General features: G+C 37.1%; 1 protein-coding gene and 1 non-coding gene across 2 annotated transcripts; both read left to right on the top strand.

The window, feature by feature from the left end:
- The first annotated feature begins 5,425 nt into the window (after positions 1-5,425).
- CYYR1 (cysteine and tyrosine rich 1) lies at positions 5,426-112,452 on the top strand. The gene is made up of 4 exons (XM_025995692.2): positions 5,426-5,796; positions 11,357-11,459; positions 93,186-93,343; positions 104,841-112,452. Exons 1-4 carry the CDS (start codon positions 5,724-5,726, stop codon positions 105,023-105,025), a joined length of 519 nt encoding a protein of 172 aa, XP_025851477.1. The 5' UTR covers positions 5,426-5,723; the 3' UTR covers positions 105,026-112,452.
- Positions 25,248-25,354, top strand: LOC112917740 (U6 spliceosomal RNA). The gene has a single exon (XR_003234522.1). It is a non-coding gene; the product is annotated as a U6 spliceosomal RNA (small nuclear RNA).
- Positions 112,453-144,179: the final 31,727 nt, after the last annotated feature.

A 144,179-nucleotide genomic window follows, 5' to 3' on the forward strand; every position in this document is an offset into this window, starting at 1 on the left:
AGCAAAATCTGATATGCGATCTTTCCACACCAGAACTTGCAGAGCCTCTAGCTGACTTGATAATTTACCTTTAGTTTTTTCATCTATGAAACAGGGAACTTCACCTGGACAATCCATGAAATCCTGTTCTGTTCTAACTCTCTGGCTCTAAATAAGACTGTAGGTTAAAATTACTCATATCTCATATATCCCCTAGAGCTTTTTAATCATCTACAGACATTTAAAATGATGGTTTATACATCATCCAAAGGCAGAACTATAATGTAAATGCGACACCAAATTACACATGAAATACTAATATATGCTCATTGATGAATATATCTTAAAGTTTCAGAACTATGGCAGGACTTTTTTTTTAAAGATTATATTTATTTATTTATTCATGAGAGACACACAGAGAGAGGCAGAGACACAGGCAGAGGGAGAAGCAGGCTCCATGCAAGGAGCCTGATGCAGGACTTGATTCTAGAACCCCAGGATCATGACCTGAGCTGAAGGCAGACGCTCAACCACTGAGTCACCCAGGCATCCCTATGACAGGAATTAAAGTATCTTCAAGAGATAAAGCCGTTCAATTTTCAAAATGCAATAGTAGTTACTTTCATATTGTTAGGAAACACCTAATTGACATGATCAGACTAAAAGATTTTATTTAAAAACCCATTTTGTCATTATCAGAGAATACATGTTTATTGCTAAATATTGGCAAAACATATAAATGAGAATAAAGAAGTACATATCCATGTACTCACTAGGTTAGGATCTCAAAGGAAATTCAGTTTTGCTTCTTCCTTAGAGAGACCATGAGATTTTTCTGTGTTATTCAATATTCTCCACAGACATGAGTTTAATGACAAAACAATATTGCAAAAGATGCATGCATCTTTTTAAAGCTAGCATTTATTATATGTTAAGAGCTATGTATAGCTATAGTGAAAATTTGGGGAAACTGTTAAATAACAATTAGAATTCCAGCAGTCAAAAAATAGCTATTTTTTACAAATTCGTGTGTATTCTTATCTCCCATGTATATATTAGATACAGCTTTTGAAAAAACTTCTTTGGGCTGCTTGGGTGGCTCAGTCAGTTGAGCCGCTGACTCTTGATTTCAGCTTAGGTCATGGTCTCAGGGCTCTGGGATCAAGCCCCATGTTGGGCTCTATGCTCAGCAGGGAATCTGCTTTGGGATTCGTTCTCCCTCTGCCCCTCCCCAGCTCTCTATTTCTCAAAAATAAATCTTTAAGACAAAATATAAACTTCCTTGAGGTATAATTTACATACACTAAAACATACATATTTTAAGTGTTCTGTTATTGTATATTTCCATGACTTCAGCACATGCATACACCGGGGTGATGGCCACTATTATCAGGATACAGAACCTTACCATCATCCCCAAAAAGTTTCCTCATGACCCTCTGTAATCAAATTTATATTTCTACCCCCATTCCCAGGCAACCACTAATCTGCTTTCTGTCATTATAAATTAATTTTGCCTTTTCTAGAGTTTCATGTAAACAATATTATACAGTGATTTGTTTGCATCTGGCTTCTTTGCTCAGCATATTCTTCCAGAGATTCATTCACATTGTTGCATATTCTTCAAACTTGTTTTACTGCCAAGCAGTGTCTCACTGTATAAATATATAGCACAATCATCCATGGATTATTTCCCTTGGATATTTTCCTTTTCCATTTATCCACGTAACTATATATCATAAGGACTTACCTCAGTATTTTAAAGTATTGGATATTAATCCATAATATGCATATATCCTAATTCACAGAACTGTTCTGCTGGATATTTAAGCTCTTTATCATGTCTTAACATTTTAATTAATACTGTTATAAGCATATTAATGGACTCAAATATTGGTGGAATCTGATTTGGAAATATGATAAAGGTACTGAAATATTTTCACTAAGGTTGCAAATGAAAAGTCCAAAGTCTGATTCCCTTTCAAAGCAAACTTTTTTTTATTACATAGAAAATTGTGTATGATTTTAAATTTATATTAGTTTAAATGGGTCTCTAGGATATTTATATATGCATGTCTCTTTTTAAAATTTTTTATTTTTTACTTAAATTTTACTCAGTTAACATACAGTACAATATAGGTTTCTGGAATAGAATTCAATGACTCATCACTTACATACAATACTCAGCGCTCATCACAAAAAGTTTAATATCCTTAATATCCTTAATATCCTTCACCCATCTAGTTCATTCCTCTTGCATGCTTCTTCTTAACAAATGTTTTCTTGGAACTCATTTGCCATCTTAAATTTGAAAATCCAATCTTTATTATAGCTTGGAATTTTAAAAAATAATCTTTTAATGTTTGCTTCTTCATTTTTTGTTTCTTTTAGAACTACTCCTAGCTTGCATACTATTTCCATATTTGGTCTCTTTTATGTGCCTTAGCATTTCTCATATTTTTATTCATGGTCTATTTCATTGCATTTTTTCTATGTTATGAAATATGCCCTTTATTTGATCTAACAGCCTAACTTGTTTTTTTTTAAATCTGTGACAATTTTATAATTTTTTCTATGATATTTTTAAAATCTCAAATCAAGTTTTATTTTAACTTCCAGAAATTCTTTTCTGCCCTCAAGTGCTATGTTTTAAGGCTTTTCATTTCATATATATTTGTGTATTCATGTCCATCCATATATACGTACATATTTTTTTCTTTTCTTAAATCCTTTTTTTAAGCTACCACATTTCCTTAAGTGGTTTGATATCTTTCTTTGTCTTTGGATATTAATTGAGTTAGATCTCCTAAGCACATGAGTACTTGAAGGTAAATTTCTTTTGCAATGGTGAACTAGCAGGAAAGCTTGCTTTGGCCATTCCATTGAAGTGTATGAGGAGAAGGCTCATCTAACTTCTCAAAAGTAAGCCTGGAGAGGCTACTCTGATCAATACTTCAACTTCCTACTGGATTCAATGGCAACAAGCAGAGCTTGAGTGCAAGAACTGGGCCAGTGTAGTCTTGTCCTTCATCACTAGATGCCTGCGGCTCCATCCCATGTCTAGAGTTCTGCACCCAGTTTCATATGCAGAGGCAAGCATCTTTCCATTCTGAAAACCTTCAGTTTTATTCTCCAGCTCTGCAAACACTGACTTCCACCTGTATGTTCTTCTTTTAGGACTCAAAATCTTGTATATCTGAGACTTCCTCCAGTTATTCTCCCAGTTATTTAGAAACTCTCCCAGTTATTTAGAAATTGTGCTTCCCAGCAGAATGTTGAGATCAGGTTAAAAGCAACGGGACCTAGTGATAAAGTTTCTCAAAAACCATGGATTAAATGTCTGGATTTAACCCAAGAACAAGAGGAATGCCCTGGGTTTTAAATAGGTGAGTGAATGTGATAAAATCTATAGTTTAAGAAGAAATACTTTAGCCTCAGTCTGGAGAATATCCTTGGAGGCAGGGAGACTGGTTGTAATGGAGTCTCTAAGAGCTTGGATTAAAGCGGAGATAGAAGTTAATATACAAATACATTTGAGTGTTGTTTAGGTGCACAATCAGTAAAATCTGGTGATAGATCAGCTGTTGGGACTGCAAAAGAGGAGTGACCAGGTTTCTTATTGGACTGCTAGTTAGGCCTTCATTGAGGCACAGAACACACTAGAAATCTCAGGTTATATTTATTTTGAAGGCAATTTTTCCTTCTATCCTCTTAAACCCTCTCAGCAGCATATTTATAGGACTAAATTCCTAAAGGAGGACTGATTAGATTAAATTGCATGCACATTTGAATCTTGATACATACTGCTACATTGCTTTCTTTAAAAGTTAGGTGGGCTTTTTTTTTTTGGTTGATCTGATATATGAAAAAATGATGTCTCACTGTCAATTTGAATTTTACCTCTTTTTCTTTTGGGGGAGTAAAGATGTTTAGAAGACTAGAGACATAGGTGATAGATAAATAGATAATCTATTAATGTCTTTGCTAAGTTTTCTATTGGTTTTCTTTTCCTTATTGATTTTTTAAGTTTCTTTTTTTTTAACATAATAAGGATATCAGGACTTTGTCTATCCCATGCATTGTAAATATTTTGCTAGTTAAATATGGGGCTTCTCATATACAGAAAGTTTTCATTCTTGAGTCAGATTGGTCAATTTGTTTCTTTTATGACTTCTGAGTTTTTTTATAATACTTAAAAAAGACTTCCAGAATTATACCATAATTATTTACATGTCATTCTCCCATTCTTTTATCTAATATTTTTAAAATTGCATCTTTAAGCTTAAATATTTAATTCATATGAAATTGGACTGACAAAAGGAGATAAGAACCCACATATGCCTACTTACGTTCCCAACACAATTCTCTGCATAACCCATTATTTCCTCTCCTGCTTTAAAACTACCTTTTAAAAAAAATTCTATAAATTAAATTTCTATACAAATGTATCTCTTTTTTTTATATTCTCCATTCTGTTCTAATGAATCTATCTATTCTTGTGTTAATCAAAACTGTCTCATTTATTGTGATGGTATAATATGTTTATTTTCCGTTGATGCTTTTCCCATTCATCACTCATTTCTTAATAGATATTCTTACAGGTTTATTTTCTACATAAACTTTAGAATCAGATTGGTTTGAAAAAAAGCTCATCTTGGTATTTTTATTAAGATTAATTTAATTCTCAGATTTTTTTTATTAATTTAGAGAAATCTGTTATCCTAATGATGTTGGATTCCCTTTAATAAAGAGAATTATCCTATTCACTTTTTCATTTCTCTTTTTTTCTTTCATGCATAAAACTGAGAACTTTCTGATTTTTTTCCATGAAAGAAAATGATTGATTCTTTAGTCACTTAGCTCTAGTTAAGATTTTCCACATATACAAGCGTATCATTTGCAAATGATAATTTTCCTTCCAATTTTTATAACTTTTTTTCCTTTCTCTTGTCTAATTGCATAGGCCTGTAACTCCAGAACAGTGTCAAAAAATAGGGATGACAGTGTGCATTCTTGTTTTGTTTTCCAAGACCTCACTGGCAATGCTTTAGGTGGTCAACAAACATTTTATCAGCTTCCAGCGAAGATACCTTATACAGTTTCTGTACTTTCCAATTCTCCCCGGGCTTTCTTTACTTGGCTTTCTAGGTCCAGTACCTTCAACCCTGAAAATTCTCTACACTTGTTTAGAGACTTAAACTAAAAAAACAAAACAAAGCAAACTAAGCTCGTCTTCACCCATCGCGTCCAAAGCAACAACTGGAGTGGAGGAGGGCAGGATGAAAGGCGTCTTGCTAAACTGCTTGGCAACGGCCAAAACGCAGGCTTAGAAAAAGTTCCACCTACTTGAGGGCGTCGCGGTCCAGAAGCAAGAACCGGAGGGTGGGGAGGAGTCGGGGGACCCCCCACCCCCCGCCCCCGCCCCCGCCCCGCGTCGGTGCCACCCGCGGAGATGAAATGTGAGCCCGGGTGGCCCGGGACGGAGCTGCCGCCCCTCCTGCCGCCGGAGCGCCGCGGGCGGAGACAAAGAGGCCTCGGTCCCCGCGCGCCCCGCGCCCCCCGCGCCCCGCGCCCCCCTCCAAAGCTCCCCCGAGGCTCCCAGGGCAATGGCCCGGGCTCCCCGCGACCCCCCTCCCGGCAGCTCGGCCGGCTCCCTCTGAGCCCCTCCCCTCGCTCCCCGCCCTGTCCGCGGTCCGTCCGTCCGTCCGTGCGTCCTGGCGCGCACCCTCCGGCCACCGGCGTGGATGGACGCGCGGAGGCTGCCCGGGTGCCCAGGGATCTTGCTTCCGAGGCTGGTCCTGCTCTTTGTCTGCGCAGGTCGGTGGCGGGGCCGGGGAGAGGGGAGGGGCGGGGGCCGAGCCGGGGCGCCCGCGGCCTTGGGGGGGGGGGGGGCTGTGGGGTCCCCGCCGGGGCCCGCGCTCGACCTCCGCGCGCTTCTCCTCTGTCCCTTTGCTTTACTTTCCCTTTGCTCCTTTTCGCTTCGTCTCTCTCCCTCCGCAAGCAACTTAAGAACCCCAGTCCCGCATTTAGGGGGTCTCACTCTCTGGATAGGGTAAAACGCATCCACTCCCATCCAGGACTCAGGAATCTGGGGGTTGAGGGGTGGGAGGGAAAAAAAGTGCCTCTGAACACCTGAGATTGGAGGTATTTGCTGAATTTGCTCAAGTTTTCCAATAAACGAACGTGGTGACTTTTCCATTTCAGGGTGGGCTACCCACTGCCCCTGCCATCCGTCCCCACACTCTGAGTAGTTAGAAATTAAAAATCTGTAGACCTTTGGGATTTTTATTTTTTATTTTTTATTTATTTATTTATTTTTTTGCCCTTTAGGTCATTCTCAAGTGTGGCAGCCTGGGTGACTGGATGTTTTGATATCAATTATAAGGTTTTGGAGGGGCGAAAATTCACCCAGAGACTAATCCGTTTTCATTGATTCCCTTAAGCACTGTTTATAGGTGAAAGGGATTTCACGTCCCTCCTCCTAATTATTCTTCCTGAGAATTTGCTAATAATTGATGGGGCAAAGCGGTTTTCCTGTTTTGTGACCGAGGGAGCTCAGAATGGCCTTTCATTGGTTATTCATATATACACTTAATTACACGCGTGGCTTTGCATCTGCTTCCTATTGAACAAGCTACCAGCAAAATTGCTGCTTGTAAAATGTTTCCATGTCTCTCACTCCCCAGGACAAAAATCACAGGCTTACCTGTGACCTTGCAATAGTAAATCTGTGTAGCGCTGTGATGTGGCTTTTTGATGTTTACAAAGATACTGCAACTGAGATGAGGATGTTCTCATTGTTAAACATCAAGAGAACTGAACTTCTCATTCAGCCTTGCCACAAGTGACTCCCCAAACTTCTATAGATATTTTCAGTTTGTGCACTAAAATGTAAATCAGTGGCTGTCCACAAGTTAACTTTAAAAATACCTTATGGCAAGGGAAAGGCTGGCTTTCAAATACAAGAGTTTACAAAAGTAGGAAAAGTACTTCCTAGTTAATGAGGAGAAAACACTTTCTAACCCGTTCACGATGCTTATTTCTTTTACCCACAGTGTGTAAGGTGTTCAGAATTTGAGAGACTGGAAGAAACGATCGCATTCATGTTTGTTTTGTATTAAAATTGTATCAGTTCATTTGAAGCAATAATTCTTTTCCATCTCTTGTGTTTATCCAAAGAAAACAGAAAGAAGAAAATAGAACACGACCTCACGCCTCTTACCCAGTGACCCCCTTGAACAAAAACTTACTCTTTTGTCTCTTGTATTCCCTGTGGTAAACTGAAAGCTTCTAATGTGCACACTTTTCCTTCCTTAACTCCTCTGCCCCCAGTAATAGGTGCACAGTCCCCAGTGGGGCCTCAGGAAATCTGCAGAGCTGGCCGCTGGCAACAAGTTTGGTTAGTTTAGAAAGTTTCCTTCCATTCATTTCTGCTCTCCTTCTGCATCCCTCCTTAGGCAGCCGCAAAGTGATCACAAGCCAATAATACCAAATTGACTCACTGACTTTGATAAGAAACGTTGAGCTAATGCGCTCTTTAGTGTTAATTCCTGAATTCTTTGCTTCAGAAGTCTTTTATGCTTACCCTACCTATTTACCCCGTATTTATTGAGGGAAGTATGTTGAGTGATATATAGGACAGAGAGAGGCCATGCTCCAAGTCTTGTCAGGGAGGTAAGGCGTGCCTGCTTTGATGTATAAAAGGCTGTGCATAGGAGAAGTACAGTCGTGTGCCACAGGTGTTCACAGGAGGGGACCTCATTGCTGGCCTGGAAGTGTAAGCTCTATGAAGGTGATGTCTGCTTTGTTCCGCGTAACATCCAGAGACTAGCAAAATACCTGACCCGTAAGGAGAACTCAATGTTTGCTCAGAGAAATTGAATTAAGAGGGAAATTTTAGGGGGATCCCTGGGTGGCGCAGCGGTTTGGCGCCTGCCTTTGGCCCAGGGCGCGATCCTGGAGACCCGGGATCGAATCCCACATCAGGCTCCCGGTGCATGGAGCCTGCTTCTCCCTCCGCCTGTGTCTCTGCCTCTCTCTCTCTCTCTGTGACTATCATAAATAAATAAAAAATTAAAAAAAAAAAAAAAAAAAAAAGAGGGAAATTTTAGGAACTAGACCTTTGATGGGGAAGCCTTGGACATAAGGGAATGCAGTAGGATATAATGTGAACAAAGGCAAAACCCATGAGATACGTATTTGCAAGAATGACATAAATTCATTTTTATTGGAACTAGGAGAGGTGGCTGGAGGTGAGAACTGGAGTGAGATGGGGAGACAACGCAGCTCTGCAAGTTGAGACACCCTGTTAAATGAATTGCCAGCTTTCATGAGACAAAAGCCTGAGCAGATGCACTGCCCATAACCCGAATTATTTTCCCCCAAAGCAAATGCTAAATTAAAATCATGCTCCACTTGTTAAGGAGGTAAGAGCAAAGTTTCTCCACCTAAAGCATCATGTTTTGCTGTGGAACCGCCTTTGGAAAGAGAGCCGGTGAAGTTTATATTATCACCCGACTCCCGCCGCAGGCAGGCGACAAAGACAGGATTTGGCCCAGGTTTTACCTTCCCAGCCTTAGCCAGGGATTGGTGTCTCCTCCCTTTCCTTCCTCTCTTATCCTCAGCTGTAGCTTACAAGAATCATTTCTGAACCAGTGCTTGCAGCCAGATGTAGCTTTTCCTGTGCTACACATTCCTTATGGTGGGGTGAGGGCTGGAGAACCTCCTTCCAGATCATGCCTTTAATTAAAGTCACTGAAGAAAGTTTCAGCTGGCTATTTTTCAAGGATATTAACTTGGATATTAGAAGGAACATCATTTATCTGCTGAAACAATTGGAATGTTCTATTCTTTACGGGTGAGAAAATGCCTCGGTGTTTTCCAGATCTGCTCTTCATAGAATTATTCTTTTTTTTTTTTTTTTGACCATTGGATGCTTTATTCCAGTGACCCAAGAATGAGCAAATCATAGTATAAAAGATAATTGAAACCAGTCAAACATAGGAAGAAGCCAAATATTTATAGTAAAATGAATTTTTAAATTACATACAAATTTCAAATTTTTTTCTTGAAAGAGAAAATGTGTAGTCTTACAATTTTATTAACAATAATTTGGACCAAAGATGATCTTCATAGAATTATTCTTAAATAAACTGGAGAAAGCGACTAACATATTAAAATAAGATGTGAGGTGTGGTCAAAACCTCAGTTTGGAAATGTGATTGTGAATGTGTTTGCTGTACTATTAAATCTGCCCTTTTCGGTTGTTTAATTCTGGGAAGTTGACAGGAGTGCTGGAAAAGGCCATAAAAAAATAATGAACAATGTGTGACATGATCTTGATGTTTGGTGCAGGTAGAGTCCAGCTTCTTGGCTACAAGATAATGGGCTTGGTTTCCTGTAACACTGGTTCAAAATATTTTGATAACACCATGTCCTTATAATAGTAGTAATTGGAATACAACTCTAGTAATTGGATCTTTGATATTCATAGAGAGCTGAATAAGATGTCATCGTGGGCACCATTCAAAAGGCACCCCATGCTGCTACTTACCTATGGGTTGTCCCTCTCAGCATTCCCACTGTCTGAATAGCTTTAAAGAACATGAAGCAAAACATCTCTGAGAAGCTTCTTGAGACAGCTAACTAGTTTAAATATTTGAATTAACTAAACAGCACTAAAAATGAGAGCTGTAGAAATTCACTGAGAAAATGATAATCTTAAAAAGTGTGATATACTCTGCAAAAAAGTATACACTGTCAATAAATCAGTAGATTGTGTTTCTGTCTTCAAAATTTAACAGTGGTTTGAAGTAGAGTTGCTGAATCTTACAAGGGTAATTTTTATTTTCCTCTCATTTCTTCTTACCACATCTCAGAAATTAAAAAAAGACACATTAAGGTGGAAATAAAATCGAGGGGGAGAAAGCATTTGTATGTTTTCACTTGCTCTACAAAGGCCATGCAGTTTTGACAAAGGTGAATGAACTTTGCTACCTTTTGATCACATCCATTTTTCAGAAATCATCCTGCCAGGGAGGTGATTTAAAAACAAAATCTGAATTTTCCTCTCTGGAAAAATCAATTACATGGACATACAGACATAAGGTAACATCTTGCACTTTTCGTTATGATTTGACAGGAAAGCAAAAGTGTTATATAATTTAGATCATAATTGATGTTACATTTAGAGATTGAGTTGGAAAGGACTTATTTTGTGATTCGTAAACACATAAATTTTCAGCCTGTAACTTAATGTTTTCCTAATCATGTATCTGAAACTCACATGTCCATAATAATTTATACCACTGATTATAACTAAATGATAATAACATAAATCATTTAGGTGGCACAAAGAATTTTTTAAATCCAGGGTAGCTTTTATCCAGCATTTTGGGTATAATTTTCTTTATCAAAACATACGGGGAAAAAACAGTGATTTGGTTTTATCAGCTCCAACATGTCTTTTTAAGTCAGATAATACCTTCCCCCTTCCCACAGAGCTGTTTCAAAACTTACTGATTCTTAAATCTGACATTAAATAAATTCTTAATCATTTACACGTTAGTTATCTACAGGAACCTGTTTCTACAACTAACTCATTATCTTCTAATCCAGATGGATTGACAGGATATGCAGACTCATTTGTGTTACCATATGTGTGCAAACTATAATTATTAAGATTTTAAAAATGTAGAAAAAAAGAATGACATAATGCACTCTCATGAAAATATACATTATTTTTAAATTACCTCCAGTTGCCTTTATACATGTCAATAATACTTTCCATAAAATGAATTTAATTGGGAGTAGTACCTTCAAGTCAAGACTTTATCATTTAAAACTTTATAAGAATTCTATTGGGGCAGCCTGGTGGCTCAGTGGTTTAGCACTGCCTTCAGCCCAGGGCATGATCCTGGAGACCCGGGATCGAGTCCCACATCGGGCTCCCTGTATGGAGCCTGCTTCTCCCTCTGTGTATATCCGCCCCCCCCCACCTCTCTGTCTCTCTCTGTCTCTCTCTCGTAAATAAATAAAATCTTTAAAAAAAAGAATTCTATTGAAAAATTGAATGACTGATTCATTGGATCATTCATTTCTCCTTTCATTGTCTCATTCAACAAGTCTGACTCCAATTATGGTGCTTGATCAGGAAATTAAGAAAAGAATGATCTTTGCCTCTTTTAGATTTATGTCCAGGAGGGAAGGGAGACTAGTTTAGATGCTTACACATGTCTTGGAATTCTGAGCATGTAAAATAAATATCTAAATGCACAGAAGAGTGGTCGTTGACAGGGTGAGATAATTAAATAGAATACTGTTTCATGAACCTGTGATTTCAGGACTGTAAAGGACATATGTGGTGTTTATTTTGCAGAGGGTTGCCTTGCTCAGTGTGGCAAAGACTGCAGATCTTACTGCTGTGATGGGACCACTCCCTACTGCTGCTCCTACTACGCTTATATTGGGAATATCCTCTCGTGAGTACTGGTCAGATTTGGCAATATTGATGCTTTTTCCATTGCTCAGCTGTGTTTTCACAAAGTGCTTTTTTATAGATGGGGCAAGAAATTTTGAGAATCGTTATTGACATAAAATCTTCACTGGAGATACTAAACACTCATCACTATCTAGTGTTATATTATTTGACAAAATGTGCAAATTGATATGCAAAATAAGCTACTTTTATTAGAAGGAACTTAAGTATTCTTTTACTGCTTAATTTGTGTTCTGTAATAATGTTTTTAGTTAACCACATTCATATTATTAATCACTTTTTAACGTTTTAAACTGTATGTTTTTGTCTGCTTTGTTGAAGGATTTGTAAGCTATAATGTGTCATTTAATTATGGCTAGTTTATTTTGCCATGTATTTGTCTAACCCATTCAGTAGATATCAGGGAAAAGAGGCATTATGAATTAAAAACAGTTGAGATATGAAATGTCAATGTTCTACCTCATGTGTATCAAGCAACTTCAGGAAATAAGTTTATGGCCCAAGAAAGGCCATCAATAATGTAAAATGGTAACCAACTACAAACATCAATGAAAGATGCACATGTGTATGTGTTGAGCATTTCCCTATAACAAATTAAGAATTTATTTTGGAGGGGTTCCTGGGTGGCTCACTTGGTTAAGTGTCTGATTCTTGATCTCAGCTCAGGTCTTGATCTCGGGGTCATGAGTTCAAGCCACCTCAAAAAAAAAATTTGTTTTGGAGAGGCTTCTGGGCAAAGGGAAATGGAAAAACAAGAACTGCTTTCAGGGTCTTATGTCTGAAAGGTGTACAAATCTCAGTTCTACATAGATTTTGAAGTTGAGAAGTTAGAAAATTAGGAATGTAAGAATTTTCAGAGTCGAAAATCACCCATGGCTTTCAAATAATAGCAAGAGTCTAGCCTCTTAGGTTAGATTCTTAGTTTTTATTTTTCAAGCGACTATCAGGATGATTTGGGAGCTGTTCTGTTGTGGCTTAACTCCTGCCCTGGGAAGGCTTTAGTAGAAACAGGAAAGATTAGGCATGAAGGGAAATGTGCCTGGCTATTTTGGGAATATGTCCACTGATATGGCTTATAACATCTTCCATTCCGAAGATAGAAAAGCTGGCACCACATGAACTTGACAGAATCAGAGTTGGAGCTGATGTCAGAGATCATGTCTCTGACATTAAATAAATTCTTGAATAAGGCCAAAAAGAATCATTTTGAGGGATACTCTTAAAGTCTATCATGGCTATATAAGAAATGTCAGGCTGTAATAAAGATTGACGAATGGAATTTAAGCATTCTTTGAAATGCAAAATAAACTCTAAATAAAATGTTTGAGTCTTGTTGAAAAAGTGATTAAGTTTCCCTCTTACATTAAAAATTAGTCAGAATGATATTTACAGGAATCAATCAGCTCAGAATACCCTAACTATGAATATATAATGATATTTTACATTTGTATATCACTTTAAAAAAAACTTAAAATACGTTATTACTAAATTCCAATTTTACTTTCGAGTGGATTCCACATATGAGCTATTGCTGTTTCGGGTAGATGTGTAAGTGGGCCCAGTACGTGGTATAGATTTGAGGAAACTGGCTTCAGATTAATTCTGTGATTCTTTGGTCCCCTGCTCCTGGTCCTATATATTAATGTCCACCATCGTTTGTGTTGTGTGCCCTTATTTCTCACCTCATAGCTACCTCTTCCTTGGTAAATATATAGAGAAGACAAAATTACTTAATTAGAACTTAAAATATTTAAATGTATAGATGTCCTTTGTATATTTTATATTTGCATTCACACTTACATTTTTAGTGGCACATATTCTAACTTTTAAATTTTATCTTTGGTTAAAGAATTAGTTGAATTGATATATTTATCTGGGTTATTTAGGCCATGTACTTGTTATGTTTGAAAAAGAGGAATTGTGTTGTGAGTGGGGGGAGAAGGAGAAACACAGATGGCATTATATTTTAGGCCGTTAAAACTGAATTTTCTATTCAAAATAGAAGCCACTAAGTAAATCCTTTGCTAAATAATTCTCAGGAGAAAAAGAGAGAGAGAGAGAGAGAGAGAGAAACCTTAAGTGTTTTCCCCACTGAATAAAGGAGAATACATTTTCAGGATTTCCACTTATTGTTTAAGATTTGAAAAGAGTTCTTAACTCCACCCAAGCCTTTTTTTTTAAGTTGGGGGGGTAAGGGGGGGAGTTTTTAGGAAAAAGAGTCATTCCAAGAATGCTTACAAAAGTTCTTTCATGCACATGTTTTCAAATATTGCTATTTTGGAACTCATAAACTACACTTCCTCTCTTCCAAGTATCCAAGCACATTCTTACTAAAATCATTTTAATCATCTTAACAGAAAATTAAATCTTTGTAGTTATTAGAAAAGTAATAAGGAAAAAAGCAATAAACATAATGGAATGTTATATATCCTAAATGACTAATTTTATAAATCGGTGGTATATCCTAAATGACTAATTTTATAAATTGGTTATAATTTGGTTTCTATTTTCGTTTGTTTTCAAAATAGAAAGTATCTTGGCTCAGTTTAAAATGAACTAAAAAGAGTGCAAAATATAATTTGGGTCATTCTAGACTGTTCACAAATTGGTAAGGTAAGGTACACTTCATCGTCATTGTTGAGACCCCTCTAAAATAATGAGAATAGAGATGTTTAGCCCTTAACTCTGTTTACTTCAACTCTCCTTTCTGTTTTGCAAATTAACCACGAAGGCTCATTTTTAAAGAGATTACAAGAACTAACTTTCAATTTACCTTTTAGTTGAAAAAATCTTATTTTACTCATCTCTCTCCTTTTTAGACATTTTATACTCTAAATAAGAATTTATTTTGACAAATAAATTCAGATTCTACATCCCCACTTTTTTTTCCTTTTTTTCAGTTAGGAATTCTTAATTTTACTTACACCTCATGAAAAGCTTTTAAACTTCAACTTTAACAATAGCATATCTACTTTTTAATTGAAATATAGTTGGCAGATAACATTAGTTTCAGGTGTACAACATAATGATTCAGTATTTGTACCTATTGCAAACTGATCACCACAACAAATCTTCTTAAGTTGGTTTAAAATGGCATGTTTACTTTTGGTCATTATGGTTACAGGTAATAAGCTCAAGACAGAAAAATAGTATCATTTTCCAGAATTTAAGAATGCTTTTTACAAAGTCAGCATATAATATGCCATCAGTTATTTACAAATACATATTGAGTATTAATACCTATTAATTACCATAGCAGTACTAAGCTAGATTCTGAGATCCAAAGATGAATAAATGATATACCTTGACCTGTAGGATTTCACCATCTAATAAGAGAAAAAGTGTAGACGAATAATTTTAATTCAGTGAATTAATCGATAAAGTGTAATTGGAGGGCCAGGAAGAGAGAAAACAGCTATGTCTTTGTGTGTGTATGTTTAGAAAGAAATGTTTAAGGAAAGTCTCATAAACATGAAATTAGATCAGAGTATTGAGGAAGAGTAGGTATTTACATAAATGGACAGTGAAGAAAGAAGGTACATTCCAAAGAGAGAGACTTTCAATTGCAAAGGAAAAATATAAGAAATGATCAGTTTGAGAAAACCCAAGTCATTCGATGCTGCTAGAGAGCAAAGGTTAAACTTTGAATATAGCATATGAATGAGTAGAGAAGACAAAAATTGGTCCTGGTTTTCACATGCTTTTATTGGTAGATTACATACTTTTATTGGCCATGCCTAACAAAACTGAAACAAAATAATTCATTATTTTTCTGGAAATATGATGTAGAAATGGTTTTATATAGAAATGATACGTTCCTAGACACCACTGTGACAAGGGACACAGGTGAGAAGGTGCCAAATGGACATTATTTTCTTTATGCAATAGAGAAAGGATTTGGAGTAAACACTACATGATGTACTATTTAGAACAACTTATGACAGGATATATGATCTTGGAATTATTTCTCCATTTTTGACATTTTCATCTCAAGGGTAACTACCTGCAGATTAAAAAGCTTCACTATGCTTGAAAGTGAGGATTGGGCCAATTGAAGAAGTAAACAATTTCTCATCAAATGGATTCTCAAACATTTCTTTCAGTCACCCTTCCTCATGAAAAATAAACATCTGTGAGGAATATGGAAAGGGATATTTCAATTTTTGCTGCAGATGAAGCTTAATTGGCAATTCCCGAGAGAGAGGACCCAGCATAAAGATGTGGTTGTAGAGTACTCTTTAGAATTGGAAGAATTCAAGGGGATAGAGGGAGTAATTGAGTGCTTAATTAATGTTGGTAATGGAACAAAGTAAAAACAGGACTTTACTGGAAATGAAGGGAAATTGCTATGTGAGGAAAAAAAGAATTGCCCAATATTGAATATGAACCCAGTAATGCCCAGGTTGGATTTACTGAGCCAGATAACAAGATATAAGATTTAATCTTTTTACTCAAAAATAGATTTCTGCTCTTCCAGTTTGCCTCTACAAAATGCAGCTCCATCTAGGGATTTCAGAGCACCATCCGGCCAATGCAAAATCCCCAGGGGGAAAAAAATTCAAGAGGAAGAACTAATAATGGAGATCCTGGTGGGATTAAGTTTCTTTTCTTCTCAATGAAATGTGAAAGATGTATTGCCCATGGTTTTGTAAAGACAGCTAATAAATATCACCACTGTGATTTTAGAGCCATGTTATGCATGGAAGCAAAACCAAGTTAAAAGATAAAGGTTTCATATTTTCAAATGGCATTTGAAGTTGTATGCTCATTAAGTAGCTGCTCATTCTGAATAAAACACGGGAGACTGCAGCATAATGCATTTTGAAAGGCCTTTGGTATTGGTAAAAACATCATTTAAATTAATTAAATTAAAATATTCTTAGTACTGAGATATAAAAAAAAACAACTCTGAAAGTTGCTTACTGAGCAAATAGAAGTTTTTTGGGGCGTCTTATCCTTAATCATGACACAAAGAAATAATATTTTAAAACAAATATGAATTTGATTTCAAATGTAGTAATAAATTACTTTCAAGAATTAAGTCAGTTTTTCTCAGAAGCCATTTATATTTTATGGGTTATTTTATTAAGAACAAATATAAATATCTAGAAATCTAAAACTCCTCTCAAATTCATATTCTATTTCATCATAATTTGCCTTTGTAAATTAAGCTTAAATGTCAGAAACATAATTTGGTTTTAGGAAGAAGCAGATGAAGCTTCTAGAACATGTTCTCAGGAATTTATATCTATAAATATGTAGAGATATTCTATGTTCTACACCAGGTTCCGGGGGATATAGCCTTGAGTCAAACATGGTTCTTGCCCTTGAATGGTATATAAGCTACTGGGGAGCATAGACATATAAGAGATAGTTTATTCTACTGGGGAAAACACAGAATGCAGTGGAATTAGGGAGGAGGAGGTTTTAGTGCAACTTTAGGGTTCTAGGAAGTTTCTTGAAGGAGAATAATTTAAGATTAACCTTGAGAAGAAAATCAATTGATAAAAGTCATTGTTTACTTGGAGTTAAAAAAAACATTTAGCAATCTAAGAATATAGAGGAAAACCTCTTAACCTTATAAATATCTTGAAAAACCTCACAAAACCCAAAAAAACAAACCACTCGTACTTCAAACACCAGACTTAGTGGCACAATATTATAACCTTTCCCTTTAAAGGCAACTATGATGGGGTGCCTGAGTGGCTCAGTCAGTTAAGCATCTGCCTTCAGCTTGGGTCATGATCCTGGGGTCCTGAGATTGAGCTCCACATCAGGTTTCCTGCTCAGCGGGGAGTCTGCTTCTCCCTCTGCCCTTCACCTCCCTCATGCTCTCTCTGTCTCTCTTTCTCTCTCTCAGATAAATAAAATCTTTAAAAAACAAAATAAAGGCAACTATGAGGCAATTTAGCCTCTAGCACTCCTATTCAATATCCTACTGTTCTGGTCAGTGTAACAAACATGGTAAGTTAAAAAGAAGTGATAAGAATTAGAAAGGAAGGAGCTAAGTTATTATTATTATTAAATATATGATTGCCTGTACTTCTCAGACTATAAAAATGAATGAGAATTCACCAGGATTGCAGTATATAAGATAAGCTCAGTCTACGAAAATCAGTGCATTCCTCTATATCAGCAAGGTTCAGACAATGTAATATGTATGTGTGCACACAAATCTCATTTACAACATCCAAAACTATAAGATACCTAGTAAGAAATCTTGTAATAATATATGTATGGCATTTATGGAGTAATATAAATATATAAAAAATTTCAAGGGATGAAAGAGACACCTGCAAAAATTAAGAGATCAATCAAACTCTAGATGGGAATACGGTAAGGATGTCAATTTTGGGATATGTCAGTTCTTCTTGAACTTTATGTAAATTCCGCGGAATTCTAATCAAACCCACAGGACTGTTTTTTTGTTGACTTTGACAGACTGAGCCTAATGTTTATGTGGGAAGTAAAGAGTGTACAGAAAAAAACACAGATATGAAAATGAAGAAAGTGAGGAGACATGCCTTGGAGACATCAAGATTTATTATAGTTATAGAAAATAAATTGTGTGATATTGGTTTACAGATAAACCAATAGAATACAGAACTTAGAAATTGACTCATGTATATATGGGAATTTGATAGATAACAGATGGCATTACAAACCAGTGGAGGTGGATGGATTATTTAATAGATGGTGCATTAGCTATCCATATGGGTAAACATTAAACGAGATCACTCCATCACACCACACCCAAAAGTCTATTCCTATTGGATTAATTGCATGAACAAGAAGCAAACACTCCCAGCTTTTTATAAAGGTAGAGAATGACATTATGGTATCAGGATAGGAAAGATTTCTAAAATAAAAGATAAAAGCACAAATAAAACTACTAAAACTAAAAATCAATGAACTATATACTTTTTAAAGAAGGATTTTCATCTCCATGACTTCACTTATTTTATCAGTGGAAATTTTTACCACTTAATCCCCTGTATCAATTTCATCCATCCTCACCCCCATGAACTATATGCTTTTAAATGGTGAGTTTTATGGCATATGAATTACATGTCCATTAAAAAATTGCTTTAAACTATAAGGCAACAATTCCATAGACAAAGCATAAGGTAAATCACCCACTTAGAGAAGATACTTGCAATTCATATGACTCACAAAAGATTAATATCCAGAATGCTCAATAGGGAAATGGGTAATGTGTGTATACAAAAAAGGTAATAGAGCAGAAAAGTGGAAGGGCAATAAACATATGGAAGATGCTCCACCTGGCTAGCTAAAGCAGGGAACTGAAATACCATCTCCCACCTGTCAGGCTGGCAGTGCTCCTATGTCAGATAGTACTGAGCCATGTGATCCAAGGTGAAGGGAACTCATACTGCTGGTGGAAGAACATAAACCATTATCAACACTTGGGGAGCAGTTTGACCATGTGCAGTCAAGATGAAGATGGACATACTTCAGGATTGAGCAATTCCTCTGACACATATTTTCCCTACAAAATTCCCAAATCTGCAAAGGGTGATATTTGTATTATTGGCAAATATGTTAAATTAGCAAAACATTGGAGGCAACCTAAATTTCCATCAGAAGAAAATGGATACATAGAATATATTCATACAATGGAATGGGATACAGCTGTTACAATAAATTGGTGCATGTTAATGTATTATTATAATAAATCTCAAAACTAGTAATGCTGTGTGAAAAAGAGCTAACAGAAACAGAACACGCAAAACATGGTACTGTTCATGTAAAGTTAAACATATAAGATAATTCTGTGCATTACTGTAAACCACATGGGTATGTGGTAAATGTGTAATTATCTGAGGCAGAGAAGGGTATACATGAATTTTATTGTTCCCCAGGACTGAGGGGTTTTGTAGAATGCAGGATTTTCACTACCACAATGGGGATGGTCCTTAGCAAACTGGGACAAGGTGGTCACCTAGGGAGAAGAACAGGGAGGAGGCCTTCAACTGTAGCATGTTATTACTAAAAAAATTAAAAAACTGAAGCAAATATACATTATTAATATGAAATGAGTCTGGGTGGGGAGTATGTGGGTGTTTTATATTATTATCTGTCATTCTTATATATTTGAAAACATTTCATTAAAAAAGAAGGAAGCCATGGAAATCTGATGATGGTTATAATGGAATTATCTGGATACCTATGATTCTGAGACCAACTCCATTGTGTGGGTTTTCCAACACTACTAAGCGATTATCTGAATTCTGACTCTATGTGGAAACACCATCAGATCCCATAGGTTAAAGTCTTAGTCCTCTAAGACCCCTTTCCACTTCAGCGATCAATGGCAAGTCCAGGTTGTTACCTGTGCTTCTGACCAACCAGGTATAGACTGGAGGTTCCAAGACCTCTTCCTTGGTTTGATTAATTTGCTGGAGTGGCTCACAGAACAGAGATACATTTTACTTATTTTATTATAAAAAGATATAATTCAGGAACAGCCAGATAGAAGGGCAAGGCAGGGGGAAAGGGTTCAGAGCTTCCTTTTCCCCGCTAGCACTCCACTCTCCCCAAATCTCTGCATGTTCTCCAACCTGGGAGCTCTCCAAACTGTCCTTTTGGGGTTTTATGGAAGCTTCATTGCATAGGGATGGTTGAACTCAATCTCCAGCCCCACCCCTCTCCCCAGAGGTTGTTGGGTGGTACTGAAAGTTCTAAACTTCTAATCACATGATTGATTCCCCTGGCAACCAGCCCCTATCTTCAAGTGTTTTTTGAAAGTCACCTCATCAATGTAACAAAAGACACCTTTAGGAAAGTTCAAGGATTTTAGGAACTCTGTGCCAGAAATAAAATGAAGACCAAATGCATATTTCTTATTATAAAATATCACAGCATCTTGTTAACATTCACATTCTGGTTCAGTAGGTGTGGGGTGGGACCTGAAATTCTGCAATTTTAACAAACTCCCAGTGGATGGCTATGTGGCCCATCCTCAGAGCACACCTGGGTAGAGGAGGCTGGTTGCTATGTGACAGGGTCCTATTCTACAGGATGAAATGGCAGGAGAGATGGAATGTGGGGCTAAGATTGGGGCTAAAAGAAAGGAACAAGCCCAAATTTAATTCTGGAGCTTCCACTTTGGATGATTGGGGTGGATGATGTGCTGGGAACTAATAGGAAATATTCAAGAAGGTACAGAAAGGGGAATTAATTCCATTTTTAATTTTGTTGAGTGGCAGAGGAGCGGAGGAGCAGTGGTAATAGGCTTTATAGCCTATAGGCTAGATTCAGTGGGCCTTCAACTGGTGAAATGTACTAATCTGATCTCCGTGGGAAGCCTGGAGCACTCACATATAGATGTGAGAGTACAAAGCCTAGAGGTGTCTGTTGAAAAAGGTGTAGAAGAGAGATGTATGAAAGAGAACAGCAAGCCAACCGTGGAGCCTCAGGGAAATTCGGAAAGACACTGTGATTCCTTCCCTTTCTATATTTAATCAGCCTTTTGAAAAGTGTTCTACATGTATTTCAGCCTCTCTTAAAGTATTTTCTATTCCTTCAAAATTTCTGCGCCTCTGTGAAAATTCATCTGTTCTTCACTCATCAGCCTGAATATACCTCCTGTGGTGGTGACAGTAAATGCCTTTATTTTCTTCTATGTGCTTTTTGTGTTTTATATCATCTAAAAAGACAGGATTCGTGATATTTCAGTTCATTCTGAATGGAATGTGTTGTCATCAGAAAGCAATTTATATGCCGATCTGTCTTTATTTACTCGAATTGTGCCCAAGCCAAACCGACTCAATCTCATCATATGTCCCAGGTTTCACGGGTTATCTTAATTAGATAGAAACCCAAGTTTGGTATTGTAGGAGAGACTGTGCTTGGTGGTGACAAGTATTATCAGAATGAAAGGAATTACCATTTATTTAATGTTCTCTGTTCCACATGCTTAAAAAATATATTAGTTTATTAATCTTCAGAATAGCCGTCATGACCAAGGTATTATTATTCCTGTCTGTACAGATGAGGAAGTTAAGGCTCAGAGCTAAGTAATTTGTCTAATTTTATACAGGTACCATGTAATGAGCTGGCACTTAAAACTGTGTGCTTGACCTCTTTCTGCCTCTCCCCACTGGCTCCTGATCTGAAGATTTTAAAAGGGATAAATAGAAACTATTCATTGCTGTCAGGCCTTATGAAGACCTAATCATCATATTTGGGGGGAAGCCCCTTTTTTGCTTTTATTATTGTTTTTATTTACTTTTTAAATTTGGTTTATTCACGAGACACAGAGAGGCAGAGATGTAGGCAGAGGGAGGAGAAGCAGGCTCCATGCAGGGAGCCCGATGCGGGACTCGATCCCTGCACTCTGAGATCACACCCTAAGCCAAAGGCAGACACCCAACCACTGAGCCACCCAGGTGCCCCCTTATTTTACTTTTAATATCTGGATTAAATTCCCTCCCTTATGCTGCCATAACATTATTCTTTCTTGACTCTGTTATTATTTATCACTTTATTCAAGCTTCTAAATTATTTGCTCAGCCACCCTCCCGTACCCTGAGAGGACAAGAAGCCAGTGTAACAATTTGGCATTGAAGGCATAGGGCAGAACCAACCGTCTGATCCATAATGGATTAATTCAGTGCAGGTCAATCCTCCATTTACTCATGAAAAACCTGAGCTTTTGTGGGTTCTACCTAAATTTGTATCACCTGGATAAACATTTGCTTACACAAATCAAATCATAATTGGAAAATGTTGACTTCAGAGAAATCTCTTTTCATGGAGTATGAATCAGGTATTACTTATGTCGTGGTCTCGATGTAGCCAGTCATCACTTTCCAGTCACCCTGTTTAGGATAAATTATAATCAGATCAGAGGAATTCGACTTCAAAGACCGATTTGATTATAATGATTTAACCTCTTGTCACATTTCTGCAGTGAACATGCTCCTTCAGTGGTGCTGTGTGATCTGCCAGCCTATGATTATTAAGGGAACAGCCTCCTGTGCAGCTGTATTCACTTGCATAATTTTTGGAAATAAAACATTTTTTTGATAAAATTGAGGAAAGAAGAATTATGCACACACAGTGATTTTTATTGCACTATATTGGGAGAATTCTGGGGGATTGGGGGACAGCTACCGGCCAGAACAGTGTCTTTCAGCTATCTCCCAACTACAAAATGTTAGGATGAACACACCCATAACTAATTAAAATTTCAGAGGACAATAATAACCTCATAAAGTGTAATAGGATTCCATCTGAAAGTGCCACGGTTGAAAGCCTTAACTATTTAACTCATAGTAACTCAGAGACAAAAGGAATTTGGAGTTTCAATATTCACTTTTAAGGAAGGAGGAAGAAGAAATCTCTTACGGGTAACAGGAAGTGTGCTTTTTCATACTGCTGCACAAATCTGCCAAAAATAGAGAAAATCAGGACAGATTACCTTAAACATACTCTGTATGAATTCCTGCTGTTAAAAAGGTGAGCAGAACCCTATCTCCTTTACTGCATTTTGCAAAAAGTAAGTGCTGTCTCTGGTTGCAAATAACCACCTGCACAGCACTGATACATTTTTTTTTTCTGTCAGACACCAGGAATAATATAAGATCAACCTCTAAAGTGTTACATGCACCGAAGTACTTGAATTTAAATTTATCCAGTAAATGGTGAAAACTCCACTTGGTGATTGCAATCTCAAGCAGTACCCACCCTTACATTAAGTAAATAGACTTCTTTGCCCTTTGCCAGGTAGAATTAAACAAAAAAACAATTCTTTGTGATTCTATTATTAACTAATAGTAGTCTTAGTGATAGGAAATCATAGAGGAAAGACCGAGAGTGTTTGGATTCACAAAAAGTGCATTTGAGTTTTTCTTTTATGCTGTGTCAACTTTATCTTCTAATACCACTGAGCCCTCAATTCATCAGTTGTAAAAAGGGAATAGTAGTAACAACCTGCCCACTTCTCAAAATTTGGCTAAAGAATATATTTGTTCATAAAAGCATTTACAAGAGCGCTGCACATTTTCCTTGGCACTAATGAAAACACTGGGTTTGGGAAATGTCTGGAGTTCTAGAAAAGAGGGAACAGATGGGGAGCAAAGTGACTTCTCCAAGGTTATTCAGAAATCCATGATGGACCTAAAGAGCAAGTGACACTTTGGGTGCAAGATCCTCCCTGGTCCTCTGGCCAAAACATGGGCTTCTCTCTTCAGGAGAATACCTTCAGCCTTGAGTAAAAGAAATGATCTTTTTAATCAAATGTGACTGCAGTCAAATAACTGCAGAAGCAGCTAATTAAGTACTGTGTTCTGCTGCCCAACAATTGCTAAAACCATAATACAGCCCAGAAAGTCATGGACATTAAATAGACAAATCTGCCATGTTGCCCTAGGCTGACCTATGGATTAGAGAAGCCAATTCAAAAATGAGGTAAACAAGTCTAAGTAAAACTATATAAACTGGATTTATTTTTAAAAAATTACACGTGTAAGAACAAATATCAAGGAGGCAATGATTCCATTTACTAAACAATTAGTTATAGAACTCCAATGAGTTCCTCTTTCAAAATGTATTTGATTCTCAATTTTGTGGAAATATATATTGTACATAAGGCTGGTTCATCTCCATTGATGATATGTCAGTAATTAATGCACAAAACCATTTTCTAACCGCAGGCCGTTTCAACAGAGTGATCACAGTATTCTATAGACTCGAGTGTGCCATTGCATGTAAAAGTTTAGAAATGCCCTGATTAGGTCTTTAGAAACTGTCTTAATCAGCAGTTTTCTCAGTGTAAGTCAGTGCTTATAAGAATAAAAAAGGCAATGATTTGCCTCTGATGATATTATACATAACCTACATTTTGCAACAATCGCCAGATTGAAAATATTTTCAGTGGTAGCAAAAAAATGCCAGATGGCATGCTGAATAAAAAGTCATTGATCATAGCAAGGATCAGCTGAGGTCTATCAATTCTAAAATAAATTTCTTTTCACTCAGTTTGTTGGCTTTAAACAGCCAGTTTATTGTACATGCTATATATTTTGTTCAGTGTTTGTGGTAAAATCGTTTTTGTCTCATTACCTTTCATTGCGAGGATTGGTTCCAGTTCTGGATAAGACAGAGAAAGCATGCTCCACTCTCTGCCTCCTACTGAATGCAGCTATAGAATCGAGTGGAATGCTCGAGACAGCTCTTTCAGGTATACAGAAAATAAACAGTAGCAAGCATATTGAGGAAAAGACCAAAATTCAAAGTACTGCCTAACTAGCCAAGAGTTTATCCATTTTATCGCCCTCTGTTTACTCTACTCTGGACTTCACATAGCCCAGAACACATAAGTAGGCTTCGGGATATGGACACAGAGAGATATAGGAGAATCTCTCTAGCTCTAGCTAAGTAAACAAGGTCTCTTCATGCTGGAAGACAGTGGGGAAAATACTCCAGATATTTTTTTCTTTTCTCTGTTCTCTTGGGTAGCTCTCAAGAGATCTTTTGGTTGCTATAGCAGTGGCAGTGACAATGTCAGAAGCCTAAAATTCTGAGAATGAGGAATCTTCTTTTCTGATCAGAATGATATAATGCCAGGATGGGGTGAATCCCCACTGTTGCTTTTTTCTGTCTTTATCCTCCTTGTTATTGTTTAACTCTGGATATGAGCCCATTTTTGAAGTATGCAAAAAACAAAGTAAATAAAGTCCATTTTTTCTGACCAAAGAATGAAAAGTATTATTCCAAGGAACCAGAAAGTATTAGTGAGATCTTGGTGCTCGCTTCGGCAGCACAGACGCAAAAGTTGGAATGATACAGAGAAGATTAGCATGGCCTCTGAACAAGGATGACATGCAAATTCATGAAGCATTACATATAAAGAATGGAAGAGAGAAAGAGAGAGGGAGAGAAAGAGAAAGAAAGAATGAACTAGTGAGATCTTCAAGATACAAGAGCTCAAGAAGGTGACCTATAAGGTTCTTTGTGACTTCCTGGGCTCATCTCAAGTTGCATATGCATGGCCCGACACTAGAGTATACAAAGAACTGAATACAGGATAGGCAGCTATCTAGTTCCCAGATTGGCAGTTGGGTGGTACACACATGGCTCAGATCCAAACCTGATTGCAAAGGCTCTGAAAATGGAACTGACATTAAAACCACAACCACCGGTCTGACTGGAGCTTGTGGTCTAAATTGAACCTGGTTGATTGCCTGTTAAAACAAAAATTTCAAAATTCCCCATCCACTTAAACAAAACTCAAAAACCTCATAACATAATACCCAAAGCCCAGGATACAATTCAAAATCACCCAGCATACAAAAACAAAAACAAAAAAAAACAAAACAAAAACAAAAACAAAAAACAAGGTATCTCAACTCAAAGGCAAACACAATAATCAAGCAACAGAGATGTTAGAATTAACCGACAGTGCTTCTAAAGCAGCTATTAGGAAAAATGATCCCAAAAGTAAAGGCAGACCACTTGAAATTAGTGAAAAGACCAAAACAAAATATGAAGAACTGAAATTTCAGAAGGAGAAATATAGTAACTAAGGTTTAAAAAACATTCACTGGATGGGCTCAATAGCAGAATAGACATAAAGAATGAATGAACTTGGGGACACAGCAATAGAGATTATTCAGTCTGAACAACAGAGAAAAAAATATTGAAGAAGAAAAGAAGAAAGAAAGAAAGAAAGAAAGAAAGAAAGAAAGAAAAAAGAAGAAGGAAAGAAGGAAGGAAGGAAGGAAGAAAGGAAGGAAGGAAGGAAGGAAGGAAAGAAGGAAGGAGTAAGCCTCAGGGAAAAGTCTAGCTTTGATGTCACCAAGACCCATAAGAGAGGAGAAACCATTTAAAACTTCACAAGTTTCGCAGAGAGAAACTAAATGCAAGAAGTTCAATAAACTCCCCAAAGGATCGACTTAAAGATTTCCATACCCAGACACATCATAATCAACTACTGGGAATGAAAGAAAAGCATCTTGGAAGCAGGTAAAAATAAGCAACAGATCACCCACTGAAAAGCTATGACTTGAATGAGTCCACATTTGTCATCAGAAACTGGACAGAGACGTGGCACATTGTTTATGTGGTGAAAGAAAAGAATGGGTAGTCCAGACTTCTATAACCAGCAAGAATATCCTTCAGGAACAACAGTGGGAAAAAAAGACATTCTCAAACCAAAAAAAAAAAAAAAAAAAATTTAGCAAGCAGTCTTGATCTATTGATCTAAAGGATTGCTAAAGAAATTTTTCAGAAAGAAGGCAAATGATGCCAAAAAGAGATCTGTAATATCAGGAAGGAAATAAGAGTACAAAATTGGCATATATTTGTGTAAATATAATAGCCCCCTTTCCCCTTTTGAGTTCTTTAAAATATGTTAGACTGTTGGGTGTAGAAACATATAAATTATGTTAGTGTTTTCAGTTGAGGTTGATGTGATACATACCTCCATAGAGAAGAGAAAGTAAAGAGATCTCTAAGATGGTATAAAAGTGATTCTCTGTAATGATGAGACGTATGTGTTCTGTGATCCTTAGAGCATTCACTAAAAAGAAAAATTAAAAAAAAAAAATACACAACCGCAAAAAAAAAAAAAAAATCCTGAAAAACCTACAGTACCATGTAGCTAAACGCAGGCAGGGAAGGGGAATGATGAGGGGAATGAAACACAAAGAAATCAAACAGAAAGTAAATAATAAATGACAGACCAAACATATTAATGATTATATTAGTGGTCAAGACGCATCAACTAAAGGACAAAGAATGGATTGTTTTTAACCGACAGAAATTTTTCCTATCCACATGATACTCACTTCAACTACAAGGACATAAATAGGTTAAAAGGGTGGGAGGAGGGAAAAATGGGGAGATGTTGGTTAAGAGGTACAAAGTTTTAGTTACGTAAGATGAATAAGTTCTGGAGATTTAAAGTAAAACAATGCGACTATAGTTAGCTGTACTACATTGTGTAATTGAAATTTGCTAAGAGCAGAGATATTAAATTTTTCTTAACACACAAGGGGGGAAAACAGGTAACTGTGAGGTGATGAGTATGCTAACTACCTTGATTGTCATGATTATTTTACAATGTATGCGTGCAATGAATAATCAAGTTCTATACTCTATATACACAAAATTTTAAATTAATTATACCTTAATAAAGCTGGGGAGGAGGAAAAAAATGAGCTATCAAGCCATGAAAAGAAAAAAATAGTAAAGGGATAGGAAAAAAATACACTATGCAAACATTAACCAAAAAGAAAGCTAGATAGCTATGTTAATATAAGACAAAGTCCAGAGCAGAAAATGTTACCAGAGATAAAAAGTGATATTGAATAAGGAGAAAACTGTCAATCAAGAAGATGAAGCAATTAAAAGGAGAAATTCAAAATTTTGACATTTGGTAACTATAAAGAGCAAATAAAAAAACTAATTTTATTTGTTGAAATATATCTTACAACAGGAGAATGTGTGCATGTTGATTTACGTAGAGGGTTAAATGAAATTACTTGCATTTTCCCGTTCTTTTTCTTCTTTATTTTTAATTATGAGTCATGTCAGTGAATTGCAGATAATACCATGGAAGCTTAGATTTATTTTCCTTCTAAACCAATCTAAAACTTGACAATCGTGGCATTTTTATATGTAAATACCTCAACTGGGAAATGAGATATTTAAGGACATAGCCTACACATGCTTTTTTGTAGTGCACCAAAAACCCGTTGCAGTGATGATAGAAATATTAATGTACTGGATGGAGAGTGTGTCCTGAAAGTGACACAGAATGAAGACAAAGACACAAGCAACAGAAAATTAAGAGTGTTGATATTTAAATTTTGTCATAAAAATGACTAAAATAGTTAATTTCAACTTAGGTTTATTTTTTGAAAGATTTTCATTTATTTTTTCATGAGAGACACAGAGAGAGGCAGAGAAACAGGCAGCGGGAGAAGCAGGCTCCATGCAGAGAGCTCCATGTGGGACTCAATCCTGGGACTCCCAGATCACACCCTGAGCTAAAGGCAGACACTTGACCGCTGAGCCACCCAGGTGTCCCTCAACTTAAGTTTATTAAGAGAAATATATTATTTCATGAAATGTGGAAGAGAATTTTGGAAGAGAAAAGAATATAATATTAAAACCAAGACTCTAATCACTGGCAGACTCTCCTAACTAGGTGCATACACTTAAAAAAATTCATTAAACTATTTAGAAGAATGATCTTTTTTCTTCTAATCTAAATATTTGTGAGAAAGGCGATTTCACAAAGAACTGCAATATCCCAAAATTCATTCCTTTCTTGGTGCAGACAGTAGTTCATGAGGGAAAAGAGCTTATCCTGAAATGATTTATCCAAAGCCAGCAAAATCTGTTCTGCTTTTCAAATTATGCTATTAGGAAGACTAACCTCCAGGTGTTTCAATTAATCGATGGTATGATTTAAAGATCTGCAAAACTTTGTAGGGCTTTTTTTTTTTTTTTTTTTTTTTTTGCTGTACCGCATCATTTCAAATAACACTTTTAAGCCTATGTACTAGCATACAGGAATCTAAAATATATTTATTTTGTTTCTTATATCACATCCAAGCTTTTAAATGTCTTACAGTTGTAAGTACCAGACATTAATTATGTCTGTTCATAGGAAAGTAGAAGTTTCACAGTGTTTACATTAGTTTAAGTCAAAGGTTCCTAGACTTCAGTATGCATGAGAATCACCTAAGAGTGCTTGCTAAAAATACATTTCCCCAGGACCTAATCAAGAAATTCGGGTTCAGTAGGTCCAAAATGAAGCCAGAAATCTATATTTTTATTGAGCAACGAATAGCCTTTGGGCTACTCTGGTCTAAATTAACTATACCAAAACACATTTCATTTTGGACTCCCTATTATCCTGTTTAATTATCAAATTAAGAAATAGAATCAGACTATCATATAATGAACTATAGCTTCTTTACCTTTCTATAAACTTACATAAAGACTGATTTCAAATTACTATGGTAAATGTATTCAGGAGGAGTGAAAATAAAGGGCTACAAAAATTTATTTATGTTTGATCAAAGTAACTGAATAGAAGGGGGTGACCCATGACTTCTTGGTAAGTCCACAACCGTCATAGTTGCCAAGCATTTACCTACACCAAAAGTAGAGTTGTAAAATGGTGATCACATTAGAATCTGTCTCATGGGTGGCTACGAAGAATAAATTAGTATTAATTTATGAATCACTGAGAACAACAGCTAGTGCTCAGTAATTTTTAGCTACCATCTATTCTTCTCCATTATTATAAGTTATCTCACAGATAATGGGCCAAGCGGGGAATGGTATTAGTATAATAGGGAAGCTGTGTTGGTTGAAACATTTTTCCTTGGCAAAGAGAATCAAAAAGGTAGGAATATAAGTACAGTCTTCACCAGGAAAGGATAAAAGCCCTTAGTTTAATTGTTGCACAGGCTGGACCCTTTCTTGCTCAGTTTTAAGGAACATAAAAATGAGTGCTTGTACATGGGGCTCCCTACCAGAAAAATGTACCCTCAGCCTTGCTCAGCTCTTGACTTCTGGCAGATTGCACTTCCATCTGCATTGTTTCAGTGCTGGGAAGCTGGCATTTCCTCCTGATTATTTTTGTGCCTTTTTAATATCCTCTGAGGCAGCCTTAGGCCACAGTGAACTTCGTCCCTGAGCTGGGCAACTTATTTCCTGAGCATCCATTATTGTTGCCACTCAAAACTCAGTAGAATCCATTTGGCATTAATGAAGCTATCCTTTTATTGTATGGGCCCCTTCATTTCATCTAAGAGAGTACATTTTTGTAACAATTGCAAAGTAAGATATTCTCACTGTTTCTTTTAAGACCACAATCTCTTTCCATTTCAATTACTTCTTCCGCAGGGGATTTGGAATGGCTGCACCATTTTAGGGATCCAGCTGGGGGTAAGTGGAATTGGGGCTATATTTTGTCTAAGGTTAGTATATATATTTATGTGGTTCATAGTCACTTCCATATATAATTAAGCTATTGATAGTTATTCCTACATAGGAATGGCTCCCCCAAATGATCAAACAGCCCGTTTCATTATGCTAGAGAAAAGACTGAATTATCTTTCTCTTTGTGTAGGAAAATATATTGCAAAATTATTGTCATGTGAAGAGGAACTCAAAGAATTATCAGACACAAAATGTAGTAAAACATATAGGATAGGAATTTATTCTGCTGAGTTGTGTCAGACAGTTAATCAAATGTCTTTTCTTTAAACGGATCTTCAAAATTTTGCAAGCTTCAGACTCTAGAAAACACTGACCTACTACTGGTTTTGATTAACTAGTCTGTCTCTACTCCGTTTTTCCCATAAGTCCTATTATTTTTAATTTTTAATTCATGATATTGTAGAAATTGGTTTTTCCCCCAGGAATACATGTCATGTTATAGCAGAAACATCAGTTGCTATTGTATTATTATTATTATTATTATTATCAATACAATTATTGGACTTTGGGATAGAAGGGGGAATATATTTAACCAGACCTGTTCAATAATATGAAGTGGTATTTTTTAGGTATTTATTTATTTATTTTAGGGGGGTGCTGAGGGTGCAGAAGGAGAGAGAGAACTTCAGGCAGACTCCCCACTGAGCACAGAGCCTGACTCAGGCTGATCCCAGAACTCTGAGATCATGACCTGAGCCAAAAGACCTAGAGTCTGATGCTCAACTGACTGAGCCACCCAGGCACCCCAGGAAGTGATTTCTTAAAGTGATTTTTTTATTTTTTATTTTATTTCAAACTGTTGTATTATATTTTTAAAACTACATTTTAAGAAAAATCAAGAGAACTAAAGCCCATAGAAAAAATATCCTTTTTCTGAAGTAAGAACTAAGTAGATCACAATTTTCTTAATATATTTACTGAACTTGCATGTTGTTTTAATAGTTAGAACTTCTTGCTGGTTTGTTTTGTTTTCTGTCTTAGAAATCTCTAATATCTGAGAGTAGCAAGGGCCATGTCACACCTAAGAAAACACCTAATGCCTGCACTTATGTAAATTACTTGATATTATCTATTTAAGCTTTCATTATTGAAAAGTGAATAAGGTAAACCATCTTTAACTTCATTAGGAATATCGAGTTAACCAGAAGGTAGAAACTTCACCATGTAACTGTTCACTTGTGCTATCATTCATTAACTTTGCTATCTTGGAATTAGACTTCCATTTGCTTCTTGATATCTTTCTATGAATCAATCAATCAGCATAATAGAGAGTGATGTGGGTGATACTTTACACTAGATAGTTGGGGATGAACAGATAAGGGGCCCAAAGGATGTGATATTCAAGCAGAGAAATAAAACCAAGTGAAGAAGTCAGCTATGTGAATTTTTTATTGTAATTTTTAAAAATAGTTTATTTATTTATTGGAGAGAGAGAGCAAGAGAGAGCACAAGCACTGGGAAAAATAGAGGAAGAGGGACAAGCAGACTCTGAGCTGAGTGTACTGCCGTGGGGCTCAGTCTCAAGACCCCAAAGATCAGAAGATCATGACCTGAGAGATATTAAGACTTAGAGCCTTAACCACTTGTCTAAGGTGCTCCACCTTTGTGACTACCTTGAATATCATTTTACCAGGTAGAAGGCAAATCTGGAAACCCCAAACAGGATATGATAAATGAGGAAACAACTTTAAAAGTAAAATATTTTGAAATAGTACAAATACCTTATATCTGTAATAAAATATATAATTTTAACATAGAATTATTTGCCGAATTAGGAATTAAACACAGACTAGGATTTATAGTACAGAACTTTTGTTTTATTTTTTTTTAAGATTTTATTTATTTGTTCATGAGAGACACAGAGAGAGAGAGAGAGAGAGAGAGAGGCAGAGACACAGGCAGAAGGAGAAGCAGGCTCCATGCAAGGAACCCCATGTGGGACTCGATCCCAGTGCTCCAGGGTCAAACCTTGGGCCAAAGGCAGGCACTCAACCACTGAGCCACCCAGGTATCCCAGAACTTTTGTTTTAAATGTTTTTCTGAAACATCTAACTTGTTCTGAAATGGCTTTGCCATTTAGCTAAATTATTCTTTTCATGTCATTTTGTATTCAAATTATAATTTATTTTATTCTTTGAATATTTAAACTCATATCTATAATATTAAAAATGTATAAATAGATGCTGCGTTTTAATTATAAAGCTAACCATCAAAATTTATTTAAATGTTAAGCAATTTTAATAAAATTATCTTTCCTTCTGATACTGTCATTAATCAATGTCTCCTAAGTATTGCCAGCATACATCACAATATATACCCATCAGAAGTGTCATTAGAGAAGGACCCTGACTACAAAGAGCTTATAAATTTAGTTTTGTAAGTCAAGAGAGATTTATAAACATTGCATTCTTATGATAGACATTCAGCTAATAAATCCTAAATAAGTTTTGATTTATAAATCCTTTTATTGCCCTTGGGATTCAAGGGACTGATTTATGAGTCAGTATGCTAAAATCTATAATTTGATCAGACATAAATCTTATTCAGTGATTTCTGTTTTAACCTGTAATCCATAAATCCTGGTCAGTGTTGGCTTTTAGTTTTCAAAGTGTTCTCCATTTACCAGTTTGGTCTCATAAGTACATACTTTAGGATGTTGATGATTAAAAGTGATAATTTGCACGTAATTCAGTTAAATAAATATAGCAGCTGAATAGAACTTTCTCTTTGTTCTAGGGAGTGAGTTACTAGAAATGAATTCTAAATGCATTGATGATTTCAAAGTGTTTTAGCTGAAAGAACAATAAAATATTGTCATTAAAATCATTGTTGACTGTATCTGCCAAGTTAGGACTGGTGTGCCAGAAACCACTAATTGTCTTCTGATAGTCTTCTGATAGCCAATCTCTCCGTATCTGTCCAGGATAAAAACTACATCTCTCTCCTAGCCTTCCTGGCAGCTATGTGTGACCATGGGACTAGCTTACAGCCAATGGTATATGAGCAGGGGTCATAAGTACAACTTTAGTACACACACTTAGGCTGGAAGGCAAAAGCAGTTCAGGTCCAAGTGGGGAAGGAAAAGAGTGTAGACCCTGACATGAGGATGCTGTTCTTTGAGATCTGGTACTCTTATTCCATAGCAGTTAGATGAGGGGGAAGACAATCTCTAATACTTTAAGACATTAACTTAAATGTCTGCTACAGCAAATATTTAGTAAATATTAAATTTTATTTTATTGAATATATTATTTCCATATTATAATTTTGTAAAATATTATTTGCCAAGAACCCTGCTAATCACTGTGGAAATACAGGTAAACATGATTCAGTCCTTGCCTTTGTAAATATATTCCTAAGTAGTAACTTTTTTCTTAACACTCGAATACATAGAATTGTTTTTAAATTTATTTTCTGGGGATCCCTGGGTGGCGCAGCGGTTTGGCGCCTGCCTTTGGCCCAGGGCGCGATCCTGGAGACCCGGGATCGAATCCCACATCGGGCTCCCGGTGCATGGAGCCTGCTTCTCCCTCTGCCTGTGTCTCTGCCTCTCTCTCTCTCTCTCTCTCTGTGACTATCATAAATAAATAAAAAAAAATAAAAATAAATTTATTTTCTGTTTGCTGGTAGAAAATAAAACTAAAAAAAAAAAAGAAAAAAGAAAAGTAAAGAAAACTATAATTAGTGTATGTATATAAATCCTGTCTATGTCATTAAATTCACTTAATACCTCTAGTAATTACTTTGTACAGTAAGATTTTATCTTTTTCTCTTTTTTTAAGATTTTATTATTTTATTTTTTTTATTAGAGAGAGAGAGTATGAGTGGAGGGGAGCACAGGACAGAAGGAGAGAGAAGTAGGCTCCCCGTTGAGCAGAGAGCCCCACATGGGGCTTGATTCCAGGACCCTGGGATCATGACCTAGGCCAAAGGCAGATGCTTAACTGACTGAGCCACCCAGGCACCCCAGTAGTTAGAATTTTTTATCTAAAGGATTATCATATGCAAACAAAGTTCTGCTTCTTCCTTTATGATCTGAATATACCTTTTTTTTTCTTACCTTATTGCCCAGGAAATATCAAATAGAAATTATTACATCTTTGCCTTCTTCCAGTACTTACAGTGAAGCAACCATTAAGTATGACATCTGAAATTCTTTTCATTCATCCTCTGTCAGATTGAAGAAACTCTTCTGTTCCTAATGATTGTGGGTTGAATTTCATCAAATACTTCTTGCATCTATTGAAATGATTGTATGTTCAGTTTTCTTGTAATGATATTGATTTTCAAATTTTAAACCACCCTTATTTTCCTGGGAGAATCTCTACTTAGTTACTATTTTTTTTAATCCTTTGTATGCATTTCCGACTTTAATCTGGTAAAGATTTCGTTACACATTTTTGCATCTATACTCATGAGGGAAATTGGACTGTAATTTCATTCCCTTGAACGTCTAGTTTTGTGCTCAGGGTTATACTAGTCACTTAAACAGCTGAGGACATGTTCTTTCCATCTTTATTTTCTGAAAGAATTTGTGTGGAATTGCTTTATTTCTTCTTTAAAGGCTACATGGAATTCATCAGTGAAGACCTCTGAATCTGGAGTTCTATTTTGGGAAATGTTTTTAATAATGACTTTAATTTTAATTTTTAATAATTATGGGACTATTTAAATTTTCTATTTTCACTTATATATTTTAAAAAATTCATTTCACCCAAGTCTTCAAATTTAATTTTATTAAGTTCATAATATTCCCTTTTATCCTTTAATATCTGTAGGATTTTTAGTGAAAAACCTTCTTTTATTCTAAGTATTGCTAATTTGTATCCTTGTTCTCTTTCTTTTTTGAAAACAGTCTAGGGCAGCCCCAATGGCTCAGTGGTTTAGCGCTGCCTTCAGCTCAGGGTGTGATCCAGGAGAACCAGGATCAAGTTCCAAGTTGGGCTCCCTCCATGGGTCCTGCTTCTCCTGCTGCCTTTGCCTCTCTCTCTCTCTCTCTCTCTCTCTCTCTCTCTCTCTGTGTGTGTGTGTGTGTGTGAGTCTCATGAGTAAATAAATAAAATATTTAAAAAATAAAAATAAAAAAATGAAATCAGTCTAGCTCATCTAGGAGTTTTTCAATGTTACTGACATTTTCAAAGAAAAAAAACAATTTTTTGAAGACAGATTTGCAGGGGTGATCTTTCAACATATTTATTGAGCAGCCACATCTGCCAGGTCCTGAGAGCCACACAGTCCTAGCCCTCGTGGGCTTAGATCCTGGTAGAAGCCCCACAGAAAGGCTTTGGGTGGGGAACTGAGCCAGCAGGAAGTGCAGAAGGCAGCTCCTTCTTCTGGGGCAGCATGGTCCAGGGACATGAGGAACAGTGGCCTGAATCTCAGTCATGTCCTCTCGGTTGGAGAGGACTTAAAGTCTCCTTGCCCAGAGTTCGTGTAGCCCTTCATGCCTTGGGCTTTTAACTTTGGGCTTTGTTGACATTCAATGTTGTTTTCTAACTCATTGATTTCTAGTCTTAGTTATCTTTTCCTATTTATTTTATGTTGCACTGTTGTTTTTTCCCTAGCTTCTTAAGTCGTCAGAAGCATAGATCATTGATGTTAAAGTTTGCTTCTTTTCATAAAACCATTTTAAAGATGTCAGTTTTCCTCTAAGCATTGTATAGTTACATCCATAAATGATATGAGCTTTCATAATCACTGACATGAAAATCTCTTCTACTTTCCTTTATCTCTTCTTCTTCTTCCTTGTCTCCTCCTCCTCCTCCTCCTCCTCCTCCTCCTCCTCCTTGGCTCATCAGTTACATAGAAGTGTGTTTCTTGAATTCCAGATATTTGGAGGTTTTCTTAATATGCTTTTATTATTGATTTATAACTTAGTTCTGTTTTGGTTGGAGAGCATTCTCTGGAATATTTCACATTGTGAAGTTTATTAAGATTTGAGTTTGGCCCAGAATATGGCCTATTTTGCTGAACGGTCCATTTGTACTTGAGAAGAAGGTGTATTCCATGCTTGTTAGGTGTCACGTTCCATAAATGCCAATTATTCAAAGTAGTTGACAGTGCTGTTCAGATGCTCTGTATCCTTTATGACTTTTTGCTGTTGTGGTTCTATTAATTGCTGATAATGGTTGTTAAAATCCTAACCGTAATTGTGAATTTGTCTATTCCTCCCTTTAACTGCCGATTTTAGCCTCATTTGAAGCTTTTTGTTTGTAAGTGCAAATGCATTTCTGATTATTTTTTTTAATTTTTTAAAAATTTATTTTATGATAGTCACACAGAGAGAGAGAGAGAGAGGCAGAGACACAGGCAGAGGGAGAAGCAGGCTCCATGCACCAGGAGCCCGATGTGGGATTCGATCCTGGGTCTCCAGGATCGTGCCCTGGGCCAAAGGCAGGCGCTAAACCGCTGTGCCACCCAGGGATCCCCTGCATGTCTGATTATTAAGTCTTCTGATGAGTTGACCTTTTAGAATTTCAAAATATATATTTTCTTCCCTGCTTTTAAGTGAGTCTTAGAATTTAGGGTACATCTAACTGAATGTTTGTGTTTAAAGTATCTTCCAAGTAGACAACATATACTTCATGCTTTTTAAGCTATTCTGAAAATTCCTGTCTTTTCATTGGAGTACTTAATTTCTAATTAATGGAACTGTTGATGTGATTGCATTTGGGTCTCTCTACTTACTATTTGTTATCTGTTTGTCCCATTTGTTTTGTGTTCCTCTATTCCCTCTTTCCTATTATTTTTGAGTTCATTGAAATTGCTTTTAGAATTCTATTTTAAAGGCAGCCCTGGTGGCTCAGAGGTTTAGCGCCGCTTTCAGACCAGGGCCTGATCCTGGAGACCTGGGATCGAGTCCCACGTCAGGCTCCCTGCATGGAGCCTGCTTCTCCCTCTGCCTGTGTCTCTGCCTCTCTCTCTGTCTCTCATGAATAAATAAATAAATAATCTTTTTTTTTTTAATGATAGTCACACACAGAGAGAGAGAGAGAGAGAGAGAGAGAGAGAGGCTGAGACACAGGCAGAGGGAGAAGCAGGCTCCATGCACCGGGAGCCCGACGTGGGATTCGATCCTGGGTCTCCAGGATCGCGCCCTGGGCCAAAGGCAGGTGCTAAACCGCTGTGCCACCCAGGGATCCCAATAAATAAATAATCTTTAAAAAAAGAATTCTATTTTAATTATCTCTTTGGCTTTTTTGCTTACCTCTTTGTATTGTTACTTAGTGATGCTCTGCAGATTACAAAAACATATTTAATTTTTTCAATCTACTGAAAGTTAATGTTGTTATAAAATTTAATCCCTTTGCAATTTTTTTGTTTTGTTTTGTTTTAGTGCAGTCTTCTAGGTCTTTTTAGTCTTTGTAATTTATGCTGTAGTTTTCACGTTTAATACATAAGCTATACATGCTATGATTTTCACTTTAACTAGTCATGAATTTTCCTTTTTATTTTTTGAGAAAGATTGAGAGAGAGAGAGCAGGACATGAAGAGGCAGAGGGAGAGGGAGAGAGAGAGGGGGAGAGAGAGAGAGAGAGAGAGAATCTGAAGCAGGCACTATGCCCAGCACAGTACCTGATACAAGGCTTGATCTCATGACCCTGTGATCATGACCTGAGCTGAAATCAAGAGTTAGATGCTTAACCAGCTGAACCACCCAGGCACCCCCATACATATATTTTTTAAATTAGGATCTGAGTTTTTATCTGGAATCATTTCCCGTGGATTTGCAGAGCTTTCTTTATCTTTTCTTAAAGGGAAAGTCTGCTGGAGAATTATCTTTGGTTTTGTTCATCTGAAAATGCCTCCATTTCACCTTTATTTCTGAAAGTTATTTTTCCTCCATGTAGAATGCTGGGTTAGCAATTTGTTGTTTTCATTTGATACTTTAAAGAAGCCATTCTACTATACTTTGGCCTTCAGTGTTTCTGCTGAGAAGTCATTGGAAACTTGTATTTTTGTCCTGTATACGTAATGTCTCTTTTTTCTCTGGAAATGTTTAAGATTCTTTTTATCTTTTGTTTTAATTAGTTTAACTGTCACTTTTCCATGTTTTTTTTTCTATGTATATCACATATTGTTCTCTGCACTTTTTAAAATCTGTGAAATCTTGGACACTTTTCTTCATTCTTTCTTCAAATGTTGGGTTTGCCCAGTTCTGTCCTCATCTTCTACAGCTCCGTATGTATTTGCTTTTTTGATAAGTCCTACTAATAACTGAGACTCTATTTTTTTCTATCATTTTCCCTCCTTTTCTCCATATTGTATAATTTTGATTGCATGATCAAGTCACTGACTCTTCTTTTATTTCCAACATGGTGTTAATCTTATCCAATGACATTTTGTTTTAGATACTGTATTTTTCATTTCTAGAATTTCCATTTGACTATTTTATAGTTACTATTTTATAGTTACTATTTCTCTGTTGAGATTTTTTTGTTTACCCACTCATCACAAATATATTTTCCTTTATATCCTTGAGGATGCTTATAATGGCTAAATTAAAATTCTTGTTCTCTGTTTTTATAGTTACTATTTCTCTGTTGAGATTTTTTGTTTTATAGTTACTATAGTAACTATAGTTACTAGTTATAGTTACTATTTTATAGTTACTGTTTCTCTGTTGAGATTTTTTGTTTACCCACTCATCACAAATATATTTTCCTTTATATCCTTGAGCATGCTTATAATAGCTAAATTAAAATTCTTGTTCTCTAATTCTGGCATCTGGATCACCTCAGGATCAGTTTCTTCAATTGCCTTTCCTCTTGATTATGTATCTAATAACTTGCGATGTGTCCTGAACATTGTGAAAAATACATAGTAGAAATTGAATTCTGTTATTTCCTCAAGTGTTTATTTGTTCTCTCAAGTCCTAGTCTTTATCTCTTCTGCAGTAGGTAGCTGCTAAAATCTCTCTTCAATTCCTTTAGCCTCAGGGCTGCTCACAGTTACATGCACACATAGTTCACATGCCATCCTGAGATTTTCTTAGAATTTATGTGCACAATTTGACGTTCCCCCTCCCCCTTGCCCCAGAGTTTCTCCTTTCCCTGATTTCCTCCCTCATTTTCCATCTACTTTGACAGTCCTAAACTCTGTCCTCTTATTCTTAAAACTAGCACACTGAAAGGATTTCTATCCAAGATTTAGTAAATCTGATTAATCAGACTGGGACAAAAGTCTGATCAACAGGAAACTCACCCAGTCCCATCTTCTTCTTCCAAGTCATGGCTCTCTTCCAATTCCCTGCTTTTGGTATCTCTCCAGTGACTTTAGGGAGTTGTTTTTTACATTGACCACGAATTCAGTTGTTACCTGCGATAGGATTGTACCCATAGGAACTACTCCACTTTTACCATTGCACCAGAAGAAAAAAGTGTCCACATCACTGGTTGTTGACTTTGAGAAACTTAGTCTAGTATTCTAAGCAGAGATGCTAAAAACAATTAGGGAGAGTCTAAGAAAATTTCTTTTAAGAAATGATTTCCTTAAAACACAAAGTAGATGTCTCTCTTAAAGTGGCATTGCATATCAACCTTGTTGTCTCACTTTTATATTAAATCAGAGAGAAGGAGATTTGCTATTATGAACAGAAAGAAAAGATGTGAATCCCAGACATAATAAAATGCTACTTATGAATTTATGAATGCATCAAAGCTCTGGTTAAACAGCATAGGCTGAATGCAAATGTCTATCTGAACTTCCTCCTGAAGCCTCACAAAGCAATGACAGTAAAGGAATTAAGAGAAAAAAATCGCAAGGACAAAAAGAAGACAGCACACAACAAAGTAACTTTTTGAAATCTGGGAAATAGTTTAACCACTATTAACTCCTTTAGACTAGAGAATGCAGTGATCTGAGTCTGTTGAAGCAGCAAGCCAGAAAGCCAGTCATTTTCCCATAAAACTATGAGAATCCTCAGATACTGTATGATCTGTTGTTTGCCAGGTAAGAGTGCAAAAAGATGAGGCTGAAAACTGGAGTGTGGACTGAACATCTTTAAAAGAGAAGTTAGACTTCCCATCTTCCCTCTCCACCCTGGCTCCATCAAGAGAAAACCTGGGGTCTGTTTTTAGAGAGGTTTTATCAGATAGCCTCTGGTTATGGAGACAGCAAGAATAGTTGAGGTTGGAGGGTGAGTTACTATGCTGAAATCAGAGGGATTATGGGAAAATCTTCCCACTGAAGAGAGATTTATTCCCTGCATGGCTCTGGAAAGGCCTGCAGCCAGGCATACATACTTGAGGTTGGAGATTGGTGAACTGTCTTCTGAAAGAAAATTGATCCTTGCAAAAGTATAGACCTATGATAGGATTTTTAACCAGAGGGTCTGTGAACTTGAATGAGAATAATTCCTTTTTTGTTTCCCCTAACCTCTGAAAATTAGCATCTCTATCATTTTTGAATATAGGTAACAAACCCTTGTAATATTAGCAGTACCTATGACTTTGTCACCAATAAGAATCATGGTAATTTCTTTTATCACATTAGTCATTGCTTATATCTTGAAATAGTATTTGCACTCATTATTATTTCAATAGTTATTAGATACAACACTAAAGCTTATGATAGGATGCATTACTATTACTGTGTCCCATATTACAATAAGCAGATTTTATTGTTTCACAAATTTAATTTTTAATACTTTGCTATAATTTTTTTCATGCATTTAAAAACATTCTAAAATAGGGTCTACAAGACTTTACCAGACTGCCGTGGCACAAGATAAGTTAAGAACCTCCAAACTGTGGATACAGGCCTGTGGAGTTTCCCCCAACTGGATGACTGATCTCATAGTAGCAACACTACAGTGAGACTCACAGATTGAGAAGTTACACTTATGCTCCTCAGTCTGGTTCATTTGGGGCCTCACTTTTAAATATGATTTAATAGCTAAGGAAGACTAGACATTAGAGGACAGCCTCTACTATGAAAGATAGAGCCAGAACAAAACAAAATAGAGTCAAATAAGAAACAGAGAAGGGAGAGGAACTCAGTGGTGAGAAAGTAAACACATGAAAACAACATCATAATTAACATTTAAGAGAACTAAGAGACCATTTGCATCTATAAAAACAAGACCAGACACTACACATGCCAAGAAACAAAGAATGGGAAGGAGTTCTTGGCAACTCAATTAAGATAGCTTTGGGGCACCTGAGTGGTTCAGTCAGTGAAGCCTCCAACTTGGGCTCAGGTCGTGATCTCAGGGTCCTGGGATCAGGCCACTTCCAGGCTCCGGCTCACCAGGGAATCTGCTTGTCCCTCTCCCTCTTCCTCTGCCCCTTCCTCTTGCCTCCCCGCCCCCCACCTCGCGCTGGCTCGTGCTTGCTCTCCCTCTGCTTATGTCTCTGCCTCTCTCTGTGTGTCTCTCATGAATAAATAAAAATCTTTAAAAAATAAAATAAATATATAAAGGGGGAAGGCCACACAGAAGAATAGTATAGGGAAGCCACCTCACACCTTTTAATAGCTGAGCCTTGATCTCATGAATAAGTTAGCTGGAGCTCAATAGTTTTAAGTCAAGTGCTTACTGCATATAGTCATACCTGATTCCAGCCCCATACAGTCTCTGAGTCCCTCCATATACTATTCTTTCTATCTGATAAACTGCCCCTAGACTTTTTCCTGTACTCTTCAATTAATCAATTAATGTGCTCATCCATCACATCATTTCCCTAGGAAAATTTCTCTGAATCCACACAGGTAAGGTTCCCTGGCTTTCTGCTCCTACATTTGTATTTTTCCATCATAAGTGTTTACAATGATCAGTGTTTACAAATTCTTGGCTCTTTTGCTTGACTCTTTGAGTGTAGGATCTTTGGCTGGGCCACAGTAGGTGCTCAATAAATATTCATTGAACAAAGAAACAAGCAAATGTAGCATCAAGAAAGCCGAGAATAAGTCTGGAGAACATAGAAATGATATACCGGGGGAATGCAGAAATAAAGATGAAAGCACAGATGAGAACAGAGCCGGTTAAAGGGCTGTAGTTTTAGTGGTGCTCGGGTAACATCAGGAAGCAGGTACATTTCCATTCCCATGTCTCAGGGCTGCTAGTGTTATAAAAATAGCGACTAAAAATCAAAGGGGAAAAGTTATCATTTTCTTTCTACCTAAGTATTGAATTTTAAAAGTAAAGCTTCAGGCCCTTTCTAATCACATTAGGGCAACTCCTGCCATGCTTTTCTAAAAGGAAAGCCTCAGAAGTGTGGGGGAAATGGTGTTTAAAATATACTAAGTAAGGTGACTTACACCTTCCAAAAAAAGTCTGAGGTTCCTGCCATCCCTTACTTTGAAATGCTATAATTTGATATTGCCTTCCTTTGGTAATGTACACTATTTCTGAATTCATATAGATCATACACACACACACACACACACACACACACACACATTTGTTAAGAGTATAATGAAGCATCTCATAGAAAAGTAGACCTTAGTGCCTGTGTAGCTTTCAACAATATATCTTCCCTTCTCTCTCATGCTTCTCTGGAAACTTAAGTCTCAAGTGACCTTTCTTAATGAGACCTACAAACTCACTGGTGGTCTATTAGATAGACAAGCTACAAATACCTTCCAACGGGAGTACTTCAGGATTCACTTAACTCTAGAGCTTAATAGAGAAACTGAGGCAACCCTCGGGGAGTGGGATGTGAGAGTGCCCACTGATCTATCATGGTAGTACATGCAAGAAGAACCCTCAGAATGCTGGCACTGTGTATAAAACAAATGAAATTAGAGAGCCTTTTAAATTTTAGAGGGAGCTATAACAAAACCTGATTTAAAAGTCATTGACTTCCCTCTATAGCCATAGTAAAAGTCTCATAAGCCTGCCTCTCTCCACCCAAATGAATAGAATGAGCAAACCTTCCATGGTACAGTTCGTTATAAAGGCAAAAGTATTCTGAGCTGAGCCTTCTTCGTTTATCCTTTTATAACTTTCCTCCTCTCCCCCCCCCTTTTTTTTTGCCCACACTCAGCAAAAAGCTCCTTTACACTAGTTTATTCTTTTATCCAAAAGAGATACTCCTTTTGAGTCATGTTGTCTCTGTGCCACTCTGCTTTCAGCAGGAATTGCATCTAGCAATTGCAATGTCAATAGACAAAATTTCCAATGACTTATGGGAAACAAAATGAACAAAGGATGAATGAGTGAATGAAAACAGTAGAAGTTTCAGGTAAGGTGTATTTCTATCACAGCCATTCTGTAGAATGGGAACAGTACTATTTTCCTTGCAAATGTAAAGAGTAAAATTAATTACTCAAGATTTATGCAAATGGTTATCATGGTACCAAAAGTCCCAGCTGGAAACAGCATACTCAAACCAGCAATCGAAGAGCATTTAATAAAAGGAGCCTTTGTAAAGGTGCAGATAGGGACTAGAGAAACCAACAAAAGATGGTGCAGTGTTCCAGGCTATCAATAGCTGAGAGCATCCCTAACACCGAGGGATAAGGAGCGGGAGCAGTGACCCAAATCCAGCGAGAGTAGCTGTATGCAGCAGCCTGGTAGCAACTGACTGGAAGCAGAGCCAAAGTATCAAAGAGCTAATTCTCCCTTTCCTTTCAACCTCCAGTCTCCTGCACTCGGCTTTTGGTGCCCAAACCCAGGGGCACCGAAGTCAGAAGGCAAGTTGGTCTGTTGATGCAGTTGTTATGGGTCAACACTCCTGACCACTGAGCCAGATGGGGGAGGGTGGAAGGTGGGTCAAGAGGGGTAAGACAATATCCAGTGCATTAACACATAGTAGAGATGCAGTGAATGGCCACCGACTCTGAAGACTCTGAAGCTGAGTGTAATGGAATGAGAAAGCTGTAACTCATATTCATTGATTTACTCATTTAACATTAGCCCTTTATTAAGCCCCTGTCATGTAAAAGAATTCTGCTAGTGCCTGAGCATACAAAGAAATAACACACGATTGCTGCCTTCAAAGAGTTGTAATGGAGAAATCAGACAACCAATAAGCAGATGACAATACATCATAGTGATATTAGTGGAATATTGACAAAGTATTTTGCAAGGTCATTATTTTGAGATTCTGGTTGACAAATTCCTTAAACTGATTTGAGACAAATACTGACATAGTGCTAGAAATACTGGTGAGTAGCCTAACATAGGTACTTGAAGCTGCGTGTATTTAGAATTTGATACAGAATTTTATATTACTTGAATCAGTCTTAAAGCAATTACATTTGAGCCCTGAATTCTTAACAAAATCTTCTAGACCTTTTGCCTTGAAAGAGTAAGTGGCTTTGTCTGGTTATGTTACATAAACTAGTGTTTGCTAACTTTCACTTTTGCAGTTGTTCTGCTCTCAGAACCATTCCAAGAATTCCACAGAAAACGCACAAAATAACAGGACACTCAACTTCTAGATTCGAGTAAAATTTATCCATTAATAAAACATAACTTTATTATGGCAAAAAGCAGTCATGCAGGCTGATTGTGAACAGCTTGAATTCCATAAGTGTTTCTCAGCTCTGATGAGCTTCATAACACACAAAAACAAGCAAGGCTGACAAACCTAAGCTTCACAGTGTACCTCATATGATATAGAGTGGGTTTGTTCTAGTCTTCAATGGAAGAACTGTTCATTTATTTACCATCATTGTGGAGCTGCCCTAAGTACTTACATGTCAGTATTCCTGAGAATATTTATGAGTGTTGCTCCACAATTTATCAGTTATCGCTAGAAAAGATGGATTTGGTACAATAACATAAAATTATCCAGAAAGGAGCCATCATGGGTATTTGCCCAAAGAAAATGAAAACACTTATTTGAAAAGATATATTCACCCTTATGTTTACTGCAGCATTATTTACAATAGCCAGGATATGTAAGCAACCTAAGTGTCCATAGATAGATGAATGGATAAAGATGTGGTACATACATGCAGTGGAATATTACTCAGCCATAAAAATGAATGAGATCTTGCCATTTGCAACAACATGGATGGACCTAGGGTATAAAGTTAAGTAAAACAGGTCAGACAAAGAAGACAAACACCATATGATATCACTCATATGTGGATTTTATAAAAATGAACAAACAAACCAACAAATGAACAAATGAACAAAGAAACCAAAAGCAAAAACAGGCCCATACCTACAGACAACAAACTGGTGGTTGCCAGAGGAGAAGCAGTGGGGGATGGGCAAAATGGCTGAAGGGCAGTGGGAGATACAGACTTCTAGTTATGGAATGAATAAGTCAAAAGGATGAATGGTACAACACAGGGAATATAGTCAATGGTTTTGTGATATCATTGCATGATGACAGTGGGTAGCTACCCTCTTGGTGAGAGAGAAGTTGAATCACTATGTTGTACACTTGAAACTGATGTAACATTGTGTGTCAACTATACTTCTATAAAAAATAATTTTAAAAAGGGAAAGGAGCTTTCAAAGATCCTTTGTTTCCTCTATTTTTTATAAAGATTTTACTTTGGGGGTCACTTGGGTGGCTCAGTGGGTTAAGCATCTGCCTTCAGCTCAGGTCATGATCTCAGGGTCCTTGGACTGTGTCCTGCAATGGGCTCCCTGCTCAGCGGGGAACCTGCTGCTCCCTCTAGTCCTCCCCACTGCTTGTGTGCTCTCTCTCTCTCTCTCACTCTCAAGAAAGGCAAATCTTTAAATATTTTTTTATTTTTTTATGTAATCTCTACCTCCAGTGTGGGGATCAAACCCACAACTCCGAGATCAAGAATCACATGCCCTACCCACGGAGCCAGCCAGGCACCCCTCCTATAGTTTGAAGATCCGTTATTACCAAAGGCCTAAGGGCTAACTCCTTCATAAGGACTCCAAATATACTTCTGTTCCTCAATCATTCTTGCAAGCAACCTAAGGGCTTAATAAGATAAAATCCAACAAACAGTGAACCACAGTGACCTCTGTCAAAAAACAACATTACCTGCAGCTGATAATTTTAAATTAGGTAAAATAGAGACTGGTGATATTGTTCCTAACTGTTGCAAACTGTGTTTTCCTGAGCCTTCAGGATCTGGGTCTCTATGTACCATATTCTTTCTTGGTCTAGCCAGCCTCCAACTCTACAGTAGTGTGCACTTATTCCTAACCCATGCTAGGGCTGCTGCTGGATCAGCCAAACCATGTTTTGTATAGGTTTAATCCATTTTAGGCAAAGCCAAGAGCCATCATTTGTATTTTAAGGTTTAAATAAAAATTGTGGTTACCTATTTTCTTCATAAACGCTATGCTTTACAAATGTAATGCATGACACTCATTAATTCCATATGTGAAACATATGTAACAAAATCTGATGTGATAGACAAAGAATGGGCTTTGAACTAAGCATACTTCTATTCAAATCACCTCCTCTGCTCTTACTAACCTGGGGATCTTAAGCAAGTTGGTAAACACCTCTGAGCCATACTTTCTTCATATGTTAAGTGGCAATGACAATATACAACTATCAGATTGTTGTGAGAAATAAATATGTAAAGTATCTTTTTGTAGAGTACAGAGAGGAAGAACTCAATACTTATTTTATTTTACTATGTCTCTTTGTTTGCTGTCAATAATGGACTGGGTATCTGAAATAGATACAAACCAACAAAACTTTATGGTGTTAGCCTGCCAGTCCCAGAAAACCTTTGTTGAAAAGGCTCAGAAGAGATTTACTTGAATGCTCTTCCTTCTCTTGAACACTTTCTTTGTCTGATGGCCACAGATCATCAGTAACCAAGCTCCTCAATAACAGGTCAAATTGATTTCCAATTAGGAAATTGCTTCTCTCTTATTAAATGGTACCATCCCAGTAGATTGAACTGAATCGTACATGTTATGTTCATTTTTTCCTCATTTTAGAGTCTTTCCGAAGTTGCATCAACAGATTTCTGGAAAATATTTAACAGGAATTTCGAAAAAGAAACCAAAGGCTTTCAATGCAAACCTTTTGAGCTAAAAGCAGAAAGTTACTAACAAAATGATATTTTAGCATAAAATAGATATATTTCTATTCTACCAAAATAGCTACTTTTTGACTGATAGTTAACTAGATTTCTATCAGAACATTTTCAGATTTTTAAGTTTTTCCTTTACCTCTTTTTAAGCAGAATTTCTAGAATTTATTTCTTGAAGTTTCCATGTGATATTTTCAGGAAACAGTTCATTCCTTTGAGCTTTTTTTAAAAGGGTAATAATAATGTCTTAACCTTCATTATCTCAGATTTTGTAGAATACCATATTTCTGGAGAACACAACAGGTGAACAGAACCTCTGATCGCTGAGCTGTTTTATTTGAAAAAAAAAAAAAAAATTCTCCTGGGACCTATAAAAAGATTCTGATACCTAAAACCTGAATTTAGCTTTGAATTTGGCAGCAGAGCTCTTTGTAAAATAGCAGTGTTCTGGAGGAGCTGAGCTTTCTTTATGTATGATTCATCTGGCCATATTCATGCAAAATAAAAGAAATGTACAGAAGCAGCAATGAAATGGAATTTCAACGTAGGCCAGCTTTACTTGATGAAAACAGAACTATTCAACAATCAAGTAACTGTCCATAAAAGGAAAGATTTCTAGATTCGTGGCTGATATAAAGAGCTCTGTACTAGGTACTCCTTTTTGGTTGACTTTCTGACCTTCGAGGTTTATACAACATGCATTGAGAAAAAATAAAAGTGGTTTGACTTTAATTGGTTATGTAAATTGGGTTATTTTACATAATTAAAATATACTGAGCTCACACAACTTCATGCCTGAAAAAACAAAATAAAACACCATAATATTTTAGAAATTGTGCTTGCTAATTTCAAATTCCAAGCCCCAGTTTATTGACGGGCCTACTTATTTTGGTAATGTTTTGGCCTGTGGACAAAGGAAAGTAGGAAACTGGCCATGCTTTTGGCCTTTGCTCTGGCTCTAATTTGCTTCAAATGTCCAAATAACCTTTTATATGTTTCCTGGGCAGAATAAAGTTACAGGAGGGCAGCCTTTCCCCTACTTCATTCATGTCATAAACACAATATTTGCAAGAAAGAAAAATAGAAGAGTCCAGAGCTTCTTTACTGAAGGGGTCAACTTACTTCATTACCTAATTCATTATGACTGACGGGTTTGAACTCTTGGCTTATTTTGTGGACAGAGAGGAATGCCTTCACTCAGGCAGATTTAAAAAATAAACAGGGCTATAGCATTTGGAGGACATGTGATTTGTCTCTAAGTGGAGTTCCTGAATCTTAGAATGACTTCATCTTTCTCTGATATCTGGAATCCTGAAGCAAGCTCAAGGGTTAATATACCACTTTAAAGATGAAAACGAAACAAATAAAACCAAGAATCAAAGAAGTGAAGTGCCTTCCCTTGGACTCACACAGTCACCTAGCCAATAAAATGTTGTAGTAGGACTCAAAAATAAGACCTGTATCTCCAAGGACAAAAACAGAATAGAAATACACAGACGCTAGTCAGGGCTGAGGCCTCTGAAGAATGATTTGATTTGTATTTTATTTTAAAAGGTCACTCACTTTCATGTGGAGAACAGATTGTGAGGAGCAAGAGAGAAAACAGGGACTCCACTTTAGAGCCATCTTGGGGAGCCAGAGAGAGGATTGGGACTTTTCCTTGAGTAATGGCCGGGAAGAAAGGTTAGATTCAGAGTATGTTCTGCGGGAAGAAACAATAGTACCTGTAGATAGATTAGATGGATGAAGTTAGGGAAAGAAAATTTCCAGACTTGAAGTGTTCTAGACTTCTACAATGAAAGTGAATATCCCTCAATCTGAAATAACCATGGAAGGATGGCAGTGAAGTGAGTCTTGCCCATTCTGCTACTACTCAGCCTTCCTCTCCAGACCATGGAATTGTTTTGAAAGCTGGTTGTGATCCCTCTATAAGCTACAATAAAGAAGAAATGTGTATAAATAAATAAACAAACATAAAATAGAGGCAAGACTAGCTATATTCTGTTATTAATTCAAGCATATCTTTTTTTCAATAGCTTCTGGTGTTGTCAGTCAACCTCATCTAATCCACCAGAGTTCGATTTCTAAAATAATATGATTATATCTCTTCTCTACCTGATACTTTCAGTACTTCTTCATCCCCTGACAACACAAGTCCAGATTCTTAGGATGGTCCCAAGGTGCTTTGCAGTCTGGCCTTACCTTACCAGACTTCCTTTCAGCTGAAGTCCCCATGCCAGCACCCCCACCAGCTTGCCCCCACCTCTGTGTTCTCACAAAACTGAATATTCTTTCTTCTTTCTTTCTTTCTTTCTTTCTTTCTTTCTTTCTTTCTTTCTTTCTTTCTTTCTTTCTTTCTTTCTTCTTCTTTTTAAGATTCTATTTATTTATTCATGAGAGACACAGAGAGAGAAGCAGAGACATAGGCGGAGGGAAAAACAGGCTCCCTGCAGGGAGCCTGATGTGGGACTCAGTCCCAGGATCCTGGGATCATGACTTGAGCCAAAGGCAGATGCTCAACCACCAAGACACCCAGGTGCCCTGTTCTTGTCTTCATACTTCTTGTGCTTTTTGCCCAGAATATTCTAGCTTTCTTCCTGGGCCTGGAAAACCTTATTCATCTTTCCAGTACCAATAACCAAACTCCTTCCTGGGAATTCAGTTATCCCAAGGATAAAACCACCTTTGAATTCATTTTCCTGATCATGTTTTTCACAATTTATGACCAATAGCTGTATCTCCATCTTTCTTAATTCACGGTGGGATTCTCAAGGACAAGAACCAGGCCTTTAATTTTTTTTTCATCATCATATCCCCCAGTGTATGGTAGGTGCTCATCAATGCTGACTGAAATAAATTAAAGTCTATCACATCATAAAAAATGATAGCAGGTAAAATAAAATATTTTCTCTAGAAAATCGAGTTGTGAAAGCAAAAGGTCCATTTTGATAAAAAAAAAACAAAACTAAATTTTGTGAGCAGTCAAACCATTCATAAATTGGGAGAGTATTCTTCTGCTATATAAATAACCCTTAAAAATACCATCTGTGCATTTTTCTAAGTCAGTGTTTTTAAGTTCTTTTTATCACCCAAAGAGGGGTGCTGTTACAGGTGCTTTCAAAATTGTGATAAAAACTGTTGGATCATTTAACAGATTCATATGGATACACAACTTTGCAAATGATTTTGGAGGCTTTCAAGTCCATTAAAATCCCTTCATAGAATAGATCAAGACTAGGTTAAAGTAACTTCTGTAAGCTTTTAAAAATAATATAAATCTTCTCTGTCGTTGGAGTAATGCTCACATTGCCAATTGTTACTATTCTCATAGTGTAAGCCCCCAATACTGTGGTTGATCTAAATGTGCTAATAAATAAGGTTGAAATATTTGTAGTAGACAGCATACAGTTTTGACAAATTACCACATAGAACAAGACAACATCAATGTAAAACTATGTGAATTTTCATTCCAGATAGAATTCATTTGCAAATAATGACAGTGTAACCTTTTCAATCCATACCACCACATATCCTTTCCTGAAGGACAAAACAGCTAACAAGGAGCTCCAGAGAGAGAGAGAAAGAGAGAGAGAAACATTATAAATCCTACCCTCATCTGCTAAAGAAGTGATCTGAATTTCTTTCCAAACATGAACAAATATTTTTTTTCTTTCTCTTCCTGTTTTTTTCTTTGCCTTTAATTCAGAAGTTATGTCACAAATGAGCTATAAGTAGGTTTTATCAGAATATATAGCATGTGTCCAGGACCCAGTGAAACAGTATTTTGTTAATCATTCTCTTTGGAATGAGATATATTCAAGAGTTCAACAGAGTTAGCAGTCCATCAGGAATTCTTTTAAAAAAAAATAGATGGAAATATTATTACTTGGTCAAAATTAGAACAAATTCAAGGAGGCCATTATTAGCTATTACTGATTGATATGAATTTGAATGTTACTTTCAGATAAGCTGGTCCTGATGGTTTTTATTGGAATTCGTTTGAATTTAGTGTCCACTCATTCCTGCTTACAAAATATAAGAATTTAAAAAATACTTGAGCATATCTCAATATGAAAATGTATTGGCAGAACTATATCTATTTGACTAGATTTCTTTAGTATACATATAAAGTAATTTCGGTTGGCTAGATATCATCCATAGGTTAATTCATTGAGAAACAAGGTTGCTGACTTCATCTCTTAAAAATACCTCTTCCCTGCATTATTGCAATTGTCTCCTGCTTTATTTTTTCCTGGCAGTCTCTCTTCTCATTCCCCAACCAGAGGGATTCTTTTCAAAACCCAGTGTTGGATCATGTCAGTCCTCTGCTCATAATTCTTTAGTAGCTCTCTATGTCTATGGAGGATTAGAGCCAAACTTCTTAAATAATCTACAAGTCCCTTTAGACTTGACCTCTTAACCTCTGACTTTATCTCCTACCATTTTCTCCCTGAGGCACTCTCCTTCAGCCACAATGACTTCCTTACTTGGATATATGAGACACAATTTATGCTACTGCACTGGCTGTGCCGCCTGCCTGGAATGTCCTTTTCCAGGTGTCTGCTTGGCCAATGCCTTCACCACCTTTAAGTCTTTGCATCTCAACTCACTTGCATCCCTTCCTTTGGTCCTCCTTATCCTGCTGTGTCCTATTCTTTTATTCCTTGTAGAATTTAATATCTTCTGACAATATTTATACTTTATTATGTTTACTGCCTGTCCTCCTTACTCCTTCCAAAATGTAATCTCTTCAAGGACAAGTATCATAATAATGTATTCCAAACATTTGAAATAGTTAGTACTTGGCACATGGTAGGTTCTCAGTAAATATTTGTGAAATCAAATGAGTGAATAGATTGACTATACAGCCTAAGATTTACATATTAATTCATTCTGAGGGTACGGCAATGAATAAGAAGACATGATCGTGTACAAAAACTAACTGATGGCGCCTCTGACGTTAGGATCTATATTAAAATGTTTGCCACAAATCACAGACAGCCCTGAGTAAAGGAACAGGGATGGTTCTACCAAATCTATTCAGTTTGGGAAGAAAAGACATCTGTGGTAAGGATTTTAATGATACTTCAAGAATGTAAATTACTGCCTAATTTTTGAACTCAGAGTGACACCTGATCCTGAGCCCTTTCTCTTTCTTAAGCTAATCATTTGGTGAGGAACTAAATTGAACCATTTGTTGGTGTGTCAGAAGTCTAAACATTAGGAGGATGATAGTGCAAGAACATCATAAAGTATGGAGCTACAAAGAGTAAAGTAGCATAATTTCTTCTTTTCACAAATAAGATTAAACATTAGCTTTATGGGCAGCCCGAGTGGCTAAGTGGTTTAGTGCCGCCTTCAGCCCAGGGTGTGGTTCTGGAGATCCAGGATCGAGTCCCACATCGGGCTCCCTGCATGGAATGGAGCCTGCTTCTCCCTCTGCCTGTGTCTGTGCCTCTCTCTCTCTCTCTCTCTGTGTGTGTGTGTGTGTGTGTGTGTGTGTGTGTCTCATGAATAAGTAAATAAAATCTTTTTTAAAAATTAGCTTTAAGAAGTTAATGCCCTAGACAACCATGTCAAGTGTCCAAGTTTGGATCTCAGATGGGTGCAGATAATTAGGACCTGATTTGATAGGACCAGACACTGTCTCAGCATTGCCCTCACAAATGCACAGAGTGGCCCCACCCACAGAGTTAAAGATCCAAGGTCTTTAGCAAAGCTGTGTGCAGTCATCAAAGGTGCTGTGCCACACACAAAGATTCATTGATGTTGTTGGCCAAGACTCAGAGCTATGTGAGAGGAACACTGACATGCCCTCAGGTTATGGTCTGTACAGTCTGCTATAACAGTATGCCATATTGAGTAGCTTAAACAGTTAACATTTATTTCTCATAGTTGTAGGAACTGGGAAGTCTAAGATCAGTCAGCATGGTTGGGTGTTTGGTCAGGTCCCTCTTCCTGATTTACAGACAGTAGCCTTCTTGCTAAGCAAGATGGGAGACAAGATGGAGAGAGACCAAAGCTCTCTGGTCTCTTTTTATAAAGGGACTAATCCCTTTGCGGAGGCTCTACCTTCATGACCCTATCTAAATCTAATTGCTTTTCAAAGGCCCCAACTTCAAATATATTGCATTGGGATTAGGCCTTCAACATATGAATTTTTAAAATATTTTATTTATTCATGAGAGACAGAGAGAGGCAGAGACATAGGCAGAGAGAGAAGCAGGCTCCTCACAGGGAGCCCGATGTGGGACTCGAGCCCCAGACTAGGATCACATCCTGAGCCAAAGGCAGATGCTCAACCACTGAGCCTCCCAGCTGCCCCTCAACATATGAATCTTGAGGGGACATAAATATTCAGTCCATAGCAGTCCCCAGGAAATATCTGTATGTGCCTGTGTGGAAATTTTCTGGAGTGTCTAAAAGGTTTAATGAAGAATTTTCTAGGCTATCTCAAATGTGAGGATTCCCTCCACTGTCCACTCTGCATCCTTACTCTTACCTTTGCCAATATGTCTGATTCCTCATCTACCTGAGTCCTTTCATTTTAGAGAAAGAATAAAGATGAAAATATTTTAACGTAAACTAAATATATCTAAATGGGTGAATAAGTTTTCTGCTGCATTTTTCTTTCAGTAGCAAGCCACTTCTAGGAAATAATTAGGTTTATCTGACAGCAGTACTTGAAAGATTAGAAGTAATACGATATTAAAACTGCATATAATAACATGAAAAGTAAAAAATGGATTCTAGAAAGAATTGGCTGAGATAATCCCATACAGGGTGTTCTATTCCTATTCTTGTAATTCACTTTATTGATAGGTACATTATTTTTAGCCTCAATCATAGTCAAAGTTATAATTGGATAGATTATCCTAGTGAATTCTTAAATCCTGGCTAAACATTTCTTTTATTATTTCCTAGAATCCCTTCATTACTTGGTAGCTTGTAGAATAATCTTAATATTAAGTTAAGCAAAGAATTTTAAAGCAATATCCCTTGAAATATTTAACACATTCTAGAGGCCAATTTTAGCGGCTCTAAATTTGACCATTATTATACCACTATTGTCTATTTACACAGATAATTAAAAATTGATTACATTTTGGGAAGCCTCTATAAACATATCAAAAATAGGGAACTTATCATCCAGCAGAAGCCATCGGTTAAATATTGTCATTAATATTTTTGAGGTGCAATTTCCAGAAGAATATATTTCATATTTTTAGCTTTAATGGTAGTTTAATTTTCTTATGATCACTGCAAACTCAAGATTATTTTTTCATAATTTAGGAACCTTTGTCCATTAAAAATTCATTAATATTTATCAAATGAGAAAAAAATCCCTTTTAATGTGCTTTTAAAATGTCTTAAATATGTCTTGTCCTGTAATCCAAACTGGCTTTCAAGGAGCCCCCTGTGAACTATCAGACTGTCACATTGATATAAATTATATAACAAAAGACATTTTACAGTTATTTAAATAGCACTTTAGAAAGAATATATGATCATAGGACCAAATCAGTATTTTTGTTAAAGACTTGAAAAACAGATTGTATGTCAGTAAGCCTGTGCATCCTAATGGTAGTAAAAAGTACTTTTAGACTGAGATCCTCACATTGGCTTTGCAGGTGATACAAAACAAAGAGCCATAGTCTACCTTCAATATGCCATCTTCTTCCATTTCATACAACTGCTTGATTCTAAAGAATTCCAGTGACCAGAAAGAACTTTATTAACTGAAAAGAACCAAGTCAAAAATGAGTGTGAGAACAAACCTTCGAAGGAAAAAACACCCATGTAGAGGATCTAAGAAGGTGAAATTTCACGTACACATTGTTCTTTAAGATTTCTATTTTTAAACACTTTTTGTATGAATGCCATTCTAAGGCACTGTAGGGGGTGAGTAAAAGATGTACACAAACTCTAACATTCTTGGAGTTTATAGTATCGATGTAGGTATTATTTCAGATCAAGTATAGAGCCACATAAATGGTATAGAAAGACATGGTGTCAGAGTAGAAGAAAGAAAGAGACAGCATTTCTGAATAAAGAGATCTAGGAGGATTTTATTGAGGAGGTAACATTTAACGAGTTGGGAACAAGGTGTACAAGGGTTAATTGGAAGACAGTTGTTAACCCAGGAGGACCGAGCAAACTAAAATAAGTATGGAAATGAAATTTGGACAAATATTTGAAAGGCTTGGAAGGCTAGAACTCCAAAGCAACTGACTAGAGCAACCAGTATGTTCTTAGATTTTTTTCATGTACTTTTTGGCTTGTGGGACAGAGAGTATCCACGAGTGAGTTCTGAGTTCAATGGTCCCATGATAAGAGAGACAACAGCCATCTGTGCTATCACATTTACCATGTTGAATTATAAAAAGATAGTCCATTTATAATTTCTCTTTCTTTCTCTATCTAATATATCTCTATTATTCATTTAATAGCTATCTCTTGAAGAAGTGTGGTGTGTAGTGGTTGGGAGCAGGGAGATTTGGTTTGGGTTCTTTTATATTTGCCTTTAAACCTCAGTTCCACTAATTATTTATAATCTCTCTAAGCCATAATTTCCTCTTCTGTAAAATGGGGATATGCTGCTTCCTTGCAGAGTTCCTGTGCATGTCAAATGAGATATTCTAAGTGAAAGCCTTATCACTGGACTGACGGTGGTCAATGCTTGTTTAGCTCCCTCCTACCCTGATCTTTCCCAGGCTCTGTTCTGTCCCTCCTTCCGGGTCTCTTTTCTTCACCCACTGCTAGGGCTTCTTTATAGGTTTCTCTGCTCTCTAGATTCTGAATTAAATCTTTTTTTTAAGATTTTATTTATTTATTTATTTATTTATTTATTTATTTATTTGACAGTGAGAGAGAAAAAGAGAGAAAGCAGAAGGAGAGGGGGCGGGATAGGGAGAAGTAGGCTCCTTGCTGAGCAGGGAGACTGGTGCAGGGTTTGATCCCAGGACCTTGAGACCACGACCTGAGCAAAAAGCACTTAACTAAACCACCCAGGTGCCCAGATCTTGAAATAAATCTGAACCTAAACAGGAATAATTTAGGGAGGCCCTACCCAATACTTGAGACTCCAGTCACTGCCTTGGTAGTAGTTTAGCTCTGACCTTGAGTGTGTTTCTCTCTTTGGACTTTTGCCCAGTCACCTCTTTAGAGCCCTGGTCTTTCTAAGACCTGGCTTCTGTTTTCTCTTGGCTAAACTCCACTACCTCACTTTATCCCTTTTTTTATTGGCTCTGTTGCCCTGGACCCTGGTCTGGGGAATGGAATCTTGCCACTTCTATTGAACTTGAATGTCGCCGATGTATAAGGCCTGTCTGTTTATTCAGTGCATTCCCTGATTCTGGATTGGGTCCTGGGCTTATGCCCTTCAAAGATTTTGTTTGTTTTTATGGAACTGAGCCACCCTCCCCACAGCAGCTTTATTAGAACACTAACTTGGGTCTTTTGCCATGCCACTGGCATTTCCTTGCACCCTGCAACTAAGGAAGTATGTGATTGTGTGTGTGCAGAGGCCTGGCATGGTTCCTGGCACTAGTCCCTCAGTCTGCAGGGATTTGAACCGAGCCTGTCCACACCCACACCATTCTTAGGTGATACAAAGGTAACTAAGGCAAGTCCTCACACTTAGGGATTGTATGACAAAGTAGGGGAAATGACACAAGTGCATGACTAAGTATAGTGCAAAGCAGGATATGGGTAAGTGTGCCAGAGAGCATCAAACATGGCGCAAATTCATAGAAGCAAGAAATCAGATTAGGTAGGCACATTTCTGAGCTGCCAAGTTCAAAGTGACATCTGAGTTGGGCTTTCAATATTGGATATCAACCAACAGATAAAGGAGAGCACACAGCTAGAACACAGAAGCAACAAAAACAGACAAAGGGTACCGAGAAAAGAGTAATAAGTAGTGGGTGGGAAGGCTGGAGAAAATCTGGTCCAGGCCTAACTTATGGAAAATATTGAATGTCTGGCTAGGGAAAAAGCACTTACTATGATGAATATTAGAGATCAGAACTTAGTATATAGCTGCACAGGCGAGGCGCTATCCAACCCCGGGAGGTCCATTCTCAGACCCTGGGAGTTGGCAAACTTCTGTTTTATTTGGCCAAATAGCCAATATTTTCAGCTTTGCAGGCCATGTGCTCTTTGTTGCAACTACTCAGCTCTACCTTTGTAACTCAAAAGAAGGCACAGACAGTATGTAAACAAATGAGTATGGATGTGTTCCAATAAAACATTTATGGACACTGAAAGTTGAATTTCACAATATATCACTTTTTAAATATTTTCCAACCATTTAAAAACATGAAAATATATAAAATATGTGTGTGTGTGTGTGTGTGTGTGTGTGTGTTTAGCTAATAGGCATACAAAAATAGGCAGCAGATCAGATTTGGCCATCAGGTTACTGTTTGCAGACCCCAATCTAGACTCAATGTGAATGGTACATAGGCCGTGGTGGAAAACCATTGAGGGGGGTTATTAAAGACAGGCATGATACCGTCAAATTTGAATAAGAAATAGATTAGTGGGAAGAGAGATGTGAGATAAGAGACCTCCGTTCAAGCTGTGTGTCTCCGTGTCTGTGTGTGCATGTGTGCTATTTTTGACACAGTTTGTAACTGCCATGTAGACAGAGGCATTTGACCTGGACCATTTATTCCTCTACACTCTCTATTTCAAAACATCCACACAATGCATGATCATCAGCTTGACACTGTGGCCAGCTCTCTGAGTGTCTTTTATAAAAGAGAATGGCAGAAGTGTTGAAAGAGAATAAAAGAAGAAAAACAGTCATTCTCAAGGTTGTAATCTTTGTGGGGGGTGGGAAGTAACCCAAACCCTGGGGTCAAGGCAGTAGTAGTTTCCTTGTTGGCAAAAGGAAACAAAGGAGCATTCACTTTGCAATAACCTGGTCCTATTTTATCATAACATCGGATAAAACATCCTATAAAATTCACTGTGCTCTCTATTACTCTCCATTTTAAAAGCCAGCACTTGGACATGTGTCAGAAATCTTGGTTCAGTGACCTTCTGCTTCAGAAAGCTTTATCTCATTGTTGATATGCTGTCTGCATTCCAGCACGTGGCTGTGGGTATCTATTTGCAGCTGGCTTTATTGGATCCATTTCTTTTGTTCGTCAGAGTCGAGTTATGTGGGCCAATGACTCGGCAGAAAAATTCCATGACAAAGTTCAATTAGAAGATTCTTATATGGACTTTTGTGTCTTGGTTACCATAGTACTGATGGGTTTCTGGACTCATAGTACTCATAGTACTGATGGGTTTCTGAAAAATTCCATGACAAAGTTCAATTAGAAGATTCTTATATGGACTTTTGTGTCTTGGTTACCATAGTACTGATGGGTTTCTGGACTCATAGTACTCATAGTACTGATGGGTTTCTGAAAAATTCCATGACAAAGTTCAATTAGAAGATTCTTATATGGACTTTTGTGTCTTGGTTACCATAGTACTGATGGGTTTCTGGACTCTAACATCGTAGGCTGTCAATCTGTGACCTTTAAATGACATGACGTTTCTAATGTTTAGTGTGTTTAGTGTATAGTACTGTTCCTAGCAGCAAGAAACATCTAGAATAATGGATAGAGGTTCTACAGAGGCAAATCTGCTTTATAAAGGAAAATACTTTTCTGTCAGATATAGATACAGAATGAACTTTCTCAGAAAATAAATGGCAGGCTGAGTCAAAAAGAAGTTCTCTAGGACAGTTTGTTAATTTGGGACAGGTGACTTGGACTCTTTCTGTTCTAATGCTATAGATTCCACTGAATCTGTAGCATCTATAGATTCCACTGAATCTCTTTTTCTGGAGAACTCAAAGCATATTTTAATAGTATAATTCACACTTTCAGTATTTCACATTACATATACTTAAAAGATTAGGCTTGCTTTTTATAAGATTTTTTTGCAAATAGAAAACTTATAAATAGAATACCATTATTACCATCATTACCATTAATATTTTACCAACATCAACAATCTGACATAAAAAATGATGACATATAAATTCAATATCTTTTTGAAGTCTGACAACAAATACACTCATTAATTACCCAAATCTATAAAAAGTAATGTTTTTTAAAAGACTTTGATATATCTTTAAATATAGTTTAATGAAATTTTTCAAATAGTGTATAGTTGATCAGCATTATACCTTGTCCTGACTATGCATCAATCCTTGGAATATAGGGTTGGCTTTGTTGTTCAATAGCTGATCCAGGAGGATGCTCTCCCGCAACAGAGCATAGGAGACCATGTGGGCTGCCAATATTGGATGCATTCACTCTTGAAGGTAGTGATAACATAAAAGTGTTTTCAGAGACTGCAGACATGGGCTTTGGGTGATTGTTAATGTTTATCATATATCATATAATGTTGATCATATATCATAATTTCCTTTGCATTTTTCTTCATACTCATACATAGCAAATACACTAGTGCTAATAAATAAACAATTCCTTACTTCACTGCTTAGGTGTCACAGCTGTTAAGCAAGCAAGACTGGAAATGGTACCATTCTCTACGGCTCTCACAGCACTGATGTAAAATAGTATAATTCATTGTATCTCATCTAGGCAGGCTTTCTAGGTTTCTTACTGAATTATTTATGTACTTGCATTTGAATACCAGCCTAAATTCAGTAATTCTGCTTGCAAACTTTTATAGTTAAAACTAAAAAATCCCTCTGATACAAGCAGGCTACGTATTATTTTCCCCATTTTATGGATTTGAAAACAAAGACTAGAGGTAAAAATTGACTTACTCAAGGCAACATAGGTAGAATCCTATTTAACCAGATCTATGATCTATGATCCATTTAACCAGATCTATGTTCAGCTCTGCTGGATCCTACTTGTGCTCTCTCCACTGCTTTGTGCCACATCTTAAGAAAATCATTCCAAAACTGGCTGCTGTGTGAAACCTAAGGAGTGCCTGCCAGTGTTCAAGTTTCCAGTCCTTGAAGGGCTCTTAGGAGACTATACTTCCCAACCAGCCCTCTCATAGTTAAGTGGGACCATGGGAGTAGCTGACCATTGGACCATGAGCAGAAGTGATGTATGTCACTTCTGGCCTGAGTTAGGTAAAAGGCTCTGTGGGTCCTTTCAAAACAACCCCTTTGGGGGCAAGCATGGAGGCCATATGTTAAGAGAGTGGAGCCAAAAGATGGAAAGAGCCTGGATCGCTGAGTCACTGCAGGAGGAGAGCCGGCACCGTGAGTCACTTGACTTAAGCAGACTTTGAGGAAGAAATAAGCTTTCTCAGTTAAGCCATTGAGATCTGGGGCTTGTTAGTCATGGCAGCATAAGCTCAGCCTATTCTAATACAACCATCTCGATTCTGTCTACAGCTTACTATCAACACTTTAGCATTACCTCATGGAAAGTGTGTAGTGACATGGTTTAATTTATATTTTTAAAGGATTGTTTTCTAAAAGCCTATTTATGACACTAAGCAGTTATTTATGATGGATGATGTTGTTGCAATATAAGCTTGACTTCAGGATGTGTGGTTTTGATCCCTGACTAATTCTCACCAAACCAACACTAGTGGTGTTAACTCACACTGCAAATTATGTTGATGACAATCAGACTTCTATCAAGGTTCCCAGTGATACCTCGGCTGCATTGCCCTTATTTGAAACACTTGCCATAAAGCTATCAAAGAAATCCTTGCAAGAGTCTTTATTCTCATGAACCACCACTGTAAATCATCAAAAATCGTTGCATATAATTTCACAGCAAATGAAACCAGCACTTGGAGTGTCCTAGGTAATGACAGAATGAATACATTAATCTTACAAACTCTGCTTTGTCATTTCCTTCTGGATACTCAAAGACACCTTTTGCCTCAGTGTCTCCAAAAATAGAAGCATGCCCAACCTGCATCAGCCGATTCCAGAATTTATGCCCATTGTATTCCTGTTCTCAGCTCAGAAAACACTCATTACCCCAGTAGCTCAAGTCAGAACCCCCTGAGACTGGTAACCATTTCTAAAAAGTTCTTGGTCCAAAACAAATCCACCCTTTCCCCTCTCTCCCTCCAATGGGACCTCATATCCAGCCCTCATTCCCTGTCATACGAATTGCAGGAACAGCCCCTCAGGAATCTCTCAAGCCCCATTCTCTCACTGAACACAGCTACAGGAAGTATCTTTCTAAAACGGGAATCTGGTTGTGCCATTCCCCTCCCTGCAAAGAAGGAGCTAACCTCCTTGGACTTAAAGATTCCTTACCATCAAGTTCCTGTCTGCATTTGTAGCCACATCTCTTGTCACTTCTAGACTGCAATTTTTGCAGCAGCCACGCAACACTGCTTGTTGTTTTCCAAACATCTGAAGCTACTTCACACATCTATGCCTTTGCACGTGTCCTCTGCTGGAATATTTTTCCACCTTGTCTAACTGGCAAATTCCTACTGCTTTCTGCCTCTGCTTATATGTCATGCCATCTGTGAAGTCTTTCCTGACTCTGCCTCCGGGGCCTCTCAGATGTTACTTTATTCCAGTGGTGACTTGGAACTTACACTTGCCACCCCCACCCTACAACCTTTTGTATGCCAAGCCCCTCCAACGGGGGAATAGAAGATATATGGTAGGTGCTCAATCCATGTTGAACGAATTCATAACTCTCCCATGTTGGCTCTATTGCCTGACATTAACATAATTAAGAGGATGTCATGTCTATATGTTGACTTTCATCCTATGTCATCCTGTGACGTTCGATGGGTAGAAAATGGTATTATGTCATTTCCTTCTTGAGGGAAAATGTAATTTCTTTCAGCAGTTTGTTAGGTGAACTGAAAATAAACGCTTTAATTTTGAACCTGTTTTTACTTGGATTTTGGGTTTGTGTGTGGTTTTTTTTTTTTTTTTTTGGCTTTTTGTTGCACCAGATTGACTTATTTTTGCAATTCTTCTTTGGCTTACAGCAATGTTATTAAATGATTACCATTTTTCTTAGGGCTGACCTCATTTTCTTTTGTAATGGATCCTTTGGCTCTGAAGGGGAAACCTGTTGAGAAAAGTCAGCCTCTGGTCTCTTGGTTCATATGGGCATCTGAATTCTGATTTTGCATAAAAATAGATTTAGGAGAACAGCTATTCTAAAATTAATAATCAAACAATGGGAAAAGTAAAGATGCCTGTTTTTTTTTTTAAGGGATTACATTCCAATGATACTACATTGTTTAGTATTTATATTTGGTTCTCTTTTTTTTCCTTATTACAGGACAGCATATGTTCCATCAGGACATTGCTGTTTTTGCCTCATTAACTTGAAAGCCCTCTCTAGTCAGCATAAGGCATGTTTGGATGAATACTGCAATAATCTGCTGTTATAACTGGTGGCTGAGTCATCTGTTTTTACAGGATCGGTACTGTAAAGAACTGAGTCATACGTCTCGTGTCAAAATTGAGTGTGAATTTTAAAGTCGAAAGTAAAATGAGCCCTTGAGTATACTCAAGTGAAAATCACAGCAACCTGTGGGATGAGGGTTTTTGTAGCAAATATTTGATTTTTTTCTCCAGTCATATTATTATAGTCTTTGTATTTTCATACAGCAAGTGGAAAAATCCAAGCTCAGAGCTCACTAGCACTGTCATGAAAAGGATGATATTAGAAATGATTCTGGTTTCTCTGTGATTAGCCATAAACCTCCATTCTTTGCTCATTATGAGCTTCATTGGCCTGTAGAGTTATCAGTGGTCAAGTGTTTAAATGAGAGGCCAGAGGCATTTTAGCAAGTGGGCACCTGTCTAGATGGGGTAGGGAGCCTACAGAGTTAATGCACCTCTTGTGCCTATTTCTCCTCCCTAAAATGGAAGGATTCTGAGCATGGGTGCCTGGGTCAGGTATCCGAGGTGAGATTCAGAGCACAGAACACCTGATGATAGAAATGGGTAGAGAGCTGCTTTAGACCAAGAGCACCAAGTTGGTGCTGTTACATTCAGCTGTTACATCATGATTTAACTCTGAAACTAGGATGAGAAAATCTGCTTTGGGGAAGTTGAGTTTGCAAATGTAGCTGTCCCTACAGTTGACCTTCAAGTCTTTTTATTTTTATTTTTATTTTTTTTTTTTTTTTTTTTTTTCTTCAAGTCTTTTTAAAACTGATTCTCTTTGTCTCCTTACTTAGCATTGGCCCAGGATGCTATGGAAAACACAATGCAACAATGGTTGAGAATAATATTTATAGAGTTTGTGAATCAAAAATTGAAGTGAAACATCATTTATACAACAGTGGAGGGAAAGCCCCCTAAATGTCAGAAGAATGTCACAGTTCATAAGCTGCTCATGCCTGGAGAATACTTAACATAGTGCAGATTAATTAGATTAAGGGCATGTTGATGATAGGGTGATGGTCGGTTAGAGGCAAGGTGACATTGAATGTGAGCAAAGTAAAGACAATGGATTAGGAGTCCAGTCTAGTTAGGGTAGAGAATGAGGGCCTTGAATTTTTCATAAGCCCTTTTTCTTGATTAGGAAGAGAATCTGAAACCTCATATCATCAGCAGAAGAGTGACTGCCAGTGGGGAGTAGGTGGTGTATTGACTGTGAATGGGTACAAGGGAGCTTATTGAGACAGCAGATAAATTCTATATGTTGGTGGTTGATAGTTTAAATGACATGCACAAAATCATCAAATTCATCAGGCAACATTTTTAATATTTATGTACAGTTACACCTCCACAAAACAGAGATCGAATAGAACCATGGCGGACCTCAATTCTGTATTTCTCCCAAGAATAACTAGTTCCCAATGTAGCATTACCTCCATTTCTTCTCTCACATCTACAAAAAAGCATTAAAAAACATTTTTGTTTGGTTTTTGTCCATCTTAACCTAGTTTCTTCAGAATGTACTCTTAAAAAAAAAAAAAAGATTTTATTTATTTATTCATGAGAGACACAGAAAGAGAGAGGTAGAGACACAGGCAGAGGGAGAAGCAGGCTCCATGCAGTAAGCCTGATGTGGGACTCAATCCTGGGACTCTGGGATCACGCTCTGGGCCGTAGGCAGACGCCCAACTGCTGAGCCACCCAGGTGTCCCCAGAATGTACTCTTTGTACGGTGCTAAGTAGACAATAACTTTTATTTTCTTAAACAGCAGTTCATGATTAGCTATATGACTCTGTGATTGCCCTCAAACTCAGTCTCAGAACCTTATGATCACATTGGCTTTAGTATAACTTCGTAGGAATGATAATGATAACAGCTCCTGTTTATTAAGCACTTCTAATGTTCCAGGGACTCTAGTTACATACCTACTTATTTCATACTCATAGCAACCTTAGGAGTTAGGCACAATACATACGTGCATTTTTCTTGCAAGAAGAAAAAAAAAATGAACTTCAGTGAAGTTGAATAGCCAATGCATGGTCATATCGTGAAATGTAGCAGAAATTTAGTTAATCTAGTTCTATCTGTTATCAAAGCACAACCTGAAACTCTCTGGACTCTACCACCTTCCAGCAGCTTCCAAATTCTCATGGAAAAGAACATTTTAATTGCAACTCACACTTGTATTGCTTTGTACATGCTTGGGGATAAAGATTTTTGGAAGAAATATTATTCTAAATAATTTACCATACCTTGGTGGCCATGAAAAACAAAGTGTAATTAATAGCATCAAAACTATAAATGTTGGGGCGCCTGGGTGGCTCAGTCTGTTAAGCATGTGCCTTTGGCTCAGGTCATGATCTCAGGGTCCTAGGATTGAGCCCTGTGTCCAGTTCCAGGCTCAGGGGGAGCCTGCTTTTCCCTCTCCCCCTGCGCCCCGCTCCCACTCATGCTATCTCAAATAAATAAATAATCTTTAAAAAAATTTACATTTAGCAAGGAAAGGCCATTTTTTTCTTTCTAACTTTGTCTCTGAGCTATGTTTTAATTCATGTTAAATTTCCAGTTTACAGTTTTTTTCCTTTGAGTGTAAACACCTTAAAAACATTTTAACTATCTTTCAAAAAATGCAAAATATGACTCAAATATATCCTAACTTTTTAAACAGGGCATACCTTCCACCATATATTAATCTGTTCTTGATTCTCAGATATCAATAATATGTGCTGGATTCTAGGACCTTATTAAGAATGCCCAAGGGGCTCCTGGGTGGCTCAATCGATTGGGCTTCTGACTCTTGATTTCAATTCAGGTCATGATCTCAGAGGTGGTGAGATTGAGCCCACATTGTCCTCTGCACTCAGCAGGGAATCTGCTTGAGATTCTCTCCTTTTCCTACTGCTCCTCTCCCACTGTCTCTCTCTCATTCTAAAAATATGAATAAATAAAATCTTAAAAGAATGTCTCAAGTTGATATAGGCTCTTTTAGGATTTTTTACTGTTTATCTGTATTATTTTATTATATTCCAAAATTATAATACCACTGTTCTTTAACATCTGTGACCTCATATAGTTACCAAAAGATTATTTTTCCTTGTAATGAGAACTTTTAGGACTTACTCTGTTACAACTTTCAAAAATATCATCCAGCATTAATTATAGTTATTTCATTTCTTTTGTGTATATACTCAAAAGTAAAATTGCTGGATCATATGATAGTCTACTTTTATTTTTTTTGAGGATCCTCCATACTGTTTTCCATAGTGGTTGTACTAATTTACATTTCCACCAGCAGTGCATAAGGTTTCCCTTTATTCGACATCCATACCAGAATTTATCTGTTATCATGTTGATAATGACCATTCTGACAGGCATAAGGTGATACATCACCATGGTTTTGACGTGTTTCATGATAATCAGTGATGTTGAGTACCTTTTCACATACCTGTTGGCCATCTGAATATCCTCTTTGGAAAAATGTCTATTCAGGTCCTCTGCCCATTTTTGATTGGATTATTTGCCTTTTTACTAATAAGCTATTATGTAATTCTTTACATATTTTGGATATTAACCTCTTATCTGATATATGATTTGCAAATATTTTCTCCCATTCTGTAGGCTGCCTTTTCATTTTGTTGGTTTTGCAATATGCAGTTCTCATAGCTGCGTTTTATCTCCTTTATCATTGATTTTTTTTTTCACAGTTGACCTTATGTCATTTTATTGAATTTGCTGCTTCAAAATTCCTTTGGGCTAAAGAGAATGTTAATAGACAAATAACATAGCTAAAAATACAGCTAGAAACAGAGCCTTTTAGAATAGTTTAAAAAATTAGAATAGATAAGCAATGGGGGGGGTACTGAAAGGTTCTTCCATTTTATAAAAAGTACATAAAAGTACATTTAGGGTTTTTTGTCCCACCTTTTTTTGCATGAATTTATCAAATTTAGATTTTTCCAAAGGTACTTTTTTTCTTTTGTATCCTATGCTTTAGTTGTACCAATTACCTGCAATAGGTAATATCCAGATAAGTGCTTTATTGTGACTTTTTAAAAAATGCTACTTTCTCAGGAGCGAGCTGATGATTTCTGACAGCTTCTTATTAGATGCCTTAAATCTCCAAGAGGCCACGGCAGTGGATGTTCTTCAAGAGCGGTCTCCAGGCAACGGGATTCCTGGCAGTTACTGTGGAGGACGCTAAAGTGAACAGAAATGAGATGAGATGGTTAGTTTGAAGAAAGGAAGAATGCAGAAGAAATGTAGATGTATTTGAGATATATGTATGTCAGAATGTTCTAGTGTCTTAGAGAAATTAGAAGGAAACATCTTAATCTATAATTTCTTAAATTAGACTATGAAATGTTTAGTTATTTATTTTGGGATTTGTTTAATAACATTTGAATTTTTATCGATGAAATGCAAAATACTCTTAAAATTTAATTTTGATTCCATTTGCTCAAATGCTCTGGTGACTTTTTTAAAGACTAAAATAAGCAGTTTTGGAAGGCAGGACTTAAATATTTGAATGTATGTCCCACCACACAAGAACAGACACTTAATTGTCTCACTAGTATCCTAAATAATTGAGGTGCCTGAATATTCTCTCCATTATTAGACTATTTCCAAGTGTTTTTAATGGTGATAAAATTACCCTACTGAAATTAAAATCTCCCAACTCCTAATTTTATTTTCCTTGTCCACTTACCTCCAGAATCAAGTATAAAATAAACACTTACTCCTAATTTTATTTCCCTTGTCCACTTACCTCCAGAATCAAGTATAAAATAAACACTTTAACCACAGTGAATACACTCAAACTATATTTATTAGGAAAAATATAGACATTTGAGGAAAAAAACTAGCACATGTGAATAAAGAATAGAAAGAAAAAATTATCATAAAAAATATTAGTCTACAAGGGTTCCACATCGTATTCAAGATGCGAATTTAAATTAAGTGCCTAAAAAAATTAATTAATTAATTAATTAATTAATTAAATGCCTTAGCTTTAACATTAGCTATAGCTCACTGGTGTATTACAACATAAAGACAAACAATATGGAAAAGAAAATAAACTCGGAATTAAAATATTATGAATGGGACAGTGTTTTATGTATACAAAAAAAATCAGAGCAGCTTAAAAAATCTAATCTTTTTAGGTACAAAGACCAAGAGAAATTGTAAGGGCCAGAATAATTTAACCCTTTGCTATTTGCTGGAGGGTTTATAGCCTGGAGTAATTAGTGTACAGGAAGGAAACAGTGACTTTAACTTTCTTTTAAAATACTCAAATTCATAAATAACATACCCCTTTCTCTATAAATGTAACTTACTCCTGTCAAACTTGCTAGGCGTTTTCATCTGCTCCCTGACTATCCTCCAAAGCAAGTAATATTCATATCTTCATTTCCTCTCTTTTTGCGAGACCAATAACCAAAAAAAAAAAGCAGCTATCAGGTTTATACATAGCAAATGATTTCTGCCCATGCCGCATTCTGAATTGGGGAGGAAGGTATCTTTGATCTCTTTGCCTTGGTTTTATTTCTGGACATCTCTGTCTTTGGTCCCTTGCCTTCCTGTGCAGACTATTCTAAAATCTCAAGGCATATCTTACATCCTGACTGTGTAAACCAGTACTTTATTTTAAAAATGCAGCTAGATTTTTTTAAGATGCAAAGAATATTTCACTATTAATGTGTTTATGGTCTTGGATTGTTGGGTTGTTTTATTGCTTTTATTTTTCTACTTAGGTGTTATGCATATTTCTTTCTACTCTGATGCATTGAGGTACTAGGGCAAGCAAGCCAAGATCCTTTGCTGTATGATTTATCCACATTTGTTAAAATATACTTATTCATTGATATGTTTAAATAATACTCATCAATACCCCGGTGGCCCAGTGGTTTAGTGCCTGCCTTCAGCCCAGGGTGTGATCCTGGAGATCCGGGATCGAGTCCCACATCAGGCTCCCTGCATGGACCCTGCTTCTCCTTCTGCCTGTGTCTCTGCCTCTCTCTCTGTGTCTCTCATGAATAAATAAATAAAATCTTAAAAATAATAATACTCATCAACTCCCTCATGGTGTGCTCTTTGTCTTCTGTACATTTTGAAGATCATCATTAATTCTTACAGTACTTCAGAAAGGTAGATAAGTGGGCACTACTGGTTAGATTTTCATTTGGTCTAACTGAGAATCCGTCCATTGAGAAAACAAAATGAAATTGAAACCCATTACCACCACTATATAGATGAAGGAAAGGAGACCAAAAGATTAAGTGGTGAACCAAGGGGAAAAAGAGAATCTGTGTGAATGGAGTGGAGAATCTTTTTCAACTCCACCTCTTAGTCCTTTTGAATTTAGCTGGTTACAGACCTTTCTCTTGGCCAGGGAAAACAAATGGAACCTGTATGTGTGATGCAGTCTGTACAAAAGTTTCTCTAAGAATTACAAGTTGTGATAAAATTAAAAAATAACATTGTTTAATAATCACACCATGATTTGTGTATCCTAAATTTAGCACTAGGGAATGGGGGAAACATCTATTCAGAATGGTCCTTTGCCACCTTATCGATTGTATTCTGAGGAAATGCATTCATTACCAGGATTTCTGAGAGGAAATATTTTCCTTTTCTTTGGATGTCTAAATGGTACATTGAACAAGCATGATGTTTCATAGATAAGCAAAATTCAACTCTATCCCACTGCCTTTTTACAGGAAGCTTTTCCCTTGCAATGGCTGAAAATTTGGCAGATCTGTGGCTTTCCTGTTCACTCTTAGTCCTTAAGTCTTCTAGGTTCAAAGCACCTCATTTGCAAATTTTAAATCTCCAATCTAAGGTATAAACATTTCAGATTTCAGGACAGGCTTCTCCCCATCTTCTAGTTGAGGACAGTATTTCGTAGGTCACCTGTATTCAGACAGAGAAATGTGGCCAGTTGATCTCTTTTCCCACTCATTTCCCACCCAGCAGGTTCCCCTGTCTCCAATGCATGGCCCACCAGTGTGAAAGCTGCAGGAGGGAAGCGTGAAGAGAAGGGTGCAGGAAAGTTCTGTCAGTTGCTGATACTTAGCTGGTTTCTTACCCTGTGTCAGGCCCCTCTGACAGCAGTCCCCAGGAGTTAGAGCTTCTCCTTCTCCCCTGCTGGTTTGTGGAGATCTCTTTCAGGCACCTGGCATCTCATTCAGGTGGCCTCTGTCCCTTCCTCTCTACACTGCCTCCTGGCCTCTGTCATCCACTCCACACACAGACTTAGCAGCCTCCTTTATTATAGCCCTGTTGCCCCTGTGTGGTTTTCTTAGGACCTAAAATAGCTCCCAGCTGACTCCATCCCACATGGCCCACATCTGGTCCACTGAGAGTCAATTCCTTAACTGTCATGGACTGAATGTTTGTGCCCTGCCCCCAACACACACAAAATCCATAGGTTGAAGTCCTAACCTCCAATGTAAGGACATTAGGAGGTGGGGCCTTTAGGAGGGATTAGGTTTAGATGAGGTCATGAGGGTGAAGACCCCATGATGGGATTAGTGTCATCCTAAGAAGAGGAAGAGGCCCTGGCACTTCCTTTCCCTGTTCATGTGAGAACAGGGTGAGAGGAAAAACAGGACCAAGATAGAAGGAGGACCCTCACCAAAAACTAAATCTGCCAGCACTTTGATCTTTGACTTCCCACCGTCCAGAATGGTCTGTTAAGAAAATAAATGTCTGTGATTTAAGTCTCCCAGTCTGTGGTTTTTGTTACAGCAGCCTGAGCTCACTAATCCACTGCTCTGTATTTACAGTCTGCTTTACCATGGCTTTCAAAGTTCTTCATGATCTCATCCCAGTTTAGTTCACCAAACTCATCTGCACTAGTCAGATACCTTCCTAGCTGAGGTACAAATTCCCTATACCCAACCCTTTTCCCCTCCTTCCATGCACTGCCATAGACCCCTCCTCTGCCAAGAGCATTTTGCATTCCTTTCCTTTTTCCTCCCTTTCCAATTTCTCTTCCCATTCCTCAAGACCACGATTCTTCCCCTCCTACTAGTCTGATCCACTCACTGGATATTTTGGCATTCCACATGCATTCAGACCCAGCAGCTTTTCACTAATATAACCTCCCGCTTGACTTTCCAACCTCATTTCTGGCCTCTCGCTCATGAATGCCCTTGGATCCTGCTCTGCTGGCCTTTTGCAATGTCCCAAATGCAGTGTGTCTTTTTCCCTCTTCATGTGTCTTTCTCTTGCCTCGTTGTATTAGTTACTTGTGGATACTATAATAAATTACCAAAAACTGTTGCCTAAAACAAGACAAGTTTGTTTTCATACTCATCAAAGGTTGCCAAAATCAAGTCCAAAATCAAGGTTGCCAGCAGGGCCATGCTTCTTCTGGAGGCTATAAAGGAGAATCTTTCCTTGCCTCTTCCAGTTTCTTGTGGCTGTTGACATTCCTTGGGCTCATGCTCAAACTTCTGCCTCCATTGCCTTCTCTTCTGTCAAATCTCCCCTATCTCCCCTCTTACAAAGATATTTGTCATTGTATTTGGAATCCATCCAGATAATCCACAGTAATCTTTTGATCTCAAGATCCTTAGCTTAATTACATCTGCAAAGACTCTTTCCAAATAAGGTAATGTTCATAGGTTCTAGGAATTGGGACATGAACCTGTCTCTTTGGGACCAGCATTCCATCCCTACATGTGCCAGTGACTTCCCTCATCTCTTTTGCAACCTCCCAGTTGGTGTCCCTGTCTTCATTATGGCCTCTTGTGATTGATTTGTTATTCTCTGACATACCTCCTGAAACATTATTCCTGCTACTGACCCTTCTGCTTTACAGTCCCTCCCTTACCATGGCTTTCAAAGTCCTTTATGATCTTATCCTGGTTTAATTCATGAAACTCATCTGCCCTAGTCAGATACCTTCCTGCCATCAAAACTGTATACAGTGCTTGCTCTACTGAACCTTTCTCTCATAAAATATGTCCTTTCTCTATCTTGCTTTCCCAAGAGTTGATTCTTCTTCCTGAGTGCTTTTTTTTTCTTCCTTGGCTAACTCACCTTTCAAATATCATTTTAACTACCACTTCTTTAGTATTTCTTACTATCTTGTTTAGCTGTCTTTCTTCCATGCCAGAAAGGCCAGTCATACACCTTCCAGGTCACTGTTGTGTCTGCAGCTCCTAGACATACAAATAGATACTTCATCCATACGTGATCAATACATGAAGAGATGTGTCTCTCACTTTTTTTCAAGAACTTATCAAGTGTAAAAGATGGAAATCTTGTAAAGCTGATGACAAATTTAGCTGCTTGAAATTTCCAACCAAATGAGAAATATATGACACAAATGAAATAAGGGAAGTCAGTGTGAGATTCAATTCAGACTTTCTAATTCAGTGGAGAGCTTAAAATCAATATTTACACCTGAGTCTGCTGAAAGGCCCATGTTTCGTTTGTCTTTCAGTGTAGAAAAGAATGTGTGTTTCTTATGTTTTGAAACATAACATTTAGGCACTTGATCTTAAATTTATTGATCCCCCCAAAAAAGCAATTATTAGTTTCACATTGTCATAATGTTGTTGTCAGGGGCAATATGTGTGACTCCTTCTCAGGATGATCATATGACACAAGCCACACTTCACTGAGTCTATGGCATTTTAATAACTTGAACTTAAAATAGTAAAAGGCCAAATTATATTTGTTAGCCTCATGTGGTGCTAGAACTTCCCTTAGGGAATGATACGAGAAGCAAACTACCCTCTAGTAGCAGAAGGGAAAAAAGAGGTCAGGATTTATGGAATGGAGCCGAAAGGCCCTATGCCTATTTATCTCTGTTGGCATGCTTCTCATAGCACTCCCACTAGCTGATTTGCTTTAAAAAATGACCTTGTCTGTCTTATAGAATAAAACCCAAATTCTTGTTAAAAGGTTTATTTTATGTTCTGTGACTTGAGTGACAGAAGATTGATGAAACAAGCTTTGAAATCATGAAATGGTAAATTGATTGGCATAATCCCAAACTGTTTACATGAAATCAGTTATTGGTGTTCTTCTCTAAAAATTTTTATGATTTGGATTTCCTCATGAGGGTATATTGATGGCAAAAGGATCATTTTCAAATTAAATATGAGCAGATATGTGAATATTTTAAGGACCACGCAAAATTATTAAGATTCTTGACTTTGATTTCAAGTAAAGAAGAAAAAACAGAAAGCTTTGGTAGCAATGCAACTTAGTGTACCTAACCTGAGTATTCTTTAGTAACCTTTCTACAGCATCAAAACCAAGTAATTAATGTTACTGTCCAACCAATACGTGTCATTACCAGCAGATATTTTCAAGTTTTTCATCTCACTGAACCTTAGCAATCCAAAAACAGGAAAAATTTGAGTAACAGTTATAAATGACTAAAGGAAATTAAGGGACATCTTCCATTAAGATTCATTCATGTCTAGTAGGAAACTGACCTTCCTTCCCAAATGTGGTTAGAGCATAAATAGAATAGGGCATTGGATAAACAATGGGTCAGAATCAATCTGGCAGTTTTTAGGTTGCTGGGCCAAATTTTCTTCCTATTTGGGAAGCGCTGATCTGCCTATTTTCGTGATCAAACATATCTTTTTAGGACAAAAGGTTGCAAGCATTTTTTAGTTTCTGTGTTTCTATAATACTTTGTTAATATTTTACTAATTTGTATATTACCAATCAGAAATATTTTTCCATGTTAAGTATTAATTTTGTGATTTCTTTCACACTTGAAGTGCATTTAGTGGACTTGGGAATATGAAATAGAACGCAGACTGAAAGGAAAATAATAATAGGATTCATAACAATATTCCTTCCATGTAATCTCCATAAATGGAAATGTTTTGACTTAAACTGCTTTCTCTTTTTTGTTGAGAAATTGCTGCTAAAATCACCTTTTTCCCGTTCCACATAACTGAGTCCACCTGACTCTTTCCCCGGGCTCTGACCTTCACCTTCTGAACCAATTTCAAGTGAGACAGAAAGCCCTTAAGCAGCTTTAGACTCTCTTTGTTACTCTTAGTCATTGATTCTCCACTTTGGCTCATATTAACACCACTAGGGTAACTTAAAAAATATAATGCTATCTGGATCTCATCCCCAGAGATTCTGATTTAATTGGTTTGGGTTAGGGCTCAGGCCTCAGTATTTTTGTGATTTAATTTAAATCTAATGTGAATCCAGAGTTGAGGACTGCAGCCTTCATTCCAAGACAAAATGAGATTGGCTTTCATATTCTATACAAATCAGGTGCCCTGTGGGCCTATTCAGCTCTGTAAGTCTGGGATCTTGATAACCACACCTGGGTCCTTGGAAGTTTCACCTCTCTTGGGATATTGTATTTCCAGGGCCCACCAATGGACTTCATTTTGTTTCCTGAGTTGAAACTCCTTACAGTGTCTCATTCTAATACCAAGAGTCCTGCCCCAAAACTCAGTCTCAAAGAGGTCATGTCACAGAGCCCATTAATAATAATGGAAACTGGATTTAAACACTGGTATCTGAATTCATATCCTGTGCTTTGAATCACACCGATGCATTAATCAGGATAGTTAGGCTATGCAGAAACTGATAAAACCTGAAATCTCAGTGGCTTGGCCCAACACCATTTTATTTCTTGATCACTTCAACATCTCACCTGTGTGGCTCCCTCAAGGCCATGACTCAGTGACTCAGCCTCCTTCAATATTGAGGGCTTACCTCCCAGAATCCTTTGCTTTCAGTCACACAGACAGCCTGGGGTGGTAGAAGCTGAGGAAGAAACACCAAATCTTAACTAACCTTGACAGGAAGTGACACATCACTTCCTTTAATATTCTTTTGGGAAGAATTTTCCCACAGCTCCTCCCCTCAAAGCTGCAGGAGAAGCTGGGAAATGTAGAGGAGCACATGGCTTTACTGTTTCTACAGCAACCCTGCTGCCCACACTTGCCTGCCTTAGGTGGATCCACAGAACTAAAGATTATTGCTCCCTTAATTCCCTATGACTGTGTTGTTCCTTATTAAATCTGCTTCCTTCTGCCCACAATCAGCATTAATTTGTCAGAAGAATCTTTAATCTATAGTAATGACTGACACTATAATTTGTTATTCCTCCTGTGTGCACAGGCAATATAAGCTACTTGAACTAGTTTTCCTTATTCTCCCAAGCTACGCAGTTTATATTGGCTAATTTTTTTGTCCCCAGTTGGAGAATTATTATCTCTCCAGCTGTTCCTCCTCCCTTTAGTCTATCCTAATAGATGGGACAGGATGAACTTTGCCTGTCTTCTGAGACATGCAAAAGAGACAAAACAATGGTATGACAACACTCGGAGGGTTCAAACCAGGCATAATTCCCTCCCTGGAAGTTGCATGGTTGAAAGAGTGAGTAGTCCCATGGCCTATTGGAATTTCAAAGAATGCAGTGAAATAGTCAAGCACATTACAACAGCTACCCCTAAAACCCTAAAAATGCACAGAATCTACTTGATTTTTGAATCTTTTATTCTTTTTATAAAAAAATATCATGTGAGCTATCTTCCAAACTAACTATTGCATCATGATATAGGCATTTTTTGTCAAGATCCTTAAGACAAAACTGTATCTGTCTAAAGTGGAAATTAAGAGCTGACTAGATAATGTGAATGAATACATGCAGTTATAATTATGTAAAATATTTAATACTCCTTGATCATTAATTGCGTCCCCACAGACTTGAGATTGTGGCTTATAATGGCAATAAGTGAGATAAGAAATACTGAAAAGAGATATTCTCTTTTTACCTCAGAATTGGAGGTGATGTTGGAGGAGAGATTTGTGTGAATAAATCTAGCTTAAATTACAATTAGCCAATATTCATAAAATTCTGTTCTTGTTGGACTGTAATAAATTATCACACTGAAATTCAACTCTCTTCTAATCTTTTCTTGATGTTCATTAGGCTGAGATTTCCACCCCTGGTTTGCTTTCTTGCTTGACCTGCAGCAGCTGTATTATTAAAGTGGAATTTCTGCTAATTGGTTGTGATGGTGGAGAGCTAGAAGGGACCTCTGGCATCATCTGATCCAATTAAATTCTAACTGCAAAAAGACCTGAATGAGAAGATCAGACTTCATGAGGCAATCTAAAAATAACTCAAAGATTATTATTTTTAGTATACATTTTACAGAGCTTTAAAGACAGTTGTTTCAGAGAGGGACAATTAAGAGTTCATTAGTTATACAAATAAGGCAGACCTCCTATTCATGCATGCTCATTATGCTAAAACTGTACATAATACAATATTAAAGAGTAGATAAGCCTTTATAAACATATTTACCTGTGGAAAACACATTTGGTTAAAGTCAGACTAGTAGTCAACAAGGATAAGGAAAGTTTATACCCTGTGCTCTATATGACACCCTCTGGGCCAGACCCTACCTTTCTTCCCTCTGACAGATCTCTTCTTTGGGAGAGATAAGAGTTTTGGTGAACTAAATCCCATTGAAGTGTCTAACACTTACAGGGTATTACTCCATAGTGGAATAAGCTGCTTATAGATTCAATGACTTTTAAGTCCTGGGAATGTCCAAAAGCTTTGGGGACTAGTGGGTAGCACAGAATTATAATGATCCTTTTGGAGTTTGAGGTTGATGACTATAAGGTACTGCTAACTCTAACTTATATGCTGTTCTTGAAGTCTTTCCTTTCCACCTTCTTCCTTACCCCACTACCATGGTCAGTCTCAGTCTCTCATCATCTTTAGCCCAGATAATTAAAATGATCTCATAACAGGACTGCCCAGCCACAACCTGTGACTCAGCAAGGCCACTCCACATGACTCTTAGACCAATTTGTGTTTATAGCTTTTCATTTGTTTTCCATTAATTTCAATAGAAAGGCCAAGTTCTTGAGAGCATCATTGAAGGTCCTCTCAATCTGTCCCCTAAACCTCAGCTTACCCTCCAGCTTCACCTCTTTTCTATTCCAGTAGCCCTTGACTTTTCATTGTCCCTTAAACATACATGATATGTTACATTTCTATGGCATTTATATGTTGTTCTTTTGATCTTAAATGTTCTTCTGCTCTAATCTCAATTCTTTTCTTTTTTCTGTTTTTTTTTTAGCCTCAATTCTTTTCAACTAAATCCTAATCTTCCTTTATTTTTTAGAGATTTATTTATTTATTTGAGAGAGAGAGTGGGAGTGGGGGAGAGAGAGTTCCAAGCAGACTCCAAACTGAGCCTGGAGCCCAACATAGGGCTTGATCTCACAACCCTGAGATCACAACTGAGCCAAAATCAAGAGTCACATGCCCAACTGAATGTTGCCACCCAGGCTCCCTGAATCCTAATCTTCTTTTAAAACTCAGAAGGGCCACCCAGGCTCAGTGGTTTAGTGCTGCCTTTGGCTCAGGGCATGATCCTGGAGACCCAGGATCGAATCCCACATCGGGCTCCCTGCACGGAGCCTGCTTCTCCCTCTGCCTGTGTCTCTGCCTCTCTCTCTCTCTCTCTCAATCTGTGTCTCTCATGAATAAATAAAATATTTTTTAAAAATTAAAAAAATAAAACTCAGAAGGGGTTTACCTCCTTCAGGAATCTACTCCCCAAACACACTTAAAACACCCAATCTCCACTTACACAAGCCAGCACACATGCTATCACATTTGGATTAGACACTGCCCCCTGCTCTCACCTGGTCTGTGCTTCCCTATTTGCACTTAATCCATGCATTACAGTTATATGCATGTATGTCCGTGTCTTCCTCAGTTTTAGTCTTGAATCTCCAACATCATATCTAAGCTAGAAGAGATACTAAAAAATGTTTGATATTGCATAATTTATTCTTTCCAACCTGGAGATTACATGAATTTTTTGAAGTAAGATCTGCTAGAACAGCTGGTCACTAAAAATCCTCATAGTTCTATACCTACAAACTTGCCTGAAGTTACCTCTTTGAGTTTGTGTCACCAATTTATATTAGGTAGAGGAGAGACAGAACTGAGATTTGGGAGCATTTTATGTCTTTCTTTATAATTGTAGCTCATATCCACAAATTCAGACTTGGACCTGGAATCCTAACAACATCAACAAAGTTATGGTATATATCAATATCTGTGTCATCTTATGCCAAACCACTTGCCTCTGCTCCTGAGACTATTTCCTCCATGTCTTTCCTCATTGGTTACATATCACAGGTCTGGGAACAAGCATTTGACACAAGGTGGGCCAATTGTGGTATTCCTGGCTGTGAATCCAGCTACAGATGGGTCCCCAGTTGTAGCTGGGCCACTTTCCTTCACTGGGATTGTATGTATTGAAATGGGACATGGTTGAAATCACTTTTTGTCTCGTGGGTAATTGCAAGGCATAAAAAAACCTCAGAAACTGTTTGAAGCTATATAGAGGCAGAAGGAATGATATTGATGCAATGATAAGGATGTATTGCTTGTGGATGACTTTAAGAATCATTGAAATAAGCATGAGGCTAGATCCAATGAGGAAGCCAAGGTATAACTCTTCTGATAGCCACATCAGGCTGGCACCAGTAGGATTGTGAGTAAAGCCTTCAGAAAGGTGTGATCCAACAGAAGCTCTTGGGTCAGGGTAATCCCGGATTCCTGGGAGTGTTGGCAGATAATAAATGTCAGAACCAAGCAAATCACTGGTGGGCCTTAAACTGGAAATGGCCCCAGCAGACAGTGACCAATTGCAGGCTTGTCTCAGCTGAGGGTGGGGACTTGCTAAGGAAGGCTTGTCATCCAGGAAGAGGATGACAGTTGTTTGGGTGGGAAGGCCTGCTGATAATATAGTCTGGCAGTTGATAGAACCACATGGAGAAACACCAGGTTGGGCAGCATGTGGTCTCACTGCCAAGGACCCATTATATTATCAAGGTCTGTTACCTGCTTCAGCAGTTAATTTGGAAGGGTTTACAGCCTCTAACATCCACCTACGTCCTATGGAATCTTAAATGTTAAATATCTAGGCTTGTAGGGTAGTCACTATTTTGCCTGGTCAGTAACTGTGTTAGCTTCCATATTTATTTGGAACTCTCCATGCTGGAGTCAATGGACAGGAAAGCAAAGTACTCTGAGAGTTCTGAATTTTCAAAATCAGATTCAATCTTTTATATCTTATGTGCTCTCAGGACTTAAATCTCAACAAATAGATTTTCAGCAGAAATCCTTACTGTTAAAAAACTGGTTTATGATTTTTTCCCAATTAAAATATGATTTTAAAAAAAAGGTACAGAAAGAAAAAGGTAGTCCTGCCCAAAGTAATTATCATAAGCAAGTTAAGGTAATTAGCTCAGTTTGAAGTTTCAGCAAAGGTTACTTCAAAAGGGTTAGCTGTGCCAAAGCATTATAAATGAGAGTGTTATATCTCGAAGCAATTGGAAATTTTTTAGGTTTGAAAGGCAAAAGGCAGGAAAACCTGTGTGCAGTGGCTGTATCTATTTAAATCTAGCTTATGATTGCATATCTTATATAGTCTTGATTTCAGCATATTTTTATGTACTGCATATGGTGCAGCAAGGGGCCAACGCCCACACGGAAGACATTCTGCACCCTGGCCGCTCCCTCCCTAATTCAATCAGCCATAGGGTCTTAGAGCTTCAATTTCCCCTACATTTCAGGAATCCTCTCTCCTCTCCTTCTCTGCTTTCCATCGAGACATTGTTCATCTTTATATGCCTAGTGCTTAGCAGAGTGAAGAGACTCCATAAACATTTGTTGATTGGATGAGAGAATGAGAGCAGGCTGTCCGCTGGAATATAACCAGCTCTGTGATGGGAATTAGGACCACTGAGCTCTATTCTTTACCATGAAACTGGCTAAAAGATCTTTATTTTAACCTCTCACAGACTTGGTTTTCTTACCTACAAAACAAGTGGGTCAGTTTCTATTTCACAACAGTACCCTGCAGATCAAAAACCTTTTATATGCAACTAAGAGGTATTAAAAAATCATTACTGCTCTCTTTAGTGTATGACGTTCATAATTTTTTTTAAAAAAATTCTCTTTTGCTGAGTATGATCGAATTCTGAAATTATTTTCTTTTCTTAGTCTTCTATGGTTAGAGATTGGCTCTAAAATTCTTGAAGGCAGGTACCATGTATCATTCAGCTTTTATCTCAGCACCCAGAATTGTGGTTAGCACATGCTAGATGCACAGTACATATTTCATGAATGAAATAATGAATGTTGGTATCTAGTGACAGCCATTCAGAATTGCAGGCATAATGACAGAACTAAATCAAACACCTCAAGAGCATGACTGGAAAATAAACTGATCTAAGCGTGAGTCAGCACTACTTTTCTAAATATCAGTATTTAATAAACAATGAAATGAAACATGTTATATTTGTGCAAAAAAGGCTCTAGAAACTTTTGTAACCAAGAATTACTCCACTTAAGACTTTGACTGACAGTACATTATGTTGTGCTATCCCAAGGCTATATTGACAGCTAACTGGATAATGACACCTAGAATCCATGCAGTATAGTTCAGGAAATCTTCAATCAGATTGTTGTTGAGTGGGTGACGGGCACTGAAGGGGGCACTTGACTGGGTGAGCACTGGGTGTTGTTCTGTATGTGGCAAATTGAACACCAATAAAAAATAAATGTATTATTAAAAAAATTAAAAATAAAAAAATTTAAAAAGATTGCTGTTTTCCTAAATAAAAATCAAATATATTCATATTTATAAATTATTATTACTATTATTTTATTTTATTAATTTGATCTTCATTGAACTCACTTTATAAATCTAATGTAGGAATTGGACACTTGTTCAGAAAATTTGGTCTGTGGAGATAACTAGAAACCAACCAATTCTCAAAGGGTACCTTCTGGTTTGAATTATTCTTGCTTTCTTCATCAATCAAATCATTTACCGTTGAACTCCAGTGACAAAATGTTATTGTGGAGATCACCCTACCAGTCACAACACATTCAAGACCATTTGTTACTCTTATTTTGTATCCTCTTTGACATCCAGGCAACGTAGAAATTTCCTGAAGGTCTCTCACTGAATCATAAAAATTTAGTTCTACATAAGATGTAAGATTGAATGATTCCAATTTAGTTCAAATCGGATGCAGTCTCAGGCTTTCATAGTTCTGCTATGCTTTTTGGAACCTTTTCATGGAGATCTCAGAGTACCTGTATGCTCCTTAACTGGTATTCAGTATTAAAGATTTCTTTTTGTTTATACTGCATGCTAAGCTTGGCAAAGGAACTGTACTAGGTAAGCTTAGGTCAAGCATCGTATCACACACACATACACATTCTCTCTCTCTCTCTCTCTCTCTCTCTCTCTCTCTGAAATAATAAAGGTTTTAATGAAATTTCTCAAAAGTAGTTTATTTCTCTCTCATGTAAAGGAAATCCAGAGATAGGCAACTCAACTCAAGGCTGATCCAGCATCTCCATCAAGCTCATACTCCCTCCCTCCCTCCCTAGGAAGGCTTCCTTTGTTTCAGAAAGCAGGATGGATGGAAGGTAGGATGAAGGGACAAAAAGCCCATTCAAGCAGTCTTTTAAGGAGGTTTCTTGAGAGATGTCACAAGATATTTTACTTAAAACTTACCTTCCAGAACTTTATCACATAAGAAAGATGAGCTTTAAAAGTATCTGGAAGATAATAGCATTTATTTCAGGTAGACATGTGCCCAGTTAATCATCAAGAGTTCTTTTATCAAGGGGTGGGCACCTGGATGGTGCGGTGGTTGAGCATCCGACTCCTGGTTTTGGCTCAGGTCATGATCTCAAGGGTGTAAGATGAAGCCCTGTGACAGGCTCCCTCGCTCAGTGCAGAGTCTGCTTACGAGTCTGTCTTCCTCTGCTCCTGCCACTCATGCTCACTTTCTCTCTAAAATAAATTAATTAATTTTAAAAAGTTACTTTTTCAAGGGAAATCTAGAGATCAGATAGTGAGGTAGACAACTACCTACCACAGGGATTGAGTAAGCAAGTCAGGTAAATTTATTCATTTAGAGAAACATTGTGCTTATTTCAGCAGCACATATACTGGAGAAATATTAGTTTCTATTTTTATTATTCTGAGGATAACAGAGAAATTACTTGTAAAGCACCCACCCCCAGGATACATTGAATGAAGTTATTTAAAAGGAGTGGTATAAAAAGGGCAAAATAAATATCTTAGGCATATCTTAATTTTGCAGGATTCTTTTTTTTTTTTTAAGAGTTCATTTATTTATTCATGAGAGAGAGACAGAGGCAGAGACACAGGCAGAGGGAGAAGCAGTCTCCACGCAGGGAGCCCGATGCAGGACTCGATCCTGGGACCCTGGGATCACCCCCGGGCCGAAGGCAGGTGCCAAACCACCGAGCCACCCAAGGATCTCCTTGCAGGATTCTTTATGCAAGTAGTATAGACTTATTGGGATAATCTTATGGACTGATATTTCTACCAAATAAGCATTTTAGGGATTTTAACAATATCTGGCCATTATTTAACCACTTGATATTATAGTAGCCTTATTTGATTTATACATAGATATATATGTAGCTATCTGGAGAGAGACAGATGTACACATAGATACAGGTAGTTCTGAGGTCCTGCTGTTATTAATGGAAGTTATAGAAGTAAATACTTTTATATTGAAAACCATACTCCATCGAGTTTGTTTTCCTCTTCTTACCATTCTGTAATAATTTATTAAAGCAACAGAGAGTAAAATGCATTTTTAAATTAAGCAATTCAGAGCTTTACTAAATTATATACCTTATCAATTGCCAGTAGGTTTAGAATAAAATACTGGTTTTAAAGACTTCTGAATATGAAACTATTGTACTACAATATTTTAATGCATTCGCAAAAAAAGAACAATTATTGAGCAAATGGAATGAACTGAAGAAAAAATTTTGCTGAGTTTTATTCTGTTCGTGTGTGCATTTTACTTTCAGCACTATAGTTGGAATATTTTTTCATAGCTTTCATTCATTGCATATGGATTATCATAAATAAATGGGATTATTTAGTATTCCCTTCTTTAATAAAAACATAAAAAATGCTTTAGTTTCACTAACAAATTTTCATTATAAAAGGAGATGAACTCATTTTAAGTTTATTCTTTTGAAATTCTGGTCATTTTGTTCCCCAGAAAACTCTCCCTTCTAAAAATTTTACCTCTCACTTATATTTTATGTACTTCTTAAAAATTCTTTTGTCCACATGAAAAGTTTCTCCTAATTGAAATATTCTGTAATTGTGCCTGAATCTTTATAGGCATCAAATATCACAGTGGCCCTTTTTTATTTTCCTATTTTATTAGGACTGGTGTTATTAAATTATTGCATAGAATATTCATAAGTCCTTTGTATTATGCTGTTTTATAAAATGCATTTGTAAGTTGGTCACATCAGTAAAGTAGGGAAATATTGCAGTGGTATTCTTTTCATATCTCTTATTTACCTCAAACATTATTTAATTGTGAAACCAGGCAAGATATCTGTAATAAGTTCCTGTAGAGCAGTGCTGAGCCTAAAAATGTGTTGTAAATATTACTGTACCAATTACAATATTATGAGAATTTTTTTTTTGCTTATGAAAAGCTATTTATGGAATGAAACATATTATCTCTGAACCTGTTATAAACAACCGATTCATAGTATCATTAGGGCCACTACAAATACATTTAATATCTTAATTACAGAGTCTCATTTTGGTACAAATTTTCAGTCCATAATTTCGTTAAAAACTTTTTCCTTATCAGCAAGTGGTCAATATCTACCCATGGAGCCAAACTATAGACACAAATAGGCATTTACAAAGATTTGGGGAGAAGAGAAAAACAGAGAAGGAAGCATGTCCTCCAGACAGGAAGCAATTCTCTTACCATTGGAGAGTCTTCTAATTCAATTCAATTCTGACACTAAATCCCTGGAGTTAGCGTTGAACTCCCGGGTTTAAGGGTTCAGTCCCACAAGACTGCCTTCACTTCAGATGCCAGTCACTAGTACCAGTTCCCTGAGTTATCCACACTTCCATCCAACTTGGGTGCAAAGTCAGGGATTCCCACAACCCCTTCCTTCAGGTTTAAATAAATGTTAGAGGTCTTAGAACTCAGGAAAACACTTTACTTGCTGTTACTAGTTTATCATAATTCAGGAACAGCAAAAGAGATGCATACAGCAAGGTTTTGGGGGAAGGGCATGGAGCTACCAGAACTTCCAAGCCCTCTTCAGGTGCTCCCCTGACCAAAGTACTACAGTGTGTTCATCAACCCAGAAGCTCTCTGAACCCCATCATGTAGGGATTTTTCATGGAGGTTTCCTTGTGTATGTATGATTAAATCACTGGCCATTGGTGATTAATCTCCAGCTCCAGTCCCTTTCTTGGAGGTTCTAAGTGGGGCTGAAAAACTGAAACCCATTAATAGTGTTTAGGTCTTTCTGGGGACCAGCCCCCTTCTAAAAGCTATCTAGGTGCCCTCCAGCCACCAATCATCTCATTAGCATACAGAAGACACTCCAGAGATTCTAAAGGTTTTAAGAGCTGTGCAGAACCTGGGACAAAGACCAAGTATTTATTTTTTATTATACCACAAAGCATGAGTGACTTTTGTATTGAGGTAGCACCAGAAATGTACTAAAGTAAATATCAGTAGGGGTAATTAAAAAGAATATTTAAAGCTTGCAATTCTTGTGAGTTTCTAATTCATAGAATTAAAAGATCTTTCAAAAACCATAGGCTGTTAGATTTTCAGTACAAATTGCCCTGCCTATGCAACCACTTGCTTTGTTACAATATTATTAGTGGGGTAACTTTTTAGAAAAAAGTCATCTAGGGAAAGGCAACATTAATTTATTCACAAGTGAATAAAATCAGAGATCAGTATACTTTTTCTACAACACCTGAGAGACTAAATACTTTAGACTTTATAAACCATGTGGTCTCAAAACTATTCAACTTTGACATTACAGCACCAAACCAGTCAGACAACATGTAAACAAATGGGTTGGGCTTTATTCCAATAAAACTTTATTTACTAAAACAACTAAGGGGCCGCATGTGGTCCATGGCCTTAGTTTGCCTACTCCTGGACTAAACTGCGTAAAAAAGCATTCATCATAATATATTATTACAATGAATAATTAAAAAAAATAATTTGCTTTAACAACCTTGGATTTTTGCCTATGGATTGTTGTATATAACAAGAAAACTGAATGTTTTTGTTTAGTATGAAGCTTACAGACAATTATTAAATACCACGAGAAGATAATTACTTCTGAAATTTTTTAGAATTTGTGAAAAGTTTTGCAGTAGCTTCCTGAAAACAGAAAATTCTCTTTGCATACATATTTACCCAAATTGTGCTTTATAATCCAGAAAGCAGCTAAAATTTAAAAAATTAACAGCATCAAAAATAAGTTATATTTATTTCTTTTCTCAAAAAAAAATGCCCTTACAGCTTTAACTTAATAATGAAGAGGTGCTAATAAGAAATGCTTCCATTATATTACAGATGGCCAATAGACATATGAAAACATCCACTAATAAGCCACTTATAAGCCACTGTGAGATACCTCTCAGAATTGCCAGTATCAAAATAGTATGATAGTACTATTGTGGAAAATAGTATGAAGATTCCTTAAAATATACATTTTTTTTGTTTTTATAGATTTTATATATAATATGTATATTGCATATTTATGTATATTTTGTGTATATATGTATATATATATATATATACACATATGATGGAATATTACTCAGCTATAGGAAAGATTAAGATCTTGTCATTTGTGGGACATCTGGGTGGCTCAGCAGTTAAGCATCTGCCTTTGGCTTGAGGCATGATTGGGGGTCTGGGGATCAAGTCTTGCATGGGGCTTCCTTCTTCTTTCTTCCTTCTTCCTTCGGGACCCTGCTTCTCCCTCTGCCTATGTCTCTGTTCTCTCTTTCTCTGTCTCTGATGAATAAATAAATAAAATCTTAAAAAAAAGAGAGAGATATCTTGTCATTTGCAACAACATAGATGGAACTAGAGCATATAATGCTAGGTGGAATAAGTCTGAGAGAGAAGAACAAATACCATGGGACTTCTATTACATGTGGAATCTAAAAAGCAAAACAAATCAATAGACCAAAAAAAGGCAGAAACAGACCCATAAATACAGAGAACAGACTGATGATTGCCAGAGAAGAGGGAGATGGGGAGATGGGCAAGATAGATGAAAGGGAGTGGGAGGTACAGGCTTCCAGTTAGGGCATGAATAAGTCACGGGGATAAAAGGTACAGCATGGGAATATAGTCCGTGCTGTTATAATATGGTGACATGTGGTAGCCACACTTGTAAGTATAGCATAACTAAAGAGTTGTCTAATCACTATGTTGTACACCTGACACTAATGTCACATTGTATGTCAACTATGTTTCAATTAAACAATGAAATACTTTCATTACAGAGGAAGAATTTTTTCTGTAATAGTTCAACAAATGTTAGTGAGATAGCTTAATTCATTGATTTATTAAAGACTTTTTGAACCTCTTCAATATGAATAGGAAAAGATTTGGAATCATATAACTATGCATGTCAATGACATAATTATTTTTGCCCTGAAAATCTAAGTAATATTAACAGCTGTGTCTTTATAAAGATATTCATCACAGTTTTCATCTCTTCTGAAAAGGTGTTTCTATATTTTATTTTAAAAAATCACTTCACAAGTGCCGTGGCTCAGTCAGTTAAATATCTGACTCTTGATTTTGGCTTAGGTCATGATCTCAGGGTCGTGAGATCAAGCTCTGCATTGGGCTCTTCACTCAGCAGAGATTCTGCTTGAGATTCTGTCTCTCTCTCCCTCTTTCCCCACACATTCTTTCTATCTCTCTCTCTCAAATAAATCTTTTAAAAAAATTACTTCACAATTTTAAACAATACCTTTTCTTGCAGTATTTTATTTTTCAAAATTACATTATCAGAGTAGACCTACTTTTTTCTTATTCTTCCCTCTAAGTACAATTTTAAAACCATAGATATTTTTTAAAAATCCTGGATATTATATATAAAACAAGAAAAGTCTGAAATGTGAAGAGAAGAAGATAGATCAGCTAGGATCTCATGGCCTGAAGAACCTAAGAGTGAGTTCCCTAGGTTTTCTTTTTGCCTTATGTATCCCAGACTTGGAGGTAACTGGCAACCCAGAAACCCCAATGGGAACATACAATAAAAGCCCCACCAAGAGCCTAATCTCTCCATCAGCAGCACCCAGAAAGAGGCAGCCTAGAAAGACAGAAAACTTTTAGACAATAACAATTTGACTATATCCAAATACCAAAGAAAAAAATATGGCCCCATCCTTGCATCTGCCAGCAAAGTCAAGTGGAAGCCCAGACAAAACAGAAGAGCTGCAAAATATGTGGATCAAAACTATGGAAATGAAAGGAGAAATAGACAAATCCTCAATTATAGCTGGAGATTCCAACATCCCTCCCATATCAATTATGGAGCAAGTAAACAGAAAAATCAACAAGGATACCGAACTGAACAACCAACTGAATCTAATCAACATTTCTTGAACATCTCATTCAACAACAGGAGAATATATAAAACCCAAAAATACTCCCAAATAAGTATGGCCAACTAATATTTTACAAAGGTGTGAAAGCAATGCAGTGGAGGAAGGATAGTGTTTTCAATAAAGTAGCTGAAGCAGTTGGATATCCATGGGCAAAGATATCAGCCTCAACCCCAACCTGACACCGTATCCAAAAATTAAACCAAAATGGATCACAGGTTTAAATATCAAACATAAAACTAATAAATCTTTTAGAAGGAAATATAGGAGAAGTCTTCAGACTCTAGGGCTTGGAGAAGAGTTTGTAGGCATGACAGCAAAAGCAAAATCCATAAAAAAAAATTGGACTCTATTAAAATTTAAAAACTTTTTTCTCAGCTAAAAGACTCTGGTAAGAGGATGAAAAGACAAACTACAGGCTGAGAAAATATTTGCAAACTATATCTGATAAAGGATTTCAATCTAGAATACTACTGAATTCTTTATAGAATTCAATAGTGAAAACACAAACCATCCAATTAGAACATGAATAAAAGACACAAAGAGACATTTCACTGAGGAAGATACACAAATGGCAACTAAGCCCATGAAAAGGTGTTTACTCTCCCTGGCCATTAGGTAATGTATGTTAAGATCACAATGAGATATCACTACTCACCTACTGAAACAACTAAAATAAAAAGTAAGGACAACACCAAATGCTGGCAAGGATGGAGAGAAACTCTCCTACTCTGCTGGTGGGAATGTAAAATAGTACAGCCATTCTGCAGAATACTTTGGCAGTATCTTTAAAAGTTGAACATATGCTTATCAAATAACCCAGCATTCCCACTTGTGGGCATTTATCCCAGAGACAGGAATACTAATGTCCACACAAAAGCCTGTACATAATTGTTCATAGCAGCTCTATCTGCAAAAGCCCAAACTGGAAATAACCAAAATGTCCTACAATAATAGGTCATGGGTAAACAAACTGTGGTATATCCACACTGTGAAATATTACTTAATAATAAAAAAAGGAATGTATTAGTATGCACAGAAGCCAGAATAGATTCCAAGGGCATTATGCTGAGTAAAAAAAGTCCATCTCGAAAGGTCACATACTATACGATTCCATTTATATGACACTCTTGAAATGACAAAATTACAAAAATGGAGAACAGATTAGTGATTTCAGTAGCTATTAATGTGGGGATGAGGGCGGTGGGTGTGACTATAAAGTAGTAACACAAGGGAAATCTTTGTGGTGATGGAGTAGTCTCGTACCTTGCTTGCCATACTGATTACATGATCCCTGCATGGGTTCAAATGACACAGAACTATACACACATTTTATACTAATGTCAATTTCCTGATTTTGATGTTGCATTATAGTCACCTAAGATGTAACCATGAGGGGACAGGGGAAGTCTGGATGGAGGATACAGAAGACCTTTCTGTACTATTTTTATGACTTTCTGTGAATCTCTAAATATTTAAAATAAAAGTTTAAAGAGGAAAATATGTATACAATGCAGTCCATTTTTTCAAAAAAAGTACATTCCTTGCATTTTTCAAGACTTTTATGACTCCAAATTTCTCAAATTAATAGCTTTTCTCTTCCCAACAGTTGACAAAACCAAATTATTTATATGCCAAAAGGTTACTGTTTGTTTATTGTTTCTTTCAATTAATAATAGAGTAAATAATGCTATAAATGTTATACTTGCCATGTCTTTAATAACTAATTTACAGTTGCTAATGGGTATCAAAAGATCAAGGACACCAAAATCATGATTTAATCAGAAACCTCATTTAACACATTAGTTGCAACCTCATTACTGACCTCACAAGCAGGCACTTTTGCTGGAGCTGCCAACAGGAAAACAAAATGTGACTAATTTTCTACTTTCTTCTATTTAAAAAATGAATTAATGAATATAAATATGTCCCAATTTGATATCTTAACAGCTTCCATAACACTTTGGAAACTCTATGCTTGAATAATTGGGCCATTGATTATTTCTGGAACATAAATTAAGCCCTCCAAATTAATCTTACTTGGACTTCGGAATTACAATAAAAAGGTTTCCAGATTACTTTTGGTTTACTTATTTCAAATTATCTCCTTTCCTAAATCTTTCTTTTTTGAAAAGACTTATTTATTAAGCTTCTGGACTCTGCCATTCTTTAATTATTAATAGCAGGACATCCAAATATGTCTCACATTGTGCTTTCATAATTTACTAAAACATAGTTAAAATGCGGATAGGGATATTTTAAGAGTTTCTTGGACTTCTTAGCAGTATTGTTTTTTTAAGAGTGGGAAAAGTCATAAAAAGAAAATCTCTTCCAAAAAGTATAAATACAGGTTTGTACCTGTTATTTGTAATTTTGAAATCCTAAACAAACAAACAAAAAACCAACTCTGGAAAGTGAAATGTTTTATATAACTGACTTGGTGGCAAGACTGAACTTCACTAAGGAAACCTGGGGCTTTTTTCTAGTCTGTATATAATCCATGACTGTTAATATTCACACCTTTACTGTAGAAATGTAAATGTACGTGTGCTCAGGATGCTGTCTATGGAAGTATCTTACAATTTATGGTATACGTACAATATTCTCTCTCCAAAATCTTAATATTTTGACTTATGATATGGATGTGGCCCCAAGGGCTTGGGATGAGAATTATAGACCTGTCTTAGAAAAAGTATACGGTAGATAGTTATATGGCACAAAAATAAAAAAATTATTTATCTGGCAAATGAGTCCAAAAGTACGATATTTCATGATACAAAATTTGAAAGGAGAACCAGATAAGCACCAAGCTGACCTTCATTTAATTAATAAGAGAATTAGGGAGATGGGAGGCATTCAACAATTTGCCCAAGGTTACCCAGCTATAGTTGGAACCCAGGCAGTCTGACTTTAGAAATCATGCTTTTGAACCACAAAAATTTTGTTACCAAAGATCTATTCTGAATGGTTCCACTGTCACAGCAGAGTGAGACTGTGTCTCACTAAAAGCACCGCATTTTGCAAAAGTTCATACCTTACAGGTAAAACTTTAGGCTCTAGCAAAGGGTCTGGCTGGCTCATACGTGAAATTGGAAGATCCCTTTTTTAAAGATTTTATTTTATTTTTTGAGAGAGAATGAGCAGGGAGAGCGGCAGAGGGAGAGGGAGAAGCAGACCCCCCCACTGAGCAGGGAGCCTGATAGGAGGCTCAATCCCAGGACCTGAGACCATGACCTGAGCCAAAGGCAGACGCTTAACTGCCTGAGCCCCCTAGGCATCCCTGGAGGATCCTTTTAAGGGGAGAAAATGAACAGCCCCAATGAAAACACTATGGGAACTCATCTGTGGATTTCATCTGTGCAGTGGTAGCCTGCCACAGTGAACTTCCAAGCAGCTATTCTGTGCCTCTTTTTTAAAGAGCAGAAGATTAAGGATGACCAGATATTTAAGGAAAATGTCAAACATGAAACAGATATTCAATACAAAGGAATCTAAACAGGACCGAAGAAATGCAAAAAATAGAGAAAGTTATAACACACATATCATTAGTATCTTCGGTGATCAAGAGGAGAAAAACTATAGGAAAGCAAAATATGACACTAAAATAGGGAGGTGGATGTGCTTTGGAGGGTAAGATAGAGCACCCAGAAATTAAAAATATGATAACTGAAAGTGAAAAGTGCAATAAATCTGTGGAAGGTATAGTCAATGAAATTCCCCAGAGAGTAGTTCAAGAAAACAGAGATCAGAAAAACTGGAGATGTTATCCCAGAAGTTATTTCAGAATAGGCTTCCAGAAAGAGAAACAGATAAAATGGTGGAAAGGAAATGATCCATTTATGGCACAGTTTCAAGAAGTGATGAATGAGTCTCCAGATATGAAATAGCCTAAGGAGATGGAAAAACAGTTTTTAAAAAATCCATGCACATTATGCAATTTTAGAATAGTAGTAGTAAAAAGAAAGTGGTAAGAACTTCTGATAATTACATGAAAATTTTCTAAGCATTTGAGGGGGGGTATATAATGACAACACACATATGGAAAGATGGGAACTCATGGAAATTCCTAACACAATTAAGTGTAAGAGAAACAAAAGGTAACCTTGCTTAACTCCACAGTAAGCAATGTCATGGTAATATAAATACTGATGACTGATTTAACCACCAATAAAGTTTGTCTATGGGATCTAAATTCCCAAATACTATAAGAGGAGCCCATAGATAATATGTAAATGTAATTTTTTTTTAAAATAAAGGAATGTAATTGTATTACAGAGAAAGAGAAAGAAAGTTACTAAAACAGAGGTGCCTGAGTGGTTCAGTAGGTTAAGGGTCTGACCAGCTCAAGTCATGATCTCAGGGTCTGGGGATCGAGTCCTACATTGGGCTCCAAGCACATCAGGGAGTCTGCTGGCCCCCTCTCCCCCTGCCTGTGCTCTCTTTCTCTCTAAAATAAGTAAATAAAATCTTTTTAAAATAAAAAATGGTAATAAAATGGGACACCTGGGTGGCTCAGTGGTTAAGCCTTCGGCTCAGGCATGATCTTGGGGTCCAGGATCAAGTCCTGCATCAGGCTCCTTGCAGGGACCCTGCTTCTCCCTCTGCCTATGTCTCTACCTCTCTCTCTCTCTCTCTCTCTCTCTCTCTCCTCTCTCTGTGTCTCTCATGAATGAGTAAATAAAATCATTTTTAAAAAAATGTAATAAAACAATGTTTGAAGGAGCTGAAATGGTTACTTCTGGGGAGTTAGCCAAATTAGAAAGTGAAAATTTTCTTCATTGTCCCATATATATAAGATAATCACTATATATACATTCAAAATTCTAAAATATAAAAATACAATGCAATCATTCTACTGGTATTGTTAATATTTGTCTTTTCATTTGTAGTATTATTATTAAGTTGACCATGTATCATGAACATTTCACCTCAGTCCATATGGACTTCTTCACACCTTAATCACTGTATCAGATTCATTCTCTGGGGTAACATTTTTTTTGTCATTTGGATATTACGGTGCTTCTGATATTTTGCTATTAGCAACAATATATTGATAAACATCCTTATTGCATTTTTGTGCCCACATGTGCTGTATTTCTTCCGAGAGCATTGCTAGAAATATTGCTAGTTGAAAATTACATCTTTTCACAAAGATTTCTCCATTTTCCAAAATGTGAACAGATGTAGACTCCTACAAATCATTCTATCTACACATAATGATAATATTGACTCTTTTGTGCAGTATTCTTTCTTTCTATGATTTTGTTGTGAGAGATGAAACCTGGAGAAAACATAATGTTAATAGAACAGAGGTTTTGCTTGCATTGTTCCTGAATTTAATGAGAACACCATGTGTTGTAACTGTTTTCTGAATAATTTTTTAAAAATGTTTATTTTGCTTTTCTCTGTTTTGTTAAGAAAAAGAAATATGTCAGTTCTACTTTGTGAAGAGTTTTAATAAAAATAAATGTTAAATTTTATTTAATATTTTGGCATTTATCAAGTTGTTTTCAGTAAACGTGTACTCACAGACAATAGATAAATTCTTTGCTGTTTAAACAGCAGAATAGTTTTTTAATTATGATTTTAGAGAGCATATCTGAATAATTGTGTTTTGTATAAATACATGGATTTCTAAAGTCAGAATCTGAATGATAGGTTTATCGTACTGGAAGAGGATTCCCTGAAGGTTTATAACTTTTTCTTATCTATTGAAATACACAAGACTACTTACTTGACTGATTCAGGGAATTATCTTTTTTTTTTAAACATTATCCTTAAGAAGATTTGCAAAAGAGCATTTGTCATATAGTCATGGAGTTGTATTTGAAAGGTTTATAAGCCTTTTTCAATAAATGTACTTTTGTTTTTCTTTTTTAGAGGCACAGCAATTGCTGGCATAGTGTTTGGAATTGTCTTCATCATGGGAGTCATTGCTGGAATTGCCATATGTATCTGCATGTGTATGAAAAACAACCGTGGGACCCGGGTGGGTGTCATAAGGACCACCCACATCAATGCCATCTCTTCCTATCCTGGTAAGTAAGCACAATTGCTCACTCCTTCTGAAGAAAGAGTCAGATTCCTTAGTTATGCTTTACTTCTTGGAGAGAGGAAACATTAAAGACTTTCACTGCAATCATCTCCAAGAATGTAGGGCATTTCTGAATTAACGTAGATCGAAGCTCTACATTAGAGCTTTTGATGGAGATTACTTAAATCTAAGTAATAAAATCTACTCACATTTGAAAGTATTCATATTTTTAATGCTTGTCTTACTGACTACAATTCCGAGTCAGCCAAAGAGAAATAAATAGATAGTTCATACCCACTGTGTCTACCTGCCAGAGCTCTGAGAAATAATTATAGAGAAAGTATAAGTGACATGTCTTAACAAACTGGCATCTGATTTAGTAGGTATGTACGTCTTAAGAAAAATGATTGAATAAGGTTTTTATGTGTCCTCTTTATGCAAAGAAAACAGTTTTAACAAATATGAAAATTCTCAACAAAAAGCAAATGTAATGCATTAATAATTTGACAGATAATTGTTGAGAATCTACTAGTTCTACATATAAATATATTGAATACATATGACTTTATAAACAAAATACTGCATTTTGTATTATGTAATTACTCAGTAGTGCTTTCTAAGTCAGTACCATTTGACGTCTAAAAAGAGGTCAAGTTTTAAATCTAATGCATTCTTAGAAAGATAATTTCTTATCCACGGTCACGTCCTTTCTCAGCTCCTATTGTAAAGAGCATAACTTCCACATGCAATCTGCCCTGTGTATCAATTCCTTAATAACTTCCTTTCCCTCTTAACTTTTCCCCTATCATCTTCAACTTGAGGGAGCAAATTTCAGATGAATGTGAATATGGTCATTTCTCCTGTTCCTCTTTTGTCAGTTATTTTCTCCAATATCATCATGTTGGAGTGCCTCCGAGGCTCAGTCTTCTGTCTTTTTCTAGCCTGTATCTACACTTATTCCTTTGGTTATATCATTTGGCCTCCTCGTAAAAAATAGTATTTGTATGCTATTACCTCCTAAAGTTATGAATCTCCATTCCAAACCTCCTTCCAGAATTTCGGATTCATTTGATCCCACCACCTACTAGACATTTTGGCTTGGATGTCTCATAGCCATCTCAAGTTGAACATGTTCAATGTTGTACTTCTGATCATCCCCCGCAAACCTCCTCTGCTCACAGCCCACAGCCTTTATCCTCTCAACTGATGGCATCTCTGGACTTGCAGAAGCTCAGGCCAAAAACCTTTGAGTCTTGCCTCTATCAAACCTACATGCAACCTACTAGGAAAACTTCCAGTTCCATCTTCAAAATATATGCAGTGTCTGACTGCTCACAGTCCCCACTGCTCCTTCCCTGGTAGGAGCCATCCTCAGCTCTCACCTGCATTGCTGTGATAACATCCTAGCTGCTCTTCCAGCATTCACTTTTGGCCCCCAGGGGTCTATTCTAAATCCAGTGGCCAACTTGAACCTTTTAAAGTAGATGTCAAATTATATCATTCTTCTGTTCAAAATCTCCCAGTGGTTTTCCATTTTCTCCAAAGAGTCAAAGCTAGTGGTTCCTCATTTAATCCAGAGTAAAAGGCAAATTCCTGACCAGGGCCTGCAAGGCAATGCATGATTGGCTCCTTTTTTTATTTCTCTGACCTTATTCCCTTGTCTACTCTCTCTTGCCACTCTGGCTCCAGTCACACTCTTCCATGAACACAGAAATACTCCGTGTGCTGGTGAACACAACAGGGCACCCTCTTATCTTAGGGCTTTGCCTAGAACATGGACTCTCTCACTTAATTCAACTTTTTGATCAAAGATCACCTCCTGAATGAGGACTGCTCTGGTCTATTTAAGATTGCCTTATGTCCCTCCCCATTGTGGCCTCCTTATTCTGTTCTGTTTTTCTTTCCAGGGTGCTTTTAATCTTCTAAGATACCATATTGTTTATCTAATTGTGATATTTATTGTTTATTGCCCATCTTCTAGAATATTAGCTCCAGAAGGCAGGGATCATTGTCTATTCTGTTCATCACTCAATCCCAAGTGTAATACCCGGACTGGTACATATGGGCACTCAGCAGACATAGCTGAACAAGTGAAGAACACAACTCATGACAAGATCTCATTTAGTTATGTATCAAAACCTAGAGAATTTACCTTAAATTCCACCCGGAATATATAGCTTTTACTCACTACAAAAGCAATTTACAATTTTTAATCTTTCCATCTTACTAAAAATATTGTTGGGGTTAGTGTAATGATGTTAGAACTAGGGCATAAGGAAAAAATAGGGGGAATTATTTTTTATCCTTATTTTTTATCCTTTTTTTATCCTCCCCATTTTAACCTGGTCAACCCCTAACTCAAGAGAACAGAGAGTCAGATAGAGACATTAACTGGAGAGAAGGCAAGGAGAAGCCCTCTGTAGCTAATATTCCAGTTATACTTTTGCTTGATCAAACAAGTTTAGTTAAAATTAAACATTAAACATTTTAAAACATTAAAAAATATTTTTTCTAAAATTAGAATAGAAGATATAAAATATTTTAATGTGAGAGCTTGTGTTTTCCTGGGCTTGGAGTTTCTATTCCATGCATGGAAGCATGTTTTTAAAACTTTAACGTGGCATCATTTATACTGGCAGATCACAGCAGCATGTTGCATTTTCAGTAAATGCATTGTTCTGGGAACTGAATAATGTGAGAAACATAATAAACCTTATGGTGGAAGCATTTTTACTACAAAAAGGCTAGCTCTTCAAAGAGCACAATGTGCTTGATTACTTCCATTTCCTTCTCAAAGTTACTAATTAAGCTTTTACTTAAAAGATAGGAAAAAAACACAGAGTAGTATTGAATGCTTTACCAAAGTCTTTCATCTGTAGAAATATAAAATATTTTTACCTACGTTAATTAATTAACCTTGTGATAAATGAGATAGCAACCCAATTTATTGTATAGTCCTTCAGCCTTGGGGCCACATATGTGAGTAGAAAATAATTTAGCCAAGGTCATCTTTTTCCTTGGTGAAAGCCTTGGTGAAATTGCTCAGTGGGGATGCCTACAATGAATATTATTACTGTGCACTGGGGAGGAGATTACCGAGAAAAGGTGATTTGCTACACATGAACATTTGTTGGACAGTGACCTTCCAAAATAATTTTTTTCCCTGCCATGCTGGGTAGAATGAACAGTGTCTTGTTTAATTACAATTGTTTTAAAAACTGTTAGTGTGAAAATAAAAATTATTTGTCAAGTCTTATACTTCCACTACTTTCCAGAATTTCACTGTAAACAAAGGAAACTGAATATGTTAACCCTTTTTTTAAAAATAGGTTTGGATGATACACACTTGAAAGAAAAACAATACAGAAAGAGTATAACAGAAGACTTGGCCAAAAAAAAAAAAAAAAAAATCAAATGACAACAAAAGGAAAACAAGAGATTTCAATGCTATCAGGACATTTGTAACCTAAAGTACATTATTGAGCCCCCTGGTGATTGATAGATAGATAGATAGATGATAGATAGATAGATAGATAGATTTAGGTAAACCAAGGAGAAAGAGGGGAGGATCTTGGGAACAGAAAAATGAGAAAGGATGCATGTAGAAAGGAGTTGTGAAATTGGAAAAATTATCATTTTAAAACATAAGAAAAGTTTGGGACAAGTGTCATTAATGGATGCTAAATCTGGGGGGAGAGGCTGTAGTGGGGCAAGACATTTGCATGGTCTTAAAGTGTCTACCCTCAGGCTTGTTGCTCGTTATAAGGGGAAAAATAGTAACTACACAGTGGAAAAACCAGACATCTTGACCAGGCAGTAAAGATTAATATCACCAAAAAAGGACAGGTAGACATTTTGCACCTTTGGGCATTAATTACTCTGAGGATGGCACAACTTCATGTGTGGAGGATTCTGACTGAAAATTCACACCCTGAATCTAAACATGAGAAAGTCTGACATGGGACGCCTGGGTGGCTCAAGGTTGGGTGCCTGCCTTCAGCTCAGGTCATAATCCCAGGATCCGGGATCGAGTCCTGGATCAGGCTCCCTTTGGGGAGCTTGCTTTCCCCTCTGCCTGTGTCTCTCTGCCTCTCTCTCTCAGTCTGTGTCTCTCATGAATAAATAAATAAATCTTTAAAAAAGAAAGAAAGAAAGAAAGAAAGAAAGAAAGAAAGAAAGAAAGAAAGAAAGAAAGAAAAGGTCTGACAAATCCAGGTTAAGGAACATTTTATAAAATAACTGACTTGTAGTCTTTAAAATCTCATGGAAATATTTCATCAAGAAATCAAAACTGTAGGGGCACTGGGTGGCTCAGTCAGTTGAACATCCAACTCTTGATTTTTGGCTCTGGTCATGATCTCATGGATTGTGGGGCCTCAACGAGGAGTCTGCTCAAAGATTCTCTTTCTCCCTCCCCCCACCCACTCATGCACATATGTGCAATCTGTCATTATTTACTTTCTGAATAAGTAAATCTTTAAAAAAAAAGAAATAAAAAAGAAATAAAAACTCTGCATCATTGAATTCACCTTATTATTCACTGCCTTATTAGTATATGTACTGAACATGGAAAGCCTTTATGTACTCATCAAAGGATTTGATGATATGAGGACATGCTCTTCTGATTGTGCCTATATTCTTACTGAAATTAGAAGCAAGTCTTCTGCTGAAAGTGGGCTGAGGAGATTCTTGTAAGTAAGGAATCTCAGAGAATGGAGGGGTGGTAGAATACCTAAAGGAATGCATAATTTCCAAGCAACGCCAGGGCTCTCCACACTTAAGAATATAGTCATTCATTGAAAGTGAGATCAATCAATATGATTGTGCATTTTTCTCTAGCCACATGAAGCTCCTAGATACAAATCTGAGAGAGCCAAAATGTTGAATTTAATCAAGATTGGAGTTTTGTCAGGCAATGGAGGGAAAAGGAGATAAGAAAGTTGATGATAAATGCACAGAAATAATTTTAGTGATGGACCATAAATCTAAGCTGAATAAAGAAAGACATGAAGAGGTGACATCAGTTTAAATTAACTTTTTAAAATGTCATCAGTAAAATTGGAAATCTAGGTGAGTTTCAAGATACGTTTGAATGTGTATTCTAGAGAGATAGAGTTGTAGTCAGATTTACATAGGTACAACAAGGGTAAGAAAAAAATTTTTGAAGGCAAAAAAAGTCCAGGTGTTCAAAAAATGATTAAAGAAAACAATTTAGGTGATACAGACAAACTGTTTAACGCTTCATAGAGCAGATGGTCTCTGTGCAGAGAACTGCAAAATAGGTGGAAGGCAAAGAGCTTTTATAGGATAAAGAATAAAAAAAAAAGGGAAAAATAGAAAGTACCTGATTTGCTGGGGCCACATAGATAACCTTGTTTGGGGGGAGAAGAAACAGGTAAGCATAGAGCTCAGAGTTGGCTTGACGTTTGGGGATTAGCTGACTGGATATTGTTTCCCATCAAGTGGAACTTCCCAGGAAAATGAAAGATTTGTTTTTTGAGGTTTTTTTTAAAGATTTATTTATTTATTAATGAGAGCACAGAGGGAGAGAGAGAGGGGTGGGGTGGAGATATAGGCAGAAGGAGAAGTAGGCCTCCCACAGGGAGCCCGATGCAGGACTCGATTTCATATCCCAGGATCATGCCCTGAGCCAGAGGCAGATGCTTAACCACTGAGCCACCTAGGCATCCCGTGGGACATGAAAGTTATCTAAGTTTTGATTTGCTGCTGTGGCACCCTGGCTAGGAGCAAGCTCCATCTTGAGGCCAGACACTCCAACATATGAATGTTGAAATCATCAAGAATGCTAATAGAAATCATGTTGCAGAGAAAGATAATGGGCCTGATGCTAAATCGTCAATGAATGAGAGTCTAGGGCAGAGTGGACCACAGGTATTAATAAGAAGTAGAAAGTAGGATAATCTCATGGTGTGTGCTACAGAACAGCTCAGGTATTTAAGGAGAGAACATGGACCATGGTTTAAAAAGTGAGAATCCCAGAGAATACCCAGTGTACCTTCTGGCCCTATAGGATGTAGAGTGTGGGAGAAAATGAATACCTGTGATTTAATACTGCTAGAGGGGAAGCTGCCCTCTCTGGGAAAGTCTGACTTTAATTAAAATAGAAAAGTGTGGTGAATGTCCACTTCTGTTCCCTGGCACAACTATCTCATGCGTTCTTCTCTCTTCTCAAAGCTCAAAAAACCCCTTATTTTTCTCACTTTCAGCAGATCTCATTTCTCTGGAAAACAGACACAATTAGAAGAGGATTTTCCCATATTCTGAGCTAGACTCACATGTAAAGGGATGGAAAGGTGAGATTACAAAGAGCTCTTCTAACTGTGGACTTTGTGGTCTCCTGAGCACAGTGAAAGGAGGTGGGGAAAGTTTAGATAATTAATTAGATTTGATGTGTAAAGCCCTCCAGAATTAGAGGTCATGATGAAAGATGTTCTAGGAGCTTGTCCTTCTCATGGTAACAGAGGAACGTAAAATATGACACTACTTCTCTTGAAGCTCTCTGAGAGGAAGGGGAATGATAGCTTCTAATAATATCATCCTTTTGAGAACACGTTAGGCCCCTGTTGAGAAATGTGCAGGATTGGGTCTGTCTGGTGGGGATGGAGGCAGTGGAGGTCTGGCTGGGAGCTCTGTGGGCTTCTGCTCTGAGTAAGTTTCAGGCAAATTGTGAGTAGTGGGGTTTGTGAGAGGGTGGAGAAGTTTGCTCATAGCAATAATATTAGGAGTTGTCTTTAAAAATGTCATAAACTATATTTGCCTGGATGGCTTAGAAAGTTGAGCATGTGACTCTTAGTTTCAGCTCAAGGTACAATCTCATGGGTCATGGGATCAAGCCCTATGTGGGCCTCCACCTTTATCATGGAGTCAGCTTGAAGATTCTCTCCCTCTGCCCCTTCTCCCACTTGTTCTCTCTCTCTCTCTCTCTCTCTAAAATAAATAAATAAATATTTTAAAATGTCATAAGTTAATGCTAAGATGTATTAAAAGATAAATTGAGGTATACTAGAAATTTTAAGTGTTTATTTGAGCAAAAATTGATTTGAATCAGACAGCACCAAACTGGAAGTGGTTAGGAGTACCCCTCCTTATACAGCGAAAATGTGGAAGCAAAGAAAGGAAATTATTTCACTGGCTATAGCTTAAAGCCTAGTTGGCTGTTTTGATTGATTCTCCTTAGTGTTTTGATTTCATGTTTGAAGCATTTACAGACTTACATTTTAGTTTGCTTACCATGACAACATGTTGTGCACTTTGAACTTACACTATGTTATAGGTCAATTATTTCTCAGTTAAAAAATATTTTTAAAGCATGTTTTTAAAAATGTCATGAGATTCACGTGTCCTAGTATATACTAAAACCATTTAAAATCAAAAATAATTAAAATGAGGTGTTAATGGTACAGAAAGATGTAGCTTGGTCATTGGAACAGAACAAGTTCTAAAATTTTACAACCTTAAGGAGAGATAACAAAACAATGTGAAAAATGAGGATTAAGAAGCCATATGGATAATTTGGCTTGACCAAAATTTGAAACTCAGGAAAAATAAACTTTGACACAAAAATATATCAAGTAAAATAATATACATAAGGAAGCTATAAATATATAATTTAAATGGAAAAACTCAGAAATAGTTTGGTTAGATATCAGATATCCAAAAGAGAAGGCAAATTTTTAAGTTTAACAACACAGAAGAGATCAAAAAGATGAAGAAGCATATATTTTGTTATATACAAGTTTTAAGTTTTGGTATGTCAATAAGGTAAAAATAATATAATTAACCATTTTGACATTTATTTTTAGAAAGATACCTAGAAAAGATACATAGCTTTGTATACTTGTTTATATCTTATCTTAATTATATCTTGATTCTAATTAAGATTTCAGTTTTTAGATTACCAGTCCAAAACAAGCAACAATCACCCAGTATAAACTACAAACAGTAGGGGCGCCTGGTGGTTCAGCCAGTTAAGCATCTGACTCTTGGTGGTTTTGGCTCAGATCATGATCCCAGGGTTGTGAGATTAAGCCCTGAGTCAGTTCCATGCTCAGTGCAATCTGCTTGACCCTCCCCCCTATTCAACTCTCTCTTTCAAATAAATAAAATAAATCTTTAAAAGAAATATAAACTACAGACAGTAAACAAGTTGTAGATCAATGTCAAATCTAGCTACTACCAAAGAAATGTAAAATAAAGAGCTATTTTTTTCTATTAAATTGCCAAAATGTTAAATGATGATAACCACTTAGTTGATTCCTGGAATTTTAATCAAAAGGAATAATTCAAAATAATTTTTAAAAGTCTATGTGTAGAAGGATATCCATCTCTCCCTTATTTATGATAAAAAAATTGTTAATCTCAAAATAAGTGAACAATCAGTAGAATAATATGCAGCCATTAACAATAAAGTTTATGAAGAATATGTAGCAGAATAAGAAAAACTATAATACAAAGTATAAAAACATGTAGTCATTTTACATGACTACAAGATATAAAAATCACAAATGATTAGAAGAGACTATATATATTATTTATTAAAGTATAATGACAGAATTATGGATGATTTTCTTGTTTCCAAATTTTTAAAAATAATGTGGTAGGGGGATCCCTGGGTCTCTCAGCGGTTTGGCGCCTACCTTTGGCCCAGGGTGGGATCCTGGAGTCCCAGGATCGAGTCCCAGTCGGGCTCCCAGCATGGAGACTGCTTCTCTCTCCTCCTGTGTCTCTGCCTCTCTGTGTGTGTGTGTCTATCATAAATAAATCTTAAAAAAATAAAAATAAAAATAAAATAAATAAGTGTTAAAAAAAAATAATGTGGTAGGTTTTGGTAATGCTGTGCATCTCCGAGCCCTTTGATTCAGAGATGTTGACCTGAGTGAGTGAAAAACATTAAATTTCTTCTATGGAATTTCATACCATCCATAAATTCTGAAATATTGTGGAAAACTATGACATTGAAGATGAATGGCATATTTGCCGTACTTAAATCAGAGAGTTGGAATATTGATGATGAAAGATTTCAAAGGCACCATATCTCCAGCTGCATCCATACATCTTTGAAAGATGATTTGACCTTTAAGAAAGAACAAAACCTCTTAGAGTTAATCAGGAATTTTCTAAAACTGATACCTTGAAAAGTTTACTTCCTAGTGAAACCTTATTATCTGCAGGAAAGAAGGACAGCACAGTCCACAGCTACACAAGGCTTATTTCAAAATGTCTTCCAGCAGCTGCTATGATAAAGGGTGTGCTATGTTTATTTCATGATGGATAGTCCTCAAAATATTGTTCTTCTGCATTATATTATCACTTTATCAAACTTCAAAGGCTATATAAGAAGGCTATATGAATGTAATCATATCTTAAATTTGCATGTTCACCATGCAGCTGTATAAACCATAGGGAATCTCACTGAAGTGTCCTCTAGCAGTTTTAATGCAGAAAGCAAAATATAAACGCTTTGTTACCGAAGCATAAAGAGACTCCACGGCTTCATGACAGAGAATGGTGCAGAGTTAATCTGATTCTACAGAATTCTACAGAATCATTCAGTGTATGCTCCACAAGTAGGAGGCAGGGAAAACCTTCAACACAAAAACAGCTTAGAACCACACGATTACAAGAAACAGTTCAATGGGTATCCAGCTGTAACTTTCTATTTTACATGGAGCCTGTATTTGTTGGCTTGGATGAAGTATATTATAAATCTTAGTTCTCCTGGATATAATGAAGCAGAGGAGTGGGTGTAATGCAGAGGGAATGTGTGTTTAGACTCCACAGGAGTTGTTCCATTTTGTTACAGAAAACAAAGCTTTTGATAGTCCAGCCTCCAAGTGTAGAAAGCAGCCTTAGAGAAGCTGTATACAGCTGTGTCCTGTGCCATGAGCCCTTGGCCTGTAGAGCCCACTGGAGACTTGTGAAACCTTGGCTCAGTAAAGCAGTCCTCAGAGGACATCCTACTTGGTTCTCTCTCTACATTTTCCTTTATCTTAGGTGACCCACTTCTGTGTCCTCACATCCCTGAGTACAGGCAGAGAGATCAGTAAGTGGTTTAAATCATCAAGCTCCTGATAAAGCAAGCCAAGTTAAAGGGATCCAGAAGAAACATTGTTAGTGTTTGCATATAGGGTGAAGCCCTATGTTTGTACCTGTATATTGATCAGAACACTACCATAATCTTATGGGTAAGAGCACAATTTAGAAGACATTTTATATTTTGTTTTTTTAGAACTTTATTTTGAAATGATCTCTGCACCCAATGTGGGGCTCAAATCCGCAACCCTGAGATCAGGAGTTGCATGCCCCACCAACTGAGCCAGCCAGGCGTCCCTAGAAGACATTTTAGAAATATGTTTATTGAAATGTTGCTTGTTCTTTTCTGCCATTCTAATGTTTAAAAAGCTTGCCCATTTATTTGCATTATTATGACACTTGTGATTTAGACTACATTCATAGCAAGCAATTACAGGATGTCAATTTCCAACTAGAATCATGATCTTGATGATAATTCAACTATTGGAAAATCATCAGAGGGGTTGCTCAGATGTTGCAGAATGATTGGTTCTTGAAGACATGGAATACTCAAGGGGTACCTCTCTCCAATCCTTGACATGGGATTGAGATCACTACAGAATCCATAAAAAGTCACAATAAAGTGTATTAAATGTGATTTAAAACACACTAATATATATTACAGTAAAATAATTTTTAAAAATTTATCAAATAATATTTAGAAAACTAAGTTCTTCATTCCCATTCACAAACATGCTTACCAACACTTTTTTTTCTTATTCCTATAATGGCTCCATGGCCTTCTGGGTTACAGAAGCCCAATAAAGGGTGCCCAATACCTGGACACATTTTTTCACTCTCCACCTTTCTCTACCTACCTAGTCATCACCTAAGAACTCAGCTTCCCAAGGTGTCATGATTTTTCCCCTCAATGCCATATGTCCTGCATAATCCTTCACATATACTATTACATCATCTCTCCTTTTTTTCTACTTCAATCCATACTGCTGAGAAAATCACCTTCCCAAAGCATATTTGTTTGCATATTCAAAAAACCTCTAGTAACTGCACATCACACACTCTTTATGTGATATTCAAAGCCCACCAGGATGATGATACAATCAGATTCCTCAACACTTTTTCCCATTCCCCCCGCCATGTACTTTTTGCTTTCAACAAAAGTGCTCTCTTGCTTCTATGCTTTTGCTCAATCTGGAATCAGTCCCTAGTCTTTCCTTTATCTGCCCTTTTAGCATCATATTTCCAAGAAACTTTCCCTAAGCAACCAATTCTAAACATTTTGGCCAATGGCACCATGTTTTGTAGCACTTGCCCTTTCATATATATGTGCCTTCAACCTATAGGCAAAAATCATGACCCATCCTGAAGTACTCAGCCCAATGGTTTAAACATAGTAGACACTCAAATATTTGCTAAATGCCTGATGCCTTTTACCTTGTGTTTTTCAGTGGCACCACCCCCCTATGGTTATGACCATGAGATGGAATACTGTGCCGACTTGCCACCTCCCTACTCCCCGACCCCACAGGCTTCAGCACAGCGTTCTCCACCCCCTCCTTACCCTGGAAATTCGAGGAAACAGTCCTTCTCCCAGAACAGAATATGTGCCAATCAGAGATCTTGCATGGAATAAAAAGCCTCTATTCAGAAACAAGAGAGAATTGCTCTAGGGAATACTTTTTTGGGGTCAAACAATATGTCAAATGAAATATCCAGGCTGAGATACTGACACTTCTCTGACCTGACCCCATCTGGAGTATTGATCAATGCAAGAATATGCAGAAAAGAGTAACGAGATAGACAAAACATCTGAAACTCATGTTGCTTAAGGAAATTGCAATTGCAATACTGATCCAGGAAAAGAGAAGAATGATGTAAGAGAAGAGAACAGCCTGGACTGCATAAGGAAACAACTATATTCTGTGTAGCTTTAAAAGTCAGAATTAGAATCATCCATTCTTTTGTTAATCAATAAATACTGTTCAAGTACATGAGAGCCTACTCTGTGCCTTTCACTGTTTGAAGCACTGGATGGAAGCTACAGGAACTTTGATTTCTGGTTAAGAACAAGGAACTTTGGTTTCAGGATAAGAAAGAGGAGTTGGAGCTTCCTTATTGCTAGATTGTTTTGTGAAGTTCCCTATTACTAAGACTTCAAACAGAATCTATCTGGTAGAGAAATGTTCTAGAAAAGACAGCTAAATCAAATGGTAGATGGGTCCCAAACATTCTACTCATGGTTTAGGTAAGTGTGAAGTAAATTTCTATGCCTCCAATAATGAAAACAACTGGAATAGTTGAATCTTTTCTATTTAATTTGACAGTTAAAACAGGACCAGAGGGATTCAACAGCTGCCTGAAGCCAAGAACTCTTTAGTGCTAGCTACTGCTACCTAAAAATCATCTGACTTTAATTAGCGTTTTATTATAACAAAGGTTATTCCAACTGTGGGAAAAAATTGTATTAAATTCCACAAGCAACAAATACTTCTTTTCAGATCAAAAGATTAGAAGCCAAATAGTTCGAAGGGATTGTACATCAGGGAGTAAAACTGTAGAACTTGTCCATGAAGATATATAATAGTTTATGCAAAGAAGAAGAAAAAATGAAATTTGGATTCTGGTCTGTGGAATTCCATTCATATATGGTCTAGATAAATTTGTTTCTCTTCTGTAATATTTTGGAAATCTATTCCCTTGTAAAAGTTATATAGTTAATAGAAAGGTTAAGATATTGACATCAAACTGTTGCCTTTTGCCAAAACCCAAATGTTACCAAGTGCCTACCTTCAAGTATAAAACTTTTTACTAAATAATTCTAATGTGCTGTATTTTGCTGCAAGTGACCTTAACATTTATATTTTTATGTGGGTCCTTTTGTGTATTTAAAATTTACATTGACAAAATATTGGGGGAAAGTGATGTTACTAAGATGGTGACATACATCATGCCCTAATTTGCTCCCCCTCACAAGAACAACCAACAATTATCCAAAAACAAGACACCACAGAGAGAATCCTAGAACACAGGAATGAGGCTAAAGCACCCCCTTCCCACACTTCAGAGACCAAGATAGACTGCATTAGAGGGGTAAAAGAAGTGGCTACATGTTGACTGTATTGCTCCTCTCCCCAGGACAGTATAGCACCATAGGGAGAAGTATCTCCTAAGCTTCCAGTTCTTCCAGTGGAAAAGAGAACCCAACAGGGAGCAATCAGGCACTGGCCCCCCAGCATTGCGGGTCACCCTGTGGGCATCCATACCCTCATCACATACCGCTGGAATTGTAGGGCTCAGCCAACAGAAATATAACTGTGACAGAGAATGAGGAAGGGGCTTGCAATAACTAGCACATGTTTGTTGGCAGACCAGGTTCATATTGGCAGTGTCTAAATAGTAATTAGACCTATTTACCCAGTGGCCTTACTCATCTGCTGAACTAAACTGGGAAGAGTGAACTTGGAAGAGGTGCATATCTGCTTGATTCAGATCCTCAAACAAAAATTTTGCCAGCCCCACATCCCAGCTTGCTTGTACCCAGGCAGGGCACTGAGTAACAGCCCCATCTACCATGGAGAGTGCCTTCAGCCCCATCTGAGCAGAAGGGCTAGAGACAACTCCTGAAAGCTCCATGGCCTAGTGGCACTTGAGCTGAGAGAAGGGACAGCCAGTAGTTTGCAAAGTCAGTGGCCTCATTTGGCCAGGGTTCATAAAAGGCATGGGTCTGCTTGAGTTAAGACAACAAAGAGCTTTACCAGTTTTAGAGCTGCTTCTCCTGTTGCACACAGGCAGGGAAACTAATGTATGGCCTTGCTCATTTCTGAATATAGCAATCAGCTATCTGACCAGGGAACTTAACCAGAACACATAGGAACTGCATAGTCCCTCTAACAGCCCTACATACAGTGACACTTGAACAGAGAGCACAGCCCATGGCTTCCTCCATCTGTAGAGCATCACCTGACCAGGGAATCCATTGGACACTCAGGCCTGATTTGGAACCCCCAAATAATGATTTTTAATGGGCTCTGAACATTGGCTGCTGTCCTGCCAGAGCAGAGAAGCAGGAAACATAGCTCCATCTACTACTGAATATAGACTCAGTTCCAATCATCTAATAAGTCTTAGAAGAGAATAAGTCAACTGAAGACCCGATCCTACAGCCTCATTTGGATAGGGAACCAAGCCAGCAGTCATATCCAATTATTTTCAGCCAGTGGCACAATACTCCATCCTTGTCCTCAGGACTTGAATAGTTGCCTTGCCCAAAGCAGTCCATAATAGCAGGCCCAACCTGCCCAAAGACATTACCAACAGACACACCCAGGAAAACAAAATGATCCGACCAGTGAAGTTACCTCTGCCAAAGCAAAACTGTAAAGTCTGGAAGTGAAGATTAATTACTCAAATGCTCAGATACCTATGCAAGAAATCAAGGATCATGGAAAATCAGGAAATATGAATGAACCACCAAAATAAACTAAAAGGCTCCAACAACTGACCTTAAAGAAATGGAAATTTATAAACTATCAGACAAAGAATTCAGAATAATTCCCTTAAAGAGGTTTAGTGAACTTTGAGAGAACAGAGACAAACAACGAAACAAAATTAGGAAAACAATGCATGAACAGAAAGAGATGTCTGACTAAGAAATAGCAACCATCAAAAAACAAAAACAAAAACAAAAACAAATCCCAGAGTTGAAAAATACAATAAATGACCTGAAAAATTCAGTAGAGAGTTTCAAAAGTAGATTCAAACATGCAGAAAAAAAATCAGCAGCCTAAAGGGTAGGACATTGGAAATTATCCAGTCAAAAAAGAAAAAAATTAAAAACAGCAAAGAGAGCCTATGGAAATTATATGACAATGAAAAGAAATAACATTTGCATCATAGGAATTCCAGAAGGAGAAAAAGGACAGAAAATCTATTTAAAACAATAATGGCTGAAAACTTCTTGAAACTGGGGAGAGAGATGGATATCTAGATCCATGAGGCCCAAAGGATCCCAAACAGGCTGAACCTTAGAGGGCTACACTGAAACACATTATAATTAGATTGTCAAGACTTAAAGACAAAATATTTTTAATAGCACCAAGAGAAAAGAGAGAACTTACATACAAGGAACCCCTTATAAGACTATTGGATTTCTCAACAGAAACTCTTCAGGCCAGGAGAAAATGGGATGACATAGTCAAAATATTGAAAGAAAACTGTCAACCAAAATTCTATAGCTGGCAAAGCTGTCCGTCAGAAATGAAGGAAGGCTAAAGACTGTCCTGAACAAACAAAAGCTAAGGGGGTTAATTACAACCAGACCTGCCTTACAAGAAATTCCAAAGGGAGTTCTTTAACTACCTTTATAAATAATATTACAAAAACATAGAAAGGTAACACGAATCTCACTGGCAATAGCATAAATGTAGTCATAATGGGATTCTGCAATATGGTAATAGTGATATATCACTCACTTACAACTCTAGTTTTAAATTCTCTTAAGAGGAATGTAGCAAGAAGAACCATAAATACAATAATCTGTTATTAGTTACACCATATAAAAAATATAAGTTGTAACAGCAATAATCTAAAATGTGAGGGGCAGAAGTAAAAGTGTAAAGTATAAAAATTCTATTTAAGTTATTAATATGTTTAAAATAGAGTGTTATAAGTTTAAGATATGTTGTGCACATCTCATGGTAACCACAAGGGAAGATCTAGTAATCACACAAAAGAACACAATAAATAAATCCAAGTATACTGACACCAAAAAGATCAAAACAATAAAGGACAGCAGGATATGATCAAGGAATGATGGCTCTACAAAAGAATGAGAAAAAAATTAACAAAATGGCAATAGTAAGCCCTTACCTACAGACAATTATGTTAAATGTAAATGCACTAAATTCTTCAATCAAAAGACATAGAATGGCTGAGTGGATTTAAAAAAACAGGATCCAACAATATCAGCCTAAAAGAGGTTCACTTTAGCCCTAAAGACACTGAGAGACTGAGAGTGAACATGGACAGGAAAAAGTCATTTCAAGCAAATGGTGACCAGGAAAAAAAAAAAAAAAAAAAAAAAAAAACAAGGATAGCTATACTTATATCAGACAAAATAGAATTTAAACTAAAAATAGTAAAAAAGAGTCAAAGGTCATTATGTGATGATAAAAGTGTGAATACATCAATAAGATATAACAATTATAAATATTTAAGTGCCCAAGAGAGGACTTAAATATATAAAGCAAAAACTAACAGAGTTAAAAGAAAAAATAAACAGTATTATAATAATAGTTGAGGACTTTAACACCCCACTCTCAAAAATAGATCATCAAGACAGAGAATCAATAAGGAAATGGTGAATTTGAACAACACTATAGACCAAATGGACCTAACAGTTGTATACAGAACATTCCACTCAACAACAGCAGAATACATATTCTTCCCAAGGGTACATGAAACATTTTCCAGGATAGACCATACGTTAAGACACAAAATTAGTCTTAGCAAATTTAGGAAGCCTGAACTCCTACCAAGTATCTTTCTCTTTCTGATCACAATAGTGTGACACTAGAAATCAGTAATGAGGAAAACTGGAAAATTCACAATTATATAACAATTAACACTGCCCTCAACAACCAGTGGATCAAATAAGAAATTAAAGTTTAAAAAGTTTATTGAGACAAATTAAAAATGGAAATACAACACATCAGAACTCATGGGAAGTAGCAAAAGCAGTTGTAAGAGAGAAGCTCTTAGTAATAAATATCTACATTAAGAAGCAAGAAAGATCCCAAATATGCTACCTAACTCTATGCCTTAAGGAACTAGGAAAAGAAGAACAAATTGAGCCCAAAGTTAGCAAAAGAAAGAAAATAATGAAGATTAGAGCAGAAATAGAAAACACAAAAATAATAGAAAAGATAAACCAAACTAAGAGTTGGTTATTGTTGGAAAGATAAAATTGACAAAATCCTAGCCAGACCAACCAAGGGAAAAAAAAAAAGACCCAAATCTACACAATTACAAATAGAAAAGGAGACATTATAGATGATGCTTCAGAAATTCAAAGGATCATAAGAGATTCTGCTGGTGAGGATGTAAGCTGGTGCAGCTACTATGGAAAATAGTATGGAGGAAATCTTTAAAAAATTAAAAATAGGACTATCAAATGATCTAGCAATTCCACTTCTAAGAATATGTCCAAAGAACATGGAAATACTACCTCAAAAAGATATCTTGTACCCCCATATTCATAGCAGCATTATTTCTTCTAATAGCCAAGACATGGAAACAAACCAAGTGTCCATCAATGGATGAGTGGATAAGGAAGATGTGTGTGTGTGTGTGTATGTGTGTGTGTGTGTGTGTGTGTTTACACAATGAAATGTAATTCAGCTATTAAAAATGAGGAACACCTTGGAACACCAAGGATGGACCTTAAAAGTGATATGCTAAGCAAAATAAATCAGACCAAAAAAAAAGACCATATCCTCTATGATCTCACTTGCACGTGTGGAATCTTAAAAGGAAACAACAACAACTCATAGATAAAGAGATCAAACTTGTGGTTACCAGAGATGGTGGGTGGGAGGAAGAGTGAATTAGAAGAAGGAGATCAAAAGTTAAAAACTTCCAGTTGTAAGACAAATATGCATTAGGGAGGTAACATACAACATAATGACTAGAGCTAACATTGCTGTATGATATATAAGAAAGGTGTTAAGAGAGTAAATCCTAAGAGTTCTCATCATAAGAACATTTTTTTCTTATATCTTCTTTACTTTCATTTTATTGTATATATATGAGAAGGTGGATGTTATCTAACCTACAATGATAATCATTTTACAACATATGTAAAGCAAACCATCATGCTGTATGCCTTAAACTTATACAGTGATGCATGTCAGTTATTTCTCAATAAAACTGAACAACAATAAATAAATAAATAAATAAATAAATAAATAAATAAATCTGAACAACAACAAAACCGTATCACTTTTATTCACCAGAAGTACACCATGATGAACACAACTTGCTAGTAGCTGGTTAGAAAGATCTTTATTACAAGTCTGCTTAAATACACTGCACTGCATGCATAAAAGAATACTGGGAAGAGATGTTCAAATTTTTATGTCACTTTGCAGTTAAATCTAAAATGTTTAATCTAACATCATCATCATAATTCAGTGAAGTCCCAAAATGATTCTAAGAATTTTGCTGAATAAAATAATCAAAAGAAGTATCTTAAGGTATAAAATTATAGTTCCTGTCCTTGTAGTTAGGAAACTTAGTAGTTCATAGAAGTATCATATTTTCTTTCAGATACATTGATCTGACTGAAATGAAGTCTAGCTGATCAGATCTAAAAGCTAGATTTGTTTTGAATGACTTACTTGATTTGTAGACACTGATAATTTTCTGACTTAAAAGGACACAAAGCACTCAAGAGTTCCAGCCTATTCTAAGGACTGGAATTTTAGCACAGTTTTAACAGTACATATGCTTTCTCTCTCTTCTGCAAGTGTGACCAGATCCAATTACAAAGCAGCTCTGCAACTCAACGTGTGGGGGTCTCTGTGACATTTACAATGTTGGTTGCAAATGAGCCATAAATTCCTTAAGAAAAATGGAGAGGAAAAGACCAGATTGCAAATTGAATTCTCATCATCTTTGCCATCGATAAACATTTATTGTGTACCTCCTATGTTCTGCAAACATTACCCACATAGGAGCCATCTGAATCCACGAATCCACCTCATCCCCCCTTTGGGTTGTTTTATGGCTACCCTTAAGGCACAGCACAGACCCAACGACCTACACTGATCACTATTTTTACTGTTTGCATTTAGTGTCACACTAGGATAAATGTGCACATTATCCATATAGACTTTTGGAGTTACTGGTATTTTCATAGATGATACATCTTGAAGGAAAATAGTATATAATGTGAAAGCTTTGAATTACGGTTATTTAAAAACTAATGTGTGTGCTATGGCCAGAGTGTTTACAATAAGCAATAAAATGAAATAACTCATTATAGTAAAGGTTGTATTTTAATTGTCTTGTGTCCATTTTGTTTCACCCTTCATTTCTGCTGATTTAGTCTCATTCTTTTGTACAGAAACAAGGGACTGAAGCCAGATAGACTTTATTTTGAATCCTGTCTCCTGCCTGTATGATTTGAAACAGGCCTCTTCGTCTCTATAAAATTTAACTTTCTGCTCTGGAAAACGTAAATAATATAATGAGGTTCATTAGGTTTTGTGAAAATTGGATGAATACATGCAAAATTCTAAGTATAGTGCTAGGCACATAAAAGATGTTCTATAAATATTAGCCCAAACTAAATTAACAAAAGAGTAACATAAGGAGGCCAGCCTCTGGAATTGTGCTATCCAACACATTAGCCACCAGCTACATATGGTTATTTGAATTCAAATAAATTGAAATTAAATTACATGAAAAATCCGCCTCTTCAGTCTCACTAATCACATTTCAAAGCTGCATAGATAGCCTCATGTACTAGCAGCTGCCTTCCTGGGCAGTGCTGCTCTAGAAAAAAATCTATGCAAAATGTAATGAGGTACCAGAGAGGTAAAGAAGTAGCATTACAGTCATCTTGTCTAGACAGACTGTGCACTTTGTCATTAATTGCAGTGTCTTCCACAAACAGGTGTGATGAGGCCATTGTGGAAGTAAGGCTGTGATCTGCAAGAAGAAGCCCACTCAGTCCCTTCTCAGGGCCAGAAGCAGGGAGGCTATTGCAAGAGCTATAGGGCTGAATGTAGAAGAGGGAACCTGGACCTGGCCAAGGAGCTGGTGAGACAGCTCAGAGTCTACTCTGTTCTGCTGAGCTGCCCTGCTCAGCAATAGAAGTCACTATAGGAGCATCCAAGGCCAAACATATCTTCCTAAGGTACAGCACTGAGGTGTGCTCTTCCATTATTTTGTTATCTGGTTCCTGTCACCAAATGAAAGCAGCGCTTACCATTCATCCATTCTACTCTCAACCGATCCTTGTTTAGCCAAACCCATTTTGCCAACTTCTGGCTCTAAGTGAGGTAGAGTTCTGGATGCATCAGACTATGTGAAGCCGGTCAAATAGCAGAACTCTGGATGCTATTGTTTTATTTGTAACTTAATTAAAACAACCTAACAGCAAGAGTGCCCCAGTCACATGATCATCTTCCTAATCACCACGCAAGCTGCTAAGGACTTCCAGATCCCCAGTCAGTATGTGGCTTAAATGTCCAATTTATATTTTCTAATTATAGGCCCAAGCTGCAAGGGTGATAGCTGAACTCAGAAGTCCAATGCTTTTCTGCTGCAGCCCCACTGGGTGATATGCTTCATTTCAAACCATGTCAGGACCTCCAGAAAGGAAAACATCATCACAAGCTTTAGAAAGATCTACAGGTGATTCTTATTTGTACCCTAAACCCCACCCAAACCTTTCCACCTATGATGGTTAAGGCAGAGGAAAGATCCAGGGCTTCAGAGTTAGACTTTGTTTCTCTCTTATCTCCATTACCTCCTAGCTATGTGTTCTGTGCCAAGTAACTTAGTTACCATTACTTAAGTCTTATCCAAAATATGTGAATAACACCACCCTTGCCAGGTTGTTGCAATGATTATAAACAGTATACTGAAAACATCTGTCACAAAGATTCTATCTGGGTTGGTGACTCAGGCAGACACAAATATACATACCTATCCTCTTTCCAACTTTTGTACTCCCACTTCTGAGCCTTACCACTTCTGTAAGCAGACAGATACCACTGCTGCGTAACGAACGAGCTTAGAACTTAGACGCTTAAAACATTAATGATGTCGGTTTCTTTTTTTTTTTATTTTATTATTTATGATAGGCACACAGGGAGAGAGAGAGAGGCAGAGACACAGGCAGAGGGAGAAGCAGGCTCTATGCACCGGGAGCCCAATGTGGGATTCGATCCCGGGTCTCCAGGATCGCGCCCTGGGCCAAAGGCAGGCACTAAACCAACGCGCCACCCAGGGATCCCATGATGTCGGTTTCTATAGGCCTGGAACCTGGGTGTGGCTTAGCTGGGTTACCTGGCTCAGGGATTCCCACAGGGCCACGGTCATCTCAGTGTGCCTCCAAGCTCATTCACATGCATAGACGATTCTGTTGGCAGGATTCTATTCCTTATAGGCTTTGGGACTGAGGGCCTCCTTTACCCACTGGCTATTGGCCAGAGACCACCTGCATCTTGAAATATGTCAGCTCGCTCCCCCAGTGCAAGCAAGCAACAAGACCCATAAAGTGAGAGCGCATGCCAGCAAAATATACTGCCAGCTAGAGGGGAGTCACAGACTTAAAACCCAATCTTAGAAGTGACATCCCATCACTTTTGCCATGTTCAGTTCCTTAGAATCAAGTCACTAGGTCAAGTCTGCACAAAAGAGGAGGAGATTACATGAGACCACAAATACCAGGAGGTGAGAGCATTAGCTATCTTAGTAGTCAGCCGACCAGAGCAGGGATATTTCATCTCATTCTCTGTTAAGTCCATTATTTGGAGTTTAGGCGATCTTCCCTCTAACGGGAATATACCAGCTCAACAGCTCAAAGAATCTCAGGGCCAAGCTTGGCTGTGATCAAATTGCTTTTAGTGAATTGATGAGGGTAGAAGAGAGCCAGCGACAATCCCGGGGCCGTGCTAATTGGGGGAGAGCTGCTCAGAAATACTAAACAGAGACGCACATTTGTGTTTCTCATGAGCTTCATTTATGAGCTTCACTAAAGCACATCACATTTTGGCACGGAATGGAGTAAACCACATACCGCATACCTTATGGACAAGTCTTAACGTGGCCCCAGTTCTAACCTTTGTTTCAACTTTGTTCCAAGATATTTAATCTCCATCAAGAAAAGAATTCCAAGACAAGTTTCCAGATGAGTGTTCAGTGGATCAAGTTGCCACCTAACCTAATCTTGAATACCTTCACTAAAAAGTGGAAAACAAATCTAAGGAAATGTCTGGAACTGCAGAAACATGTGCTGGGAATTTTGCCTTCTCCGGATGCCTTAAGGAATACATGATTTTAAAAAATTCAGTGAGTTTCTTTGATTCCCATTTCAGCTCTGCTTCCCCTCTTCCGACCCAACTTTGGGCAGCTTTTGAGTGTGTGTTGCCTGACACATCAGAGTGTGAAGAGGAGGCAGGGGAATCGCTTTCTGAATCACATTTGATTATAGGCAGTAAGTAAATAAGAGATCTCATATTGTTTCCATGACCTGAGGGATGGATAAAGCCAAGTGATTCAACTTTACTATTTGGGATTATTTGGGATCTTATTGTAAGTTAGAGTCTTCATTATCACACATCTTGTGTATTATTTTCTCTGTTGACTGGAAGAGCTTGAAAGCAGTTCAGAAGAATTAAGTAGTTAAAAGACCAGTTCTTTCTGCTCTGTCTGTAAAAATGCATTTTACAGACAAAGAGACCCACTCCCTGGGTCTCTTGCCACCACCTGAACACATGAGACAAACTTCCTTTTTCAAAAAGTCTCTGACTTCTTCTGTGGAATCCCTGCTCATCTTTCCGGATGTAGCTAGACGGCTTATACTCTGAGAGGTGTGATGATTTCTGTGTCAGAATTCATGGATTCTCACCTCTGCTCTTTAGGGTACCTATTCTGTACCCTTCTTATATACCTTGCCACAGGTTTCTTAACTGTTTTTAAGAATTCGAGGAAGAGATTTTATAGTGAGCAGCATATCCTCCATGGGGTCCATTATCCAAGATAGAGGTCAAAGAACTGGATAAAAGCTTATAGTTTCATAGTTTTTAATTGATGATACATGTCAATCCAGATATACTGTCATTAAGCACAGTATTAACACATGTCCATTCAAGTAAATGAACAGGCTCGTCTTGACTGATTCAGTGAGAACAAGACAACATGTCAGTTTGGGAGTGGCTCTCTTCAGATTAAAATTGAGCTCATTTTTTACATAAAAAAAAAAAAAAAATACCAGCCAAATATCAGAAAAGAATTGCCTCATAAATCACATTTCCCATAGAACAGATTACAATGTAATTTAAACTTTAGAAACAATGTCCAAAGGGATTAACTAAAGGCATTTTTACTAAAATAAGATATCATAGTTTTCACATTGCCGTTTCCTTGGTCTATGTTAAAACAACAACAACAATGAATATTCAAAAATTAAGTAAAAAAGAAAACAAAACTGCTGGAAATAGGATTTAAAATGGCTACAACTTTTGTGCTATTATTATTTGATGTGTAGAGAAAGCCATAGTGATTTTTTTTTTTAGCAATACTGATTAATCTAAATTCTGAAAAGCAGTACGGCTTTACCACTGTAAAAAAGATTCTCAATGATTCTTAGGAATGTATTACTTTACATCATCGTAATTTTTTCTGGTGCCAGGCACTGTTATAAGGACTTTACATTTAAGTATACAGAATCTTCCAATCCCAGGGTATACGTATTATTCTTCCCATTTTGCAGATCTAGAAACTGTAAATGTAGCACTTTATAGTCCTAAAAAAAAGTCTTTCAGTGAGAATACATTTCTAGTGATGCAAAGAAATATCTCCATATTTACTCTTTGCTTGTAAAAGCTACCCATGGTGATTCTCTGGCTGATTACAGAAGCTGTCTTTCCATGGTTTAAGTTCAAAGTGGATGATTATACGTGTTTGAACAATCTTAATGACTCATATCCTTTCCTTTGGCCTTCTGTTGCAATTCATCACTTGGTCTTCTTCAGTCCCAGTTTTTATGTACATTGTGGATCAGATGGAGAGTAAAGGACCCTTTTATATCTGATATAGCACCTGTTCCCAGCAGACACCTCACCCAATTATCTCCCAGGGCATGACTTTTGCCAATACAGAAACCACTCTGAATTTTCTGTGGATGCTCTGTATTTCCTTTTGACCAGGACAAAAGGATGAGTCAATACTTATAAAAAAAAAAAAAAAAGAGAGAGAGGAGAGATAAAGGAAGGGGACATCTGCAAAATGATGTGAACTTTTAACTAATTTGAAGGGACAGTCACGACTGTTGGTAGCACGAGTGAAAACTGTAAAAACAGCATCAACTTTCTTCATATCTCCATATCTCCATATTCCTATGGAACTGGTTGTTGGCTTTCTGTTATACATTTTAAAAAATCTCAAGATGTTGGCAGAATTTTAAAAGAAAAAATACATAGAAACAATAAAATATTAAATTAGACAATAACAATATCTTAGGATAGTTAGGGGAAATGTTTAAAAAGAAAAAGGCAGTCTTTCTTAGTCTTCTAGATAATTCTGCATAAACAGCAGAGTCCTACAGTAATCCAGGAATAAGGTAGTTTTTACCATCATAAAGCTATATATGAATGAATGTCAAAAATTAAAATATTTATGAGGTCTGTATTTCTCCAGGTCATAGCTATTGAATATTAATAAGGATACTTCCATATCGGAGGCCTCATTTGCTATTGTAAGACTTCCAGATTCCTGCAACGTAGAGCCTATAATTATATTTGGGAGACCCCAGAAAGTATATCTGGGGCTTCCCATTTATCAGGTTGTACCTTCCATATCTTTCTCTCTAGCTCCCCTTTACTGATGCTATTGACGAGACAGATGCCAATCACTAGATTGCATGTAGGTCATGTGGTACTGCCATGCTGCTAAAGAGCACCGTTAAGATGGTTTGGTGGCCCAGCCACCAATACTGTTGCTTCTGCAGGAAATTCTGTATTGCAGTGTCACTGCCCACTGTTGCAGTAGCAGAGCTATCCTGGAGAATGACAGGATAGCAGAGCTATCCTGGAGGTGGTGTCTGCCTCTGGCTGTTGTTGAAACCTATTGGCCACATAAGCCAATAGAGCTAGGACACATACATCTTGAGGCCTGGGTCACTGAAAGGGTGGACTCTCCAATATACCAGAGTTTCCAATGTTCTCTCCCTTAACAAATGAAGAAAATGCTGCACTTTGAGCTCAATGGGAAAGTAGCTCTTTCTCAGAAGATGCTAAGCTCAAAGCAGCAATACTGTATGTTCTCAAGATCTCAGGACCTACCTTGTGAAAATATTTCTTTCATTTTTGACCTAACATCCTCTCTTCTACCTTAAGCGTAGACATAGATCTATAAGGAAAGAACTTTAGGACAAATTCTAGTGTTAGATATTGTGCTATTATTATTTTTTTAAATCCACTCTTCTCTGAAACCTGGGATATTTTATGGGAACAATTCTTCCCCTTTCCTCCCCGAAGATGAACCTTGCCCAGATTTCATCATCTCTCATACAAATAAAATCTCAATGGATCTGCTCCAGATGTCCATTCAGTCATTTGGACATGCTAGGAGTGAACAATTGAAGTTTAGTATGGGCAACTGCCTTCTGCATAAACAAAATACAAAGGTTTAAATAACTAGCCCATGTCTCTCAGTAAAGAATAAATAAGGGGGCATCCCAGTGGCTCAGCGGTTTAGCGCTGCCTTCAGCCCAGAGCCTGATCCTGGAGACCTGGGTTTGAGTCCCACGTTGGGCTCCATGCATGGAGCCTGCTTCTCCCTCTGCCTATATCTCTGCTTCTCTCTCTCTCTCTCAATTCCTCTCTCTCTCTCTCTCTCTCTCTCTCTCTCTCTGTCTCTCATGAATAAACAAATAAAATCTTTTAAAAGAATAATAAATAGGTATACAGTAGAACTTAACTGAAACTAGTGCTTGGTCAAATTCAAATGAATAGAGAAAAATAATTTTATCAAACTATTTAGATGGATTCATTATTTCTTTCATTTTTAAATGTGATTTGACTGTAATTTTGGCAATTGGTAGACAAGTTCTTAAAGACAGCTCAGTAGAAATAAAAATAAAGGCCAAATGTTTACTCATTATATAATAATTTTTGAGAAAATATACGGCATGATACAAGATACCCAAAATGTTGGATGAACAAAATGCTGAACAGAAATTTAAAAAGTACTCTTTGCATTAACCCTTTCTGTACCACATACTTCACATCTTGTCCTTCTAGATTCACTCTCCATCCCTCTTCCCTGTATCAATGAGTCTCACGTTGGGCTCCATGCATGGAGTCTGTACTGCATGGACTGTATCAATGAGTTCCCTTGCCTACTGGGTTTCCTACTGAGTTTGGTCAACTGGGAGCCTCCCCAGAAAATCAGAAGGAAAATGCAGAATAGGAAAGGGTATTTACTTGGAGTATTTATTTGGGCTATGCCTCTCAAACAAAAGCTGTTTCTGCTAGCTCCCCCTCTGCCCCATTCAGCCCCAGAGCTAGTAACATTCCCCACTGATACTAGCTTGGGGATACTGCACTACCCCTTGTAATTTCTTTTAACTCTACCTCCACATTTCATTAAACCCTCTTCACAATTATCCAGTTTGAGTGTGCCATTTGTTTCTTGCCCTCATTGAAATACTCATTCTTTTTTCTTTTAAAAATTTATTTATTTATTTGAGAAAGAGAGAGGAGCAAGCACAAGCAGGGGTGGGGCAGAAGGAGAGGGGGAGAGAGGGAGAGAGAAGCAAATTCATCACTGATCTCAGAGCCCGACTCAGGGCTCAATCTCATGACCCTGAAATCATGAACCCAGCCAAACTCAAGAGTAAGATGCCCAACTGACTGAGCCTCCTAGGTGCCCCTGAAACACTCATTCTTAAGAAAATATATCTGAATATGAATCATTTAGTATATTAAATAGACCAGAGACTCTTCTCGACTGCTCTGGATTTCATTACCTATTATTTAAGAAAGTAGGCAGGAGTCCCAGCTCTACCACTAACCAGCTTCAGGAGAATGAAGAATTCTCCAGGGCCACTGTTTTCTTAAAAACAAATTAAAGGTGTTAGATTAAACGATTTCTAAGACAATTTCTAGCTCTGTGAGCCTATAAGGGACTAATAAATTGCTTTGTGGCAGCTTTCAAGGATGAACAAGCCAATAGAAAACAACTGCACAGACAGAGCTGTAAGATACCATAGGAATATTTTTATGTAACATCCTTATTTCTTAGGTGAGGAAACAGACTCAGAAGAGAAAGGAGACTTTTTCAAAGTCACTGGTGAAAAGCATACTTCTTTTAAAAAAAAAAGATTTTATTTATTTATTCATGAAAGACACAGAGACACAGGCAGAGGGAGAAGCAGGCTCCCTGCAGGAGCCCAACATGGGACTCAATCCCGGGTCTCCAGGATCAGGCCCTGGGCTGAAGGTGGCGCTAAACCGCTGAGCCACTCAAGCTGCCCAAAAAGCACACTTCTTAAAGGCAACCAGCAGGACCTTGAATTCCTTGCTTTTATCCACTGCACTACTTCACTTCTCTTCACACTTTTTGGTTCAGGTTGTTATTTCCACACTCTTTCCTGCTCTTTGCACATACTGATACCCTGTCTTTCTCATTTTCAGGTCTCAGTTGAAATACCAAATGATAAAAATAAGGTTTCCCTAAAAACCCAATCTAAGTAAGTCTCCAACAACCCCTTAGCATTGCTCTGTATCACAATTTCCTGTGTGCTGCCTTCACAGCACTTATCCCAGGATGTAATTAAATACTTTTTGTTTACTTGTTTCTGTTCTGTCCCCTTTCTCCACTAGACTGTAAACTCCCTGGGACCAGGGGCATATATTTCATGCATAATTCTATACCCAAGACCCAGTAAAATGTCTGGAGCAATATAGGCACTCAGGAAAAGTATATATTGAATTCATTATTGAATGTGTTTTACAGAACTACAAACTCGGGTAGAGGATGTAGTCGTCCAAATATTGTAATAAGAGAAAAGTTAGATTTAAGTCCAAAGTTCTTAAAATTTGAAGTGATCATCTCAAGAAACTATCTCCCTCCTCCTCTACTCCTTTTCTATACTCCTTTTCTACTCCTTTTCTATACTCCTTCTACTCCCTAATGGGCATGATTCACAGTGAGGGGTGATATTATCACCACTACCAAGAACCTGGGAGTCTTTGGAATAATGTGGTAGCATTTCAATTGACACTATGTCTAAGGAGATGCTACTGGAATGTAATTACCACGAATGGCGATCATGTAAAACAAAGAATTGCCCTTCCCTAAATGCCACAGAGGTCAATATTTTCTCCAAGATTTTGCTTCCTCAGGTACCTCAGAGTCACCTAAAAGACACAAACCCATGATAACATGAAATATCATTAATTTTGAATGTTTCAGATAGTTAGTAACCCTAACACATGCCATTGGCAATGACTGCTCAGCTGACTGGCTGGTCTGAGGAACAAAGGATTATTAATAAATGTTCTATCTCTATTCTCTTCTTCCAACTTCAGGGACTGGTGGTTACACAGCAAGAATATCTCAAGTCGTGTTTTGGCTTCCCTTACTGCAGTTTTGCTTTGACAGCTATGTTTCACCCATATAATGGCCACATGTTGCTGCCTCCAAGGGATGGATGCAAATATCCATTGTTCAAGCCAGGATATATTTTTACTTGACAGCAACCTGCATCCTATTCAAAGCAGAGCTTCATTTTATTGTTGGTGAAAAGCAAGGAATAACTAGTGAATGTACAAGTTGTTGTGAATATGAATAACTGATATTGAACATAAGTCCTTTTTATGGTCTCCATTCATTAGGGGGAGATCCAATCAGGCAGCACTGTTTTCATGTCACCAGGCTTAACGTAAGTTTTTGGAAATAAAATCATCCGCTTTTACATGTCCAGAGCATGGATTTAAGTTTTAGGGCCTGACTTAGAGATATAAGGTAGCATTAAAGTTAAAATAGTAGGCAGTATTTCTACTTAATACTAGGGAAAACAAAACAGAAACATCTGTCAGGTTACCAAAAAGTGAGCCTGGTACATTTGTGGACATCCACTTTAGAATCACTTTCATTCACTTATTCATGCATTCATGCATTTATTTAATCAACATTTTTATTGAGGACCTATTTTGTGTCAGACACTAAATGCTGGGTTGATAGCAATGAAGCAAATGGGCCTGATACCTTGACTTTAGAGATTACAGCAATCTCTATGTTCTGTACCAGGAAAAAAAAAACAGTCAATACAAAACTAATTTATTAAATTCAATTATAGGAATTTATCAAATGCAACTGTCAAGTCACATCAGACCAAGGAGAAACCCTTACAGGTCATTAAGCTTGAATGCATTATCTCAAAGGTAGGAATGCTGAAATCATGGGAGGTGAAGTGGCTTGGCTGAGTTGAGTATACAGAGTAAGCTGCAGGCCTGGGGCTTAGACCAGTTAACAAAGAGGAAGTTACAGAGGCTCTTCATCAACACATAAGGCTGACAAGGACCACTAAAAGACAAAATACAACTGTGTGCACTTAAGCTAAAGTTAAGCTCATAGCTTGTGTCACCCAAAGATTCTTCCTTAAGAACAATTGTCTTCTAAACCTGAGAGTTTTCCTTTTGTATTGTTTTAATGTGTTAACGTTGGCTGTTTTCATTCAGTTTTATGAAGTCTGTTGGTTATACATCTACAGTTCGTTTGCTTGTTGGTTGGTTTTAGCAAGGCTCAAAAACATTACGGTTATAAAAGCCCTTTCTAGAAGCCAATCTGAAAATGCTGCATGAGGTATGAGCCCAACCATATGACATTATGAGAAAGGGCAAAACTATGGAAATAATAAAACATTCGGTAGTTACCAGAGGCTAGGAAGGATGGAGTAATGCATAGATGGAACATAGAGGATTGTCAAGGCAGTAAAATTACTCTGTCTGTCACAACAATGGTGGATCCATGTCATTATACATCTGTCCAAAAGCACAGACTGTACAGCACCAAGAGGGAATCCTAATGTGAACTATGAACTCTGGGTGATGATGATGTGTCAACAGGGGCTCACTGAGCACAACCAGTGTGCCACTGTGATGCAAGATTTTGCTAGTAGGAGAGACTGTACAGAAGTCAGGTCAGAGAGTATATGAAAAATCTTTGTACCTTCCCCTTAATTTCAGTATAAACCTAAAACTGCTCAAAAGAGTTAAGTACAAATCATCAGATCGATAAACAAGGAGGGATGAGTAGGCCTACGTTTTCTAATTAATATTACTTTATTCATTCAACAAACATTGCAAACGCCCTATATGTCAGTCACGATGGTAGGTGCTGGGGCTTTACCAGGGAACAGAAACTCTCTGGAGCTTCATTCTCATGGGGACAGAAAATAAAAATAACAAATAGAGCATTGATTGTAGAAACGATCTGAAAAAAAAAATAAGGTAAAAGGATCCAGGGAACAAAATCCTGTGTTTGTTTGTTTTTTAAGATTTTATTTATTTATTCATGAGAGACACAGACATAAGCAGAGGGAGAAGCAGGCTCCCTACAGGGAGCCCAAGGGTCCAATCCCAGGACCCCAGGATCAGAACCTGAGCCAAAGGCAAATATTCAACTACTGAGCCACTCAGATGGCTTTGGGGCATCTGATAGGGAGATCTGGGACTCTTGATTCAGTGCCATTTAAGCAGAAAACATAAAACGGTGAGGGAGTGAAGCTTGCAAATATCTAGGGCAAGAGTGTACCAGGGAAAGGGAGGAACAAAAGCTAAGAGCCTGAGATAGGAGAACATGGGATCTATTTGAGGAAGAGCAAGGAGCCCACTGTGTGGCTGGAGCACAGTGAGCAAAGGGGGATCAGGTCACATAAGTAATGGAATAGTTTGGGGCAAAGGCTTTATGCCATGGTAAGAATTCTAGATTTCCTTCGGAGTGAAATAGGAAGTCGCTGAAAAGTATATATATCTTACTACACTACACATATATATGGTGTTACTGCAATGTGTTTAATTCAAATAGTAAAATTGTGCAATATATATCCTTTTGCTGTAATATTTAACACTTGTATATTGCTCTTCAAATTTCGAGTGCTTTCATCTACATAACTGCATTTTTATCCTCACAAGGGAGAGTGATGGTGGAGTGTGAGGGAAAACTACGAAAAAGAGATATATGGGTTAAGGCAAATATGCAAATATGCAGCATGAGACCACATCAAATTAAGTCTGGTTATCTGTCCCATCATAACATGCATTAATTTATCAGCACAGAGCTTCATCTAGCACATTCCTAATGGATGTTTGCAGACCATGCATGAAAAAGAAAATTTTGGAAATTGGGTCACTGCCATGGATCTTGAGGGGAGTAAGGCATAGTTGGGTTGTTGAGTAGCAGTGAGGAGTGGTTTGCAGAGAAGTGGTAGTGGAATAAAATTAAGAAGACTTCCACGTGAGGATTTATGGTTCCCTGAAGCTTTTTGGTTTTGTGTTTTACTTCAAAAATGTCCCTCACCTTATGCCTGGAAAATACTGGTCAAGTTAGGCCCAGCCTTTCTTAGCCAGCCTCTCAGAAACACTGAGAAATAAAATTTCACAGCATAAAATGAGGTCTCAAACATTTATTTTCATTTTTAAAAGTCCTTAGGTCTTCTTTCTGGAATGTTCTATCACCCTATTTATTGTTTTCTGGGCTGGAGAATCAACTTCTATGTGTGGTTCTGTCTTTGCTTCTGAATGTTTATAATCTCTATGATGCCACAAAAATACACAGGTGATCTTATCCATTTTATGGCTGGTGAGTAGAGACAAGAAGGGTAATGACAGATAACTAAAAGTACAGGAGAACTGGTAAGTCCTTGGTTCTTGTGAATGTTCTTATGGAATGTTTTACTAGCTTTCTGCCAGAAGTGACATGCATCATGGGACCTTTCACTTCCTTATGGTATTGTAATTTGTGGTATATATTTAATATTCTTTGTTCATGCTTTTGGGCAGATAGAAAGTAAAAATGGGAAATATTGTTTCACTATCCTTCCCCTTTAAGTTGAATTTAAGGGGTGTGTGCACCTCCAAAGTAGAAGTTTCTAGTTTATTACTATAAATTTTCAATAGTCTCTACATTTCCAAAGATGAGTAATTCAGTGTGTATATGTCTAATGTTCCTTTAAGCATTTATAGCAGATGGATATGGAGGTAATGTCAAAACCTAGAGAATTCATCTTATATTTATGAATATAAATCATTGTTTGTCCCCAATTAGTAAGTTACTAAATAAAATTTATAAACCAACCAAATGTCTCCTATGTCAATTACAAGATTTTAATTGCTCACCTACCTAAACCATTCAAAGGAGAATCTCCAATTTGAAAACAGCTACACGGTTTTACATTATATGATTAGTATTTTCCTTGAGTCAATGGTTCATAGCATTCTCCAGCTTTCTCTCAAAGTTATCCTCATAAAATGAGTCAAAGTATAAAAGAAAAATGTGGACATTTAAAAAAAAACTTCTGTTTCTGCAAACTTCTTTTTTTTCTGAAATAACAATGCCATCTCCTAACTCAGAGCCACAGCATGATTTAGAGGTTGAGTGATTATATTCTAATGAAGTAATGCCATTTGATTTATAACTTTTTAAATTTTAAATTTTATATTTCTGAGTGGCATAAAGGAACACACAACTTTTCAATATATATGGAATGAAAATTAATCGAATCCAATATCGAAATCATCAAATCACTCAATACCCTCAAATATAGCTGATAAAAAAATAAAATATTCTAATTGCACTGAAAAGAGGGAAAGGGAGAGAAAAGAGTCTAAAAGTTCTAAAATGTTCCATAAATATGTAGACTGCTGCTTCCAAATATGTATTTTAGAATATTTCAAATAATTGACAGGGTTATTAACTTTCCTCTTAAGTTCTGTGCATGGAAGACTCAGCCTCAACTACAGATCCCTGAACAATTTTCATTCATCTAACAACAGTGGAATATTTCTTAAAATATAGCATGAACAAGATCAGAAAGTTTTGGTTTGTTATTGTGACAGCTGCCTTCCTTTCTGATTCAATTTATCCCCACCCTATGGTAAATCCTCCCCCTTTTGATATCAATGATTATAAAAAATGATCTGCATTAGTTTCCCTTTTTCAGTGACATAGATTTTCCAGGCATCAGGCTAAAAAGGTAAGAGAGGTTAAAGTGTGAGGGCACAGGGGATCCATGCATATGACTGGGTGTGTTGCATGAGTATGAACACTTGGGTGTGTGCATCAATGTGAATGCATGTGAGTGTGTGTGTGAGGCACCTACAGTGAACAAATTAGACTTGGGAGTTGATCAGAGTAAGATTTAAGTCCCAGTTCCACCGCTTATGAGCTGTAGGAACTTGTTGAAGTTACATAATTTCTGTAAGCCTTGGTTTCTTCATCTGTAAATGGTAAACCATTTAGTAGGGACTATTGCTTTGTCCAAACTTCTAAAAATTATCTGTGTTGGTTAATTCTTTGCGGCAACTTGCCTTGGCTTGGATGAATGCTGGTCTACATGTTGCTATGAAGGGATTTGTGGATTTGATTAACAATTGCAATCAACTGACTTAAAATAGATTACCCTCCAAATTATGGATGGTCCTAAGAACAAAGACTGAGATTTCCCAAGGAGGAAGCAATTGTGCCTCAAGGCTGCAACATAGAAACCTTGCCTGAGTTTGCAGCCTACTGGTCTGCATTACAGATTTGGGGCTTGCCAGCCCCCACAGTCACATGAATTGATTCCTTAAAATAAAATCTCTTTCTGTAAGCACACACACACACACACACACACACACATGTCCACATACACACATCATGGTTCTGTTTTCTGAAGAACCCTGACTAACTATACTACCTCATGTTGTTATAATAGAAATGAAAAAAGCCCCATATGGGGTTAGAAAATTGTATATATTCAATACATTTTGGCCCCCTTTGACACTACACCTTTTCCCCCAAAAGTTACAGAGAATCCACTCATAAGGCAAGTTCTGAAGGAAAATTGGTTTTGTCCTTTGGGATTTGCAGGATAGCTAGGGAAAGGTGCAGAATGAGAGAAAGTCACATGGGGTAGACTCTCTCATAGGAGATGCCTGGAACAACAAAAAAAAAATTAAAGACCAATGTGTCATTTGCTGTCTTTCAGCCCAATCCAGCTTAGGTTGGGTCTCATTCTGCCAGAGAAGAGGGCTCTAAGCCTGGTTGGAGTCATTATCTTTTAAATGAGAGCTACTGACCTGATTTCTGGAAACCGTTTCACATCAAACCCAGACCCAAACTGTGTTTCACTTAGGCTCTGGCCTCTCAAAAGAAATTGGAGAAAAGGGACGCAAAAATAACTCCATCAGAAGAAGCACTAGAAAGTGAGGCTGAGGCTTTTCTTTGTCACTGGATGTGATAAAAATAATGCAAGTTTTTAAGTACTGTCACTGCTCCTGATCAGAATTTATAAGGCAGAAACTTAAACAAAAGTCAGCTCAGCTACAGAGCTGACACTATTCTCATAAGGTATATTGATATGATCTTATTTCTCAATAAACATATAATTAATTCTCACCTCTCTCTGGACTCCCTGAAATCTCCTAATGTAGGTTAACCTGATTTCACTTGGGAAGATGTTCAATTCTATTATGATCGTTACCTTAGAAAACACAATTGCAAACTTCCATAGTCAACCTAAATCAATTCATGGTTTCAAAATTTGGGTGGCTTTCTTAGTGTATTTCCAAAGATATGTGTCTAGTAAAGATGTGGATTGTGGGGATACTCATGCCCTATTAGAATGGAAATTGGGTAGATCTTCCTGAAGAGCAGTTTGACAACACACACCAAAATGCAAAATGTGCATATCTTTTGACTCTGTTTTCACTTCAAGGAAATAAAAGAAAGAAGATAAATATGCAAAGATGTACAGAATTATATGAGAACCAGAATTACAATGTTGAGTGCAACATAAAATAAAATCTGTATAATTAGCCAAAAGGCTAAACACATAATGATCGTCCATACAATGAAATAGTCTGCAGCAACCACAGGTGAATTATGCAAAAGTATTTTATGTCCACATTATATTAAGATGGAAAAGGAGGATTTAGAGCATACCCCAATTTTGCTTTAACAAAAATATTATCTACATGTAAAATCCAGAAGAAGATATACAACAAATTGTTATCTCTGGGATGTTAGATGAAAGAGTACTATTATTTCTTTTTTCTATTACTTTTTTAGGATATATGGTCCATTTCAGGAGAAAAAAAATAATCATTTAAAATTCTAGCTATAGATAAACTAATATGGAATATTTGTTTTCACATATTTTAAGGAGATTTTTAAATTTCAGAGTTTCATAAAACTGGTCAATAATTCTTAATGTAAAGCATAAGCAGAAGTGGATTTTTTTTTTTTCAGATTCAAACAACTCTCTGAATTCTCTGAAATCCAAGGAGTCCACAAGAAACTATTCAAATGCTCAATAATTCTGCAGGTAAGAGTATAGGCTGAAAGCCATGGTAACTATTAAATAAATGTTTGTCACTGTTTCTAACTCTGTGGAGATGCATAAGCAGTTTGTCAATGAATGACTTACATACCTGCAGATGGATTCCAAGCGCTGTCTACTATTGAGTCCATTATGTGCAAGTTGACAGAGATTTTTTATCATCTCAGCTGGAACTATTTTCTACATTGTAAGTTTGTGTAGCAATTTCTCTCTGGATATTTTTCCATTAATTCTCAAAACAAGCCCATCTTAAAACTAAACTCCAGCCAGAATATGGCTTAATATGAGATCAGAGGTAAGGTCAGCTCAGTCATTTTTGAAGAGGGATGATGTGTACAACAGGGAAATGTGTAGTATTTGTCTATCAAGACAACAAACTAAAGGCAGCAATCTGACTTTCCGTTCCTGGACTCAACTGTAAATTGAGAGGTACAGTGAGCCTAGCTGTTTCTAAGTTGTAGTAAAGGAATGACAACCAAATAAATAGAAAAAATAAAATTAGTAAATAATAATAGATAGATAGTAAAATTTAACAATAGATAAGGCAGATCCTGGAGTTTGCTTGTTATGCCAGTTTTAACCGTTGAGTTTCTGCCTAGCAGAAAGGTGGGAAGTGGATTATGCAGAGGAGACAGAGCAGAGTAGAAGTAGAATTTGGAGGACTCAGAAAAGAACCATTTAGCGACTGGTATAATATTGTTTCCATACATTAACAATGCTACCACCTTATGCATCTTTGATTTACATACTTGGCATTAAGAGTAGCTCTAAGGGCACCTGGGGGGCTCAGTTGACTATGTCTGACTCTTGACTTCAGCTCAGGTCTGAGATATCTTAGGGTCCTGAGATAGAGCCCCACATTGGGCTCTGTGCTTAGCAGGGAGTACGCTTGAGATTCTCTTTCTCCTTCTCCTTTTGCCCCTCCCTCTTTTTTTTTTTTAAGATTTTATCTATTTATTCATGAGAGACACACAGAGAGAGAGAGAGGAGAGAGAGAGGCAGAGAGACACAGACAAAGGGAGAAGCAGGCTCCATGCAGGGAGCCTGATGTGGGACTCGATCCCAGGAGTCCAGGATCATGCCTTCGGCCAAAGGCAGGCACTAAATCGCTGAGCTACCCAGGGATCCCCTCTTCCCTCTGTATTCTCTCTCACTTGCTCGTGCTCTCTCTCTAAAATAAACAAATCTTTAAGGAGAGAGAAAGAGAGACTAATTCTAGAAACCATTCCCCCTACATCAGAATTCCCTTAAGCCAGCGATTCTAAAATATGAGCATTCCCCTCTCCCCAACCACAAGGACACTTGGCAACATCTGGAGACATTTTTGGTTGTCACATTTTTGGAGCTACCAGCATCTAGAGGTTAGAGAGCAGGAATCCTGCTAAACATCATACAGCCTCTACAATAAAGAGTAATCTGTTCAACCGAAAAAAAAAAAAAGGAAGAATTATCTGGCCCAAAATGACAGTAGTGCCAAAGCTAAGAAATACCGCCTTCATCATTGTATAAAAGTTATAATAAAATCTTCTGATAATATTCTTTTACAGAATTAATTGATATTTCAATGGTCAAAATAATCCAAGAGGACATAACACAGAAAAAACTTCAAAGCTGCTAATATTTGTGCTCCTCGTAATGTGAAGCATATTTTTCTTGGTCTCTGATAAAACAAGAAACCTCAGACATAGTAACATCCTCAGAGAAGTCCAGCACACCAAAGAATTGAACAATTTACTTATGTTCCATTTGCCAAGTCAAAAATACCAAGCAGAGATTCTTTAAGAAAGGCTGTATGTTCAGAATAAATAAATAAATAAATAAATAAATAAATAAATAAATAAATAATAAATAAATAAACAGCAAGTTATTTTCCCAAAGAGCTCTGATTAAACTATTAACATGAGCATGAGACAATTAAAATTTTGTCATATGTAAATTTTTCAAGACAAGATGCTTTAAGAACTACCATAAACTGAAAGTTTGTGTCCCCCCAAACTCCTGTATAAACCTAATCCCTTGGGTGCCTGGGTGGCTCAGTTGGTTAAGTGTCTGTCTTTGGCACAGGTCATGATCTCATGGGTCTTGGGGATAAAGTTCCGAGCATTGGGCTTCCTGCTCAGCGGGGAGTCTGCTTCTCCCTATCCTTCTGCCTCTCCCCCCACTTCTGCTCTCTCTCTCTCAAATAGCTAAATAAAATCTTAAAAAAAAAAAAAAGCACACAAAAACCTAATCCCCAATGTAATGGTATTTGGAGGTAGGGCCTTTTGGGAGGTTATCAGGTCAGGAGAGATGAAATCTCATGCATGGGATTAGTACTCTTATAAAAGGAACCCCAGAGAGCTCCCTTGCTCTTTCCAACAAGTGAGGACACAGCAAAAAGACAGCCATCTATGACCCAGGAAGCAAGTTCTCATCAGGCACCAAATCTGTCAGTGCCTTGATCTCAGACTCCCCAGCATCCAGAACTGTGAGAAATAAATTTCTGTTGTTTACAAGCCATTCAATCTATGGTATTTGTTACAGCAGCCTAAATACATGAAGACAGCAGCCAGCAACATTAACCCCAATTCTTATAAATTCTTGTGCATGTAAGATGAAGGTTGACTCTGATTTGCCTTATTTATAATTAGAAAAGATAGTGACAAATATTTTATCAAGATCCTTGACCAATGGCTTATATGCATGAATGTGTGTGTACATGCTTGTGTGCATATAGGTGTACCAACTATCATAGACTTGACAGTGCTGAAGTAGGAGTTTACAAATGTCCAGTGTGACACCATTAGAGAGAAGCTTCATCCATCCTAGAGAAAGGAATGCTCAAATGCTTCTTGAGAGGAAAATGCTTTATGTTCTTGGAATTTAGTATTCTAGTGTTTAGTATTCATGCCATTAGAAATAGCTGATTACTGAAAACTATCTAGGTATTTTCCCAAGGCACATATTTTTAAAAGATTTTATTTATTAGAGAGAGTGTGTGTGTGCGAGTTGGGGAGGAGCAAAGGGAGAGGCAGAAGGAACCGAAATCAAGAGTCAGGTGTTTAACTGTCTGAGCCACCCTGGCACCCCTCCCAAGGCATGTTTCAAGGAATTGCGGACTTCAAGGAGAAAAATCGTGTCTATGCCAACCAGTGCACAAACCCACTAAAAGCAGGAAGATATACTGTTTCCTAAGAATTATATAATCAAGAGACACATCCTATCAATTGTCATCAACATAATCTAAAGTTGATGTGGTACTTCATAGTTTATCCAAGAACAACTCCTATCATGAATCAACAACCTTCGCTCTTCTCACTTAGGAGAAAGATCTTTGCACAATTTGATGTTTGCCAGACTTATAAACAGCATCAATAATGTCCAGATACTTCAAAAAGTGGCATTTCTCAAAATAATAAATAAAATACTGGCTATTTTAAATTATTTTTGCCCCTGGAATTTTTCAGCCATTTGTGGAGTTCTACAATTCCAGACATTACACTATTCTTTTAATGATCTTCATGGTATGGGATATGAAAAAGGTGAGTTCATGGAAGACTTCAAAACCATACATTTTTTAAATATATCAAGGGTCTAAGTGAAAAAATAGGCATAAAATAGCAACTTTCAACATGAGCAAAAATTTGAAAATTTCTACCATGCACCATTTCTAAAAAGCCTACTAGGTTGCACAGCAATGTAAATGTACTTGATGCTAATAAATTGTACACTTAAAAACAGTTAAAATTGGAAATGCTATGTATATTTTGCAAAAAAAAAAAAAGCCTACTAGGAACGTTTAGTAGGAAACACCAATCCATGAAGTGAAAATTCTTAAGATGAGTCTCTTTCTAGAATTAGATAGAGTTTATTAAACTCTGAGTGTGTGCTATAATCTCAATATCAACCATTTCTTGCCCTCTCTTTAACTTTGATGAGCTGGCTGTGCATACTCACACCAGAATGTCCTATGTATTGGATATTCTTTGTGCCTTTTCTCATGTCCTCTTGGCTCAACCTTTTTTTCAAGATTTTTTTATTTGTTTGTTTGTTTATTTATTTATTGGAGACAGCATGAGTAGGGGGAAGGACCAAGGAAGAGGGAATCTCAAGACTCTGTGCTGAGTGCAGAACCCAATGTGGGGCTCTATCCCATGACCCTGAGATCATTACCTGAGCCAAAATCAAGAGTTGGACACTTAACCAACTGAGCCACCCAGGCGCCTCTTGCCTCAACTTTTTACTGCAAGCTGTCACTGAGGATCCACTGCAATGCAAGTGTAGCTTCACGGCACCTCTTATCTGCACACTGACCCACCACTTTCTGCCCCAGGGCTTCTCTGTTGCTAGGCCAGTACACCTGTGGACACTCTGATGCTTGCACAGTTTGAAAATATGAGGGAGTTAACACCACACAGGAAATCAGGCAACTCTGAGGCACATTCTACATAGCTCATTAGAAGCTCCCCACCATATAATATATTTATATGTATAGATGTATATGTTTATGTATGCAGCCTAGAATCTCTCTGGAAGGATACTCAAGAAATTGGTGACATTGTTATCTCCAGGAAATAAAACTGGGTGGCTGAAAGGGGTGAAGAGAATCTTCAACGGATATTCCCTTATACCTTATGAATTTTGAACCACGTGAATATATTGCCTATTTAAAAATTAAATAAAACTAAAATTGAAATACATAAAATTATCCTTCATTAATGTTAGGGCATCTTATTTGATGTGAGAACACCTAAATATTCAGGTTGATTCCTGTCATATAGACTGGGGGGAAAATAAATTAGATATGAAGAGGCTGTCACTTTGAGAAATTACCTTAAAAAGTCAAGCTTGTCACAGATTATCTGCCCATAAAGATGCTTTTTTATAGAGGAAATAGCATTAGAAGTTCAAAAAGCAATCCTCACACTATCTTGGTCACATTATAGACAGTATATGTTCGAAACGTTGGAATGAAACTGTTGGTTAGAAGCTGTATCTGGTGACCTCAAATTGATTATGTATCAAGAGTAGTAGAAAGTATGTTATGTATCATACATCAGACTACTAAACTAACCAAGAAGCTTTGGTCTAGAAGCACACTCAGGTGAATCCAGACAAATTTTGTGAGATCATTTCAGAGGAATTCCTTGATTTGGGTAGACCTCTCAAAATGGCCCCAAATGCTTCCAATGTTAACTTTGGCCACAAAACGGATTTTCATATCACAAAATATGGAAACTCGGTATATGAGTTATTAAGTCTGTTAGAGACACAGGAGCTAACTTTACTGATAGTTTCTGCCATGATTTAAGCAAGCATGAGAATGAAAATCTGATTTACAGGAAGATTAATTAATGACATTTCAAATAACCAGTCCTCGTAAACTTAGTGAATTTAATTTTCTATTCATGTAGTCCAGATATACAATGAAAACATTCAGGAATCTTTTGTGCATAAAACATGGGTATAATGTTTTATAATGTTTGAGGAAATTTTCTTGCTACTTCATTTGCAGCATTCTTCTAAAAGTAGCACTGACTCCAATTTTTCCATGTTTATCCATGGGAAAACAGACTAGAAGATGGTTTTGGCTTGCCTTTCTTACGAAGTGTATCAGTACAGGAAAATATGTACAGGTTTTCAACTTCCATTGTGAACCCAAAAAGAAGGTACTGCTTATTTGCATACGATTACCATAGGATGTGTTCTCTCTACTTTCCTTCTGTGTTTTGCTAATCAGATAGGGATTTATTCTTGATAAAATTACAGAATCAAATACGAGTTAAATCAGATTAAAGAAAATGATGAAAGTAGACATTCTTAAGCACAATAGAAAAGCAAAGGAACCACCACATATCTAAGCTCCTCTAAAAATTACACTAGGGGTGGCTGTCCCAAGTGTTTGTCCATAATAATTCATAGGAAATACTATCACATGCTGGAAGAAAGCATAATTAAGATTGCCTGTTGGCATTGCCCTACATAATATAATCTATTTATTCAGAAGCTCCACTTTGTCTTCTGAAAGTTGATTCAAGAGCTTCTTAATCCGACAAGATATGTTTTATTATGTTTTCCTTTGTAATGAATATTGGAATAGCTAATGTAGGAACTGATGCTTTTATTGAAAACAATATATTACAAAGAAAAACTCTTACTCTGTCTGAGAAAGCAACCTCCCAGTTTCAGTGTGGGTTTATTAACCATTTAAATTTGATCTTCTCATGAAGCTAATTTTTAATTGTCCAACAAGTACATGCAAGGTCTTTTATACCAGGGAAAAAAGTGACTATTTTAAGCTAAACACTTATTAAGTATCAAAGGCAATGAAGCTCACTTAGTTTGTACTTAATAGGCCTTATATTTACTGAAGCCTGAAACTCTTGGTTATTGCCACTTATATAACATTAAACTTAGTGCTTATGCGAGAGCATGATACAGGTGACATTAGCCAAATTTATAAACTCTTCATTAGAAATTGCCTACTGGTCAAGGGACATTTTAGAACTACCTGGAGATTTGCAATACTAAAATATGTTTCTGGGGTGGTTTAGAAAATATGCCCTGCAATTCTAGGGATGAAACATTTAATTCAGAAACATCAATTTCCCTTCTCCTAAGTCGATGCTACTATGCAGGAACACATTTTCCATCTCAGATACATTGTTTCTGGACTTTTAGTAACAATTTGCTTTTACTTTCTTCACCATTCCAAAAATCCGTAATTTCTCTGGAAACAATGAGTAGTGTTTTTTTTTTTTCCATAAAAATAGTGTCTATTAAATTCCAAGATAGTCAAGGCACTGTTTGGGCAAATAAATCAGCTTATTCAACCAATTAAATCCATGATGTATGTTAACAGCAAAAACATCATTGGTGGTGATATTCAATTATTTAACCTGCATTTGGAAATTTTATAGGTTCAAGAGCCAAAATATGAGTCTATGTTTTTAACTCCTAACCCAGATCAAATTTATTCTCAGTCCAACCTTGAAGGGGGTCAGGTGAAACACTGAGTAATTTTCAGGATCGTCTTCTAGGGTAAATTGTAAGGAATGAAGAATCTGGATGATTTTTCTCCAGAACTCATCTGGAGTACCTTTAAAGTATGAACACATCTTATCCATAGACTTGTTCAAAACATTCCTTTATTTGTGAGTCTCAGTAGCAGACAATCCCCCCAGGAGCTACTCTGGGCATGTTGGACATGATGGACCTGACAATATATGGAATGAAAAATGACAGGCTGACCCTCCAGTTGAGATCGATCTGTTCCTTTAAACTTTGAAGCATAAAGAGTTATTTGTCATTTTCACTCACTCTGAAGATATGGAATTTTCTTGTAACAGTTTACAGGGTCGAAGCTTTGGTCACTGTGCAGTACTCTATTTCTTTTCCTACTGCAGGGATGCAAGACCCAAATATGACTTATAGCCCAGGCAGTAACCAAAATGACAACATGTAGGAAAAAATAAATTGACTGACCCCAGAGCTAAGCATCCATCTCAGAGATTTACAGTAGGGACCATGAAGAGATACCTAGCAGCCAAGAAGTACTCCTAGAGTCCTTGAATTTATGGTGTTCTTCATTTCAACCCATCTAAGAAATTGGGGTTGAAACAGACATTGTTTTATATTCCTCACATACTACAGTAATTGTGATAATGGTAGTCATGCTATTAGCAATAATAGCAATAACTATTATAGAAACATTGCAACCTAATATTCTTAGAGTTCTACAGTAGATTTTACTATAATTTTCTGAAGAAGGCTGATGAATCTAACTGAAAAAAGACCAATCAGCATATGTATTTTAAGGCCTCATCCCCCAACCCCGCATTTTACTGAGATATAATTGACATACAGCACAGTATAAGTTTAAGGTATACAACATAATAACTTTCATATATTATGAAGGGATTACAATAAGTTCAGGTAACATCCATTATCTCATACAGGTACAATCAATCAATAAATAAAGTTTTTATCCCCCCATGATGAGAATTCTTAGGATCTATTCTCTTAAAGCATCTTACCAAGAGGAAAAAGAGAAAACCTTTAGGTGCTGCAGAAAAAATTAATGAGGCCAAGCAAATAATTTGGATGCAAAAAATGTATGCCCTTAATTAACTATCCAAACTTGACTTATTTATCAAATCTCCCTGGCTCTAAATTTTATCATTCTCACAGTGAAGTTAAATGACATCTAATTTCCATCCCAATTCAGAACTTGTAAGATTCTATGATTAAATATGTCAGCAAAAATAGGTGAATAGAAGTTTCTCACCAAAACTACTACCAACCCCACATTTCACATTTTGAATAATCATAAACAGCTATTTTTTTTTTCATATTTAACCCTGAGCAATACTTCAAGCACTTGACCAAAACAATTAAATACAATTATTTCCTCTTAGGGTGGCCAGAAGTAAAAACAGGACTGTCTTAATCTTATAACTCAAAAAAAAAAAAAAAATCTTATAACTCAAAGGCCCGTGTCCCAGAAATCTCCCAGTCCTGGGCATACCAGGAAGGCTAGTCATCCTATGTCATAACAGCACTTACTACTGTCACTCCGACCCATAGCCTCCATAGCTCCTCTCTCCCTCAATCAGAAGATTCAGTTCCATCCAGCTACTGATTTTATCTCAACCAAGAAAGATTTTATATAAGGAACTGCAATCTAGATTTGTGGTTCTATTTCTCAGCTTCTATCTAATGGGTCTGAAGAGACCCTTGGCCAGATGTTTGCCCACTGAGAATGTACTGGATCTAAAATCTTGCTATAACCCCCACACATCTTATCTATAACCCTGACCACCTGCCACACCCTTCCCCCATTCTCATGAAAGGGTTGTGCCTGCCGTTTGTACTCCCTGATGAGGGCCAGAGTCATCTTTTGAATGAGTTCAACTTCCCATCTGATAGTGAGTTCCACTACTCCTTTCACTTCTGTACAATGACCCCCAAACTGGGCTCTCCTCTCACTATTCTGAACCTCCCATTCAACCTTAAAAGAGAATCTAGGCCAGCTGAGATCAAGCTGAGATGAGCCTATTCCTTTGGGCATCATAATGCAGGCAAACATCCACTTCTGCAACCATCCCTGGTTCCTCTCAGTGCTGGCTTCTCCATTTTCCCACTGGATTGCATTGTCAGAGATGCTAGCTCAACTTATATCACCTACATTGGGATATGGCCCTGTCATCTTAAACGTGACATATCTCGTATTTGACTCCTTCAGCTTTAATTTATGGCTGAAATCTGCTGTGATGTAGGTGGTACTAGTGTTTCAGGCTTTGCTTCTCTCCCACGTTGGTATCAGCAGTGTCTCAATGTTGTTGGAACATGGCTACAGAAAGGATTAAGTCAGTATGAGAAGAAGATTGCTAACTCTCATTTGAGTCTCTTTAGATCCTTGATGGACAACTAGAATTTCATGCAATTTTTAAAAATATTTTATTTAAATTCAATTTTCCAACATATAGTATATCACCCAGTGCTCATCCCATCAAGTGCCCTCAGTGCCTGTCAGTTACCCATCCCCCACACCCTCCTCCCCTTCTCCAACCCTTTGTTTGTTTCCCAGAGTTAGGAGTCTCTCATGGTTTGTCTCCCTCTCTAATTTTTCCCCACTCAGTTTCCCTCCTTTCCCTTATAGTCCCTTTCATTATTTCTTATATTCTGCATATGAATAAAACTATATGATGCAATTTTAATATACATGTATTATATTATTTTAACATGGAAAAAGTGTTCTAGATGAGACATCATCACCTTCAGCTTCAAATGATATATTCAGAGGAGACTAGGCAGGAATCAGATCTGCTGTCTGTTAGTCACTAATGCAACCAAGAATATTGCTGAATCTGTCACACTTCTGAGTGGAGTTCTTCAATCCTTAAGAGCAAGCCCCAGAAAAAACAGCACAAGCCCCCACCCAGAAGGTCAAAATGGTGGCCAGGCTGCTGTCTTTAGGAAAGTAGATCCTCACTCTAAGCTAAGACAGACACCTCATTCAAGTTACAATCAGATGTTAGAGGAGAGGAAAAGCACCATAATAAGTACTGTCTTCTAGTCCTTTTCCCAAGAGCGATTTCAGAAGACAGGATTCAAATGACTCAAAAAAGTGGCAAATCTTGGAGACAAAACACCTGTGCTTTGTCCCTGCTGGACAAGGAATGTCATATGGCTTGGGAAATCTGCGGTAGAACAGAAGACAGAGGCAAATTAAGTAGCAATGGAGAGGTGAGTGATCAGGAGGCAGGAAGCCAAGAGCTGCTGGAGCTAGAAACTGCTGAAGAAGCAGGTTGGTAGCAACTCTCAAAGAGACAATGGGAACCAACCAAGTCAGAGCAGCAGCCAGCTGAGTAAGAGCAACTCTACGCTCTGTCTGCATAAGACAAAGCCAGACTGGGACCCAAAGAAGTGTCTTAGAGGTGACTCATTAATGCAACAGGTGGGGAACCATGGAGATGGGGAGTGAGTGGGTCTGCTTTCCCTTTATGACTTCATTCTTTAAACTTCTGGCACACATTGTTCAGTTCTTGCTGCAGGTTTTCTTCACTTTTCTTGTGTCAGAAGAATCAAGTGTGTGAAACCACTTCAGTGACCAACTAGATATGTAAATAGTAAACTACCACATATCTAAGACCATACAGTCAAAGACGGTGAATCAAAGAAATAGTGACAATGACTAGCACCTACTGAAAATTATGCAGAGTCTGAGGGTATTAAGTTTGGCCAAACTCACTTTGCAGAGAGCTATCACCACTGATATTGAATTTCACGTGAGATGGAATACAGGAAGGACAATGGCTTAGAAAAGGACAGTGTCTTGGGATGCCTGGGTGACTCAGTCATTGAGCATCTGCCTTTGGCTCAGGTCGTGATCCTCATGGGATTGAGCCCCACATCAGGATCCCTGCATGGAGCCTGTTTCTCCTTCTGCCTATGTCTCTGCCTCTCTTTCTCTCTGTGTCTCTAGTGAATAAATAAATAAAAATATTTTTAAAACCCCAAAAAACAAGAAAAAAAAACCCACAAAAAAAAAAAAACCTGAAGAAAAGGGCAGTGTCTTTCTCTGCTAATCCTCTAATTATTTCTGCTACACTCGCCCCACCCCCACCAAAAAACCCTAAAAACAAACAAACGAAAAACACATTGGAATAAGAAATCTGAATAAAGAGTTAAGGAACCAAAAGTCAAAATAAGGATGTGCCACTCATAAATTATAGAATATTAGACATTGCCTAAATGTTCAGGGACTCAGTTCCTTTATCTCTGAATTGAGGAGGAGGTGATGTTGCTTCTTCAATCTTATAATGTAAAATAAGAAAGTGAAATGTTAAGAATGTTAAGTGCTACAAATACACACTACAATTATGACTGTATAAGAATAATGTGAGACATTTTTAATTTCCATTTTATTTCTCTTTTACTGCATTTCTTCCTTATTTCTCTTTTTTACTTCTCTATCTAAGCCATACAGGGAACATGCTATTTTCAGATTGAACAGCTTTCCAATAGTAGTAAAATATGATGAAGTACAGAGAAGCCAAAAAGAATGTGGAATGTCAGGCTCATCAGAAATGCTATTTATTAAGAGCTGTTGTTAGATAATGTCTGCATACTAATCACTGACAGAAGATAGCATTAGCTCAAAAGCATTAAGACATTAGCAACAGCCTTTCCTCTATGTTTTGCTTCCTATCCTTCCCACATCATATGTTTTACTTTGTTCTCCCTTCAAAATGGTGTCATTTTCCTGATTTTCAGCCAAGTGAGTCTTCTGTCCTTATGTATAAAATTTAAAGTCACTTGATTATACATAAAAACACTACTAAAATAGACTTCATTTTAAAATGCCTACATAATACAGTGACTATGTCTATTGTTTGTCAGAGACTCCATCTAATGGAGACAAATTCTGAAGCTACTGTTTTGGTCTTATGGATTTCTTTACCTCTAAGAAAAAGAAAGAGAACAGGGGAAAGCAAAGTGGAGAGGAATTGGGGGTGCCTGGCTGGCTTGGTCAGTGGAGTGTGCAACTTTTGATTTTAGGGTATAGGTTTGAGTGCCACATTGAGTACAGAGATTATTTAAAAATAAAATCTGTAAGTAAATAAAATCGAGAGGAATTGGAGCATTGAAAATATTACCAATATTTTAATTTAAAAATCAAAGCTGTCTTGGGGTATGCACTGAATATTTTTGTCCCCACAAAATTCATATGTTCAAATCTCATCCCCAATGTAATGGCATTTGGAACTGGGTCCTATGGGGGTAATTAGGTCATGAGGGTAGAGACCTCATGAACAGGATTTGTGCCCTTATAAAAGAGGCCATCGGGAGATCCTTTACCCTTCCACCATGTGAGGACACCTGTAAGAAGGAGCTATCTATGAACCAGGAATCAGGCACTCACCAGACACCAAGTATACTAGCATGTTAATCTTGGACTTTACACCCTCCAGAACTGTGAGAAATAAATTTCTCTTGTTTATAAATCACCTAGTCTATGGTATTTTGTTGTAGGAACCTGAACAGACTAAGCCATTTTGGAATCCCTCCCCATTCCACCCCTATATCCAATTGGTCAATAAGCCTATATTTTAAATATATGTCCATTCTAACTCCTCCTGTTATTGCCTCTTCCAAATCCTCATAATTACACTATCATCTCTGCTGATATAGTATTGCATGATTCTCAAATCCTCATAATCTTAAATCTTACAATACTCTTGTAACTGCTTCCTGCTCTTAATCCCTCATTCTTTCATTCTAGCCTACAACTATCCTTGGGCTTCTCTTCTTAAAATCCCCCAATGGTTCCCTGATATCAAATATCTAGAGCTCACTCTGAGATCACACATCCAGTAGACCATGTCTTAACACTTTTCCACCATGCATCCTTCTCTTCAAAGTGGACTATTTGTACATTATCACCAGAGTATGATTTTTAAAAATGAAATATCATAAAAAATAATTTTAGAATGATTATATAGTTTGAACTCTGAAGATTAGCTTTTCATGTAAAAGATCTTTATGTTCAGGAAATTACCTGTGTACTCATAGAACTTAAGAGTTGAGGAGAAAAACATTACCAAGTTGAAACTGTATCATACTGATGTCCTTGCTGATTTCTTTCATTCTTTCAACAGATATTTACAGTTCCATCATGTATTCTTCACAGTGCTTGGTACAGTAGACCAAGTGAATTTTCACTACTAAATGGGACTATTAAGGAATGCTTTGTAGAAGAAAATGAAATCCATTTAAGGCTCTGTGGATGGCAGAGGAAAAGAATATTCCAAATGAAATGTCACAGGTATGAGGGACAGGTTGAAGAATGACATGATTATAATGTGTATAATATGTTGGAAAATGTAAAATCAACATATAATGCCAAGGTCTAGTACCACATAAATGTAAGGAATTTTTATAGCAACTTTTGGAGATAAGAGTCATTATTATCTGAATGGAGGTGGCTAAAAGTTAAGAATAAACTTCATGATATATCAGAAATATTTAATGGATCACTTTCTGCATCTATACATGACAGGATTCATTGTGTAGAGGATTTTCAGGAAGCACATGTAAGGAGAAAGAGGGAGAAAAAGGAAGGAATAGCCACAAATTAGAGTATATGTCAATATTTTCAAGTATTTGGACCACACACAATAGGCAAAATAGTACCACTGAATGGCCTCTTTGATGGTATTTGCTATCTCTACAATAAGATGTGTTGATAACATTAATCTTTTGTGACTGACTGACTTACCGGGTTAAATCATTTCTTTTAGGATTGGAGTTGAGTTTCAGTAATAATTTATTACTAGCATACCAATGATATGCATACCAATTGTTTATTTTCATATTACTCAGGGTAGCAGAACATACAAAATAGTGTTTCGAAATAGTTGAGGAACAGAGCAGAGAATTCAGAAACAGACTCAGACATTTATGATCAGTTGAGTTGTAACACTCACAAAGAGTAGAAAACACTTGACAATAAAAAAGGAATGAACTGACTGGCTCAAAAACACGGATAGATCTCAAAAATAATATGCTGAGTGAAAGAAACTAGGCACAAAAAAGAACATACTGCATAATCCTATTTATGTGAAGTAGAGAACAGTCAAAGATAATATATAGTGATAGAAATCAGATCAGTGTTTTGCCTGGGGTAGGAAGTAACAATCGACTACCTGGAGATACCAGAGAAATTTCTGGGATTATGGGAATATTCTATATCTTATTTGGAGTCATGGTTACACTGTATATACTAGTTTCCTAGGCCCACCATCACTAAGTTCTAGAAACTGAGTTGCTTAGACAGCAGAAACTACTGTTTCACAATGCTGGCAGCTGGAAATCTGAGATCAAGGTGTCAGCAGAGCCATGTTTCATCTGAAGGCACTAAAAGTTCTGACCAAGGCCTTTCTCCAAGCTTGTGGTAGTTTCTTGGCTTCTGGAAGTGTATCTCCAGTCTTCGTATGCCATTCTTCCTGTGTGCATGTCTCTGTGTCCAAATTTACTCTTTTTATAAGGATAATAGTAACATCAAATTAGGGCCTGCCCTTCTGACCCTATTTTAACTTGACCACTTCTATAAAGACTTTTTCTCCAAATATGGTCACATTCTGAGGCACTAGGGTTCAGGATTCCAATATATCTTTTGGGGGCAGGGGGGACGGGGACTAAATTCAACCCATAGCCCATGGTTTATACATGTGATACAACTCACAGAACTGTACATTTAAAATGTGTGCATTAGAACCACATAAATTATACTTCCATAAAGTTGATTTTAGAAAAATTGGACATCTATGTAAATTTTGACATGCAAAATGCATATTGGAACTTATGCTATTCTCTGAGTACAAAAGCGTGCTAAAAAGACAAGCTCTGATTTTGTCCTGCATTCTTTAACTATATTAGAACCAGCATATTAAACTCAGCCAAAAGACACCATTTGTCCCATTCATCTTGGTATGTATCATTAACCAACTCTTGTTGAATGCTGCTTATATTTTGCACAGACCAAGTGATTTCCTGATAAAAAGCTGACTTTTTAAAAATACAAGAATATGAATCAAGTTAATGCTGAAGTAATATAAAGAGTGGCCAAAATTTAAAATCCCAAATGATTCTAAACCACTTTACTTGGGTCTCATCCATGGAGCTCAATACTGAAGAGGGGTAGACTTCAGTGGGAGGAAACCTCACCCTGAAATGGATTGTGGGGAACTCCATAAATTCAGAGACTTGCAAAATGAAAAGCCCTCTTAGAGCCCAACAAGAATGACTTCTTTTTAGAGAGGTTAGGTGCTTTGCCCAAGGTCACACGGCTAATGAGAGGTAAACAGGGACTGGAAACCACATTTCCTGACAACTTAACTGATGCTAATTCCAAACCTCTGCTCTGTCCACACTCAGTTCTTGTTATGCTCCGTGTGAAATGCAA

Source organism: Vulpes vulpes, chromosome 15, assembly GCF_048418805.1.
Source record: "Vulpes vulpes isolate BD-2025 chromosome 15, VulVul3, whole genome shotgun sequence".
Lineage (NCBI taxonomy): Eukaryota > Metazoa > Chordata > Mammalia > Carnivora > Canidae > Vulpes > Vulpes vulpes.

What these genes read in the sequence shown, in the direction of transcription:
- CYYR1 (XM_025995692.2), top strand. Translation starts at nt 5,724, where the DNA reads ATGGACGCGCGGAGGCTGCCCGGGTGCCCAGGGATCTTGCTTCCGAGG. An exon ending in TATATTGGGAATATCCTCTC is followed by an intron (nt 11,460 to 93,185) that starts GTGAGTACTGGT and finishes TTTCTTTTTTAG; the next exon opens with AGGCACAGCAATTGCTGGCA. An exon ending in TGCCATCTCTTCCTATCCTG is followed by an intron (nt 93,344 to 104,840) that starts GTAAGTAAGCAC and finishes TGTGTTTTTCAG; the next exon opens with TGGCACCACCCCCCTATGGT.